Consider the following 134,154-nt stretch of genomic DNA (forward strand, 5'->3'; position numbering starts at 1 on the left):
GCGCGGCTCCGCTCCGTACACCTCGTACACGCGCGGCTCCGCTCCGTACACGCGCGGCTCCGCTCCGTACACCTCGTACACGCGCGGCTCCGCTCCGTACACCTCGTACACGCGCGGCTCCGCTCCGTACACCTCGTACACGCGCGGCTCTGCTCCGTACACCTCGTACACACGCGGCTCCGCTCCGTACACCTCGTACACAGGCGGCTCCGCTCCGTACACCTCGCACACACGCGGCTCTGCTCCGTACACACGCGGCTCCGCTCCGTACACCTCGTACACAGGCGGCTCCGCTCCGTACACCTCGCACACACGCGGCTCTGCTCCGTACACACGCGGCTCTGCTCCGTACACCTCGTACACGCACGGCTCTGCTCCGTACACCTCGTACACAGGCGGCTCCGCTCCGTACACCTCGTACACGCGCGGCTCTGCTCCGTACACCTCGTACACACCCGGCTCCGCTCCGTACACCTCGTACACACGCGGCTCTGCTCCGTACACCTCGTACACACGCGGCTCTGCTCCGTACACCTCGTACACACGCGGCTCCGCTCCGTACGCCTCGTACACGCGCGGCTCTGCTCCGTACACCTCGTACACACCCGGCTCCGCTCCGTACACCTCGTACACACGCGGCTCTGCTCCGTACACCTCGTACACGCGCGGCTCTGCTCCGTACACCTCGTACACGCGCGGCTCCGCTCCGTACACCTCGTACACACGCGGCTCCGCTCCGTACGCCTCGTACACACACGGCTCCGCTCCGTACACCTCGTACACACGCGGCTCTGCTCCGTACACCTCGTACACACGCGGCTCCGCTACATCCACACTGTAAACCCCTCCTGACCCCACACATAAACTTCAGCTCATCCAGCACCATGACAACCAGCACAGCAGAGTCCTGCATCCACTGAGGCCCCTGATCATGTGACCCCTGACTCCTCCCCTCCTGTGACCTCATCACAGCTCCTGTGCGCACAGAGCAGCCATATATGTGGTGGCGGCTCTGCAGGTGGAGGTATGTGGAGACCCCATTACGGGGCGCAGGGGGCATTAACCCCTTCAGCACGGAGACTCTTTTGGTGTCTTGTGTTGCCCCTTTATAAGAATCATAAGGTTTTTGTTCTGTTTCCTGTAATAGATACATACGACCCAACTATGGAGACAGGAAGGGAGGAAACGTATTGTTCTCATAGTACAGGACCCCTTTACTGGCCCCACAGTGTAATGCCCCCATTATGCCCCTTATGCAGTATGTATGATGCCCCCACAGTGTAATGCCCCCATTATGCCCCTTATGCAGGATGTATGATGCCCCCACACAGTGTAATGCCCCAATTATGCCCCTTATGGAGGATGTATGATGCCCCCCACACAGTGTAATACCCCCATTATGCCCCTTATGCAGTATGTATGATCCCCCATACAGTGTAATGCCCCCATTATACCCCATATGCAGGATGTATGATGCCCACACACAGTGTAATGCCCCCATTATGCCCCTTATGCAGGATGTATGATGCCCCCACACAGTGTAATGCCCCTTATGCAGGATGTATGATGCCCCCACACAGTGTAATGCCCCCATTATGCCCCTTATACAGTATGTATGATGCCCCCACACAGTGTAATGTCCCCATTATGCCCCTTATGCAGGATGTATGATGCCCCCATACAGTGTAATGCCCCCATTATGCCCCTTATGCAGGACAGGATGTATGATGCCCCCCACAGTGTAATGCCCCCATTATGCATGATGCCCCCACACAGTGTAATGCCCCCATTATGCCCCTTATGCAGTATGTATGATGCCCCCATTATGCCCCTTATGCAGGGTGTATGATGCCCCCATTATGCCCCATATGCAGGATGTATGATGCCCCCACACAGTGTAATGCCCCCATTATGCCCCTTATGCAGTATGTATGATGCCCCCACACAGTGTAATGCCCCATTATGCCCCTTATGAAGGATGTATGATGCCCCCACACAGTGTAATGCCCCCATTATGCCCCTTATGCAGGACAGGATGTATGATGCCCCCCACAGTGTAATGCCCCCATTATGCCCCTTATGCAGGACAGGATGTATGATGCCCCCCACAGTGTAATGCCCCCATTATGCCCCTTATGCAGGATGTATGATGCCCCCACACAGTGTAATGCCCCCATTATGCCCTATATGCTGGATGTATGATGCCCCCACACAGTGTAATGCCCCTTATGAAAGATGTATGATGCCCCCCACAGTGTAATGCCCCTTATGAAGGATGTATGATGCCCCCACACAGTGTAATGCCCCCATTATGCCCCGTATGCAGGATGTATGATGCCCCACACAGTGTAATGCCCCATTATGCCCCTTATGCAGAATGTATGATGCCCCCCACAGTGTAATGCCCCCATTATGCCCCTTATGCAGGATGTATGATGCCCCCACACAGTGTAATGCCCCAATTATGCCCCTTATGGAGGATGTATGATGCCCCCCACAGTGTAATGCCCCCATTATGCCCCTTATGAAGGATGTATGATGCCCCCCACACAGTGTAATACCCCCATTATGCCCCTTATGCAGTATGTATGATCCCCCATACAGTGTAATGCCCCCATTATACCCCATATGCAGGATGTATGATGCCCCCACACAGTGTAATGCCCCCATTATGCCCCTTATGCAGGATGTATGATGCCCCCACACAGTGTAATGCCCCTTATGCAGGATGTATGATGCCCCCACACAGTGTAATGCCCCCATTATGCCCCTTATACAGTATGTATGATGCCCCCACACAGTGTAATGCCCCCATTATGCCCCTTATGCAGGATGTATGATGCCCCCATACAGTGTAATGCCCCCATTATGCCCCTTATGCAGGACAGGATGTATGATGCCCCCCACAGTGTAATGCCCCCATTATGCCCCTTATACAGTATGTATGATGCCCCCACACAGTGTAATGCCCCCATTATGCCCCTTATGCAGTATGTATGATGCCCCCATTATGCCCCTTATGCAGGGTGTATGATGCCCCCATTATGCCCCATATGCAGGATGTATGATGCCCGCACACAGTGTAATGCCCCATTATGCCCCTTATGAAGAATGTATGATGCCCCCACACAGTGTAATGCCCCCATTATGCCCCTTATGCAGGACAGGATGTATGATGCCCCCCACAGTGTAATGCCCCCATTATGCCCCTTATGCAGGACAGGATGTATGATGCCCCCCACAGTGTAATGCCCCCATTATGCCCCTTATGCAGGATGTATGATGCCCCCACACAGTGTAATGCCCCCATTATGCCCCATATGCTGGATGTATGATGCCCCCACACAGTGTAATGCCCCTTATGAAAGATGTATGATGCCCCCCACAGTGTAATGCCCCTTATGAAGGATGTATGATGCCCCCACACAGTGTAATGCCCCCATTATGCCCCTTATGCAGGATGTATGATGCCCCACACAGTGTAATGCCCCCATTATGCCCCTTATGCAGGACAGGATGTATGATGCCCCCCACAGTGTAATATCCCCATTATGCCCCTTATGCAGTATGTATGTTGCCCCCCACAATGTAATGCCCCCATTATGCCCCTTATGCAGTATGTATGTTGCCCCCACAGTGTAATGCCCCCATTATGCCCCTTATGCAGTATGTATGTTGCCCCCACAGTGTAATGCACCCTATGCCCCTTATACAGGACAGGATGTTTGATGCCCCCCACAGTGTAATGCCCCCATTATGCCCCTTATGCAGGATGTATGATGCCCCCACACAGTGTAATGCCCCCATAATGCCCCTTATGCAGTATGTATGATGCCCCCGCACAGTGTAATGCCCCCATTATCCCCTTATACAGTATGTATGATCCCCCCACACAGTGTAATGCCCCTTATGCAGTATGTATGATGCCCCCACACAGTGTAATGCCCCCATTATGCCCCTTATGAAGGATCTATCATGCCCCCCACACAGTGTAATGCCCTCATTATGCCCCTTATGCAGGACAGGATGTATGATGCCCCCCACAGTGTAATGCCCCCATTATGCCCCTTATGCAGGATGTATGATGCCCCCACACAGTGTAATGCCCCCATTATGCCCCTTATGTAGTATGTATTATGCCCCCACACAGTGTAATGCCCCCATTATGCCCCTTATGCAGTATGTATGATGCCCCCGCACAGTGTAATGCCCCCATTATCCCCTTATACAGTATGTATGATCCCCCACACAGTGTAATGCCCCTTATGCAGTATGTATGATGCCCCCACACAGTGTAATGCCCCCATTATGCCCCTTATGCAGTATTTATGATGCCCCCACACAGTGTAATTCCCCCATTATGCTCCTTTTGCAATATGTATGATGCCCCCCACACAGAGTAATGTTCCTACACTACCACCATCCCCCCACACACAGTACAATGTTCCCAAAGTATCGCCTGAGGTCCTGCAGTTGGAATACTCCCTCCAGACAATGGTTTTCCCTTTGCCTGCTCCCCTACATGTAGACCCCCGAGCATGTATACATGCATGTAGGGGAGCAGGCCTTACTAGATAGCGAGGCTTTGTACAGTAATATACCGCATGATGATGGTATCAGAGGAGTAAGACGTTTCTTGAAATCGAGATCAATAGAGTGTAGCAGACATAATGACTTCATGGAGGATCTTCTAAAATTCACGCTTACTCATAACTTCTTTCTTTTTGACAGAAAGTACTTCCACCAGCTCAGGGGTACTGCGATGGGGAGCCTCTGTGCCCCCTCATCTGCTAACCTATTCTTGGGCTGGTGGGTGGAAACCACAATATTCTGGGATGATCATAAGTGGTGGCAACCATATATTGGAGCATGGGATAGATATATTGACAACATTTTTATCATCTGGTCAAGGACAAGTGAACAATTTATTGAATTTGGCAGGGAACTCAATATCCATAGATACAGTTTAATTGTTACCAGTTGCCTTTCCTGGATGTACCAATCAAGAATGTATGGGATGGGAGCCAGGGCTGTGGAGTCGGTAAGCCAAACCTTCGCCTCCTACTCCTCAATTTCCATGACACCGACACCCTCATACATGGCTTATTTTAAGTGCTAAATTTACAGTAGGACACATTTTTCTCAGCTAAAAGTTTAGACCAGGGGTCTCAAACACGTGGCCCGTGGGCCGCATGCGGCCCCTCCAGCTGCTTCATGCGGCCTGCAGGCACATAGACCCCTTGATGTTCGCGGCCCGGTCCAGGAGCCGCCGACATCAGCGGTGTAGTGCAATGTATTGCTGCGCAGAGACCGGCTCTCTGCACAGCAATATCAATGGCAGCCGCTGATATCTGCGTCCCAGCGCAGCAGTTTATGAGCTGGACCTGAGAGTGCTGTGGGATCTACTCCCACAATAACTTTTAGAAAGGGTTGGTCAATTAGGGACTGTTTAGTGCATAGTTTCTATAAAAACCTGCACCCAAGGGGACATGGCTGGATGGAAGAATCTGTGGTTTCTTTAGATGTGCAGAAAGTTGTATATGTAATTGGATGAGACCATGTAAATCTTTCTCGAGTTCCTCTACAGGTGAAACCTTTTTCCAGAGGGATTATTCCAACTGTAAAACCTCAGGACTTTTATATATGGCCACATGCACCTGCCGCCTAGATTATGTATGCACGACCAAGAGGCAGTCTAAGAGGAGTGTAGGGTGGCATTTGGGCGAAATTACGCCATGGTCGGGACACCCCATTAGTGAGACACATGAACAGTGCACATTCAGTTCTCTGTGAATGGGGTTCACATATGTGCTACGGTGTGGAACGCAGACATCTGGGCATGCGCATTTGTGGACAATGATCCTAGATGTGCTCTGTCGTGGAATGATAACTATGGGCACGCGCAGTCACAGGTACGAGTGACGCAGAGGCAATCAGTTTATCTGGCGTTTCAGCGAAAAGCACGTCACTTCCGAACGTGCGCTCTAGGTGATGGACATTATCGAACCTCTTGCTCATGAGAAGTAGCGGAGGCGCAGTACAGTATAACCTGTGACAATTCACCTCTAGGAATTGGAATGGGCCTCCTAGTCTGGGGTTTTGGATGAAGTGGGATATTTAAACATGGACACCTGGCTATTAGGCACACTATGCTGAACATCATGAATTATCATCCCTGTATCAAGCCTCCTAATGAACCTGTTGGGGAAACGCTTTGAGGCGGATTATTGAAACATTCTATGAGTACCATACCCTTTCCTTTATACATATTGTAGGGGTTTTACTCACTTGGGCACAACGGGAGGAAAACAGGAGGCATGTTCCTTTAAAAGTTCATGTGAGTCTATTGCTTCATAAACCCAGAAGCCAAACAGAAAAGCAAATAGCCTTTAGATCAGGCAGACAAAGTAAATGTCTTTAGCAGGTCTCTGCTCAGCCAGGCCTGTGTGGCACACAAGCTGGGGTAGCGTCCAGTGTCCTGGCTTGGTCTGAAGACAAACATACACAGGAGGCCTTCTCCCTCCAAACAACAGCCTTCATTTTATAGGCTGTTAACCACACCCAGAGGTGAGGTATGTGGGTAGCAGGGCCCGCCCATTCTCTCCCAGCCACCCGTAACCTGGCTCCCAGGTGCACCAAACAATCATCTTAGTGCTGTGTGCCTTAGAGAAACACTCCGGGTTACATCACAGAGACCTGCCATCTCTGTGACACATACCTCCCATCGACTACTCGACCATTAGCCACCTTACATATCTACCCCCTCTGCCTAATGCCGTGGGGCTTGGCACCTTCTACTGCCAGACAGGGGATTCTCGAGAGGGCATGGGCATTACCATGTAGCTTCCATGCTCTATGTTCTACATGGAAGTAGAAATCCTGTAGGGCTAAAAACCAGAGGTTGACCCTCATCCATCCGATTGGGGCATAGTCGGATACTAATCTAAATTTTCGACCTAACAGATAGTACCGTAAAGTGTCCACTGCCGACTTTATGGCCAAGCATTCCTTCTCTATAACCAAATTATTTTTCTCGCAGGAGGACAGCTTTTTACTCAGGTAGAGGACAGGGTACTCCACCCCGTGTATCTCCTGGGAAAGGACTGCTCTGAAGCATCTGTCTGGAGTATAAAATCTTTCTTAAAGTCTGGGGCAACCAGGACCGGTTGCCTACACAGAGCCAGTTTCATCTCTTGAAAGGCCGTCTCCTCCTCTGCAGTCCACTTGGCCATGGCTGATTTTGTCCCTTTAAGGAGGTCAGTCAGGGGTGCGGCCTTCATGGTGAAGTTTGGGATGAATTTCCTGTAGTATCCCACGATTCCCAGGAAGGCTCTGACTTGCTTTTTTCGACAGTGGTCTATGCCAATTTTGGATTGCTTCTACTTTAGTAATTTGGGGTTTTATCTTGCCTCTACCCACTACATATCCAAGGTGCTTGGCTTCTTCTTTCTCCATGCCACATTTCTTCTGGTTTATTGAAAACCCCACCTTCCTCAGAGCATCAAACACGGTCTGGAATTTTTCCAGATGACTCTCCCTGTCTGGACTGAAGATAATAATATCGTCCAGGTATGTTGCGCCATATTTCTTATGGGATGCAAGGATGCGATCCATGGCTCTCTGGAAGGTTGCAGGGGCCCCCTGCAGTCCCAACGGCGTCCGGACATACTGGAAGCATCCGTCAAGCTTAGAAAACCAGTCTTCTCTTTGGCTACCTGTGCCTTGGGGATCTGCCAATATTGGTCTGGTAGCGCACCCCTCCTTGGTGCCCCTGTGTTTCCCTTCTAATATTGTTCTTCTACCAGCTGGAGTTACATTATCGCCATCTGGATATTTTTTAAAAAAAATTCTAAATAAAAGACATTTGTTTTTACCATTGGAGACTATGGAGCTGGATCAAATTCTTTTCTATTACCTGTCTACTGAGTGCAAGCAGCAGCTCTGATCACGGAGACACCCAGCTGGTTCATGGAGGTGAGCTGTTTTTTTTATTTTCCCTTTCCATCTGCCAATATCCCTTTGTCAGATCCAAGGTGGTTATGTGCCTTGCTGGCCCAAGCCTCTCGATCAGCTGATCGACGCGTGGCATGGGATATGCGTCAAATTTGGAGACCTCCGATAGTCGTTTCAGAATCTCCACTCACCATCAGGATTTGGGACCAAGACGATCGGGCTCTTCAATGACACTGAGCTTCAGCATACAAGCTACCTCTTTGTAGATCAACTCTCGTCGGGCCTCAGGTATCTGATAGGGCTTAAACCCGCACATGAGGCTCCGTCAGAAACTCGTGTTCTATGACACTTGTGCATCCCGGCAATTCCGAGAACAGATCCCGGTTCTTCTGCATCAACCCCCCACACTGCTGTTTCTGGGCCTTCGTTAGAGTTTCCGCTATTGCGACTCTTCCAACGTCACCTTCTGGCAAGGAGCTTCCACAGCCTCTCTGTCTTGCCACGGCTTGATGAGGTTGACTTGATATATCTGGTACGCATTACGTCGTCCCGTTTGATGAAGCTTGTAGTTCACTTCACCCACTTTTTCCACCACCTCATACAGCCTTGCCACTTGGCCAAGAACTTACTTTCCACTGTAGGAATTAGCACAAGGACTCAGCCTCCTGGATTGAATTGCCTCACTCTGACTAACTGGTTGTAGACTCTGGCATGAGCTTCTTGTGCCTGCAGGAGATGTTCTTTTACAATGGGCATCACCTTCGCAATCCTCTCCTGCATCAGAGCAACGTGCTCAATGACGCTCATGTGGGGCGTGACCTCAGCTTCCCAGGTTTCCTTTGTGACATCCAGGAGACCCCGCGAATGTCGGCCATACAGGAGTTCGAATGGCGAGAACCCCATAGAGGCCTGTGAAACCTCTCGGTTAGTGAACAACAGATACGGTAGGAGACAGTCCCAGTCTCTACCATCCCTCTCTATGGCCTTCCTCAGCATACTCTTCAGATTCTTGTTAAACCTTTTGACTAGGCCAGCTGTCTGAGGATGGTATACTGAAGTCCTCAGTTGGGAGACTTGAAGGGCTTTGCATAACTCCCTCATCACCTTACTCATAGAGGGAGTTCCCTGGTCGGTGAGTATCTCCCTTTGGTAAGCCTGTTCGTGAAAAAACGTGGACCAACTCACGGGCTATACTCTTTGCTTAGGAGTTTCTCAGTGGAATCGCTTCATAGCGTGTGGCATAGTCCAGGATAATCAATATATATTGATGCCCACGAGCAGATTCAACCAGGGGACCGACCAAGTCCATAGCAATTCTTTCAAACGGCACTTCAATAATGGGCAATGGCACGAGGGGTCTTCGAAAGTAAGAGGTGGGGGCGGTTAACTGGCATGTAGGGCAAGACCTGCAATACTTTAAATATTTCCTGGTGACATCCAGGCCAATAGAACCTTTGCAAGATCCGTTCCTGCATTTTTTTCCACTCCCAGATGTCCCCCCAAGACATGTGAATGGGCCATGTCCAACACCTTCCGTCTAAACGGGCCCGACACTATTAACTGCTCCACACGCTGCTCCCTCACTTTCTTGACCCGGTACAACAACTCACCACTCATCATAAAATGGGGAAACCTTGTGTTAGCCTCGGCTCCTGTGCAACCCCATTTATAACAGTGACATTATTAAAGGCTTCCTTCAGAGTTAGGCAGACCCAAAATTCTCGCTGGTCACCCCTAACTCTGGAATGGCAGACACAGGGGGCACTACCTCCTCATCCCTCACAAGGACACAAAAGGGAAACCTGTCTGACTCTGGGTGTGGTGATACCTCATTAGGGTTAACTGTTTTCTTATCTGAGCCAGCGAACCCAGAACCCTTCCCCCACAGATCCCAAAACAAACAAAAGTCCCAGCCTATAATAATAGGGTGCAACAAGTCCAGAATGATGCCGACCTCGTGAGACTCAGTACCGTGGGCCGTTTCAATGTCCACTCTGGCCATGGGTTTCCCTTAGCATCACCATGAATGTACCGAACGCCGACTTTTTTCCCTCCCCGAGTCTAGTAGTGCCATTACCTCCCGTCCGTTCATCTTCACGGGACATGCTTGTGGCCCCTCACTGGGTGGACAGTTCACACTGCAGGCCGGATAAGCATAATATGAATAACGGTGTCCTATACTGCAGTCCATCGGCTCAAGGGTCAGGGGACAACAGGCGGCTATATGGCCTGTGCCGTGGCACCTCCAGCAAACAACATCACCTGTATGGACCTTGGGCACCACCTCCCTCGTCCCTTTGGACCTTGGAAGTCCCACCACCTTTTGGGCCTCCTCCCCCTGTTGGGACCCCCAGTATGGAGTGGGCAGCCTTCCCAAGGAACTTTCAACCCCCTGGTATCTCTCGACCAGTCCGACCATTTCATCCGCATTCCGGGGATCACCCTGGGCAACCCAAGGCTGTATGGGCCTCGGCAGGGAGTGCACAAAACGGTCCATCACCATCCACTCTACCATCTGCGCAGGCATTGAGGACTCCACTTGAAGCCACTTCTGGACCAGGTGCAACAGGTCAAATATTTGTATCTATCAAAAGAGGTCAATGGTTTACAACTTCCAATTCATACAATATCCACAAACAAACTCAAGCTACATGAGCCCGGTTTTAAAGGAAGATATGAGTACAATTATTTGTTAAAATTAATTAATTTTTATTTCAATAATTAAGAGAATTTTTTTGTAAAAAAACAGGTACCTTCAAAATTCACAAAATCAAATCTCCATTAGAGGCTTATATTATTACAGTAAGCTACCTCCTCTGATGTATCAAGAAATTATATTCCGTCTTTATTGCACCCTTTCCCTAATAATAAGGTGCTGAAAAAGTTGAACCCCTTTATTCAAAAAAATCCAGAGACATAAAGTGCAAAAAGGTATTTTCCTCTCTGTATTGAAAGATGTATAAATATAAATATACTTGTGAGTATATAAATAAGTGAATTTTTGTTATGTTTTACATTATATCTTTCAGACAAAGTAATGACTGAAAGATAGGGAAATAAAGCCAGCAACAATTGATTTAATACCCTAAATAGGGAACTGTGCATATAGGGACAGATTCATTCAGGATTCACAGTTAACAGACACAAGGTCCTAAGGAGAGTACTTACATATTTCAGTATCCAGCCTGTGGAGATGAGATTGCGGTCTACCCCGACGCCGCCGTTTTGCCTTAGGCTTCTTCAATGGGGGGCGTTAGTTTGTGTGCACAGTGTACCGTTTATGTATTCCTCCCACCAGCTGTATGTAATTAATATGATAGACCAGAGTGATTATGGCGCATGCGTTAGTTACGTAGGTGCCCCGTAAACAAAAAGGACTTCCGGAGTCACTGCGGCTGACACGCATGCGGTGGAACGCATGAAGTGTCTCTTGTGCAGGACCGGAAGTCCGACGGGCCCGTTCACGTGCGCATGCGCACTCTCTGTTGGGAATCTCCATATAGTAGTAGCGGAGCTTGGAAGGGGCGTGTCAATGTAACGGAGATCGTAAATACATTTAGGCATATAGATACTCGCCTTCATTACATTCTTTTGCGTTTTCTATATAATAATTAGTTGAACCCCAATCATCCATTAGGGAATGCTTCTGATACTTGATAAGTATAAACTTCTTGATTTAAGAGATATCTAATGGGTATATGTTTTATATAGTAAAATTGATGTAAGAGTGCAAGGAATGTGTTGGAAATATGTGAAAATTTAATGTGAAAAGATTCATGAAAAAAATCTAAAATATCATAGTAAGCAAATATGGTGTGAAAATGTGTATAATGGGGCACACACTAATTTTGATATATATTGTGTCTCATATTTTAAAGGAGTGAATAATATCTTAAGATAATAACTAATACACTACAATTGTGTATAGTACGTGAAACATAATAATTTCCAAGGTGCACAATATAAAATTAGAAAGAAAACTATTCTTTTCCCAAAAATGCACCACAATAATAAATTGTCCAAACCCACAAAAAAAAAACACATACAGTATGATTACATCAATAATTGTCACTATATATTATTAATTTGATATATTAATATAAGGCCACAGGAAGTCCATAATTATCATTCTTCTTATCTCATTTTGTTTCTTTCTTTTTAGGGTCCTCAATTAACGCGGTCCACATCTGGCAGTCACTACCTCTCAGGATCTCCCTCCAATAGATGCAGCCCTCCAAACTCCACCAACCATCCTGATGTCCAACAAATACCAGCGGGTAGGAACTAGGCATAATAAAACCATAATTAAAATCACTAATAAAACGGAATTAAAAACATGCGCCACAGGATATAGAGAGAAAAAAATTGGCTATCACCAAAGGTGTATACTTTTTATACCAGGACAGGTATTCCAGTGAATTAGAAAATATTGTTTGACAGGAGGAAGATAGTACAGCTCAACGAAAGATAAGAGGCTTCAAGGGTATGGATAACCCCCCCCCAAAAAAAGGACTAGCACCCAGATTTTATAAAAAGGCACCAAATCCAAAATGTTCATTCAATCCTTGAGGGGACAATGTACCAAGTCTAAATATCCACTTACTTTCTAGTTGCGCTAGTGCTTTACTCAAATCTCCACCCCTGATGCCCATATCGATTTGATCGATCCCTTTTATTTTCAACCCCCTAGGGTCACTATTGTGATGGAGTTTAAAGTGCCTAGGTAGAGTTCTCAGGCTAGCCACTTCATCTACTGTAACTGATTTTTCTATATCCAATACATGTTCTCTTGTTCTCACCCTAAGTTCCCGGGCTGTCAAGCCTATGTAAATTTTGTTACACGGGCATTGGGCGTAATATATTACGCTTTTTGAATTACAAGAGAGAGTTTTTCTAATTTCAAATACTTTGCTGTTATAATTACTGAAACTTTTTCCTTTGATCAGATTTTTGCAAGCCTTACATTTACCACATGTAAAGAAACCAAATTTGGATTTATCAATTACTTGTGGATATGGTCTTTTCTCATAATGACTGTGTACTAGGGAGTCCTTCAAATTTTTGGATCGTCTGGCAACCATTGAGGGATTTTGAGGTAGAATTTTTTTGTAGTGTTGGATCTGCTAACAACACACCCCAATGTTTTTTGATAATTTGAGTAAGTTCTGGCCATTGATCGTTGTAATTGGATATAAATCTTATGAAACATTGATTGTCTTCATTTTTTTCTTTTTTGCCATACAGCAGCTGTTCCCTGCTGGTATGCATTGCTCTCTTAAATCCGGTTTTTATGTTTCTATTACTGTAACCCCGGTCCTTGAAACGTCTCGTGAGATCTTGAGCCTGTTGATGGAATGATTCATTACTGGTACATATCTTTTTCAATCTCAGAAATTGCCCCGTAGGGATTCCTCTAATTGTAGAGGGGAGGTGGGAAGAGGTGCCATGTAGTAATGTATTTGTGGCAGTCGTTTTCCTATACATATCAGTCATGATGTAGCCACTAGAAGTGGCAGTAATGTGCAAATCCAAAAAGTTAACCTCTTTCCCATACTAGTAAGTAAGCTTAATGTTGAGGTCATTCTTATTCAATTGATCCATGAACCTCTCCAATCGCTTTATTGGTCCCTCCCAGATGAACCAGATATCATCGATGAACCTCATCCACCCCTGTACGAGGTGGATGTCATCGACTTCATCACTTTGAAAAATATGTTTTTCCCACGCTCTCAAAAACAGGTTTGCTTATGCAGGGGCACATGAGGCCTGGTATAAAAAGTATACACCTTTGGTGATAGCCAATTTTTTTCTCTCTATATCCTGTGGCGCATGGTTTTAATTCCTTTTTATTAGTGATTTTAATTATGGTTTTATTATGCCTAGTTCCTACCCGCTGGTATTTGTTGGACATCAGGATGGTTGGTGGAGTTTGGGGGGCTGCATCTATTGGAGGGAGATCCTGAGAGGTAGTGACTGCCAGATGTGGACCGCGTTAATTGAGGACCCTAAAAAGAAAGAAACAAAATGAGATAAGAAGAATGATAATTATGGACTTCCTGTGGCCTTATATTAATATATCAAATTAATAATATATAGTGACAATTATTGATGTAATCATACTGTATGTGGTTTTTTTTGGTGGGTTTGGACAATTTATTATTGTGGTGCATTTTTGGGAAAAGAATAGTTTTCTTTCTAATTTTATATTGTGCACCTTGGAAATTATTATGTTTCACGTACTATACACAATTGTAGTGTATTAGTTATTATCTTAAGCTATTTATTCACTCCTTTAAAATATGAGACACACAATATATATCAAAATTAGTGTGTGCCCCATTATACACATTTTCACACCATATTTGCTTACTATGATATTTTATATTTTTTTCATGAATCTTTTCACATTAAATTTTCACATATTTCCAACACATTCCTTGCACTCTTACATCAATTTTACTATATAAAACATATACCCATTAGATATCTCTTAAATCAAGAAGTTTATACTTATCAAGTATCAGAAGCATTCCCTAATGGATGATTGGGGTTCAACTAATTATTATATAGAAAACGCAAAAGAATGTAATGAAGGCGAGTATCTATATGCCTAAATGTATTTACGATCTCCGTTACATTGACATGCCCCTTCCAAGCTCCGCTACTACTATATGGAGATTCCCAACAGAGAGTGCGCATGCGCACGTGAACGGGCCTGTCGGACTTCCGGTCCTGCGCAAGAGACACTTCATGCGTTCCACCGCATGCGTGTCAGCCGCAGTGACTCCGGAAGTCCTTTTTGTTTACGGGGCACCTACGTAACTAACGCATGCGCCATAATCACTCTGGTCTATAAGATTAATTACATACAGCTGGTGGGAGGAATACATAAACGGTACACCGTGCACACAAACTAACGCCCCCCATTGAAGGAGCCTAAGGCGAAACGGCGGCGTCGGGGTAGACCGCAATCTCATCTCCATAGGCTGGATACTGAAATATGTAAGTACTCTCCTTAGGACCTTGTGTCTGTTAACTGTGAATCCTGAATGAATCTGTCCCTATATGCACAGTTCCCTGTTTAGGGTATTAAATCAATTGGTGCTGGCTTTATTTCCCTATCTTTCAGTCATTACTTTGTCTCAAAGATATAATGTAAAACATAACAAAAATTCACTTATTTATATACTCACAAGTATATTTATATTTATAAATCTTTCAATACAGAGAGGAAAATACCTTTTTGCACTTTATGTCTCTGGATTTTTTTGAATAAAGGGGTTCAACTTTTTCAACACCTTATTATTAGGGAAAGGGTGCAATAAAGACGGAATATAATTTCTTGATACGTCAGAGGAGGTAGCTTACTGTAATAATATAAGCCTCTAATGGACATTTGATTTTGTGAATTTTGAAGGTACCTGTTTTTTACAAAAAAAATCTTTTAATTATTGAAATAAAAATAATTTAATTTTAACAAATAATTGTACTCATATCTTCCTTAAAACTGGGCTCATGTAGCTTGAGTTTGTTTTTGGATAAGGTCAAATATTTGGTAGCGAGGTGGTTTGTTCCGGTGATACGAACCCGCTGTTCCCTGATAGTCATTGTCACCCCCAAGCGCGCGAGAATCTCAGTTTTTAGCTTGCCATACTCTTTGGCACCCTGCAAAGCTAAATCATAGTACACCTTTTGGGCGTACTATGCAAAGCTAAATAGGGTGTCCTGCAAAGCTAAATCATAGTACACCTTTTGGGCGTACTATGCAAAGCTAAATAGGACGTACTATGCAAAGCTAAATAGGGCGCTCTGCAAAGCAAAATCTTAGTACGCCTACTAGGCGTACTTCTGGGGCTCTCCCGTCAAGTATTGCGCCAGTACCTCTGCCCACTGCTCTTGCGAAAATTCCTCCCTCTCGATGACCCTTTCAAACACCGTCAGGAAGGCCTCAACGTCAACCCCCAGGGTCATTTTCTGCAAAGCCCGTCATACCGCCTTCCGGACATGGGAGTCATCAGTCGGACCTGGGGTTGGAGTGCTCATCCTTCTCTGGATGGCGGTTGCCAGAAGCTGCATCTGCTGCCATTGTTCCTGCTAGTGCTGCTGGATCTGCTGTAACAACAGCCTGTTGGTCTCCTGTTGATGCTGCTGCGACTGGACCAGGTGTTTCAGCAGGTCCTCCATTTCGTCTGGCGATGCTTGCTGGCTTGCGACAGACTTCACCCAGGGCATGCAGTCCATCCTGTAGCAGTCACACGTCTCTGCTGGGAACAATGCTCGCGCGTCTAACACCAATTGTAGAGGTTTTACTCACTTGGGTGCGACGGAAGGAAAACAGGAAGCATGTTCCTTTAAAAGTTCTTTTGGGTTTATTGCTTCATAAACCCAGAAGCCAAACAGAAAAGCAAATAGCTCAAGCAAACAAAGTAAATGTCTTTAGCAGGTCTCTGCTCAGCCAGGCTTGTGTGGCATGCAAGTTGGGGTAGCGTCCAGTGTCCTGGCTTGGTCTGAAGACAAACATACACAAGAGGTCTTCTCCCTCCAAACACACAGACCATGTGCCAAACAACAGCCTCCATTTTATAGGCTGTTAACCACACCCAGAGGTGAGGTATGTGGGTAGCTGGACCCGCCCATTCTCTCCTAGCTACCCGTAACCCGGCTCCCAGGTGCACCAAACGATCCTCTTAGTGCTTATGTGCCCTAGAGAAACACTCCAGGTTACATCACACAGACACCAGCCATCTCTGTGACACATACCTCCCATCGACTACGCGACCATTAGCCACCTTACAATACCTTGATACATATCTGGTTTCATGATTACCCCACGGCTGATTAAAGGGAATCTATCACCCCCTGGGACTTATCTGACCTCTAATATTGGCATACAGGTGATAGAAATGTGAATCTATACATACCTGAATGCCTCATATTAGAGGTCTGTTTGCTGAGAAATGGCTTTTTATTCAGTGAAGATTCTGATGCTTGCTGGCCGTGGGGTAGTCGGTGGAGTGGATTCCCTTTAATAAATACTCACTTAGCCCCATTCTTCATGCAGATACTAATAAATCCAGGACCTATGAGATTTTTACCATATGATAGTTGGATAGTTAGGGGTGTATCATCCATAGCAGCAGCCCACAGGGCCACTATGGTGCCCGTGAAAAAACACAGAATTTGAGCTTGGTTTAAGTTGGTATCCATGCCGCACATAAATGCATGTTTACTATGGCCATAAATCAGAAAAAAACTATAAGAAGAAAAATGATCATAAACCCTGCTGTAAATAAGTAAAAACCAAAAGTGCTTTTAACCCCTTTACTACCCAAGGTGGTTTGCACATTAATGAGCAGGCCAATTTTTATAATTCTGACCACCGTCACTTTATGAGGTAATTACTCTGGAACGCTTCAACGGATCCCCCTGATTCTGAGATTATTTTTTCGTGACATATTGTACTTCATGATTGTGGTAAAATTTCTTTGATATCACTTGCGTTTATTTGTAGAAAAATCGGAAATTTGGTGAAAATTTTGAAAATTTGTCAATGTAATTTTTATGCCCTTAAATCAAAGAGATGTCACGCAAAATAGTTAATAAATAACATTTCCCACATGTCTACTTTACATCAGCACAATTTTGGAACAAACATTTTTTTTTTAGTAGGGAGCTATAAGGGTTAAAAGTTGACCAGCGATTTCTCATTTTAACAACAAAATTTACAAAACCATTTTTTTTAGAGACCACATCACATTTGACGTGACTTTGAGGGGCCTTTATGACAGAAAATACCCAAAAGTGACACCATTCTAAAAACTGCACTCCTCAAGGTGCTCAAAACCACATTCAAGAAGTTTATTAACCCTTCAGGTGCTTCACAGGAATTTTTGGAATGTGGAAGAAAAAAATTAACATTTAACTTTTTTCACAAAAATGTTACTTTAGACCCAATTTTTTTTATTTTCGCAGGGGTAACTGGAAAAAATGGACCCCAAAATTTTTGTGCAATTTCCCCTGAGCACGCAGATACCCCATATCTGAGGAAAAAACACTGTTTGGGCGCACAGCAGGGTTTGGAAGGGAAGGAGCGCCATTTGACTCTTTGTAAAATTTGCTTGAATAATTAGCGGACACCATGTTGCGTTTGGGGAGCCCCTGATGTGCCTAAACAGTGGAAACCCCCCACAAATGACACCATTTTGGAAACTAGACCCCTTAGGGAACTTATCTAGATGCGTGGTGTGCACCTTGAACCCCCAGGTGCTTCACAGAAGTTTATAACATTGAGCCGTAAAAATAAAATTTTCACATTTTTCCAACAAAAATGTTTTTCAGCCTCCAATTTTGCATTTTCATAGGGGTAACAGGAGAAATTGCACCATGCATTTTGTTGTGCAATTTCTCCTGAGTAAGCCGATACCCCATATGTGGGGGAAAACCGCTGTTTGGACGCACGGCAGGGTTCAGAAGGGAAGGAGCACCATTTGACTTTTTGAATGTAAAATTTGCTTGAATAATTAGCGCTTGTGCCTCTGATGTGCCTAAACAGTGGAAACCCCCCACAAGTGACACCATTTTGGAAACTAGACCCCTTAGGGTACTTATCTAGATGTGTGGTGAGCATCCTGAACCCCCAGGTGCTTCACAGAAGTTTATAACATTGAACCGTAACAATGAAATTTTCACATTTTTTCAACAAAAATGTTTTTCAGCCCCCAATTTTGCATTTTCACAAGGGTAACAGGTTGCGTTTGGGGAGTCCCTGATGTGCCTAAATAGTGGAAACCACCCCACCCTCCCCCCAGTGACTCCATTTTGGAAGCTACACCCCTCCAGGATTTTATCAAGGGGTATAGTGAACATTTTGAACCCAGAGGTACGACACAGAATTTGATAACATTAGGTCATCATATTGAATAAGTTGTCATTAGTCTTGAGTGCAAGTGCTCGCTATTTGAGTTTGCATCAGGTACTAGGGTATGCACCAAGTATCGCGGGTGCTCAAGTGACTTGCTTGAGTCCCTGCCCCGCATGTTTTTTTATTAGACACCCAAAAAAAAAAACATGCTGGGATCGCTCGTGCATGGCAGGCAATCCCCATAAGGTTTTTTTGGCTGTATAACAGCTGCAAAACATTTGAGGAGGAGACTCGAGCATGTCACTCGAGCACCTGCCATACTCTGTGCATACCCAAGCACCCGATGCAAACTCAAGTAGCGAGTACTTGCACTCACTAGTCGCCATATCGTCGTCATTTTCTTTTTCTTTACTTCTGAAAAAATCCCAACCCCAACCCAAACTTTAGCCCAAACCTAACCCTAACCCTAACCTTAGCCTAACCCTAATCCCAATCCCTAGCACAACCCTAACCATAGCACAACCCTAACCCTAAAGTTTATTTTTTACGCCGTTCCTCGTGTGGTATAAGTGATTAGAAGACGTTATTCTTCGGGTCGGTGCAATTACAGCGATACCAGAATCTTATCGGGTTTTTATGATTGACAGCTGTCACACACTAAAAGACACATTTTTTTGCAAAGACTAGTTTTTGCATCGCCATATTTTGAGAGCTATAATTTTTCCAGATTTCGGCCGACAGTCATGTGATGGTTTGTTTTTTTACGGGACAAGTTGATGTTTTTATCGGTATCATTTTCGGGCAAATGACATTTTTTGATCGCTTTCTATTCCGATTTTTGGGAGTCAGGATAAACAAAAGCCAACAATTCAGGAATTGTTTTTTTTGTTTTTTTATATGCCTTTCTGCGTGTGGTAAAATTGATAAGGCAGCTTTATTCTTTGGGTCAGTACGTTTACAGTGGTACCGGATTTTTATTTATATATATATATATATATATATATATATATATAATATATATATATATATATATATATATATTGGCGCTTTTACACAATAAAAACTATTTTATAGAAAAAATAATTGTTTTTGCATCGCTTTATTCTGAGAACTATAACTTTTTTATTTCTCTGTTGTTGGAGCTGTATTGCGGCTTGTTTTTTGCGGGACAAGATGACGTTTTCAGCGGTACCATTTTTATTTACATTCGTCTTTTTGATCGCATTTTATTCCATTTTTTGTTTGGCGGTGTGATGATAAAACATCATTTTATGTTTCGTTTTTTTTTACCGTGTTCACTAAAGCGGTTAAGTAGTGGGACAGTTTTATAGGTCAAGTTGTTCCGGACGTGGTGATACCAAATATGTGTACTTTTATTGGTTTATTTTTTTTTTCATAAGATTATTTATTTATGGGTACAATATATAATATAATATTTTTACAATTTTTTTTTTTTTTTTTCACTTTCTGACATTTTTATTACTTGTTCACATTGTCCCACTATGGCACTTTCACTTTTTGCAGCCTGATCGTCTGCATGGCATAGAGAGCAGCAGCTCCCTATGCCATGCAGCCTGTCAGCGCTGCACAGGGAGAAAGTTACTTTGGTCGTGCACTGCACATGACTAAAACAACTTCATGCCTCCTGGTGACCCGGATGTTGTCATGATGACGTCGGGTCACCATGGCAACATCCGGGACTGGATTTGGACGCCGGCAGAGAAAGTAAGTATCGCGCTTACCTCCTCTTGCCACCGGAATGCTGCAATCGATTTCAATCGCAGCATTTCGGGGGTTAATGTGTCGGGAGCGGTGCGGGACCACTCCTTGCACATAACACCGGGTGTCAGCTGTGACAATCAGCTGACACACGGCGGCGATCTCGCCCGCACTGCTTGTGTGCGGGCGAAATCGCCAGGCCGTATTAATGCGTATCAGGCCCATAAGGCCCAGGGCACAGATACGTACTAATATGCCCTGGGTCAGAAAGGGGTTAAATAAAATAGGGTTCTTAGCAACACTGTTTTTGATCAAAAATAGCATGAAAGCTATCCCACCATGGCAAGATGAACCCATTCGGGATAGTCCTACTCTGTATAATATTAACTCCTTTAAAGCCCATGACGTACTAATACGCGTCTGTGCCCTGGGACTTAAGAGCCTCACCCGTATTAGTACGTCATCGCGATCGCGCGCGCACACAGGCTGTGCGGGCGCGATCTCCGCTGGGTGTCAGCTGATTGTCACAGCTGACACCCGGTACTATGTGCAGGGAGCGGTCCCACACCGCTCCCGGCACATTAAACCCCGCAATGCTGCGATCGAAGTCGATCGCAGCATTGCAGTGGCTAAGGGGAGGTGATCGCAATACTCACCTCATCTTCCGGCCTCCAGCGCTGTCTGCCACGGCTTCCCGGGTGTTGCCATGACGACCCGATGTCGTCATGACAACATCCGGGTCACCAGACAGCAGGAAGATTTTTTGGTCATGCGCAGTGCATGACCAAACAATCTTCTCACTGTGCAGCACTGACTGCCTGCATGGCACAGGGATGGTTCTCCATCCCTATGCTATGCAGGCGATCAGAATAAAAAAAGTGAAAGTCCCAGAGTGGGACAAAGTAAAAAAACTCTCAGAAAGTGAAAAAAAAAAAAAAATTGTAAAAATATAAAAATAATCCACCAAAAATAAAAATATAATGTACCAATCAATAAATATTATGAAAAAAAAACACCAAACAATAAAAGTACACATATTTGGTATCGCCGTGTCCGTAACGACCTGACCTATAAAACTGTCCCACTAGTTAACCCCTTCAGTGAACACGGTAAAAAAAAAAAACGAAGCAAAAAGCAATGCTTTATCATCATACCGCCAAACAAAAAATGGAATAACACGCGATCAAAAAGACGAATATAAATAAAAATGTTACAGCTGAAAACGTCATCTTGTCCCGCAAAAAACAAGCCGCCATATAGCTCCAAATCAAAAAGTTATAGCTCTCAGAATAAAGCGATGCAAAAAAATATTTTTTTCTATAAAATAGCTTTTGTTGTGTAAAAGCGCCAAAACATAGAAAAACGATATAAATGTGGTACCGCTGTAAACGTACTGACCCAAAGAATAAAGCTACCTTATCAATTTTACCACACGCGGAGTAGAATAAATTTTTTTTAAAAAAAAACAATAATTCCTAAATTGTTGGTTTTTGTTTATTCTGCCTCCCAAAAGCTGGAATAGAAAGCGATCAAAAAATGTCACGTGCCTGAAAATGGCACCAATAAAAACGTCAACTCATCCCGCAAAAAAGAAGCCGTCACATGACTCTGTCGGCCAAAATATGGAAAAATTATAGCTCTCAAAATATGGCGATGCAAAAACTAGATTTTACAAAATATGTGTCTTTTAGTGTGTGACAGCTGTCAATCATAAAAACCTGATATCATTCTGGTTTCTCTGTAGTCGCACCGACCCGAAGAATAAGGTCGTCTAATCATTTATACCGCACTAGGAACGGCGTAAAAAATAAACGCTGGGGTTGGGGTTAGGGTTGTGCTAATGTTAGGGTTGGGGTTAGGGTTGTTGTTATTTTCAAAAGTAAAAAAAAAAAACCGATGACGATCTGGCAACTAGTGTTGAACGCAAGTGCTCGCTACTTGAGTTTGCATCGGGTGCTCGGGTATGCATTGAGTATCGCGGGTGCTCGAGTCTCCGCCCCATATGCTTCGCTGCCAAAAAAACCTCGCGAGGATTGCCTGCCATTCACGAGCGATCCCCGCATGTTTTTTTGGGGGTGTCTAATAACCGTGAAACATGCGGGCGGGGTCTCGAGAATTTCGCTTGAGCACCCGTGATACATGGTGCATACCTGAATACCCAATGCAAACTCAAGTAGCGAGCACTTGCGCTCAAGACTAATGACAACTTATTCAATATGATGACCTAATGTCATCAAATTCTGTGTCGTACCTCTGTGTTCAAAATGTTCACTATACCCCTTGATAAAATCCTTGAGGGGTGTAGTTTCCGAAATGGGGTCACTTGTGCGGGTTTCAACTATTTAGGCACATCAGGGGCTCTCCAAACGCGACATGGCGTCCGCTCTCGATTCCAGCCGATTTTGCGTTCAAAAAGTCACACAGTGCTCCTTCCCTTCTGAACTCTGCCGTGCTCCCAAACACTGTATTTTCCCCACATATGGGGTATTTGCGTACTCAGGAGAAATTGCACAAAAGTTTTTGGGGTCCATTTTCTCCTCTAACCCTTGTGAAAATAAAAAAATTTGGGGCTAAAACATCATTTTTGTGGAAAAAGTTAGATTTTTTATTTTCACGGCTCCATGTTATAAACTTCTGTAAGGGACGTGGGGGTTCAAGATGCTCACCACACATCTAGATAAGTTCCCTAAGGGGTCTAGTTTCCAAAATGGTGTCACTTGTGGGGGGTTTCCACTGTTTAGGCACATCAGGGGCTCCCCAAATGCAACATGGCGTCCGCTAATTATTCAAGCAAATTTTACATTCAAAAAGTCAAATGGCGCTCCTTCCCTTCCGAACCCTGCCGTGCGCCAAAACAGTGGTTTTCCCCCACATATGGGGTATCTGCTTACTCAGGAGAAATTGCACAACAAAATGCATGGTGCAATTTCTCCTGTTACCCTTATGAAAATGCAAAAGTGGGGGCTGAAAAACATTTTTGTTGGAAAAATGTGAAAATTTTATTTTTACGGCTCAATATTATAAACTTCTGTGAAGCACCTGGGGGTTTAAGGTGCTCACCACACATCTAGATAAGTTCCCTGAGGGATCTAGTTTCCAAATTGGTGTCACTTGTGGGGGGTTTCTACTGTTTAGGCACATCAGGGGCTCCACAAATGCAACATGGCGTCCGCTAATTATTCAAGCAAATTTTATATTCAAAAAGTCAAATGGCGCTCCTTCCCTTCCGAACCCTGCCATGCGCCCAAATAGTGGTTTTCCCGCACATATGGGGTATCTACTTACTCAGGAGAAATTGCACAACAAATTTTGGGGTCCATTTTTTCCTGTTAACCCTGCGAAAAAAAAAATTGGGTCTAAAATAACATTTTTGTGAAAAAAGTTAAATGTTAATTTTTTTCTTCCACATTCCAAAAATTCCTGTGAAGCACCTGAAGGGTTAATAAAGTTCTTGAATGTGGTTTTGAGCACCTTGAGGGGTGCAGTTTTTTAGAATGGTGTCACTTTTGTGTATTTTCTGTCATAAAGACCCCTCAAAGTGACTTTAAATATGATGTGGTCCCTAAAAAAATTGTTTTGTAAATTTTGTTGGAAAAATGAGAAATCGCTGGTCAACTTTTAACCCTTATAGCTCCCCAATAAAAAAAAATGTTGGTTCCACAATTGTGCTGATGTAAAGTAGACATGTGGGAAATGTTATTTATTAACTATTTTGTGTGACATATCTCTCTGATTTAAGGGCATGGAAATTCAAATTTTGAAAATTGCAAAATTTTCTAAATTTTCTCCAAATTTCCATTTTTTTCACAAATAAACGCAAGTGATATCGAAGAAATTTTACCACAATCATGAAGTACAATATGTCACGAAAAAACATTCTCTGAATCTGGGGGATCCGTTGAAGTGTTCCAGAGTAATTACCTCATAAAGTGACAGTGGTCAGAATTGTAAAAATTGGCCTGGTTATTTACGTGCAAACCACCTTGGGTTGTAAAGGGGTTAAAAACCTTACCGTGTATCAAAGCCTCAAACTTCTGTGTATGAATCAGACATGAGATCTAATGTGATAGAAGATTACAGTCCGGGGAAGACGGGAAACATTCATATAGACGGCCGTTGGAGATGTAGTCAGTGAGAAATCTGGCTAAATATGTTTCTAGAGCCGTAGTAGAAGATGAAGATGTCGTCCTCCTCATGAAGTTGTTATTTCTTATGATACGTGTAATGAATATCTCCTGCAGTATTGCTAATGCCGATTGCAGTGTTTGTAAATGAGACGAGAATTAGCTTTATGGAAGATGAGTTTATGAGAAACGTGTTCAGCTACAGACTCCAAGGAAGAAACTGCTTGGTGTCTGTGGCCTAAAATATATAGATTTTATTACTAGATGTAAAGCAGAAAACTAAATACTGTAAAATAATAAATCTCCTCCTATGTTTCCCTTATTATTCCCAGTAATTGTATTATTACACAGGATCTTTATGATGTTATATAGGCTCATCATCTTCTCATTCAGGTCTCTACAATATCAGATCCTCTCAGTGAAGATCTTCTATTTAAGAGAATTTTCCTTATGGACCCATCAAAGATGGATATGGATAGAGACAAGATGGCGGAGAGGATATTCCACCTCACCCTAGAGATCCTCTTCCGGCTTACTGGAGAGGTGAGAGATTCTGATGAGATCACATTACATCATTCTTATCTATGGGAATAACAGATGGACAGAACTGGAGAGGTGAGGACTCTGTAAATGTCTGTAGTGAGATTTATTTATATGTATTTCCATAACCAGGATTACATATTAGTGAAGAAGACCTCTAGTGAGCGCTGTCAGGACCCTGTGTCTGAGGGATGGGGAAGAACCCTGAGCCCAATCACAGGGCCTCCATCTCACCTCTTCATACATGAGGACATCAATGACCAGAAGATCGTAGAACTCACCTACAAAATGATTGAGCTGCTGACTGGAGAGGTGACGCTGCTGGGAATGCTGGGACATTATACAGTATGAAGGGATCGGGGGGGTGACAGTATCATTGTATGTGTCAGGTTCCTATAAGATGTCAGGATGTCACTGTCTATTTCTCCATGGAGGAGTGGGAGTATTTAGAAGGACACAAAGATTTGTACCAAGACGTCATGATGGAGGTTCCCCAGTCCCTCACATCACCAGGTAATAGACAGGACTAAACACACACGGCCTATAATTATCTGTATGTAAAGAATGAATTCAGTCCCTGTATGTGTTTCCTCCAGATCTATCCAGTAAGAGAACAACACCAGAGAGATGTCCCTATCCTCTTCTTCCACTGGACTGTAAACAAGAAGATCCCAATGTTCCTCAGGATCATCAGGTAGATGGAGAGAAGGTGTCATGAGATCTCCCCTATAATGTATAAATGACTGTGAAGGTCTTGTGTGAGAACTGTGGAGATGGATTAGAGCTGATCATAGATGTGACTTCTCAATCTGTCTGTGACTTTTACAATATTTGTTTCAGGGTGAAGATCTGCCCCATATTAATACTACAGAGACATATGTGAGGGGTGATGAGCAGTGTAAAGAAGAGATTCCTACATATGACTACCGAGGTGAGTAGTAATAGCCACTAAGTGCTGAGAAGTGACAGATTCTTCTCTGTCACCGGCTGTGGCTGCTTTATCGGTGATGTAGTCCGGCTGTATCAGTCGTGTGATCACCATTTTACCGCTAGACCACAACATTCTCCTCCATCCGAAAATGTTCAAATTACTTTGTGAATTGGGAAAGCCATTTTCTAGAGAACTTACAACCTGAAGGATCCACCTACCCCCTGGGATTAGATGACCCTGACCGTTACCTTCCCAGATCTGTAAAATGCAAAGCCAAATGACCGCGTACGTAGAATGTGCTGCCAAGTGAGAAAATCACTTGAAGAAAAATTATAATGGGCCTCTGAGAGAAAGCGAAGGGTGATGATGCTGTTGGCTTCCTAGATCCGTGATATCTTATTGGATGAATCTACCTTCTCTCCCTTCTGTGTTGCTGAATGTGCTCATATGGTCCCTACAAGACCAGGTCCAGTCTTTCTGGCCAAATGTCACTTTTATGATCAACAACATTAAATGTGCAGTGAGGGCCAAGTGTGAATTTCTGTACAATAACAGCAGAGTTTCCCTTTATCCTGAATTTTAAATATTTTTTAAAACCAACTAACTTCAAACAGGATCATGATAAACTATACAAAAAAAAATTACACCTGTACCATGATATATCTTTAAGCTGTGCGTGGCTGATGGCTGTAATATACATTTATTCCCGCCTGCAGGAGATGTGTTGGCATGGCTCGACCCCTGGTTTCATGGATTCACTCCACGTCATAAATTCCATTATGTTTTCAATCCTAAGGAATTCAGATTACTGCACAATCTCTCCTGAAATGGGGGCACTAATACTTTCTCTACTCTTCTGGTCAGGACTCATAGTAGCTCCAATGGTCCACCATAAATGAGTGCAACTCCCATTTAGTCTTGATGCTCTCCTCTCATACATAAGTTCTTATTGCAGATGTAGCATATTTTTTTTTATTCTGTCTATTTGTTTTGTGGGATTATCCTGCCTCACTTATGTGAGTCTGCAACTCCCTGGTAGTCTTTAAAAGAAGGTCTCCATTGTCTCTTCCAAATGCCCGAGGTCTAACTTTACAGGCTTTTCTGTGGTGTTAGATGGGAAGAAGAATAGTCAGGTAGTTGGGTCAGAACCAGGAGGGCAGAGAAAATACAAAATCAGAAGACACAAAAGTAGTCAGTAAACGGGCCGAGATCACAACAGGAGACAAATACACAAGCCGGGAGCTGAGCACAGAGGACTGAACCAGAGGAGAACAAGGCTGTATCTGGCAGCTTCCGGCAATATGCTTCCAGCTTTAGTAGGGTGTGGTGCTTTCCCAATGGCTGAATCAGAGAGCAGACTACTTCAGATGGACAGCACACAACCCATACTGCCAGACTGGATCGTACTACAGGTCCCAGGCACCCTGACCAGAGTCTGTACCGCCCACAGCTTCTGGTTCCGACATCTCCTCCATTACCATCGCCGCCTGCTGAATGAATAAGGTGGCTCCTGGTGAGAGAAGCAGACGTTGCAGGAGCTGATCCCAGGGGAGATGGGACACACCATTTGCAGAAGCCTTAATATGACAAAATGTCAGAAAACCAGAGCAGTAGAAATCCCCATAAGGGGACTCCATTTTGGAAATTGTAACCCTCAGTGAATTAATCTATAGGAGCAGTGACTACTTTGACTCCACATTCTCTTACTGTAAATTAGCACACAGTGGATGTTGGAGAGTGAAAATAGCACATTTGCCATTTTATTGCCCAACACATAGTGCCCAGATTGTGCTCCAGGAGACACACAGCGTAAATTAAGTGGGATTTCCTCACTATACAACCCCTGGCAAAAATTATGGAATCACCGTGCTCGGAGGATGTTCATTCAGTTGTTTAATGTTTTTTGAAAAAAAGCCGATCACAGACATGGCACAAAACTAAAGAAACACTAAAAGAAATCAAGATTAAAAATGTGGTACTCAGTAAGGGTAATTTTTTTCAGACCAAGCAGAGGGAAAAAATTATGGGATCACTCAATTCTGAGGAAAAAATTCTGGAATCATGAAAAACAAACACACAAAAAAGCACTCCAATACATCACTAGTATTTTGTTGCACCACCTCTGGCTTTAATAACAGCTTGCAGTCTCTGAGGCATGGACTTAATGAGTGACAAACAGTACTCTTTATCAATCTGGCTCCAACTTTCTCTGATTGCTGTTGCCAGATCAGCTTTGCAGGTTGGAGCCTTGTCATGGACCATTTTCTTCAACTTCCACCAAAGATTTTCAATTGGATTGAGATCCGGACTATTTGCAGGCCATGACATTGACCTTATGTGTCTTCTTTCAAGGAATGTTTTCACAGTTTTTGCTCTATGGCAGAATGCATTATCATCTTGCAAAATGATGTCATCATCCCCAAACATGCTTTCAATTGATGAGATAAGAAAACTGTCCAAAATATCAATGTAAACTTGGGCATTTATTGAAGCTGTAATGACAGCCATCTCCCCAGTGCCTTTACCTGACATGCAGCCCCATATCATCAATGACAAACAACAACCTTGCACAGGCACCTCCATTTTGGAGGAGGTGCCTTATATAGGGGAAGTCCTCCGGCCATTGGCCGGGGACTCTTTAGGACTGCGCGCGAGGCCCCTTTAAGAGGGATGGAGCGTGCGCGCCCTAAGCACAGTGCTCAGGAAGCTGCGCGCACCAGCAGCAGCAGGGGAGCAGGAGGACGCCGGATCGGGACCGCGGCGGTAAGGGGGTGCTACAATCACCTTGCCCAATGCAGATTCGTGATTCATCACTGAATATGACTGTCATCCAGTCATCTACAGTCCACGATTGCTTTTCCTTACCCCATTGTAACCTTGGTTTTTTCTGTTTAGGTGTTAATGATGGCTTATGTTTAGCTTTTCTGTATGTAAATCCCATTTCCTTTAGGCAGTTTCTTACAGTTCGGTCACAGACATTGACTCCAGTTTCCTCCCATTCGTTCCTCATTTGTTTTGTTGTGCATTTCCTGTTTTGGAGACATATTGCTCTAAGTTTCCGGTCTTGACTCTTTGATGTCTTCCTTGGTCTACCAGTATGTTTGCCTTAACAACCTTCCCATGTTGTTTGTATTTGGTCCAGATTTTAGACACAGCTGACTGTGAGCAACCAACATCTTTTGCAACATTGCGTGATGATTTAACTTCTTTTAAGAGTTTGATAATCCTCTCCTTTATTTTAATTGACATCTCTCGTGTTGGAGCCATGATTCATGTCAGTCCACTTGGTGCAACAGCTCTCCAAGGTGTGATCACTCCTTTTTAGATGCAAACTAACGAGCAGATCTAATTTGATGCGGGTGTTAGTTTTGGAAATGAAAATTGACAGTGTGATTCCATAATTTTTTCCTCAGAATTGAGTGATTCCATAATTTTTTCCCTCTGCTTGGTCTGAAAAAAATTACCCTTACTGAGTACCACATTTTTTATCTTGATTTCTTTTAGTGTTTCTTAAAGCCCTAAAGTTGCCATTTGAAATGACTTTAGTTTTGTGCCATGTCTGTGATCTGCTTTTTTTCAACAACATTAAACAACTGAATGAACGTCCTCCGAGCCCGGTGATTCCATTATTTTTGCCAGGGGTTGTAGTAATGCCAAATACATGGATGCTAAATGTGGTTTGGGCACACTGCAAGGCTCAGAAGTGAGAGGGAGATTTGACTTTGGGAGGGTGGATTTTACTGTATTAGTTTATGGAAGCCATGTTGCTTTTCAAGAGCCTTTGAGCCACTAATAATGTGGAAACCTCTGTTTTTCCACTGACAGATGATGGACCTGAGTGGGGGCTTGTTTTTTTGTGAGATGAGTAGAAGTTTTTATTGATATTATTTTCCCCTACATAACATTGTTTGGTGACTTTTTATTCCATATTTTGGAGGCAGAATGAACAAACAGTTGAACACCACGCTCTACTGGTTCATCCTATGAGGTTTTATTATACTGTGACCTGTCATTGTCTTGGTGAATAGTTCAGTTTTTTACGGACAGTCTAAGTAGAAATGCTCAAAAATATAAAACTCAAGGATATTTTATTCAAAAGTAATAATTGGTTTTATTCTTAGCAGATGACTGTACCAGGAAATCAGAGGGACAGCTGACATCTTCAATTTTTAAATCAGATGATCTTGAGATCCCACAGGATACAATTGAAATGAATGCCATTACTGCAGATATACCATCATCCCTTCACAGCAAAGATCTGTCATCTGATCCTTTGAAACAGGTCCTGTCTTCTGATTCATTACCGACTACTAAGGAAAATCAAAGTCACAAAATAAGCATTAAAAAGCGAACTGCTCCTAAAGCAAAGAAGCCATTATCACATTCAGAATATGGAAATAGTTTTCCCATTGAAAAATCTTTTCTTAAAGATCAAAAAATCCACACACAAGAGAATAGATTTTCTTTTTCCAAGTGTAGGAAAAGTCTTAACCAGAAATCAGATCTTGTTAGTCACCAGAGAACTCATACAGTGGAGAAGCCATTTTCATGTTCAGAATGTGGGAAATGTTTTAACCGGAAAGCGCATCTTGATAGCCACCAGAGAACCCACACAGGGGAGAAGCCTTTTTCCTTTTCAGAATGTGGGAAATGTTTTAACCGGAAAGCGCATCTCGATAGCCACCAGAGAACCCACACAGGGGAGAAGCCTTTTTCTTGTTCAGAATGTGGGAAATGTTTTAACCGGAAATCAGTTTTTGTTAGTCACCAGAGAACCCACACAGGGGAGAAGCCTTTTTCCTGTTCAGAATGTGGGAAACGTTTTAAACAGAAATCAGATCTTGCTATTCACCAGAGAACGCACACAGGGGAGAAGCCTTTTTCTTGTTCAGAATGTGGGAAATGTTTTAACCGGAAATCAGTTTTTGTTAGTCACCAGAGAACCCACACAGGGGAGAAGCCTTTTTCCTGTTCAGAATGTGGGAAACGTTTTAAACAGAAATCAGATCTTGCTATTCACCAGAGAACGCACACAGGGGAGAAGCCTTTTTCTTGTTCAGAATGTGGGAAATGTTTTAACCGGAAATCAGTTTTTGTTAGTCACCAGAGAACCCACACAGGGGAGAAGCCTTTTTCTTGTTCAGAATGTGGTAAATATTTTAACCATAAATGGAATCTTATGATACACCAAAGAACTCACACAGGGGAGAAGCCTTTTTCCTGTTCAGAATGTGGGAAATATTTTAACCATAAATGGAATCTTATGATACACCAAAGAACTCACACAGGGGAGAAGCCGTATTCATGTTCAGAATGTGGGAAATGTTTTAACCAGAAATCAGATTTGGTTGCGCACCAGAGAAACCACACAGGGGAGAAGCCTTTTTCCTGTTCAGAATGTGGGAAGTATTTTAACCATAAATGGAATCTTATGATGCACCAAAGAACTCACACAGGGGAGAAGCCTTTTTCCTGTTCAGAATGTGGAAAATGTTTTGTGAAGAGATCCTCTCTTCTTAGTCACCAGAGCAGTCACGCAGGAGAGAAGCCTTTTTCATGTTCTTAATGTGGGAAATGTTTTACACTATAATCAACTCTTAATAAACATCAGCTTAATAAACATCAGAGTGTCACGATTCCTCCGCTCAGAGTGTCTTGGACGCTGTGACTGATACCTCAGTCGTTCATTCTGGTGCGGGGTGTGCTCAGCTGTCGGTGCTTTGATGGACAGCTCAGCTGTCCAATCTGAGTCTGAGAGGTGCTGAGCTTCTTTCAGGTGTTCACTGTTCCAGGTGATTACCCAATTACTTAGCTGAGCTCTCTTTCTCAGACCTCTGCCAGACTTACCATCTGCTCAGTGGTTTGTCTTGTATTTCAATGCTCTGATTGTTTATCCTTTGCTGTCTGACCTTGGACGTAGTTCTGACAATTTCTTTGTCTAGCCTATTTGCTCTGATCCGCTATCTTCCTGGTATTCTGACCTCAGATCATGACTTGACTTCACCTTTGTCTTTTCACTTTAGTTTTCTATGTGCTTTCTTGGTATTTGACCTCAGAATGTTTGACTACCCTGCCTCACTGCCTGTCCATGAGTGACATTACGTCTGGCCGATACTTTTTTTCCCACCAATGGATCCAGTTCGTACACTCTGTGATCACTTGGAAAATTTAACCCAGATGGTCCAGGATCTGGCCCAAACCAGTAGTATGTGGAAAGGAAAGAAAAGTTGAAAATCCGTGCTGCTAGTAGATAACAGTAAATCCAGTTCCACACTAGAATAATATGCTTTTTTTTATTGTCTAAGCGTTTTGAAGAAGCATACTAGCGACTCATGACAAATAAACATATGCCAAGTGACAGAACGCAGCCATATACAGTATATACACTGGTGAATTTGAAAAAATGTGTAGCCAAAAAAGAACACATGATATGTGAAAGTTCATCTTGGGCAGTTTAACATTGTAAATAATTTAAGAAGAAATTATAAAACATTTCAAAATATATAATTACATATTGTTTATAAGATGAATGAAATTGAGAAAATAATAATAAAATGCACGTTTGTGGTGATAAGTTTCATCCAAAAATAAATATAGCATGATGTAAAAATATCAGTAAGTAAGTCGGGCTAGAAGTCACAGAATCAAAGTATCAAAATTGGTGTGAGTGATGTGATGTTGGCGTGCCACGGAGAAGAGTGAATGAACCAGAGGATTAAAAAAGAAGGGGGGTTGGGATGTATAGAGCCTATTGATGGGTGAGCATTAAAATGCTCGGGTGCTCATTGCTCGGATCGAGCAAATCAATCGACCCAAGCAATGAGCCCAATATAAGTCAATGGGAAACTCGAGTATTTTTAGGCGGTCCCCCCCTCCCCCAGAGGTCTGGAGGGGGCCTAAAAATTGGCCAAATCGATGGGAACAGTGCTCAAATGATATGGGAACAGCATGGGCAAGACCCCTGGAAGCATCTCTGACTCCCAGGCCACTGCTGTGAACAATGTCAGAGTATTACGCCACTTTTACAGACTCGCAATAAAACATACAAAAATGAATCCAAAATTGATTTTACTGGAAAAAATGTTAAGGAACATTCTTTCTAGGGTAATGACTTGTATATAAGGCAAAATAAATAACCAAAACCAAAAATGCTCCTCGACACCTTGGGTTATGTTTATACGTACTGTTTTTGATGCGTTTTTCACTTTTGCATTGCCTTCAACGGTGAAAAAGATATTCACCGGTAAATGTCATTTTAACATTTTATTACCTTATTTGGTCATGTGGTGTGTGAGACATGATCAGACACATCCTGTTTCATTTATGAAGGAGGAACTGTGAAAGTCACAAAGCCTATTTTTACAAGGCCATCAGCCGGCCTTTACTATTGTTAGAGGGCCAGCAGTCGTCCCTCACTATTGTTAGAGGGCCATCAGCCGGCTATGCTTTGTTGTTCCCATTATTAAGGAGTGGGTCTGCTATAGTTGTAATGCCCATGCAGTGTCTGCAAGGGCTGCCAAAAAATTGGACGCACTCCCAATACCCCTTTAAAGAGACGTAGAGGAGGTCCTCATTAAAAAAATTGTTCCTATGGGCATCATAAACAACACTCTTAAGAAAAATTATGTGGGTGTTGCATCACGTTCACCCTGGTGATATGGTGGTGGAGAAGGAGGAGTACAACATAAAATGGACAAAATCAGGAAGCGAATACCCATGTCTGGGTGTGAAGAGGTGCATGGGAGTAGACCCCCCAAAAAAACACTGGATTTGACTTTATGTTCCACTGCTATCATCCGGTGGTGTTGAGAAGTCTGGCCCAATCCAGCTTTTGTTCATTTTTATAAGAGTTAGCCTGTCAGCATTTTCAGTTGACAAACTGATGCGCCTATCAGTTATAATGCCCCCGGCGGCACTAAAAACCCTCTCTGACAAAACGCTAGCGGCAGGGCAGGCCAGGAACTCCAAGGCGTAGAGAGCCAGTTCATGCCACGTGTCCAGCTTGGATACCCAATATTAATAAGGCACAGAGGAATCACGGAGGAGGCTGGTATGGTCGGCAAGGTACTCCTTCAGCATCTTCCAAAAATGTTCCCTCCTTTGTCAGAGTACTCCGCGCATCAGGACCTGAGCGCTGGGAGGGTCTGAGAAAACTGTCCCACACCTTTGACAGTGTTCCCCTGCCTCTGCTGGATTGGATTTGTGTCTCTCCTGTACTCCTTGGTTGTCCAACTAACTGTGACCTCTGCCCCCAGCGTTTTCAGATAGGAATTTTTTAAATAATTCTTCAACAAGGGCCTTCTGGTACTGCAACATTTTATTACACCTCTCCGCCACAGGAAGGAGAGTTAGCAAGTTCTTCTTCTAGCGTGGGTCTTGAAGTGTGGCCAACCTGTAATTACTGCCATCCAAAATGCATACAACACAAAGGGTCACGGGAAAGGCAGCGGAACATAAACTCAGCCATGTGTGCCAGACTGCCAACAGGCAAGACTTCCCTGTCCTGACCAAAAGGACAACTGTCCATGCTCTCCTCCTCCTCCTGGTCCTCCTCCTCGTTCTCCCTCTCCTCAGGCCATCCACGCTGAACAGACTATATGAATGTTGTGTGGGTATTACCATCTGTAGCGCAGGAAAGCAGCTTCTGTTCCTCCTCCTTTTCCTCCTCATTATCACCAAATCCGCATTGAGATGAGATGAGGCTGGGCTGTGTGGCATCAGCCTGCACAGTTCCTTGCTCCATCTCATCATGCTCCTCCTGCAATGCCTATCCATTCCCCTTCCCTGGCTATTAATATCGGCCCACAGCTGTCTGTTTAGCTTTTACTGGTTAGATTTTATAGGGGGAGCCTACGTCAATTTTTTTCTGGGGGTCCCTTGGAAACTATGTATCTATTATCCATTTATCTATCAATCTATTATCTATCTAGCAGTCTATCTTTCTAGTAGTCTATATGTCTATCTATCATCTATATATCTATTACTTATCTATCTCTCTATATAACTATCTATCCATCTACCGATAGACTGATAGATAATCGATAGATAGATATATGGATAGATAGATATATGGATAGATGATAGATATATGGATAGATAGATAGATATATGGATAGATAGATAAACACAGATACATAGATAATAAATAGATATATGGATAAATAGATAGAATGATAGATAATTAGATAGGTCAATAGATATATGGATAGATCATAGATAAATAATAGAATGATAGATAATAAATAGATACATAGATAATAGATTAGATAGGTCGATAGCTAATACATAAATAAATATATACATGGACAGATAGATATATGGATAGATAAATAGATTAATAGATATATAGATAGATAGATATATGGATAGATAATAAATCGATAGATACAGATATAGATAAATGGATAGATAGATATAAGAATAGGTAGATAGATAAATATATATATATAAGGATAGCTAGATAGATAGCCCCAACACAGTGTAATGCTCCCATTATATCACTTATGTAGTATGTATGATGTCCCCCACAGTGTAATGCCCCCATTATGCCCCTTATGCAGGATGTATGATGCCCCCACACAGTGTAATGCCTCCATTATGCCCCTTATGCAGGATGTATGATGCCCCCACACAGTGTAATGCCCATTATGCCCCTTATGCAGGATGTATGATGCCCCCCACAGTGTAATGCCTCCATTATGCCTCTTGTGCAGTATGTATGATGCCCCCCACAGTGTAATGCCCCCATTATGCCCCTTATGCAGGATGTATGATGCCCCCCACAGTGTAATGCCCCCATTATGCCCCTTATGCAGTATGTATGATGCCCCCCACACGGTGTAATGCCCCCATTATGCCCCTTATGCAGTATGTATGATGCCCCCACACAGTGTAATGTTCCCACAGTACTGCCTGAGGTTGGAATAATCCCTCTGGAAAATGGTTTTACCTTTGCCTGCTCCCCTACATGTATACCTTTGAGCATGTATATATTCATGTAGGGGAACAGGCCTTACTAGATATTGAGGCTTTGTACAGTAATATACCGCATGAGGATGGTATCAGAGGAGTAAGACATTTCTTGAAATCGAGATCAGTAGACTGTAGCAGACATAATGACTTCATGGAGGATCTTCTAAAATTCACTCTTACTCATAACTTCTTTCTTTTTGACAAGAAGTACTTCCACTAGCTCAGGGGTACTGCGATGGGGAGCCCCTGTACCCCCTCGTATGCTAACCTATTCCTGGGCTGGTGGGAGGAAACCACAATATTCAGGGATGATCATAAGTGGTGGCATCCATATATTGGGGTATGGTATAGATATATTGACAACATTGTTATCATCTGGTCAGAGACGAGTGAACAATTTCTTGAATTTGTCAGGGAACTCAACATCAATAGAGTGGGCCTTAGATTTACATCGGAGTTTAATTATTAACAGTTGCCTTTCCTGGATGTACCAATCAAGAAAGATACCCAGGGGCCAATTTTTAAGATTGAGAAGGAACTTTTCTAATGTCATAGATTTTAATATACAGGCAATAGACATGAACACCAGATTCAAGGAAGAAGGGTACGCACAGTACATTTTGGATTCCGCACGATCATTTGTAGAAAAACGGGAGAGACAGACACTCCTCCATACCTAACCAAGAGAGCAAGAAAAAGATGGGATAAAACAAGTAATAGGAACTTAAGGCAATCAGAGTGACTGTATCGTTAATATCCTCAAAAAGCACCTGAATATACTTGTGGCCGACCCGGACCAGAGAGGGCTGTGGAATCTACTCCCACAATAACTTTCAGAAAGAGTCGGTCAATTAGGGACCATTTAATGCATAATTTCTATAAAAAACTTGCACCCAAGGGGGCTTGGCTAGGTAGAAGAATGTTTCTCGAGTTAGTCCTCTGGTAAAACCTTTTTCCAGAGGGATTATCCCAACTGTAAAACATCAGGATTTGTATATATGGCCACCTGCACCTGTCCCCTAGATTATGTAGGCAAGACCAAGAGACAGTCTAGGAAGAGGGTGCGGGAAGCATTTGGACGATATAGGCCATGGTCAAGACCAGGGCTCGACAAACCCAGGCGCCTGGTCGCCAGTGGCGCCTAGAAAATGTTGTCTGGCGCCTAGCCCACACACCCGCCCGCCCACCCACTCACTGTCGGGGCCCGGGCCGCTTCCTCTGCACCTGTTCAGGGACGCAGGCGCTGCTTGATTGCCGGCACTCCCCCCAGACATGGCCGCGCGCTGTCCGGCTGTGTCTGCTAGTAATGACGCGGCAGGGTCGACGGCACTGCACCTTTAATTGTGCTTGTGTGTCGCTCCTGCCGCGTCATTACTAGCAGACACAGCCGCACAGCGCGCGGCCATGTCTGGGGGGAGTGCCGGCAATCAAACACCGTCGGAGTGGAGGTCCTGCACAGATGGGCGGGAGGGGCCCGGACCCGACCGCAAGTGGGCCCCTCTGATGTTCCAGGGCCATGAAGTCTGTGACACGCCGGGGGCCCTGCACTGCCCCATACCCGAGGAGCTGCTGGACAGGACACTGGACCGGGGACAGGTGAGTGAGGCTTCCCCAATCCCCATATTAAAAATATTAGTAATGGGTCTGTGTGAGTGCATGTATGTGAATGTCAGTGTATATGACTGTATATATATTTGTCTGTTTTATCTATGTGTATGTCTGCGTACCGTGTGTGCGTGCGCATATGTCTGCGTACCGTGTGTGCGCACGCATATGTCTGCGTACCATGTGTGCGTGCATATGTCTGCGTACCGTGTGCGCGCGCGCATATGTCTGCGTACCGTGTGCGCGCGCGCATATGTCTGCGTACCGTGTGTGCGCGCGCATATGTCTGCGTACCGTGTGTGCGCGCGCATATGTCTGCGTACCGTGTGTGCGTGCATATGTCTGCGTACCGTGTGTGCGCACGCATATGTCTGCGTATGTGAAGGATGAGGGGGCAGGCTGGACCATGTGTAATAAATAAATAAATATATATATATATATATATATATATATATATATATATATATTTATTTATTTCTCCGCCGTATCTGTGCATCATGAATCGTGTATGTGTTAAAAGGGCCCACTGAGACTCTTTCGCCCGGGGCCCAGAAAAACCTGGAGCCGGCCCTGGGGGGAAGGATCGCTGTGGCCGGGGGGCCGCTACCTGTGTAAGTACATACAAAGGCCGTGCTCCCCGGGGAGACGCCGTGTGTGAGGGGGTCTATATGTACAGTTTGTCAACAAAAAAAATTCTGGCTCCTAAATTTTTTGGCTGGCTCCTAGATTCTGAACAACTTTGTCGACCCCTGGTCAAGACACCCCATTAGCAAGACTCATGAACAGTGTACATCGAGGTGAAACCGGAGACATCTCCTTTTGTATTATTGAGGTAGTTAAATCCAATGTGAGAGGAGGTGATCATAATAGATGTATCCTCAAAAAGGAAAGTGAGTGAATACAGCCCCATTCTGGATTACATTTTTGGATTTTATACTCTACCCATTGCTACTCAGTTCCCTGTGAACGCACACATCCGGGCATGCGCAATCACTGACAATTACCCTAGGTGCACTCCGATGTGGAGCGCATAACTACTGATATGCGCAGTTATGGGTACGAGTGGCATGGCGGCAATCACTTTATCTGGCGTTTCAGCCTAAAGCGCGTCACTTCCGCACATGCACACTAGGGGATGGACATTATCAGACCTCTAGTTCATGAGAAGTAGCGCAGGCGCAGTACATTATTGTAGACAGACTCCATTCTATATGTCCTAGGACAATTCGCCTCTAGGAATGGGAATGGGTCTCCTAGTCTGTGGAGGGGTTTTGGATGAAGTGGGATATTTAAACATGGACACCTGGCTATTAGGCACACTATGCTGAACATTATGAATTATCATCCCTGTATCAAGACTCCTGATGAACCTGCTGGGGAAACACATTGAGGCGGACTATTGAAACATTCTCTGATGAGTACCAAACCCTTTCCTTTATAGATTAAGACATACCTGGTCCAATTTAATGTATCAGTGTGTGTGTGTGGGTACGGAAAGTATTCAGACCCCTTTAAATTTTTCACTCTTTGTTTCATTGCAGCCATTTGGTAAATTCTAAAAAGTTCATTTTTTTCTCATTAAAGTACACTCTGCACCCCATCTTGACTGAAAATAAACAGAAATGTAGACATTTTTGCACCTATGAGATATTTTCCACATGATAACTAGATAGGCAGGGGCGTATTATCCATACTGGATACTGGCAGCCCACACAAGTACTCATGATTTGAGAGGGCTCATGCAGCTCGGCACCGGTTACCCTCTTATTCCCTATCATCACAACTCACAAATCACAACCTCAGACTCCTGATACCCTTTCAAATTTATTTTTTATTTTTTTTACTCATTTATATAGCGCCATTAATTCCACAGCGCTTCACAGACCAACCTCAACAATGTTTTGAGGACCAGGTGTCCCTTCAAATTTTTTTAAACGAGAAGAATGGAAAGAATCTGATTTTCCAGCCAATAGCAAGTTGCAACTTAACTGTCACAGGATTTAAAATGTTAATAATTTTATTAGGACCTACATATTTAGGTGCTACCTTTCTAGATGTGACCTTTAAGCGCAGATTTTTTGAGGACAACCACACAAAATCCCCCCACCTCAAAGACTTCCTATGTCTGCGATTAGCATCTCTTTTGTCCCAGTCACTAGGTATCAAAGATCCCTTTCGACCTCCCATCAGACCTTAATTAATTGGGGAAAAAATCTCACCTCTGGCATGGAGGATTGTAATGCTGAAAAATTCCCAAACATTGGATGAAAACTACTGCAGCTAAAAAGGCAAGGTCCCGGTAGCCTTAGAAGAATGCTTATTTAGAGGAAACTCGGTAACGGGCAGAAATTCCGCCCAGGCTTTCTGTTTAGAGGTGACAAAACATCCCTAATACTGCTCTACTTCCTGGTTCATCTCTCAGTTTGACCATCAGTTTCAGGATGATAGACTGAGAGAAAAGACAGCTTGATGCCCAATGTGGAATAAAACCTATGCCAAAAACTAGCCAGAAATTGAACCCCTCAACCAGAAATTATGTTTTTGGGAGCACCATAAACTTTAATGATATGAGAAACGAATAAAGTTCCTAAGCTCCTAGCAGTTGCATGTTTTGAAGTGGGACGAAAGGAACTATTTTGCTAAAATGGTCCACCCCCCACATGACAGTATTACCACCGGAGTTAAGCAAATCATTGACACAGTCCATGGACAAGTGGGTCCAGGGCTGCAACGGAACATCATTAGGGAAGAGATAACCCACTGAGCTTGATGAGAGGCTTTAGCCCTGGCACAGACTTTGCATTTACAGACACACTTTTCCCAAATCAGGTTAATTTTTATTAAATATTTTCAATTTACATTAACAAAACAACATTGATAGATGTAGCAACATAGATGGACACCGAAAATAAAATTTAATAAAATTTGCCAATTACAAACACTAACATGTCTTGATAATAAAAAGTTGTACCTCAAAATCAATTTCCATTATTATTATTTATTTATATAACGCCATTGATTCCATGGTGCTGTACATAAGAAGGGGTTACATACCAAATACAGATATCACTTACAGTAAACTAACTAACAATGATAGACTGGTACAGGGGGAAGAGGACCCTGCCCTTGCGGGCTTACATTCTACAGGATGGTGGAGAAGGAGACAGTAGGTTGGGGGGGTTGCAGTAGCTCCGGTGTTGTTGAGGAAGCAGCGGGGTCATGGCAGGCTATAAGCTTGTTTGATGAGATGGGTTTTCAGGTTTTGTCTAAAGGGTCCAGATGTGGAGGCTAATTGGACGTGTTGAGGCACAGAATTACAGAGGATGGGGAATATTCGGGAGAAGTCTTGAAGGCGATTACGCTATATATTTTAAATTACCACCCCTACCTTTTGTCATATCACAAAAATTCTATCCAACTCACTGGGGGGGATATGAGAGGCAGGAGTGGGAAGTCATCTCGTTCCATGATACCAAAGTGCCATATAACTAATGTGAACTAGACTATGAGGAGTAAGAACTGGTCCAACCCACTATCCTGTAGTATACCTGGTGAGGGAAGACCCGTCACATTCACCAATTGTTTCCAAATTTTATAGAACCTATGTGATGCATTTCTTTTCAGATATACACCCCTCTCCAACCGTATTATATTATTTATTTTCTTTTTTTTTTAAATCAAATGTTTTTTGATTTTTATAAAGATTTACATAAAGGAAAAAAACAACAACAATCAGACAAACATTGGAGAAACACAGTTTTCCACCCCACAACCTTAAGAAGCATTAAACATGAGTTATTTATACATCTTGGCTCTGCAAAACCAGCAGAATTAGATGAACAAATAGTTGAACATAGTAACAGTAGTCAATCCAATTACATATAAATTGTGGAAGTACTAATAACATTTTAATTAATTTTCAAAGAAGTTTAATTTGAGGCATCATATAAACGTAACTCAAAACAAGACAAGGCGAAATCTGCTCAGTTCCCTAGATGTCAAAGCAGAGCCATCAATCCATAGACCCCATATCTTGTCAAATTTAGAGATAGCATTTCTTTTTAGGTATATGCCTTTTTCCAAATTTACTAGCCAGTTAACTTCATGAATAAATTCTGATATCACAGGTTCCTGATCGGCTATCCCATTTTTGGGCTATCAATTTTCTTGCCATATATAACATACGTGCCGCCACAATTTTGCTGTACTCATCAATAGTCAGATCTTCAACATATCCCAGTATACATACTAATGGTGAAAGCTCTACATCAATTGAATAAACCCTGTTAATCATTGCTACAACACTCTTCCAAAAGGACACCAAGTTAGGACAGTTCCACATCATATGAAGCATATCTGGTATGTTAGTTTTGCATCTAGATTGCAAAAAAGAACTTTGGCACTCCATATATGAATACATAAGAAATATTGTATCTAGACTGATGTCACTTTACAAAATGAAGGTTTTTTGAGCATAATTTGGCCAATTCATGTGTGCCCATCAACCACGACAAGGTAACCTTCGTATGATGGGTAACTACGCTACCACTGGATATGCCACTCTTGGGCTGTAAGCCTGTATGGACAATATGTCTCTGCTTGGGCTTTTAACCTACAATGTATGGGCTGGTAGAGCTAGTTAAAACCACCTGTGACTGAATGGGAGGGACACATGGTCAGAAAAAAGGCTGTCAAACTTCTAATAGTGTGAACACGTACCTGCTGCAATGCTCCAGGAGCGGGATCCCAAAAATGATTAATAGGAAAAAGAGAGGGGTCGCTCACTGGTCTATTCGGGTGCTCTGAAGAAAAAAGTAATCTCAATTGCAAAAAAGAACTTTGGCACTCCATACATGAATACATAAGAAATATTGTATCTAGACTGATGTCACTTTACAAAATGAAGTTTTTTTGAGCATAATTTGGCCAATTCATGTGTGCCCATGAACCACGACAAGGTAACCTTCGTATGATGGGTAACTACGCTATGCTACCACTGGATATGCCACTCTTGGGCTGTAAGCCTGTATGAACAATATGTCTCTGCTTGGGCTTTAAACCTACAATGTATGGGCTGGTAGAGCTAGTTAAAACCACCTGCGAATGAATAGAAGGAATTAGTGGGAGGGACACATGGTCAGATAAAAGGCTGTCAAACTTCTAATAGTGTGAACACGTACCTGCTGCAATGTCCCAGGAGTGGGATCCCAAAACTGATTAATAGAAAAAAGAGGGGTCGCTCACTGGTCTATTCAGGTGCTCTGAAGAAAAAAGTTTTGCATCTAGGACAGTGGGGACTTGAACGAAATCCTATGTTAAATAAGAATTGAGGTTTCCTGTATACCTGGTGCATCACATATACAGCTCTGGCAAAAATTTTCAGTTTCTCTGATTTTTCTCTTTATAGGTATATTTTTGAGTAAAATGTACATTGTTGTTTTAGTCTATAAACTACTGACAGGTCTCCGAAATTCAAAGCTAAACATTTTGTATTTATTTGCAGCAAATGATAAAGCGTCAAAATACTAAAAAAGAAACACAGTGCTTTCAGACCTCAAATTACTCATGTTTTAACTCAGGAACAGTTCAGAAATCAATATTTGGTGGACTAAGGTTATGTGCCCACAATGCTGAAATGCTCCGGATTTTTCCTGAGCGTTTCTGCATCTCCCTGGCAGAAAAAACACATGCGGATTGTACATGCGGATTGTGCATGCGGATTGTACATACGGATTTTACATGCGTTTTCCTGCCAGGGACATGTGGATGTGAAGCATTCTTCACATGTATTTCCGCATGCAGGTTGAAAAGCGCTTTCCAAACGATTTTAGCATCACTTGGAAAGTGCTTGACAACTTCACACTATATAAATCCATGCAAACAGCATGGATTTATATACTGTGACCGTAAAGAATGTTTAAAAATAAAAAAATAAATCTATACTTACCTTCTGATGGCCCCCGGAGTCTTGCTTCGGTCCGTTCTCCCTTGCCGGCAGCTCGCGGTACACTGCACTGAAGGACCTGCCGTCACATGACTATGACGTCAGCGCAGGTCCTTCAGTCTATCGCGATCTGCCGGCATGGGAGGACGAGCGCACCGCGGGCCATCAGAAGGTAAGTATAATATTTATTTTTTATTTTATTCTTTTTTTCACAGGTTCTATGGTACCTGGGTCCGGAGGAGAGTCTCCTCTTCTCCAAACCCGGGTACCATCCGCACATTGGAACACGTGGAATGCACATCTACATATACAGTGATGCTTATTCCATGCGTTTCAATGCAAGTCTATGGCGGTGAAAACGCAGCACTTCCGCAAAATAATTGGTAGTGCTGTGTTTTTTTCCGCAATGATAACCCGCAGTGGAAATTTCCACAGCATGTGCACAGCACATGCGGATTATCATTGGGGAACATGGCAGGCCTTCTACCATGCGTTTTTTAAGCATTTCTGCAGCGTTTTTGCCGCTGCGAAACGCTTAAAAAACGCATCGTGGGCGCACAGCCTAACCATGATTTTTCATCACAGCTTTCATGCGTCTTGCCATGCTTTCCAGCAGTCTTTCCATGCTTTCCAACAGAAAACTGTTCAGTGGTCTCTTAATTTTTGCCAGAGCTGTATATGGGATAGTCTATGGGATTTACTTAAAGACAGTTGTGGAACTCTTTCCAGTATATCTGACCAGTGATTTTCCTCTATGGGTCCCATTACACTCTCCCATTTCTCTTTTGATCGCATCAGCTGGTTTGTCAACATAATGTGTAAGAGAATGTTATAAAGTAATGAGATCAGCCCACGAGAACTGTGTAGATTAGTTATTCTCTGTATTATTGAGTTTCGGGGTACCCCTCCTTCCAAAACAATGCTTTCCGCCCAATATGCGTGCCTAAATTGTAAGTATTTATAGAATTCAGATGGAGGTAACCCATATTCATTTTGCAGCTGCGAGAAGTCCTTAATCACATCACCTGTCAGTACCTGATTAAGTCTGTTTAAACCTTTGTCGCTCCAGGAGCCAAATCCCACCAGTTGGTATAGATTTGGAAGCCATGGAGTGTTCCATAATGAAGTAAATTGTGAAACACCTTCTATTCCTTGTAATTTTTTCACTGTCCCCCAAAGTTTGTGACATAACAGCATAGTCGGTATTTTGCCTCCAAGTGTCCCAAACTCATGTGCCTCCAATACCTCATAGAGTTTATCGGATTGGAAATAATGCTGTAGCAACATACGCTGAGCTCCCCCTCCCCCAGGGTCGTCCTATCCCCGAATATGTTGAAGCTGAGATGCCACATAATATACCCATGGGTTAGGAACTGCAAGCCCTCCCATTGTTTTGTTTCTTTGCAATGTTTCCAGTTTAATTCTCGGAGTCTGTTTGCCCCATATTAATTTTCTAAACTCCTGACTGACTTTAAAGAAAAACCTCCGATTTATCCATATTGGGGAGTTGTGTAGAACATACAGCAATTGTGGCATCCAGATCATTTTGACCAGGTTAGCACGGCCCACCACCGACAACGGTAACTTAGACCAGGCGCCTAGTTTACCTCTAAATTTAATTAAGACTGGATCAAGTTTCAACTTCTCATAATCATTTATTTTTGCCGATATATTGATGCCTAAATATTTAAACTCCGATACCACTTGTAAACCCGAATTAATGTAGTGGGAAGCATTCTCATCTATAATATCCAATGGAAGTATAACTGATTTGCTCCAGTTTATCTTCAGACCAGAGTATTTTCCAAATGTTTCTATCGTTTCCATTGCTATAGAAACTGCGTATAATGCGACCTTCTCTTCACTATTCCCTCTATGAAACCCAACTATTCCTGTATGCTCCCTGATAACCGATGCCAGGGGTTCAATGGCCAATGCAAAGAGCAGGGGGGACAACGGGCACCCCTGGCACTTACCTCTACTCAGTCCAAAAGCTAGGAAGAGGTGTCCATTTACCCGTATTCTAGCCATCGGCCTACTATATAGCCTTTTAACCCATGAAATAAAACTAGGTCCTATACCAAACTTTTCCAACACGGCCCATAAATATTCCCACTCAACAGAATCGAATGCCTTAGCGGTGTCCAGAGAACATACTGCCCTGTCCCCATCACCATCCACCGGCAATTGAAGATTAAGAAACAATCTCTGGATATTAACCGCTGTGGATCTAGCAGGCATGAAGCCTGACTGGTCAGTATGAATAACTGTAGAAATTACTGTATTCAATCTAGACGCCAGAACCTTCGCAATAATTTTTAACATCAGTTGACAATAAAGATATGAGTCTATATGAGTCAGGAATTAAAGGGACCTCGCTTAGGTATGACTACTATCACCGCCTCTTGTATTGAATTGGGTAGAGTTCCCCACCTCACTGCCTCCTCGAAGGTAGCCAGTAAGTGGGGAAGTAGAATTTTTCCAAATTTTTTATATATTTCTGTGGGAAGCCCGTCTAGTCCAGCTATAGAGGCTACTGCCATTTGTAACTCCTCCAGCTGTAGTGGTCTATTTAGAAACTCTTGATCTTTACTGTTGAATGTCGGTAGTTTGATTTCCCTCAAGTAGGAAAAGATTTGTTCTCTATTAAATTGCAGTTTGGATGTATATAGATCTTTATAAAATTCTAGCAGAGTGTTTCAGATCTGGTCAGTCTGGTTTACTACCACTCCTTCCCTGTCCTTCAAAGCACCAATAAAAGAACTCCCCATCTGGGCTCTTGCCATCACGGCCAGTAAGTGTCCTGCCTTCTCCCCCGCCTCAAAGAAGTGTGTCTGGGCAAACATGCGTTTGTTTTTAACTTTTTCCTTGATATGTGTGGTGTACTCTTCTTGTGCCTCCTCCCACTCCATCAGGTCCTCTTTTACACCGGTTAGTACAAATTTCTCTTCTGTAGATCTAACTATCCCGTAAAAACTCCCTGAACTGTTTTGTCTTAGTTTAGGATCTGTTAATAGCCTGTATTAAGACTCCTCGTAAGCACGCTTTCATGGCATCCCATAATGTATTTTGCAACACTCGTTTGTTGTTTTCCTTAAAATAATGTTCTAAGGTAGATGTGATCTGTGTAATATCTATAATTTGAAGCCAGAAGAGATTCATGGCCCACATAGTCAGAGAATCCAGCGGCCTGGGTAAAAAAAAAAGAGTAACCAGCAAGGGTGAATGATCTTTGTTCTTACCAAGGGGGACATATGTTCTGTGCCCAATACCATATCAATACGCGACAATGTTTTATGTGTCTTAGAATAGCAAGAAAATTGTCTAGTGTTAGGCTATGTGCCCACGATGCAGAAATGTTCCGGATTTTTTCCTGAGCGTTTCTGCATCTCCCTGGCAGAAAAAATGTATGCGGATTGTACATGCGTTTTTCCTGCCAGGGACATGCGGATATGAAGCTTTCTTCACATGCATTTCTGCATGTGGGTTGTCAAGCGCTTTCCAAGCGATTTTAGCATCACTTGGAAAGTGCTTGACAACTTGGTCACGCTATATAAATCCATGCAAACGGCATAGATTTATATAGTGTGACCGAAAGAATGGTAAAAACTAAAAAATCTAATATATATAATCGTCTTATCCCGTCTGTCTGTCTTTCTGTCCAGGAAATCCCACGTCGCTGATTGGTCCGGCCGTGGCCAATCAGCGAAGCGGGATTTCAGAAAAAGGTGGCAGCTGTTAGCGGCTCATCGGCACTAGCCGGTCATCTCCCGGCTGCTCGCAGCAGAAGGACCCCGACCGGCGGTGCCGCTGACCTCCATGCGGCTACCGTCGGAAGATCAGCGGCTAGGGACGCTGATCTCCCGATGGCAAGTGTGAAGGGAGGACCGGGGAGCGGCGGCGCCGGTCGGGATACTTCTGCTGCGAGCAGCCGGTCATCTCCCGGCTGCTCCCAGCGGAAGTACCCGCACAGGCAGCGCCGCTCCCCGGTCCTCACTAATACGATTCGCTGATTGGTCGCGGCCGCCGCCTGCGACCAATCAGTGATATTGGTGCCAAATTTAAACATCGCTCTGCTGATTGGTCGCGCCCGCGACCAATCAGCGATATTGGCGCAAAATTTAAAACCCCGCTTCTCTGATCGATTGATCGCGGCCGGCTGGGCACGACCAGCGAGATTGGCGCCAAATTTAAACACGCTCTCCGGTCCTCACTAACACGGTTCGCTGATTGGTCGCGCCCAGCCGGCCGCGATCAATCAGCGACTACCGCAGCCCGGACGCAAATTGGAGCTGGTTTTTAAACATACAGGGCACCATCGGGAGATCAGCGGCCACTCAGCCGGGAGATGAGCGGTGCTAGCCGGTCATCTCCCGGCTGCTTGCAGCAGAAGTACCCCCACCGGCTGCCTCGCTCCCCGGTCCTCCCTCCACACTTGCCGTCGGGAAATCAGCGGCACTAGCCGCTGATCTCCAGACGGTAGCCGCATGGAGGTCAGCGGCGATGCAGCCGGGAGATGACCGGCGCTAGCTGGTCATCTCCCGGCTGCTCGCAGCGGAAGTACCCGCATAGGCAGCGCCACTCCCCGTCCTCACTAATACGGTTCGCTGATTTGACGCGGCCGCCGGCCGCGACCCAATCAGCGATACTGGCGCCAAATTTAAACAAGCTCTCCGGCCAATTGGCGGCGGATTTCGAATAAGTACGCCACCGTCGGGAGATGATAGGGCTGACTCTGCCCATGTGGTCATGTGACTCACCAATTGCCCATAACGTACTGAACATGTTTTGTCAGTCACAGTGTGTGATGTACTGCTGTCACGTTTACTGAACAAGTTCTGCAAGTCACAGCGCGCTGAACAGATACTTCTTTACGCTTCCTGTCTTCCAATGGGTCGTAAGCGAAAATACGCCACTGAGGATGACAGAAAAGCAGCCGAAGCAGCAAGAAAGCGACAACTTCGAGAGCAACAGACACCACAACACACTGCCACCAGACAAGCCCAGAATGCGGAATCTCACAGAAAACGGCGGGAACAGGAGACACCACAACACACTGCCGCCAGACAAGCCCAGGATGCGGAATCTCACAGAAAACGTCGGGAACAGGAGACACCACAACACACTGCTGGCAGACAAGCCCAGAATTCGGAAGCTCACACAAAACGTCAGGAACAGGAGACACCACAACACACTGCCGCCAAACAAGCAGAGGATGCGGAATCTCACAGAAAACTTCGGGAACAGGAGACAGCACAACACACTGCCGCCAGACAAGCCCAGGATGCGGAATCTCACAGAAAACGTCGGGAACAGGAGACAACACAACACACTGCCGCCAGACAAGCCCAGGATGCGGAATCACACAGAAAACGTCGGGAACAGGAGACAACACAACACACTGCCACCAGACAAGCCCAGGATGCGGAATCTCACAGACAACGTCGGGAACGGGAGACACCGCAACACACTGCCGCTAGGCAGGAACACGATGCGAATTCCCATAGACAATGTCGGGTGAATGAATCTCCAGAATCCAGGGCAAACAGAGAACAACACGATCGCCAAATTTATCAAAAACTAATGCTCTACCAACTAAGGCAAACCCAGCAGAATATTCAACAACTTGCACGTTACGTAACAGACAATGAAACTATAATTATTCAACACTACTGTGGGAATATGAATGTAGTTTGCTCTAAATGTGACTCTCTGAATTTCATTGAGGAAAAACCATCTGACAGTTTACTCAATGCTGCCAAAAAGGAAAAGTTATGCTACCGAGACGTCACTACTCAGATCTGTTTGAGCAGTTGATGAATGGAACGCATGAACACAGTAGAAATTTTCTGGAAAATATCAGAAGTATCAACAGTTCTCATGCGTTTGCTTCATTTGGTGCCAACATTGCACCGCCCCCTGGATTCGGACCGTATTGTTTTAAAATTCACGGCCAGATCTACCACCGCACTGGAACACTTCACACAAAAATAGGACAACCACCAAAATTTGCACCATTATACATCTTTGATCCAAATGAGGCTACAGAACAAAGGATGAACCTGAAAGAAAATGAAAAGTATAATGCTGAACTGATGAACCTAATTGCTGTACATTTACAAACAATCAGCCCATTTGCTGCCGCATATCGCATGCTAAAAGACGTCGAAGCTGAGGAGGAACAGAGAGCTATACAAAATGGGACGGAAATGCCTTCTATTATCATGGAGATTAAACAAGAACGTCAACAAGATTCCAATGTTACAACAAACCACGTATAAGTGAGGTCGCAGTTGTTTTTCAAAACGATGATGGAGAGCCTCCTTTTCAAAAGGATATATTAGTCCATCTTAAGCCAGACCAAAACAACCCTTTCGTTCCTAAAACAACAAATTAGCATTTTGCACAGCAACCTTGATGCTCTTCTGTATCCGCTATTCTTTCTTTCCAAGCGGTGATCAAGGGTGGCATGAAAACCTACACCAGCAAGGAACTTCAAGAAGAATTACACAACTCCAGTACTACAGTTTTCTTCTGTTTGTCCAAAATTACTTCAATCCTATTTTAAACGGTGGGAAACTGACACAACAGTACTTAGTCAACGCATACGTTAAAATTGAAGCTAATCGGCTCAATTTCATACGAATGAACCAAAAACAACTTAAAGTTGAAGACTACTGCGTTCTTCAAGAACATTTGCAAAAACAATCCATTCAAAAAGGAATTCCAATTGGAAAAACAGTAATTCTCCCGTCGTCGTTTGAAGGTAGCTCCCGCAACATGCAACAGCGTTATCAAGATGCAATGGCAATAGTAACAAAGTATGGAAGACCTGACATTTTTGTAACAATGACCTGTAATCCTAAATGGCCGGAAATTACCGAAAATCTACAACCCTGGCAGCAAGTTGAACACAGGCCGGACTTTGTTGCACGCGTATTTCGACTAAAACTCAGCAGCCTTTTTAAAGACATCAAAAATGGGCTTTTTGGAACAGTCGTAGCAATGGTACACGTCAGAGAGTTTCAGAAACGAGGTCTTCCACATGCGCATATACTAATTATCTTAGACGCGGATTCCAAATTTCGCACAGAGGAAGAAATTGACAACATAGTGTGGGCTCAAATTCCTAACCAAGAAAAGTATCCTGAATTGTATAATATTGTAATCTGTAATATGGTTCATGGCCCATGCGGTGTAGCAAATCCAAAAAGTCCATGCATGCAAAACTTAAAGTGTACAAAAGGGTTTCCAAAGCAGTTGAAACAGCACACTGTTAAAGATTTGGATGGCTACCCATCCTACCGGCGACAACTCATTGATAACATTGTACACAACAAAAAAATTATAAATAACTTATGGATAGTTCCATACAACCCGTACTTATTAAAACGCTGAAACTGTCACATCAACGTTGAAATCTGCGCTTCAATAAAAAGTGTAAAATATCTTTTCAAGTACTCAAGTACATCTACAAGGGGCATGACAAAGCTAACGTCGAAATACAACAGAAAACAGTCAATCATGATGAATCATCACGTTTTGTTGACTCAAGATATGTGAGTGCTCCAGAAGCTGGTTGGAGGATATTTGCGTTTCCAATGCATTCACAGTCCCATGCCATATACGTTTAGCTATTGTTTTTTGCTGAACCAACGTGACGAAAACGCAAGGCAGTACTTTGTATCGAGAGATTCCTGAGCATTACGTTTGGAACAAAACTTGGAATCCAAGACAACGATGACTTAGCAGAATTATTTGGACGCCTGTATACTGTGAGTGTCAAGGATCAAGAAAGATATTGCCTTCGGCTGTTACTACTGCATGTCAAAGGAGCTAGAAGCTACGACGATTTGAAAACAGTTAACGGAGTATTGCACGATACATTTAAAGCTGCAGCTTTGGCTTTAGGACTTCTATTGGATGATATTGTGTGGACACTTACTTTAGAAGATGCAGTTACCCTACATATGCCTAAGAAACTTTGCGAATTGTTTGCCTACATTTGTGTCTTTGGACCGCCTACAAATCCAGCTCAACTTTGGACAAATTTCAAAGAACATATAATTGAAGCTTACTGCTTAAGTCTTCACAACAGAAGTGGAAATTGTCAAAATTGCGAATCTTATGCCATGCAAGATGTCCAAAATATTCTACTACTGCATGGAAAAATGTTTTCAGACTTTAATTTGCCACAGCCTGCAAGTCAAGTTCCACAAATTCAAGAGTATGATGAAGCTTATGAATTATTGTTGGCAACAGAAAAGAACAACAACGGATTGCATATGACACTATTGTGAGCGCTGTAGAAAACCAAGCAGATCCAATGCCAAAATGTTTCTTTATTGACGGTCCTGGAGGCAGCAGTAAAACATACCTCTATGAAGTTTTAATGCATCATGTTAGAGGGTTGGGAAAAGTCGTATTGCCTTCGGCTACAACAGGTATTGCAGCAAACCTTTTACGAGGAGGTCGCACTATGCATTCACTCTTTGGGATACCAGTTCCAGTCAATGAAAATCTCCGTTTCCAGAATCAAACAAGACACATTTGCAGGAAGACAGTTAAACAGTGCAAATCTTTTGATACTTGATGAGTGCACCATGGCACCCAAATATGTTTTGAGCTTAATTGACAGACTTCTGCGTGAAGTTATGACTACAAATGTTGCTGAAAAAAATTAAATTCCTTTTGGAGGTAAAGTTTTTGTCATTGGCAGAGATTTTAGGCAATGCCTTCCAGTTATACCAAATGGAACAAGAACAAATATTATCGAGTCCACCTTAAAAATGTCTGACCTTTGAAAAGAGTTTAATAAACTCCAACTAATTAACAACATGCGATCTTCTGACCCAGAGTACAGCAACTGGCTTCTTAAACTTGGTAATGGTGAACTTAGCAATGAATATAACCTTGGAGAAGACATTATTGAAATACCAGAAGACATGTTGTGCACTGTCTGCATCGTAAGTGATGTTTTTGGACAATGTGATGAAATTGATGTGAACGACCAAAGCAGTGTTGAGAGGGCCTCTTCCTAAGCAATTCTCTGTCCCAAGAACGATGACGTAGCTCTGCTAAATTCCCGTGTGATGGATAGAATGCCTGGAGAGTATAAATTGTACAAAAGTGATGATTCGGTGGATGTAGACAATGAAGATGAACGAGAGCATTATCCAGTTGAATTTTTAAATAGTGTTACGCCATCAGGAATGCCATCCCACAGACTACAACTTAAAGTTGGAGCAATCGTAATGTTGCTGCGGAATCTAAATACAAGAAATGGTCTATGTAATGGAACTCTCCTTATTGTTACTGGACTCTATTCCCACATAATTCAATCAAGAGTGATCACTGGATCAGCGAAAGGAGACGAAGTGTCCATTCCACGCATTGATTTATGTCCTTCGGACATCGGTCTTCCATTTAGGCTTTGGCGTCAACAGTTTCCAATAAAACCAGCATTTGCCATGACAATAAACAAGTCACAAGGTCAAACTCTACACCGTGTTGGCATATATTTACCGGAGCCCGTTTTTGGTCATGGACAACTCTATGTTGCATTTTCAAGAGTTAAAATGAGATCCAATGTCAAGGTGCAAGTTTTGGATACCCATTTACAAGGAAAGTTGCTTCGAGATAGTCCAAAAGTATTCACAAAAAATGTAGTGTACAAAAATATTTTGGCTTGATATTGTTAATAAATATATTATAGGGTTGTACTTCTTTGTCCAATGATTTATTTGAAATATAGTTAGATATTCATGGAATAGTTTATATATTTGGATCATCTGTTTACTAATTTCGTTCAGTTGTATTACGTTCTATAAGCAATAATATTTAATGATAAAGTATTATTTTACCCAGAAAATCCTGTGTATTCATTGTATTGTTCTTAAATCTTCATAGCGGCATCTGCAGCATCTGCTACTAAACTGAATGCAGATTTGTGCCTCTCCACGCACTTAGTCCTGGCGTGGAGAGGAGCGAATCTACAGACAGCAGCTAATCACAGCAGTATCTGAGAGCGCATGCTGTGCCTCACATCCTGCGAGGAGCTGCTGAAAACAGGACAGATAGCGCTAGACCAGAGAAAAGGAAACAAGGTGAGTATTAGGGTTTATTTTTTTAACTGTGCTGTGAGGATGGGGGAATAAGGAGGTCATACAAAACCAGGATGAGTGGGCCATACAAGCCAGGATGAGGAAGCCATACAATCCAAGATAAGGGGGCCATACAAGCCAGGATGAGGAAGCCGTACAATCCAAGCCAGGATTAGGGGAATGATGGAGCCATACAAACCACAATTAGGGGATGAGGGAGCCATACATACCAGGATATGGAAATTTAACAGTAGCTGCTGCATTTCCCACCCTAGGTTTATACTCGAGTCAATAAATGTTCCCTTTTTTTTTTGTTGAAAAATGATGGGTCTGGGCTTATACTCGGTTCACTGCGCACAGGCAGCATGTGACCCCCGGCTGCAGCCGGCTCTTGCTTCCGCTTATATCACGACTATTTGCGGCTGCAGCCAAGGGGTCTCCTGTTTCGCGTTCCATGGTGAGTGATGGGCTGTGGGCGGGGTTATCCCCCATCCCGTCACACCCGGCATTCACCGCACGTGCATTCATTGACAGAGCGTACAGTGGATGCTGGGTGTGACACGATGGGGGATAATCCCGCCCACAGCCCGTCATTCACCGTGGTACACGGAACAGGAGACCCCTGGCTGCAGCCGAAAATCGTCGTGATGTAAACGTAAGCAAGAGTCTGTTGCAGCCGGGAGAATTACATGTTGGCTGTGCTTCGTCAGCGATGTTGTCACAGGCAGTATTGACAACATGACGTAATTACAAAATTCATTAGGGGCACCAGGGGGATACATTGGGGGGTTAATTTAAAGTAGTGCACAACCCATTTAAACACTGCTTCGCTGCTTAGTCGCGTCCGTTCGGCCGCATACATATTCTAGAATACCCGATGCGTTAGAATCGGGCCACCATCTAGTATAATATAGGAGTTTCACTTTTTGTATTGAAGAACTTAAATAAATTAACTTTTTGATGATATTCTAATTTAGTGAGATGCACCTGCATATGATGACTGTTGCCCCCAGTGGAATATATGCGGTGTCTATTTTGGGATATTTTAGTATACCCATGATGATACTATAGACAGCCATTATACCTGGAATGGCCCCTTCCTTGCGTGCCTGGCTTTTTTTCGCTTACACGTCTAACAATCACATATGTGTTGTGTCCCTTCCCCCATCATCCTATTCTTCTATTGCTGAATAAATATGATAGATTTTATACTCCCTGGACTCCTTTGATGGTCTTTTACCCTGCGGGGTTTTCTTTCATATATGGACTCACTGTGTGGTGGTGATGGTAGAGGACATTGTGTAGCAGGATCATTTTGGCCTTGTATAGTAGTAATTTTGGGAATATTGGTCTTTGTATAGTGTATTTTAGATTAGCAGCAGTGGTACACTGTAATTATATATGTATAAATCCTCTTTTAAGTGGCAGGGAGGTTATATGGGGAAACATGTACTTTGGGGCAGGGGTCCCTGATCTCTTAGGACCCCAGCAACGCTCCTGCACTGGGGAAAAGCAGGATCTGGAGGCCACTTTAATATGATCATTTTATGGATATGACACCAAAGAAACTAATGAAGTGCTTTGCAAAGTGCCAGAATTAAAAAAATAAAATGGCGCCATTTTACAAGACCCGTAGCGTCTCCATTTTTCAGGATCTGGGGCCGGGATTATTTTTTGCACGCCAAGCTGAAGTTTTTATTGATACCATTTTGGGGTAGATCCGATGTTTTGATCACCCGTTATTGCATTTTATTGCAATGTTGCGACAACCAAAAAACGTAATTCTGGCGTTTCGAATTTTTTTCTCGTTACGCCGTTTACCGATCAGATTAATTCTTTTCTTATATTGATAGATCGGGCGATTATGAACACGGCAATACCAAATATGTGTATGTGGGTGGTATTTTTAGAATTTTATTTTGAATGGGGCGAAAGGGGGGTGATTTAGACTTTTATATATTTTTACTTTTTTTTTATATTTTTAAAAACATTTTTTTTTTTTACACTTTTTGCTTGCTTCTATAGTCTCATTAGGAGACTAGAAGCAGCAACTGTCCAATCACCTCTGCTACATAGAGGTGATGAGCAGATCAGCTCTATGTAGCAGAAATGCTCCTGTGCTATGAGCGCCGACCACTAGGTGGCGCTCATAGAGTCAGTACATGACAATCACTGGGGTCTGCTGCAGACCCAGGGTTGTCATGCCCACCCATCAGTGACCCGCGATTACGTGACGGGGTCACAGATGGGCGGGGTAAGTGACGCGCTTCCGGCGCGGCGCTGTTAAATGCCGCTGTCAGAGATTGACAGCGGCATTTAACATGTTAACAGCCGCGGGTGGATCGCGGGATCACGTCTAATGACCACGTCTAATGACCACGGTTTTAGGCACTGGCCTTGTAGTGTGGTATTGGTCTGCGACCAAGTGTGAATAGGTTCAACAAAACACAGCTGGCAGACTTTAAATGGAGAGTAATGTTTGGCACACTCCACAAAATGTCACGATTATTAGGTAAGGTGTGTAAAGGAAAATGTTATTTAAGGAAATAAAATGTACATTTTATTGGGGATTCCACCGCAGTCAGTGATTTTAGTCCAGTGTTTTCCTGTAACTCACATAGCAGTAGAAGACAAAGACAGAAACACAATACACAAATCCCCTGCAGTAAATAAATCGCAATAGTGCATGAAAATAACAAAGGGGACTTAGATAACATAATTGTGATCAAAATAATGTGAAAGCCATACCGCCTCGTCATGGCGACCCTTATGGGACAGTCCTAACTCTAATATTTAACACCTTACCGTTTGTCAAGTGGACACAGAGACATGGGGCGCAAGATGCTTTCTTTGAGCTGGAAAGCTTATTCATCTTGCGCCCCATATCTCCGTGTCCACTGTTTTGGTTCAGTCTCTCTTCCCTTATCCACATGTACAGTACAGAACAAAAGTTTGGACACACCTTCTCATTTAAAGATTTTTCTGTATTTTCATGACTATGAAAATTGTACATTCACACTGAGGGCATCAAAACTAGGAATTAACATGTAGAATTATATACTTAACAAAAAAGTGTGAAACAACTGAAAATATGTCTTATATTCTAGGTTCTTCAAAGTAGCCACCTTTTGCTTTGATGACTGCTTTGCACACTCTTGGCATTCTCTTGATGAGCTTCAAGAGGTAGTCACCAGAAATGGTCTTCAAACAATCTTGAAGGAGTTCCCAGAGATGCTTAGCACTTGTTGGCCCTTTTGCCTTCACTCTGCGGTCCAGCTCACCCCAAATCATCTCGATTGGGTTCAGGTCTGGTGACTGTGGAGGCCAGGTCATCTGGCGTAGCACCCCATCACTCTCCTTCTTGGTCAAATAGCCCTTACACAGCCAGGAGGTGTGTTTGGGGTCATTGTCCTGTTGAAAAATAAATGATGGTCCAACTAAACACAAACTGGATGGAATAGCATGCCGCTGCAAGATGCTGTGGTAGTCATGCTGGTTCAGTATGCCTTTAATTTTGAATAAATCCCCAACAGTGTCACCAGTAAAGCACCCCCACACCATAACACCTCCTCATCCATGCTTCACGGTGGGAACCAGGCATGTAGAGTCCATCCGTTCACCTTTTCTGCGTCGCACAAAGACACGGTGGTTGGAACCAAAGATCTCAAATTTGAACTCACTCATCCACTGGTCTAATGTCCAATCCTTGTGTTCTTTAGCCCAAACAAGTCTCTTCTGCTTGTTGCCTGTCCTTAGCAGTGGTTTCCTAGCAGCTATTTTACCATGAAGACCTGCTGCACAAAGTCTCTGCTTAACAGTTGTTGAAGAGATGTGTCTGCTGCTAGAACTCTGTGTGGCATTGACCTGGTCTCTAATCTGAGCTGCTGTTAACCTGCGATTTCTGAGGCTGGTGACTCCGATAAACTTATCCTCAGAAGCAGAGGTGACCCTTGGTCTTCCTTTCCTGGGGCGGTCCTCATGTGAGCCAGTTTCTTTGTCGCGCTTGATGGTTTTTGCAACTGCACTTGGGGACACTTTCAAAGTTTGCCCAATTTTTTGCACTGACTGAACTTCATTTCTTAAAGTAATGATGGCCACTTGTTTTTCTTTACTTAGCTGCTTTTTTCTTGCCATAATACAAATTCTAACAGTCTATTCAGTAGGACTATCAGCTGTGTATCCACCTGACTTCTGCACAACACAACTGATGGTCCCAACCCCATTTATAAGGCAAGAAATCCCACTTATTAAACCTGACAGGGCACACCTGCAAAGTGAAAACCATTTCCGGTGACTACCTCTTGAAGCTCATCAAGAGAATGCCAAGAGTGTGCAAAGCAGTCATCAAAGCAAAAGGTGGCTACTTTGAAGAACCTAGAATATAAGACATATTTTCAGTTGTTTCACACTTTTTTGTTAAGTATATAATTCCACATGTGTTAATTCATAGTTTTGATGCCTTCAGTGTGAATGTACAATTTTCATAGTTATGAAAATACAGAAAAATCTTTAAATGAGAAGGTGTGTCCAAACTATTGGTCTGTACTGTATATCTTCTATAGCCACCTTACGAGCATTTCTACTGTAGAAGCTTGTGTTGTATACATTACTGTCTTTATGATGCACTAAGCACTTTACATGTATTGCTGCTTTCCTGATTGATGCATTGGCACTTTATTGTCTTATAGGATCGTGTTGTGTACCTATTGTGATCCTTTTGGGTGTACTGTTTGAGGAACCATGTTGCATTTGCATTAGGCTTTGCCTACTTAATATCGATTATTCTTTAGACCCTGGTTCTCCGTCTATGACACACAGCTCCCTGCCTTACTGACGTATACTTCCTGATTTATGTAGTACTTGGTGTCACCGTCTTCCTCCCTTTATTTTATTCCATTGGAAATTGCCTGTTTTTATACCTTTTCTGTAATAAAATTCTAATTTCATCTTGACACGCTCCTGATTCCTTTTCCTCTTTTGGGTTATATGGTTGTTGAAGAGCGCTTACTGAGACCAGTTCCCCCTATCTTTGGTCACTTGGGTGCATGTTGAGGTATCACAGGGTTAGGGTTTCTATTTAAATGTCCAGGCTGGTTTATTGGTGCTTCATAAACCATGCCACAAGGAAAGGAAATAAACAGCCGTTCAGTGCAGGCAAAACAAAGTAAACAGTTCCAGCAATGGTACTTTAGAAATAGTCCAGAACACACAGGCTGTATAGCATCCGGTATACCAGCTCAGTCTTGAGACATCACACAGGATGCTCTACCATATGTGCAGGGGTATAGGACTCCAGCTGCAACCATTTTTGGTTATCTACCAGAAGAGACAATTTGGACATTTGATCCACTGGTGTATTTTCATATTGAAGGAATACCTGCTGCACTGATGTCTTTTTTACTCAGGAAGAAATACCATTTAGCTTACTTTATACTCTCCTGATGGAGTACTATCTTCAGGGGTACCTGGTGTCTTTTTTTCTCTGCATTGATATATGTTAACTCTTTCCGTTGGTGATCGCATGGCTGAATTTGATCTCTACAAACTGAATATCTTTGGATCAACAAGTGGAACTTGTCTTTAGACCAGCCCGAACATTTCTTGGATGCAACAAGATAAGTCCATTGATTTTTTATTGTTATTACATGTATACATGTTTTTCTGACTAGCAGCGTTTTTTTCATTTGATTTTTTTCATTTGGGACATTGTCATTTTTGTATCCATCAGCACCTCTAATATTGTGTATATTTCTAGTAACTGTCTTTGGTGAACTACAATTACTATGAAATACTCTATGTGGTTCTAATTAGAGACTTTTGTTCTCTGGGACACTGCTATTTATTACTTATTTTCTATATTTTTTGATCACTGGACTACTATTTTGCTTTACATTGGTCATTTGATGTGGCTTTTTGGAAAAAACGTTTCTGGACTTTATATTTATTTCAAGATCTAATTGGACTACTTTTTGAGTCTTATATGACTCTGCATGCTGGTGGACTACATTTTCATACACCTCAATTTTTGCTGACTTATTGGGGCGTTACTACTACTGTGGACATTTAGTTTTCTATATGCCATTGACGTTATTATTGGATATTTGCTAAACACGCTACTTAGGACGCTGTTCGTCAAATTTATATGTGTACTCTTTGAATTGTATTATTAAGGTTCTTTGGGGACTAGGTGAAGGATAGCCTTGGCGCAGCGGGGGCATTATTTGAATTTTGGGGGTTGATACACTCCACTGCTAGGAAGGGATTAGTTCATTATCCCTTGTAGCGTATCAATTACGGCCTAGTTGACACTATCTCTAGTCCTTTTCACCTTTATATCCCTCTGTCTTTTTTCTTATATGTTAGTTTGTCCCAACTGTACTATTGAGTACACTATTTTAGTGTGTTTAGATTAAAAGTTAATTTTTAATGGGTAATTGTCTCTTCTGGTAGATAATCTTTATTTACCCTCTCTCCAACGTATGTTGGTTATTTTCTGGTATTTGCAACCATTTTTGGACCAGATGCAGCAGATCAAACATTTGGGAGCAAGGGGGTTTGTCTCGGTGGTACGCCCAGTGGTGAACCCGTTGTGGCCTGACAGTCATTGTCGCTCACAGGCTCACCAAAATTTCAGTTTTCAGTTTCACATATTCTTTGGCATCTTGTAAGGCTAAGTCATAGAACGCCTTCTGGGGCTCCCCTGGTAAGTAAGGTGCCAGCATTTCCACCCATTGCTCTCACTGGAGTTTCTTCCTCTCGGCGACCCTTTCAAAAACTTTCAAAAAGGTATCAATGTCGTCACCCGGGGTCATTTTCTCCAAAACTCTCCTCGCAGCCTTACGGATGGAATAATTATCAGCCGACCTTGGAGTCGGAGCTGCCGCTTTACCACAAACCGCCTATGCGAGCAATTCATACTGATGCTGCTGTTTTAGGTGCTGCTGCTGTTGCTGGATCTGTTGCATAAGCAGCTTATTTGTCTCCTATTGTGCCAGCTACTGTTGTTGGTGTTGCTGGGCTTGCACCAGGTGTTTAATCAGGTCCTCCATGCTGTCTGACATTGCTCTCTGGCTTATGGCTGCCTTCACCCAGGAAATGCAGCACCTCTGTAGCAGTCACACATGTTCCCTGAGAACGCTGCCCGCAATTCTAGCACCAAATGTGGTAACACTACTCACTTGGGTTCGTGGTGAGGTATCACTGGAACCGTTTCTATTTAAACATCCAGGCTAGCTTATTGGTGCTTCATAAACCATCCCACGAGGAAAGAAAATAAACACCCTTTCAATGCAGGCAAAACAAAGTGAACAGTTCCAACATTGGCACTTTAGAAACAGTCCAGGTCACACAGGCTGGATAGCATCCAGTATACCTGCTCACTCTTGAGACATCACGCAGGAGGCCTTTTTACGTCCACACACAGACCATGTGTGAGAGAAACAGACTACATTTTACAATGTGAACTACACCCAGGGGTAGGATGTGCGGGCAGCCAGACCCGCCCATCTGTTCGGCTGCCCGTAAACCTGACCTGGATGCCCAAACAAGCCTCTTACTACTATGTGCCCTAGAGCAATGCTTATGGTTTATATCACAGAGAACAACCACCTCAGTGATACATACCTCCCATCAACTATGGGATCTGTGATTTCTATCTACGCCACTGTGTATAGAATGTGTATAGGATAATTGAGTATAATATAGTTATTATGGACGTGAGTTAATTAACATAGGGATAACAGACTCATTGCACAATGTTACGGATATTTCTTGTTGCTAAAACTGATTTTTTTTTTTTTTCACTTTAAACATTTTTTAAACAACTCTCATCAGTGCGATCATACTGCATACAAGCCTCTGATTGTTCAGGTGATGCACTGTACTACTGTAGTGCCGTGCATTGTCACTGCCTGTCAGTGTAATACTAATTGCCCCATACACATGAGATAAGTGTTGGCTGAACAGTCATTTGGCAGACGGCTATCTCTCCCACCTCCCCCATACACACAAATATTCCAGCTTTCCTGTGGTCTGTATGAGAGAGTCGCCTCCAGACTCCTCTAGTGGAGGATTATCTACAGAAATAACAAACGGATTAGCCTCTGAAATTCAGGATGCCAGATCCTTCTCTGCCCTGGCATCATCTGTCAGGAGGCCCCCAAATACTTTATATAGTCGATCAAACCACCCAAAATCAGTGCTTTCATTCCACTTTACTCTTTATGTGTATGGGGGTGTTAAAACGTAACTTTTTGGACGCTGCCTCTGGCCCGACCTAATAGACTTTCATACATTGCAGGCCCAGACACCATTATTAGGTGCAGCTGCACTTGTGCCATCCCTGCGGTGTACATCGATATTCTGGTGCTCAAGAGTTACCGTATTTTTCAGACTATAAGACGCACCTTTTTCCTCCAAAATTTTGGAGGAAAGTGGGGGGGCACGTCTTATAGTCTGAACTGTGCGCCGTACTCTATACCTATGGCTGTGGGTTGTGGGGGGAGCGGCAGCGGGGGATGAGCGGAGCACAGGAGGCAGCAGCCGCCTGCTGCAGCCTACGCTGTGCCCGCTGCTAAAGAATATGAATATGCACTGCTCCCCACGCCCATGGGTGTGGAGAGCAATGAATATTAATTTTCCTTAATAGCGTGCACACTGTAGCCGCAGCGCGGCTCCTGCTGCCCCTCTACGGTCTGTCTGCCTGCTATTAAAGATCATGACTATTCACTAGAATCCACTCCCACGGGTTGTAGTGCATATTCATGGTCTCTAATATCGAGCACACAGACCGCAGAGCGGCAGCAGGAGCCGCACTGAGGGTACAGTGTGCGTGCTATTAAGGAGAGTGAATGGTCACTGCTCCCCAAGCACACAGTTCTGGCGCGGGGAGCAGTGACTATTCCGGCACAGCATCTCACACTGTGTGACGACGCATAGCAGTAATGCCATGCACGGCTCACACAGTGAGAGTGTCGGCAGCAGAGCAGGACGCAGCGCTGGAGGAAAGAGGAGGTGAGTATAATTGTTTATTTTTGTGTGTGCAGCGTGATGGGAATCAGAGGGTGCCAAGCATACCAGGATGGGGATCAGGGGGTGCCATGCATACCAGGATGGTGATCAGAGGGTGCCATGCATACCAGGATGGGGATCAGGGGGTGCCATGCATACCAGGATGGAGATCAGAGGGTGGCAAGCATACCAGGATGGGGATCAGGGGGTGCCATGCATACCAGGATGGGGATCAGGGGGTGCCATGCATACCAGGATGGGGATCAGGGGTGCCATGCATATCAGGAAGAGGGATGAAGGGTACCATACATACCAGGATGAGGGGTGCCATGCATATCATGAAGAGAGATGAGGGGTGCAATGCATATCAGGAAGAGGGATAAGGGGTACCATGCATACCAGGATGAGGGGTGCCAAGCATACCAGGATGGGGATCAAGGGGTACCATGCATACCAGGATGAGGGGTGCCATGAATACCAGGATGGGGATCAAGGGGTGCCATGCATGCCAGGATGGGGGATTGGGGTGCCATGCATATGAGGATGAGGGGTGCCACGTATATCAGGATGGGGATTAGGGGTTCCATTCATATCTGGATAGGAATGAGGGGTGCCATGCAGATGGGGATGGGGGCCACATATAACAGGAAGGAGGGGGCCATATATACCAGGATGGGGGATATTAACAGAATTGGGGGACATTGCCCCTATAATAGTGTCAGCAGACCCCCTTTCCTTAACAGTGCATCATGACCACGTGTTGTGCTTACATTTTTTTTCTATATTCCTCCTCTAAAACCTAGGTACGTCTTATTGTCCGAAAAATACAGTATTTTTTAAAAATCAAATGTTTAATGTGTTAAAAGATAAAATGTGTCTTTTGCTTTTTGCATGTTTTTTTCTTTTTACACAGAATTATTGGTGCCAATTTTCTTTTGAAACATTTTAATATCTGCTTTTTTCTGGTGTTTTTCTTGTAATATAGGAAAGCCTAAGGCCAGAAATAAACCCCATAAACACTGTACATGGAGACTTTGATATCAAATAATTTCTCTCTGTGGTGTTTGTACAAACAAAAAAGATTTATAAATGCCTCAAACTTCTGTGTGTGAATCAGACATGAGATCTAATATGATACAAAATTACAGTCCGGGGAAGACGGGAAACATTCATATAGACGACCGGTGGAGATGTAGTCAGTGATGGACTCTGGCCAAATATGTTTCTAGAACCAAAGTAGAAGATGAAGATGTCGTCCTCATTACGAAGTAGTTATTTCTCATGTCACGTGTAATGAATATCTCCTGCAGTATTGCTAATGCCGATTCCATTGTCTGTAAATGAGACGAGAATTAGCGCTATGGAAGATGAGTCTATGAGAAACGTATTCAGCTGCAGACTCCAAGGAAGAAACTGCTTGTTGTCTGTGGCCTAAAATATATAGGTTTTATTAGTAGATGTAAAGAAGAAAACTACTGTAAAATAATAAATCCCGTCATATGTTTCTCCTTATTATCTGCAGTAATTGTATTATTACACAGGATTTTATGATGTTACATTGACTCCCCTTCTCATTCAGGTCCCTACAATATCAGATCCTCTCAGTGAAGATTTTCTATAGAAGAGTATCTTCCTGATTGTCCATGTCCATCTTTGATGGGTAAGAGACATGATGGCAGAGAAAATATTACACCTCACCCTAGAGATCCTTTTCCGTCTTACTGGAGAGGTGAGAGATTCTGATGAAGTCACGTTACATCATTCTTATCTATGGGAATAACAGATGGACAGAACTGGAGAGGTGAGGACTCTGGAAATGTCTGGAGTGAGATTTATTAATGTGTCTCTCCATAACCAGGATTACACAGTAGTGAAGAAGACCTCTAGTGATCACTGTCAGGACCCTGTATCTGAGGGATGGGGGAGACCCCTGAACCCAATCACATGGCCTCCACCTCATCCCCTGATACATGAGGACATCAAAAACCAAAAGATCCTAGAACTCGCCTACAAGATGATTGAGCTGCTGACTGGAGAGGTGACACTGCTGGGAATGCTGGGACATTATACATTAATGCTATGATGGGATAGGCGGGATGATGGTATCATTGTATGTGTCAGGTTCCTATAAGGTGTCAGGATGTTGCTGTCTATTTGTCCATGAAGGAGTGGGAGTATTTAGAAGGTCACAAAGATCTGTACAAGGACATCATGATGGAGGTTCCCCAGCCCCTCACATCACCAGGTAATAGACAGGACTAAATACACACGGCCTATAATTATCTGTATGTAAAGAATGAATTCAGTCCCTGTATGTGTTTCCTCCAGATCTATCCAGTAAGAGGACAACACCAGAGAGATGTCCCCGTCCTCTTCTTCCACAGGACTGTAAACAAGAAGATCCCAATGTTCCTCAGGATCATCAGGTAGATGGAGAGAAGGTGTCATGAGATCTCCCCTATGATGTGTAGACGACTGTGAATGTCTTGTGTTCAGTCTTGTTTTATCCACCAGTATTATATGTTTTATACTTGTGTAATGAGAATGGTGGAGATGGCAGGATTAAAGCTGATCATAGATGTGACTTCTCCATCTTGTGACTTTTACAATATTTGTTTTCAGAGTGAAGATCTGACCCATATTAATACTACAGAGACATATGTGAGGGGTGATGAGCTGTGTAAAGAGGAGACTCCTACATATGACTACCCAGGTGAGTAGTAACCACTAGATACAGAGAAGTCACAGATTCTTCTCAGTCACCGGCTGTGGCTGCTTTATCGGTGGTGTAGTCCAGCCGTATCACAATTATGTGATCACCATTTTGCCACAAGACCACAAAATTCTCCTACACCCAAAACTGTGAAATGACTTTGAGCATTGAAAGCCCTTTTCTATAGAATTTACAACCTGGGAGATCCACCTACCCCCTGGGATTAGAAGACACTGACCGGTACGTTCCCAGGTCAGTAAATTACAAAGCTAAATGCGTAAGTAGAATGTGCTGACAAGTTAGAAAATCAGTTGAAGAAAAATATTATGATGGGCCTGTGAGAGAAAGCGGAGGGTAATGATGCTGTTGGCTTCCTAGAACCCTGATATCTTATTGGCTGAATCTACCTTCTCTCCCTTCTGTGCTGCTGAATGTGCTCATATGGTCCCATATGAGTCACTCTCTTCTTGCCTTGGCTGTATGTTTTGGGTCATTGTCTTGCTGGAAGACTCAGCGACGACCCATCTTCATTGCTCTTACTGAGGAAAGGAGGTTTTTGGTCAAAATCTCGCAATACATGACCATATCCATTTTCCCTATAGCACGGTACAGTCGTCATGTCCCCATTGCAGAAAAGCACCCCCGAAGTATAATGTTTCGCCCCCATGCTTCACGGTTGGGACGATGTTCTTAGAGTTGTACTTATCCTTCTTCCTCCAAACACGGCGAGTTGAGTTAATGACAAAGACCTCAATTTTTGTCTCATCTGACCACAGCACCTTCTCCCAATAACCCACAGAATCATCCAGGTGTTGATTGGCAAACTTCAGATGGGCCTGCACATGTGCCTTCTTGAGCAGGGGGACCTTGCGGGCACTGCAGGATTTTAAACCTTTAAGGCATAATGTGTTACCAATGGTTTTCTTGATGACTGTGGTCCCAGCTGACTTGAGATCATTAACAAGTTCCCCCCATGTAGTTTTAGGCCGATTTCTCACCTTCCTCATGATCAAAGGTACCCAACGAGGTGAGATTTTGCATGGTGCCCCAGATCGGTGTTGATTGACAGTCATTTTGTGTTTCTTCCATTTTCTTACTATTGCACCAACAGTTGTCTCCTTCTCACCCAGAGTCTTACTTATGATTTTGTAGCCCATTCCAGCTTTGTGCAGGTCTTTGATCTTGTCCCTGACATCCTTAGAAAGCTCTTTGGTCTTGCCCATGTTGTAGAGGTTAGAGTCTGACTGATTAATTGAGTCTGTAGACTGGAGTCTTTTATACAGGTGACTATGTAAGACAGCTGTCTTTAATGCAGATAACGAGTTGATTAGGAGCGTCTAACTGGTCTGTAGGAGCCAGAACTCATAATGATTTGTAGGGGATCAAATATTTATTTCTCACTGCAAAATGCAAAAAATATTATCTAATTTATACAATGTGATTTTATTGATTTTTTTTGGGGGGGGATATTCTATCTCTCAATGTTAAAATTAACCTACCCTTAAAATTATAGACTGTTCATGTCTTTGTCAGTGGGAAAACTTACAAAAACAGCAAGGGATCAAATACTTATTTCCCCCACTGTATGTCTAAGCTGTGTGTGGTTGATGGCTGTAATATACATTTATTCACGTCTGCAGGAGATGTGTTGGCTCCAGCCCTGGTTTCATGGATTCACTCCACGTCATAAATTCCATTATGTTTTCATCCTGAGGAATTCAGATTACTGCACAATCTCTCCTGAAATGGGGGCGCTAATACTTTCTCTACTCTTCTGCTCAGGAGTCATCATAGCTCCAATGATCCACCATAAACGAGTGCAACTCTGATTTAGTATTGGAGCTCTTCCCTCATACATATGTTGCTATTTGGGGATGTAACGTGTTTTCTTTATTCTATTTGTATGATTTGTGGTGGGATTGGCCTGCCTCACTTATGTGAGTCTGCAATTCCCTGGTAGTCTTTAAAAATAAGGTCTCCATTGCCTTTCCAAAATGTCAGAATCTAAATTTACTAGCTGTTCTGTGGAGTGAGATGGGAAGAAGAATAGTCAGATAGCCGGGTCAGAACCAGGAGGGCAGAGAAAATACTAAATCAGAAGACACAAAAGTAGTCAGTAAATGGGCCGAGGTCACAACAGGAAACAGATACACAAGCCGGGAGCTGAGCACAGAGGACTGAACCAGAGGAGGACAAGGCTGTATCTGGCAGCTTCCGGCAATATGCTTCCAGCTTTAGTAGGGTGCGGTGCTTTCCAAATGGCTGAAGCAGGGCGCAGATTACTTCAGCTGGACAGCACACACCCCCATACTGGCAGACTGGATGATACCACAGGTACCAGGCACCCTAATCTTCCTGGTTGGTCAGAGCCTGCGCCACCTACAACTTCTGGTTCCGACATCTCCTCCATCACCAGCGCTGCCTGCAGAATGAATAAGGCGGCTCCTGGTGACAGAAGCAGATGTCCCAAGAGCAAATCCAGATGAAATGGGACAAACCATTTGCAGAAGCTCTAATATGACAAAATGGCAGAAAATTAGAGCAGTAGAAATCCCCATAAAGTGCCTCCAATTTGGAAATTATAGCCCTCAGTGAAATAATCTATAGGAGTAGTGACTATTTTGACTCCACAGGCACTTTCCAGAAATTAGCACGCTGTGGATGTTGGAGAGTGAAAATTACAAATATATAATTTCATTATCCAACATATAGTGCCCAGATTGTGCTCCAGGAGACACATCGTAAATTAAGTGGGTTCCTCTCACTATAGTAATGCCAAATACTTGGATGCTAAATGTGGTTTGGGCGCACTGCAAGGCTCAGAAGCGAGGGGGAGATCTGACTTTGGGAGAGTGGTTATTGCTGGATTGATTTATGGAAGCCATGTTGCTTTTCAAGAGCCTTTGAGCCACTAATAATGTGGAAACCTCTGGTTTTCCATTGACAGATGATGGACCTGAGTGGGGACTTGTTTTTTGTGAGATGAGTAGAAGTTTTTATTGGTATCATTTTTGACTACATAACATTGTTTGGTGGCTTTATATTGCATATTTGGGAGACAGAATGAACAAACAGTTTTACACACCATGCTCCACTGGTTCATCCTATGAGGTTTTCTATTAGGCTGTGAACTGTCATTGTCTTGGTGAATAATTCAATATTTTACATAACTTGCCATTTCACAGACATTAAGTAGAAATTTTCAAAAATATAATATTCAAGGATATTTTTATTCATAAATAATAATTGGTTTTATTCTTGGCAGATGACTGTACCAGGAGATCAGAGGGACAGCTGACACCTTCAAATTTTACATCAAATGATCTTGAGATACCACATGATACAATTGAAGTGAATGCCATTACTCCAGATATACCATCATCCCTTCACAGCAAAGATCTGTCATCTGATCCTTTGAAACAGGTCCTGTCTTTTGATTCATTACCAACTACTAAGGAAAATCAAAGTCACAAAATAAGCATTAAAAAACAAATTGCTCCTAAAGCAAAGAAGTCATTTTCACTTTCAGAATATGGAAATAGTTTTCCCTTCGAAAAGTCTTTTCTTAAATATCAAAACCTTCACCCAGCAGAGAATAGATTTTCTTGTTCCAAATGTGGGGAATGCTTTAACCAGAAAACAGATCTTGTTAGCCACCAGAGAATTCACACAGGGAAGAAGCCATTTTCATGTTCAGAATGTGGGAAATGTTTTGTGAAGAAATCATCTCTTCTTAGTCACCAAAGAACTCACACAGGGGAGAAGCCTTTTTCATGTTCAGAATGTGTGAAATGTTTTAACCGGAAAGCACATCTTGTTATCCACCAAAGAAATCACACAGGGGATAAGTCATTTTCATGTTCAGAATGTGGGAAATGTTTTAGCCATAAATCAGCTCTTGTGAGTCACCAAAGAACTCACACAGGGGAGAAGCCTTTTTTATGTTCAGAATGCGGGAAATGTTTTAACCGGAAAGCACATCTTGTTAGCCACCAGAGAACTCACACAGGGGAGAGGCCTTTTTCATGTTCAGAATGTGGGAAATGTTTTGTAGATAAATCAAATTTAGTTGGGCACCAGAGAATTCACAAAGGGGAGAAGCCTTTTTCCTGTTCAGAATGTGGAAAATGTTTTACCCTGAAATTAACTCTCAATAAACATCAAAGAACTCACACAGGGGAAAAGCCTTTTTCATGTTCAGAATGCGGGAAATGTTTTGTGAAGAAATCATCTCTTTTTAGTCACCAAAGAACTCACACAGGGGAGAAGCCTTTTTCATGTTCAGAATGTGGGAAATGTTTTAACCGGAAGGCACAGCTTGTTATCCACCAAAGAAATCACACAGGGTATAAGTCATTTTCATGTGCAGAATGTGGGAAATTTTTTAGCCAGAAATCAGATTTTGTTATGCATCAGAGAACTCACACAGGGGAGAAGCCATTTTCATGTTCAGAATGTGGAAAATGTTTTACCCGGAAAACAAATCTTGTTAGCCACCAGAGAACTCACACAGGGGAGAAGCCTTTTTTCTGCTCAGAATGCGGAAAATATTTTAACCACAACTCAAGCTTTAATAAGCACCAAAGAACCCACACAGGGGAGAAGCCTTTTTCCTGTTCAGTATGTGGAAAATGTTTTACCCTGAAATTAACTCTCAATAAACATCAAAGAACTCACACAGGGGAGAAGCCTTTTTCATGTTCAGAATGTGGGAAATGTTTTGTAGATAAATCAAATTTAGTTAGGCACCAGAGAATTCACACAGGGGAGAAGCCTTTTTCCTGTTCATAATGAGGAATGTTGTGTGAAGGAATAATCTCTTTGTCACCAGAGCAGTCACACAGGGGCGAAGCCTTTTTTATGTTCTTAATGTGGGAAATGTTTTACTTGGAAATCAACTCTTAATAAACATCAGAGAACTCACACGCGGGAGAAGCCTTTTTCATATTCAGAATTTTGGAAATGTTTTAACTGAAAATTGTACCATGTTTGGCCTCCTTGAAATGAAAACACTCCTACTCAGATCCCGTGCCAGCGCCGTTCCAGCGGTGTCGGGACTCGCGTTCCCAGAGCTCACATGAGGTTGTTACATCACTTGAGCCCTGCGCAAAATCAGTGCCGGTTTCACTGTCCCCGCCTTCGGACGTATTGAACATCAACAGGAAGCCTTTGGTTGTGGCTGCTCTCTGGCTCCTTTGTGATGTTCGATTTGTCTGGAGGTGGGGACTGTGACAACAGCGTTGATTGGGCGCAGGGCACCCATGACGTAACAACCTCACATGAGCCCCGGGAACACACATGCCGACCCCGCTGGAACGGCGCATGCATGGGTTTGTATAAGTTTTTGCAGTTTAATAGGACCAAACATGGGGTCCACTACTTGGACAACCCTTTTAAACATCAAAAATCCCACACAGAGAGAAGCTATTATCATACCTGGATTTTAAAAAGTGAGTTATTGGAAAATTGTATTTTGTTGGCCATCAAAATAACTCAGACAGGGAGAAACTATGTATGTTATTGACAAATTGTACAAAAACATATACCAGACAGTCATATAATTAAATGAGAAAGGGAATTACTTCAGAACTTACCATAATTTGTGGACTATAAGACACACTATTAGCAAGATAAACATCTTGCTAACAAATGAGTGCGTCTTATAGACTGGAGGCAGCTTCCAGTGACCGAGGAAAAATTCATACAGTGTCCTTCCTGATCACTGAGAGAACTGCTCTCTCTCTCCTCCAGCACCACACTTATCTAACCGATTGATGTAGAGCAGGAGAGGAAGGTACCGGGACCTGCACATCCTGAGTGAGTAGCTGAAGGACCTTCCACCTGACTAGCTCAAGGATCTTTCAGATGTAACACTATTTTTTACAAATTTTCAAAAGTTGTCAGGTTAATTTATGAAATGAGCCATTTCTTAATGATTTTGACCTCGTGAATTCAAATCTGACAATGAATGTTTTTAGCTGTCTCTTGTTTCTATGATATCCAAGAGTTTTCCTTGTACTGCTACATATAATTAATGCATAAAAGTTTCAGGACTTTGAAACATAATTACTTTTGCAAATATAAAGATGCAGAATATTTTGTTATGCCATTTTTCTGATATTTATTTAGAGGAAACTTGGCAACAATTCAAGTAACTAAAATCTGTGCAAACACTATTGTGAATTATAAACAGTTACAGAAATTGCATTACAAAATTTGCTCCTCATTCAGTGACAACTTTTTTGTTTGTCTCTTGTACTTCTGCATCCGATCACCTCTTACAATTGTCCAACTCTAATCTGCAAGCATTGATGGATTCCATTTTCCTTGATATCTTTTCTCCATAGCCGCAGTATCTGGGTGAAATCTCTAACCATTCTCGTCCCTCACTGCTCCACAGTTTGATGGAAAAAAGTCTAGAAGCGAATGTAAGAAATTAATCTTTATGTTACAACCCAGATCCTTATAGGTTTTGAGGAGACTTTCCACCAACGCTTCATAGTTATCTGCTTTTGAGTTTCCCAAAAAATTAGTTATCACTAATGCAAATGCTACCCATGCAGCCTTTTCCTTTCTCCGCAACAGAGAAACTCATTATCTTGGAGAAGCATATGAATCAATTAAGACTCTTTCCTTTATCCTTTCTTCACTCAACTTTGGGAATTTATCAATGAGATACTTGAAAACTTTTTAGGGAGGAGTAGGCACTGAAATACTCGGATGCTTGTTACTCAAACTGAGCAATTCCTAATGCTCGGATGCTCGTCTATGGGAAATTTTAGCTGAAAGAGTTACAATACAAACAATTGTTACCGTCCACCTTTCGTGTCTCCCCTATCTCCTCATAGATTGTAAGCTTGCGAGCAGGTCCATCACTCCTCTTGGCATCTGTAGATTTATGTGATTGTTATTCTGTAATGTCTTTTATTGTCTGTACAATTCTCCTCTACAATTAAAAGTGCTGTGAAATACAGTACAGAACAAAAGTTTGGACACACCTTCTCATTTAAAGATTTTTCTGTATTTTCATGACTATGAAAATTGTACATTCACATTGAAGGCATCAAAACTATGAATTAACACATGTGGAATTATATACTTAACAAAAAAGTGTGAAACAACTGAAAATATGTCTTATATTCTAGGTTCTTCAAAGTAGCCACCTTTTGCTTTGATGACTGCTTTGCACACTCTTGGCATTCTCTTGATGAACTTCAAGAGGTAGTCACCGGAAATGGTTTTCACTTCACAGGTGTGCCCTGTCAGGTTTAATAAGTGGTATTTCTTGCCTTATAAATGGGGTTGGGACCATCAGTTGTGTTGTGCAAAAGTCTGGTGGATACACAGCTGATAGTCCTACTGAATAGACTGTTAGCTGCTTTTTTCTTGCCATAATACAAATTCTAAGTAAAGAAAAACGAGTGGCCATCATTACTTTAACAAATGAATGTCAGTCAGTGCAAAAAATTGGGAAAACTTTGAAAGTGTCCCCAAGTGCAGTTGCAAAAACCATCAAGCATTACAAAGAAACTGGCTCACATGAGGACCGCCCCAGGAAAGGAAGACCAAGAGTCCCCTCTGCTTCTGAGGATAAGTTTATCCGAATCACCAGCCTCAGAAATCGCAGGTTAACAGCAGCTCAGATTAGAGACCAAGTCAATGCCACACAGAGTTCTAGCAGCAGACACATCTCTTCAACAACTGTTAAGAGGAGACTTTGTGCAGCAGGCCTTCATGGTAAAATAGCTGCTAGGAAACCACTGCTAAGGACAGGCAACAAGCAGAAGAGACTTGTTTGGGCTAAAGAACACAAGGAATGGACATTAGACCAGTAGAAATCTGTGCTTTGGTCTGATAAGTCCAAATATGAGATCTTTGGTTCCAACCACCGTGTTTTTGTGCGATGCAGAAAAGGTGAACGGATGGACTCTACATGCCTGTCTCCCACCGTGAAGCATGGAGGAGGTGTGATGATGTGGGGGTGCTTTGCTGGTGACACTGTTGGGGATTTATTCAAAATTGAAGGCATACTGAACCAGCATGGCTACCACAGCATCTTGCAGCGGCATGCTATTCCATCCGGTTTGCGTTTAGTTGGACCATCATTTATTTTTCAACAGGACAATGACCCCAAACACACCTCCAGGCTGTGTAAGGGCTATTTGACCAAGAGGGAGAGTGATGGGGTGCTATGCCAGATGACCTGGCCTCCAGTCACCAGACCTGAACCCAATCAAAATGGTTTGGGGTGAGCTGGACCGCAGAGTGAAGACAAAAGGGCCAACAAGTGCTAAGCATCTCTGGGAACTCCTTCAAGATTGTTGGAAGACCATTTCCAGTAACTACATCTTGAAGCTCATCAAGAGAATGCCAAGAGTGTGCAAAGCAGTCCTCAAAGCAAAAGGTGGCTACTTTGAAGAACCTAGAATATAAGACATATTTTCAGTTGTTTCACACTTTTTTGTTAAGTATATAATTCCACATGTGTTAATTCATAGTTTTGATGCTTTCAATGTGAATGTACAATTTTCATAGTCATGAAAATACAGAAAAATCTTTAAATGAGAAGGTTTGTTCAAACTTTTGGTCTGTACTGTATGTTGGCGCCATAGAAATAAAATTATTATATTGTAAAGGAGGGCCTCATACACATTCTGTTCAAATTGTGATGTCGTGGTACTCCTAGACTCATAAAGGCTATGCCCCAAGTGCAAATCCTGCCTAAAATTACAAGCAGGGTCATTCATACACCCTTGAAGGCACCAATTGTAGTGCCTCATTCAAATATTGTGAACAAAGTGTAGTGGCACTTCTACACTCATAAAGTGCAAAGAAAGGAAAAAACTATAAGCAGGGTCATTCATTGACTCTAGAAGGCATCAACTGGCAGGCCTCATTCAAATATTGAAGATTAAAAATGCTTTATGTGCTGCTGTCATCTGGCGGTGTGGAAAAGTCAGTGCTAATCCAGGCTTTGTTCATTATTATCAGAGTGATTATTATCCCTCCTTGTCATAAATACCCGGTCATCAGGGCATGGATGCTGGTAGGGTGTCATGAAATTGGCCCAGGCCTTTGACAGTGTACCCGTTCCTCATCTGTACCTGGTGTGTGTGTGTTGTCTCCCTTGCCTTTCCTCCTTGGTTGGGCAAGGAAGCTTGCCCCCTGCTACTAGCATTGTCTGATGGGAATTTTTTCAACATATTTTCCACAATGGCCTTCTGATAAAGCACCATTTTAATAGGCCTCTCCACCTCAGGAAGGAGAAATGCAAGGTTCTCCTTGTACCGTTTGTCTAGCAGCGTGAACACCCAGTTCTCTTTTTTGGCCAAGTTGAATGTAACACGAGGGTCACGGGAAAGGCCGAGGTACATAAAGTCTGCCATATGTGCCAAGCTCCCTACAATCAACATTCCCCTGTCTCCACCATGATGACTACTCTCCATTAAAGATGAGCGAATACTTCAATATTTGGTTCCGATTACGATCACCGATTTTGCAATATTCACCGATTTATTCATCTAATATTCGCCGAACATAGCCAACGCCATTGGATTCAATGGGAGGCAAAACCAAATGCATACACAACACTTTCAAACGGGCCCAAAAGCTGCCAAAACAGATCAAATTAGGTGCAGGCACCAGGAAAGTGGCCTCAATTGACCCACAGTACAAATTTTATAATGGCACAGCAGCAATCAGCCATAGGCCATGCATGAAGTATCAGGGTCTGGGCCAGCATTTACAGCTTTGAATTGAACTTCAAATTCAGACAAGGTGGGTGAGGGATCGGTGTAGGTCTGCTGTGCTGAGAGCCCTGATAACACATGCAACAGCTCAACCTGCTTTTATGCTCAGCCACACTTATGGCAGAAATATGAATTTTATAGATTAGTATTGGTACAAAAATTTAAGGAAGGCAGTTGACTGAAAGTAAGTGGAAGCCTGCCGGTCTGGGATGCCTACTGTGACCGGAAACACACATGAAGGAGACCCAAGCAGAAGTTTCCCCATTTCCAAAAAATTAAAGGCTGACACCACCAAAGTGGCATCAATTTCACCAGAGTAAAAATGTTATAATTAGGACCGACACCTCTTCCACTTCAGCCAACCCAGCAGATGGAGACCCAATCAGGAGTCTTCAAATTAAAAAAATTAGGGCCTGACACCACCAAAGTGGCATCAATTTCAGTAGAGTAGAACTAGTATAATGGGGACCTACCGCCAACCCAGCAGATGGAGACCCAATAAGGAGTGTTCATTTCCCTAAATTAGGGGCTGACACCACCAAAGTGGCATCAATTGCGGAAGAGTAGAAATAGTATAACGGGGACCGACACCTCTTCCACTACAGCCAACACAGCATCATTGTGAAACAGACGAGAACAAGTACAAAACACTGGTGAGATTACTGTGGAGCATTGTAATGGCGAATCAGATTACTGTGGAGCATTGTAATGGCGAATCAGATTAGATGGAAGTACAAATCCATGATACAAGAGCTGAATGTATAACAGATCAATGGCAATGGGAGACGTCTGCATAGAGTCTGATGGAAAACCTGATCGTGAGGCTATAGATGTAGCAAGCATTTCTATCTGTATCAAAACAGGTAATTACATTATAATAAAATTCTTCCGAAAAAATTAGAATTTTATATCTTTATGTTTGAAGCCAGAAATGTGGCAAAAGGTAGAAAAGTTCAAGGGGGCCAAATACTTTCATAAGGCACTGTATGTGATCTGGTGTTCTATAGGAACTGTTAGGGTATGTGCACACGATGCAGAAATGCTCAGGATTTTTTCCTGAGCGTTTCTGCATCTCTCTGGCAGGAAAAAACGCATGCGGATTGTACATGCGGTTTCCTGCCAGGGACATGCGGAAATGAAGCGGTCTTCACTTTCATTTCCGCATGCGAGTTGACAAGCGCTTCCCAAGCGATTTTAGCATCACTTGGAAAGTGTTTGTCAACTTTACACTATATAAATCCATGCAACCGGCATGGATTTATATAGTGTGTGAATGTCAAAAAATAAAAAATATATACTTTACCCTCTGATGGCCCCCGGTGTCCTGCTTCGCTCGGTCCCGGCTGCCGGCAGTGAAGACTTTAGGACCTTCCGACGTCAGCGTCACGTGACCCGTCACATGACTCTGACGTCAGCGAAGGTCCTTCTTCATTCAACCCCGAAGTGCCGGGAACCAAGCAGGAGCGCTGTGCGGGCCGTCAGAAGGTGAGAATATATATATTTTTTATTTTATTCTTAATGGTACCTGGGTCTGGATGCGAGTCCTCTCATCCACACCCGGGTACCATCCGCACATTAGACCGCATGAAAAGCGCATCAACATATACAGTGATACGGATTCCATGCGGTCTAATGCAAGTCAATGGCGGCAAAAGAGCAGCGTTTCCGCAAAATTAATTGACATGCTGCGGATTTTTGACCGCAGCGTTTACGCTGCGGAAAAATCCGCATCATGGGCACAGCACATGCGGATTTCAATTGGGGAACATTGCTTCCCTTCTACCATGCTTTTTTAATGTGTTTCCGTGGCGTTTACGCAACTGCAAAAACGCCGCGGAAACGCATTAAATACGCATCGTGTGAACTCAGCCTTAGGGTATGTGCACATGGTCAGGAGCCGCTGTGGGTTTCACACTGCAGCTTATGCAGCAACAAACTTGCAGCGGCCAGGTGTTACAGCATAGTGGATAGGATTTCTAGAAATCCCATGTCCACTATGCGACTCTGTGCACCAATGGATCACCCACGAAAACTGGCATGCGTCGTGGACTTTCTCCACAGTCTAACTTCTATGAGTAAGCTCCACATGTACAAAAAAAAAATTGCACCACTCAATTGCATAAAATGAGGGCAGAAGCCGCACGGCTATCCAGCAGCTTCGGGGTCGCAGGCGGCTCCTGACCGTGGGCACATACCCTTAATGTGTGATTGATAAGGATGTGGTGCAGAAGTGGAGTTTTTCCAAGAGTGGGCGGTGTGACTGTGGAAGGTTCAAGGAGTGGAGGTGGAGCCTGGGCGGAGTCTCCAGGGTGCCTAAAAAGTTTTTGCCAGTATGGGGCCTGAAATTCCTGGTGCCAGCCCTGCACACATATACATACACTCATATACTAATCTTTTATGACATTAGGGTCTTCTGGAGAGGGCTGCAGAACCCACTGTGGAGGAGGGGACACAGCAGACAGGACTGATTTCAGCTTCCTGCCCCTGCGTGCAGTCCGGTGTCAAAAATCATTACGGGTGGGAGTGGACGGGGTTAAGCAGCATCAGCCCTCAGTTAAGGGGCTCCATAGCAGCTGTGTGGTCTACTGCCTGAGCACTACGCCCCTTCCTGCATGGGCCCCCCTTCACCTCTGGGCCCGGGTGCATCGGTGGTGTGTCCGCCCCTGGCTGAACCCCTCGCTGCGGCTCTGAGCAAATGTAATATTATTTACACACAAACGAGTGGTAAAGAAATCAGTGAGACACCTGTGGGATAAGAACGTAAGAACGCCCATTACACCCTCAGATGACTTCCCTCGTGATTAGTGTCCGAAATGGGGTCATTGTAGGGAGTCGTATGTTCATCACACCTCGAGGGCTTTGCTATTGGCCGCTCCGTACACCTCGTACACACATGGCTCCGCTCCGTACACACAGCTCCGATCTGTACACCTCGTAAACACGCGGCTCTGCTTCCTACAGCTCATACACGTGCGGCTCTGCTCCACATGTCTCTGCTCCGTACACTGGCGGCTCCGCTCCCTACACCTCGTACACGCGCGGCTCCGCACGCCTCGCACACGCGGCTCCGCTCCGTACACACACGGATCCGCATGCCTCGTACACGCGCGGCTCCGCTCCCTACGCCTCGTACGCGCGCGGCTCCGCTCCGTACGCATTGTACACGCGCGGCTCCGCATGCCTCGTACATGCGCGGCTCCGCTCCGTACACGCGCAGCTCCGCTCCGTACGCCTCGTACACGCGCGGCTCCGCTCCGTACGCCTCGTACATGCGCGGCTCCGCTCCGTATGGCTCGCACACGCGCGGCTCCGCTCCGTACGCCTCGTACACGCGCGGCTCCGCTCCGTACGCCTCGTACACGCGCGGCTCTGCTCCGTACGCCTCGTACACGCGCGGCTCCGCTCCGTACGCCTCGTACACGCGCGGCTCTGCTCCGTACGCCTCGTACACGCGCGGCTCTGCTCCGTACACCTCGTACACGCGCGGCTCTGCTCCGTACACCCCGTACACACACGGCTCTGCTCCGTACACCTCGTACACGCGCGGCTCTGCTCCGTACACCTCGTACACGCACGGCTCTGCTCCGTACACCTCGTACACGCGCGGCTCCGCTCCGTACACCTCGTACACACGCGGCTCCGCTCCGTACACCTCGTACACACGCGGCTCTGCTACATCCACACTGTAAACCCCTCCTGACCCCACACATAAACTTCAGCTCATCCAGCACCATGACAACCAGCACAGCAGAGTCCTGCATCCACTGAGGCCCCTGATCATGTGACCCCTGACTCCTCCCCTCCTGTGACCTCATCACAGGTCCTGTGCGCACAGAGCAGCCATATATGTGGTGGCGGCTCTGCAGGTGGAGGTATGTGGAGACCCCATTACTGGGCGCAGGGGGCATTAACCCCTTCAGCACGGAGACTCTTTTGGGGTCTTGTGTTGCCCCTTTATAAGAATCATAAGGTTTTTGTTCTGTTTCTTGTAATAGATACATACGACCCAACTATGGAGACAGGAAGAGAGGAAACGTATTGTTCTCATAGTACAGGACCCCTTTACTGGCCCCACAGTGCAATGCCCCCATTATGCCCCTTATGCAGGATGTATGATGCCCCCACAGTGTAATGCCCCCATTATGCCCCTTATGCAGGATGTATGATGCCCCCCACAGTGTAATGCCCCCATTATGCCCCTTATGCAGGATGTATGATGCCCCCATTATACCCCTTATACAGTATGTATGATGCCCCCATTATGCCCCTTATGCAGGATGTATGATGCCCCCACACAGTGTAATGCCCCCATTATGCCCCTTATGCAGGATGTATGATGCCCCCACACAGTGTAATGCCCCCATTATGCCTCTTATGCAGTATGTATGATGCCCCCACACAGTGTAATGCCCCCATTATGCCCCTTATGCAGTATGTATGATGCCCCCACACAGTGTAATGCCCCCATTATGCCCCTTATGCAGGATGTATGATGTCCCCACACAGTGTAATGCCCCCATTATGCCCCTTATGCAGGATGTATGATGCCCCCACACAGTGTAATGCCCCCATTATGCCTCTTATGCAGTATGTATGATGCCCCCACACAGTGTAATGCCCCCATTATGCCCCTTATGCAGTATGTATGATGCCCCCACACAGTGTAATGCCCCCATTATGCCCCTTATGCAGGATGTATGATGTCCCCACACAGTGTAATGACCCCATTATGCCCCTTATGCAGGATGTATGATGCCGGCACACAGTGTAATGCCCCATTATGCCCCTTATGCAGTATGTATGATGCCCCCACACAGTGTAATGCCCCCATTATGCCCCTTATGCAGGATGTATGATGTCCCCACACAGTGTAATGACCCCATTATGCAGGATGTATGATGTCCCCACACAGTGTAATGCCCCATTATGCCCCTTATGCAGTATGTATGATGCCCCCACACAGTGTAATGCCCCCATTATGCCTCTTATGCAGTATGTATGATGCCCCCCACACAGTGTAATGCCCCATTATGCCCCTTATGCAGTATGTATGATGCCCCCACACAGTGTAATGCCCCCATTATGCCCCTTATGCAGTATGTATGATGCCCCCACACAGTGTAATGCCCCCATTATGCCCCTTATGCAGGATGTATGATGCCCCACACAGTGTAATGCCCCCATTATGCCCCTTATGCAGGATGTATGATGCCCCCACACAGTGTAATGCCCCCATTATGCCTCTTATGCAGTATGTATGATGCCCCCACACAGTGTAATGCCCCCATTATGCCCCTTATGCAGTATGTATGATGCCCCCACACAGTGTAATGCCCCCATTATGCCCCTTATGCAGGATGTATGATGTCCCCACACAGTGTAATGACCCCATTATGCCCCTTATGCAGGATGTATGATGCCCCCACACAGTGTAATGCCCCCATTATGCCCCTTATACAGTATGTATGATGCCCCCCACACAGTGTAATGCCCCTTATGCAGTATGTATGATGCCCCCCACACAGTGTAATGCCCCCATTATGCCCCTTATGCAGTATGTATGATGCCCCCACACAGTGTAATGCCCCCATTATGCCCCTTATGCAGGATGTATGATGTCCCCACACAGTGTAATGACCCCATTATGCCCCTTATGCAGGATGTATGATGCCCCCACACAGTGTAATGCCCCCATTATGCCCCTTATACAGGATGTATGATGCCCCCCACAGTGTAATGCCCCCATTATGCCCCTTATGCAGTATGTATGATGCCCCCACACAGTGTAATGCCCCCATTATGCCCCTTATGTAGTATGTATGATGCCCCCACACAGTGTAATGCCCCCATTATGCCCCTTATGCAGGATGTGTGATGCCCCCACACAGTGTAATGCCCCCATTATGCCCCTTATACAGGATGTATGATGCCCCCCACAGTGTAATGCCCCCATTATGCCCCTTATGCAGTATGTATGATGCCCCCACACAGTGTAATGCCCCCATTATGCCCCTTATGCAGTATGTATGATGCCCCCACACAGTGTAATGCCCCCATTATGCCCCTTATGCAGGATGTATGATGCCCCCACACAGTGTAATGCCCCCATTATGCCTCTTATGCAGGATGTATGATGCCTCCCACAGTGTAATGCCCCCATTATTCCCCTTATACAGTATGTATGATGCCCCCACACAGTGTAATGTCCCTTATGCAGGATGTATGATGCCCCCACACAGTGTAATGCCCCCATTATGCACCTTATGCAGGATGTATGATGCCTCCCACAGTGTAATGTCACCATTATGCCTCTTATGCAGGATGTATGATGCCCCCACACAGTGTAATGCCCCCATTATGCCCCTTATGCAGGATGTATGATGCCTCCCACAGTGTAATGCCCCCATTATGCCCCTTATACAGTATGTATGATGCCCCCACACAGTGTAATGCCCCTTATGCAGGATGTATGATGCCCCCACACAGTGTAATGCCCCCATTATGCACCTTATGCAGGATGTATGATGCCTCCCACAGTGTAATGCCAGCATTATGCCTCTTATGCAGGATGTATGATGCCCCCACACAGTGTAATGCCCCCATTATGCCCCTTATGCAGGATGTATGATGCCTCCCACAGTGTAATGCCCCCATTATGCCCCTTATACAGTATGTATGATGCCCCCACACAGTGTAATGCCCCTTATGCAGGATGTATGATGCCCCCACACAGTGTAATGCCTCCATTATGCACCTTATGCAGGATGTATGATGCCTCCCACAGTGTAATGCCACCATTATGCCTCTTATGCAGGATATATGATGCCCCCACACAGTGTAATGCCCCCATTATGCCCCTTATGCAGTATGTATGATGCCCCCACACAGTGTAATGCCCCCATTATGCCCCTTATACAGTATGTATGATGCCCCCACACAGTGTAATGCCCCCATTATGCACCTTATGCAGGATGTATGATGCCTCCCACAGTGTAATGTCACCATTATGCCTCTTATGCAGGATGTATGATGCCCCCACACAGCGTAATGCCCCCATTATGCCCCTTATGCAGGATGTATGATGCCCCCACACAGTGTAATGTCACCATTATGCCCCTTATACAGTATGTATGATGCCCCCACACAGTGTAATGCCCCCATTATGCCCCTTATGCAGTATGTATGATGCCCCCCACAGTGTAATGCCCCCATTATGCCCCTTATGCAGGATGTATGATGCCACCACACAGTGTAATGCCCCCATTATGCCTCTTATGCAGTATGTATGATGCCCCCCACACAGTATAATGTTCCCACAGTGCCGCCTGAGGTTGGAATAAACTTTCTGGAAAATGGTCTTCCCTTTCCCTGCTCCCCTACATGTAGACCCTCGAGCATGTATACATGCATGTAGGGGAGCAGGCCTTACTAGATATCGAGGCTTTGTACAGTAATATACCGCATGAGGATGGTATCAGAGGAGTAAGACATTTCTTGAAATCGAGATCAATAAAGTGTAGCAGACATAATGACTTCATAGAGGATCTTCTAAAATTCACTTTTACTCATAACTTCTTCTTTTTTGACATAAAGTACTTTCCCCGAGTTCAGAGATACTGTGATGGGGAGCCCCTGTGCCCTCTCATATGCTAACCTATTCCTGCTCTAGTGGGAGGAAACCACAATATTCATAATGATCATAAGTGGTGGCATCCATATACTGGGACATAGTATAGATATATTGACGACATTCTTGCTCGGGGACTAGTGAAAAGTTTCTTGAATTTGTCAGGGAACTCAACATCAATAGAGTGGGCCTTAGATTTACATCAGAGGTTAATTTTTACCAGTTGCCTTTCCTGGATGTTCTAAATAAGATATAGCGGGATGGGACACTTATCTACAAAAAACTTACAAGCACTAGTAAACTATTGAAGTGGGATAGCCACCACCCCATCCCCCTAAAAAAACAATATCCATGGGCCAATTTTTATGGTTGAGAAGAAACTACTCTAATGTCATAGATTTTAATATACGGGCAATAGACATGAACACCAGATTCATGGAACAAGGGTACAGACACTCCTTCATACCTAACCAAGAGACCAAGAAAAAGATGGGATAACACGAGTAATAGGAACTTAGGACAATCAGAGTGACCATATAGAATCATAGAATGGTAGAGTTGGAAGGGACCTCCTGGGTCATCTGGTCCAACCCCCTGCTCAAAGCAGGATTCACTAAATCATCTCAGACAGATGTCTGTTCAGCCTCTGTTTGAAGACGTCCATTGAAGGGGAACTCACCACCTCTCGTGGCAGCCTGTTCCACTCATTAATCACCCTAACTGTCAAAAAGTTTTTTCTAATATCTAATCTGTGTCTCCTCCCATTTAGTTTCATCCCATTGCTTCTAGTCTTTCCTTGTGCAAATGAGAATAAAGATGATCCTTCTACAATGTGACAGCCCTTGACATATTTGTAGACAGCTATTAAGTCTCCTCTCAGTCTTCTTTTTTGCAAGCTAAACATTCCCAAATCCTGCAACCGTTCCTCATAGGACATGGTTTGCAGACCAGTCACCATTCTGGTCACTCTTCTCTTCTATCTTTAATCTCCTCAGAAAACACTAGGGTGTACTTGTAGTCAACCCGGACCTGGGAGTGCCGTGTGATCTACTCCCACAATAACTTTCAGAAAGTGTCGGTCAATTAGGGACTGTTTAGTTTACAATTCTGAACAGCCAATCACAGCATTTCTCACTGTTTCTGGCAATCAGATTGCCGGAAACAGTGATGTGCAGCCTGGGATCGGTGCTCATAAGAGCATCGATCCTAGGCTGTTGCTAAGAGACCCCAGCCCTCTCCCCAATCCGCTATGATCGGTGTGATCGCCAATCACATCGATCGTACCGATCATAGCGCCACCACGCGGTGACTGGGCGGTGACCGGCTTGTGAACTACCTGTCACCGCCCCATGACCCCTTGTGATGTCAACAGAGGCCTCAGACAGCTCTGATTGGAGCGATCGATGATGACATCGATCGCTCCAATCAGAGTACCTGAACACAGGTGACTAGGCGGTCACAGGGCGGTGACCGACTTGTCACCTGCCTCGCACCTCCCTGTGACCCCATGTGATGCTGCCCAGGCCCCAGCCATCTCTGATTGGTGCGATCGATGTCATCATCGATTGCACCAATCAGAGTTCCTGACCGGGAGGTGACTGGCCTGTGACCTGGCTGCCACCACCCTATCATTCCCCCTGTGACCGCCCTGCAGTTCCTCACACTTGGTGAGAATTTCTAAGGAGCGGTCACGTTTAATCACCTCTGTGCTGGGCCTTGTGTTGCCACAGAAGCACCCTTGACACCACAAGACCTTCTCACCTGCTCCAGTCGCTGCTGCTCTGGCGTCCTGCTGCGGTCTCCTGGGTCTCCCGCTCCTTGTCCTGCTGCTGCAGATCTTACTCCTGGACCTGCTGCTGAAAGAAGAACAGAGAAGACTTTGGTAAGTCAATTTCTGTTCTCCCCTCATCCACCCCAAACCCCTCCTTTTTACCCACCCTGCCCCCAGTTTGTTTGTTTTTTTTGTGCGTCCTTCAGCGGCCGAGCGCTGACCAGTGACTACGTCACTGATCAACGTCCAAGCTCGCTGCATTTCACGACTTTATTTCATCCCTGTCAATTCTTTCTCCTCCCCCCTCTCTTTGCACCACCTCCGTGCGTACATCCAGCAGCCACCGAGAGTTTATCGGTGACGCAAATCACCGATCAGCACTCATGCTTGCTACTTTACCCTTTTTTTCAACTAACCTTTTTTTTTTTTCTAGAGGGCGGTCACGCTCTCCGATTGTGCGCCGTGCTGGGCCACAGAAGCCTGTGACACTACAATCGATTCTCCTGCTCCTGAAGACATCTTACAGAAGACATCTAATAGATGACATCTGAAAGACAACAACTGTAAGTAGGATTTTTTGATCCCTCTTCATCCACCCCTCTCCCCCTTCCCATATGCCTTTCTGCCTCCAAGTGCTGATCATCACTTCATCGCTTGACTGTTGTCCTTTTTTCTTTTTTTTTGCGCTTTGTGCAGCGGCCGAGCGCTGATCAGTGACCACAGATCTTATTCCAATCGCATACCTTTTTGCAGTCCAGTGAGTGTCAGTCACAAATAGCCAAGGATCGCTAATCAGCAGGTGCTCTGCCCAAAGAAAGATTTTTCCTTTGATATCCTGTTAGCAGATAGAAGGTGGCACTCCAGCAAGCGATTGAATATGAAGATCCTTTATGCTTTACAATTTTAAAACATGGAGCCGGGAAAGCGGGAGTCCTTCAGGTGCTGCTGAACCGCCACTCAGACGCCCCAGGAGAAAAGATGAACCAGCGCCCTCCCCCCACTACTGACCCCGTGTGGACCTCGTCCCCCCAAAATTATGAGCCACTGATTCCTGATTTTATCACAGAATCAGGAATCAAGTTTGACACCACCGGCCTCACAGAACTAGACTTTTTCAAAGTCTTTTTCTCTGTGGATCTTGTAAACCTCATGGTGGGCCAAACTAATTTATACACTCATCAATTTTTGGAACAAAACCCCTCTTCATCATTTTCTAACTGGTCTCCTGTACACGCAGTTGAAATAATGAAGTTTTGGGGCCTGGTCCTTCATATGGGATCCTGAAGAAGCCAGAACTTTGGCAATATTGGAGTGTTGACGTTTTGTATAACACTCCAGTGTTCCAAATGGTCATGACCCGGAAATGTTTTCAGGCCATCCACAAGTTCTTGCATTACAACGATAATGCAAGGTGACCTGAACACGATGACCCGAACTTTGATCATCCTTTCAAAGTTCGGCCGGTCATCGACCACTTCAACAACAAGTTTGCTGAAGTGTACGTGCTCCAAAGGGACATCTGCGTGGATGAGTCCTTAATGGCTTTTATGGTGCGGCTTGGATTCCGGCAGTGCCTGCCCAATAAGAAGGCCAGGTATGGAATCAAGCTGTATAAACTTTGTGAGAGTACCTCAGGGTACACTCACAAGTTTAGAGTTTGTGAAGGGAAGGACTCCCGGATTAAATCCCCTGAATGCCCCCCTGTTCTGGAAGTGAGTGGGAAAATTGTGTGGGACTTGTTGCACACACTGCTGAATAAAGGTTATCACTTGTACTTGGATAACTTTTTTATACCAGTGTCCCTCTCTTCAAGTCCCTCTCTGCGCGACGTACCGCAGCCTGCAATACTGTCCGCAAAAATAAAGAGGCCTCCCAAAGACGCTAATTGGGCAGCTGCTCAGAAGGGGTGAGAGCAGAGCCCAATGTAGCGACCACCTTCTGGTAGTCAAGTACAAGGACAAGAGGGATGTCCTTTTCTTGACCACTATACATGGTGATGGCAGCACCCTCAGCACTGTACAAGGTTCCACTACACAGGTCGTCAAACCAGACTTTGTAGTGGGGTACACCAAGTACATGAGGGGAGTTGATCTCTCTGATCAAGTCCTCCTGCCGTACAGTGCTTTGAGAAAGGCCAAGGTGTGGTACAAGAAGTTGGCCGTGCACATTGTACAGATGGCAATGCACAATGCTTTCCTTCTATCACAATGTGCAGGCCAGACTTCTACGTTGTACCTTCAGTTCCAGGAGGTAGTTATCAAGGCCCTGATATTTTGCAGTGGTGACGGAGCGGGCCCCAGTACTTCCGGAACTGAAGGTCCTCGAATTGTACCAGACCAGCATTTCCCAGGGCAGATGCCTCACAGCGGAAAAAAAGGTCACAAAAGAAGTGCCGAGTGTGTTTATAAAAGGTGAATACGCAAGGACACCATTTATCAATGTGACACCTGCCCCGACAAACCTGGCCTGTGCATGAAAGAATGCTTCAAAAAGTACCATACTTCCATGACTACTAAATTAATTTCTGACGTATGACAACCTGACGAACACTACACAACTGACGTATGACACTACATTATAAGATTCACAAATCGGGTATCCGTTCCAAAAAGGGGGCACTTGTTGGCCATTTCCACTGTTTAGACACATCAGGGGCTCTGAGAATGTGACATGATGCCCACAGACCATTCCATCAAAGTCTGCATTCCAAAGCGTCACTCCTTCCCTTCCTAGCCCTGTCGTGCACCCAAACAGTAGTTTTCTCCAACACATGGGGTATCAGTGTACTCAGGAGGAATTGGACAACAGATTTTGAGGTCCACTTTCTCCTGGTTCCCTTGGAAAAATAAAAAAATTTAGGCTAAAAGATCGTTTTTGTGGGAAAAAAATTATTTTTTTTTCATGACTCTACGTCATAAACTTTTGCGAAACACTTGGGGGTCCAAAGTGCTCACCACACTTCTAAATAAGTTCCTTAAGGGGTCTAGTTTCCAAAATGGGGTCACTTGTGGGGGGTTTCCACTGTTTAGGCACATAGGGTCCGCTGTTAATTCCAGCGAATTTTGCATTGAAAACGTCAAATGGCGCTCCTTCCCTTCCAAGCCCTGCCGTGCGCCCAAACAATGACTTTCCCCCCACATATGGGGTATCAGCATACTCAGGAGAAATTGCATAACAACTTTTGGCTTCCAATTTCTCCTGGTACGCTTGTAAAAATAAAAAAAATTGGTTAAAGTAAAATTTTAGTGAAAAAAAAGTTAAATGTTCATTTTTTCCTTTCACGTTCAATTAATTGCTGTGAAGCACATGAAGGGTTAATAAACTTCTTGAATGTGGTTTTGAGCACCTTGAGGGGTGCAGTTTTTAGAATGGTGTCACTTTTGGATATTTTCTGTCATAAAGACCCCTCACAGTGACTTCAGATGTGACAGGGACCCCCAAAAAATGGTTTGTAAACTTTGTTGTAAAAATGAGAAATCGCTGGTCAACTTTTAACCCTTATAGCTCCCTAAAAAAAAAAAAAAATTGTTTCCAAAATTGTGCTGATGTAAAGTAGACATATGGGAAATGTTATTTATTAACTATTTTATGTGACATATCTCTCTGATGTAAGGGCATGAAAATTCAAAGTTTGAAAATTGTGAAATTTTCAAAACTTTCCCCAAATTTCCATTTTTTTTCACAAATAAACGCAAGTGATATCGAAGAAATTTTACCACTGTCATGAAGTACAATATGTCACAAAAAAAAACATTCTCGGAATCAGGGGGATCCTTTGAAGCGTTCCAGAGTTCTTGCCTCATAAAGTGACAGTGGTCAGAATTGTAAAAATTGTCCTGGTCATTAACGTGCAAACCACCCTGGGGGGTAAAGGGGTGAAACTGAATGATTTGGGTCAAGCATTTGGGATATCCTTCCACAAGCTTCTCACAATATATCGGTCAGAATTTGGGCCCATTCCTCCTGACAAAACTGGTGTAACTGATCCAGGTTTGTAAGTCGCCTTGCTCGCAGCCTTTTCAGCTTTGCCCATAAATTTTCAATAGGACTGAGATCAGGGCTTTGTGATGGCCACTCCAAAACATTGACTTTGTTATCCTTAATCCACTTTGTTACCATTTTGGCAGTATGCTTCGGGTCATTGTCCATTTGGAAGACCCTTTTTCGCCCAAGCTTTAACTTCCTGGCTAATGTCTTGAGATGTTGCTTCAGTATTGCCAAATAATATTCTTTTCTCATTATGCCATCTATTTTGTGAAGTGCATCAGTCCCTCCTGCAGCAAGACAACTCCACAACATGATGCTGTCACCCCCCCATGTTTCACAGTTGGGATGGTGTTCTTAGGCTTCCAAGCTTCTCCCTTTTCCTCCAAATGTAACAATGGTAATTATGCCCAAAATTTTAGTTTAATCAAACATGCCTCCAAAAATTAAGGTCTTTGTTCCTGTGTGCATTTGCCAACATTAAGCTGTATTTTTTTATGTTTCTTTTGGAGTAATGGCTTCTTCTTGGCAGAGTGGCCTTTCAGCCCAGGTCTCTTGCTTTTGTTCTTGGGTTGATATGCACATGTTTGACCAAAAGCACGTTCATCTCTGGGACACAGATCCCGTCTCCTTTCTGAGCGGTATGATGGCTGGACATTCCCATCTTGTTTGTACTTGCGTATAATTGTTTGTACAGATGAATGAGGCACCTTCAGGTATCTTGAAATTGGATCCAAGGATGAGCTGGACCTGTGCAAGTCCACAATTCTCTTCCTGGTATCTTGGCTGATTTCTTTAGACTTTCCCATGATGCTACACAAAGAAGCAGTGTGTGTCAGGTGTGCATTAAAATACATCCATACGTGTGTCTCTAAATAACTAAGATGTTGCCAAAAAACCTATCGGAAGCTTCCAAACACGTGATATGTGTAGTGTAAGCGTCTCTGCCTCCTGCGCGGCACAGACGTCGATCTACTCATCACCGCGGCTATGGTTCGGCGTCCCCCGCTATTTCCTCTGGTCTCACCGCAGCGTCTTCCCAGGGTGCGTGCACCGCTCGCAGATCCCCGGGCACTGTACTCTTAAAGGGGCCGCGCGCGCCGTCCTAAAAAGTCCCCGGCCAATGGCCGGAGGACTGCCCCTATTTAAAGCACCTCCTCAAAAATGGAGGTGCCTGTGCAAAGTAGTGGTTTGTGTTCTAAACACTCTTTCCAGCCCTCAGGTCCCAGTGCTGCCTGCCTGTCTATCAGCCGTGTCCGCCTGTCAGTCTGCCAGCCAAGCCTGCCCGTTTACCTGCATTGTCTATCAGCCATGCTCATCTGTCGTGCCTCTTGGCTTTGGCCATCAGTCCCGTGGCAGTCGCCTGCTCTCACTTGAGGTCAGTCCCAGTGTGGCACCTGGTCCACCTTCGCGGCCCCTCCTTGGTTCACGGAGTCGATTAAGCCGCCGTGTAGCCAGGGTCCGTCCGGGTAGACACTTAGTTACGCCCCCCTGGTCCCTCCTCATATCTCAGCACAGAGGTTCCACCACCCGGACCCGTAACAATATGATCATATGGGCAGTCCAAAATTGTTTAAAGGCATAGTAATCTTAGTATATGTAAACTTTTGACTTTGCAGTAAGTAATAAAAATGCCTTAAAACATTCTCTCTCTCTCATTATTCTGGAATTTGACAAATATTAAAAATTATGGTAATCTTAATTGACCTAAAATGGGAAAGGTTTATTCTGATTTAATTTCAGATATTGAGAAAAACATGCATACAGTGAAGGAAATAATTATTTGATCCCTTGCTGTTTTTGTAAGTTTGCCCACTGACAAAGACATGAACAGTCTGTAATTTTAAGGGTAGGTTAATTTTAACATTGAGAGATAGAATATCCCAAAAAAAATCACATTGTATAAATTAGATAAATTTATTTTCATTTTGTAGTGACAAATAAGTATTTGATTCCTCTGGCAAACAACACTTAGTACTTGGTGGCAAAACCCTTGTTGGCAAGCACAGCAGTCAGTCTTTTTTTGTAGTTGATGATGAGGTTTGCTCATATGTAAGGAGGAATTTTGGTCCACTCCTCTTTGCAGATCATCTCTAAATCATTCAGATTTTGAGGCTGTCACTTGGCAACTCGGAGCGTCAACTCCATGGCCTTAATGTGCTTCTTTTTAAGCCACTCCTTTGTTGCCTTGGCTGTATGTTTTGGGTCATTGTCTTGATGGAAGACCCAGCCACGAGCCATTTTTAATGTCCTGGCAGAGGGAAAGAGGTTGTCACTCAGGATTTTAAAGCACATGGCTCCATCCATTCTCCCATTGATGCGGTGAAGTCGTCCTGTGCCCTTAGCAGAGAAACACCCCCAGAACATAATGTTTCCACCTCCATGCTTGACAGTGGGGATGGTGTTCTTTGGGTCATAGGCAGCATTTCTCTTCCTCCAAACACGGCGAGTTGAGTTAATGCCAAAGAGCTCAATTTTTGTCTCATCTGACCACAGCACCTTCTCCCAATAACTCACAGAATCATCCAGGTGTTCATTGTGCAGGTTCGTCTGAAGTTTGCCATGTGCCTCCTTGAGCAGGGGGACTTTGCGGGCACTGCTAGATTTTAAACCTTTAAGGCGTAATGTGTTACCAATGGTTTTCTTGGAGATTAACAAGTTCACCTGTGTAGTTTTAGGCTGATTTCTCACCTTCCTCATGATCAAGAATACCCCACAAGGTGAGATTTTGAATGGTACCCCAGATAGATGTCGATTGACAGTCATTTTGTATTTCTTCCATTTTCTTACTATTGCACAGTTGTCTCCTTCTCACCCGGCGTCTTACTTACGGTTTTGTAGCCCATTCCAGCTTTCTGCAGGTCTATGATCTTGTCCCTGGCATCCTTAGACAGCTCTTTGGTCTTGCCCATGTTGTAGAGGTTAGAGTCTGACTGATTGAGTCTGTGGACAGGAGTCTTTTATACAGGTGACTATGTAAGACAGCTGTTTTTAATGCCGGTAACGAGTTGATTAGGAGCGCCTAACTGGCCTGTAGGAGCCAGAACTCATAATGGTTTGTAGGGGATCAAATACTTATTTCTCACTGCAAAATGCAAATAAATTTATCTAATTTATACAATGTGATTTTCTTGACTTTTTTTTGGATATTCTATCTCTCAATGTTAAAATTAACCTACCCTTAAAATTATAGACTGTTCATGTCTTTGTCAGTGGGCAAACTTACAAAAACAGCAAGGGGTCACAAGGGCTTCTGAGGTACAGCCACCAGTGAGCGGGGTCACCATTGTTGAGGGTGCCAACCTTGTCGGCTAGGCAGTATCCGCTTTGTTTAGGTACAGGATAGGGTCAGGTAGTGACTGTATCAATTATTCAGCAGCATCATTATTTACATCTGTTTATATACATCCACAACAAGCCATTCAGCTTGTTATTTTGCTAGTTTTAAGAACATATGTGCTGTTAGTCCAGTTTTTAATGCATATATTTAATAAATGTTTAAGATTTTACTTTAGGGAGGTTTTCCCACAGTACTGCCCCCTACACCCACAATATGGTTTCATCCACTCCACCGACTACCCCAGGGCTGATTAATAAATACTCATTTTGCCCCATTCTTGGTGCGGATACTAATAAATCCAGAACCTATGAGATTTTTACTACATCATAGTTGGATAGTTGGAGGCGTATTATCCATAGCGGCAGCCCACCCGGCCACTATTGTGCCCATGAGAAAAACAAGAATTTGAGCTTGGTTTAAGTTGGTATACATGCAGCACATAAATGTATGTTTACAATAGCCATTAATCAGAAAAAAACTACAAGAAGAAAAATGATCATAAACCCTTCTGTAAATAAATAAAAAGCAAAAGTGCATTTAAATAAAATAGGGTTCTTAGTAACACTGTTTTTGATCAAAAATAGCATGAAAGCTACCATGGCAAGGTGAACCTATTCGGGATAGTCCTACTCTGTCTAATATTAAAAACCTTACCATGTGTCAAAGCCTCAAACTTCTGTGTGTGAATCAGACGTGAGATCTAATGTGATAGAAGATTAAAGTGCGGGGAAGACGGGAAACATTCATATAGACGGCCAGTGGTGATGTAGTCAGTGACGGACTCTGGCCAAATATGTTTCTAGAGCTGTAGTAGAAGAGGAAGATGTCGTCCTCATGATGAAGTAGTTATTCCTCATGTCACGTGTAATGAATATCTCCTGCAGTATTGATAATGTCCATTCCAGTGTCGGTAAATGAGACGAGAATTAGCTTTATGGAAGATGAGTCTTTGAGAAACATGTTCAGCTGCAGACTCCAAGGAAGAAACTGCTTGTTGCCTGTGGCCTAAAATATATACCGTATATTCCGGCGTATAAGACGACTTTTGAAGACTGAAAAATCTTCTGTCTAGTCTGGGGTCGTCTTATACGCCGGTAATGCTTTTGAACTTTCAGAAATTGACATGCGGGGATACTCTGGGGGTGTTAATAAGCTGCCGTGGCCGTATCCCTGCCATGTCGGAGTTAATATAAGGTGGAGGGAGTTAAAATACGGCGGCGGTAGGTCCAGACAGTCAGCGCTTCTGTGCTGAAACTGACACATCGCTGCGTTTTCCCAGCTCCGGACACAGCGCAGGGCTTCTGTGCCGACAGCTTTCACTTGTCACAGAAGCGCTGCGCTGTGTCCGGAGCAGGGAAGTTCGCATCGCTTCTGTGACAATATATGAAAAGCCGGCAATTCAGCAGCGGCATAAGCCGGCACCCGACAATTTAGAATAGAAAGAATAGAGAATCACACATAGATTAGATAGATAGAAACATGTCAGTCACATATATATGAAGTACAGTGACAGTATTGCTTACTGTACTTGTCATTTAGTGTAAAGGATTTATTAAAACAAATATTAGTGTTTTCATGCACCGTCTCTTTAAAAAAGCCGGCCGGCAATTCAGCATCTGTACCCGACAATTTAGAATAGAAAGAATAGAGCATCACACACAGATTAGATAGATAGAAACATGTCAGTCACATATATATGAAGTACAGTGACAGTGCTGGTTACTGTACTTGTCATTTAGTGTAAAGGATTTATTAAAACAAATATTAGTGTTTTCATGCACCGTCTCTTTAAAAAAGCCGGCCGGCAATTCAGCAGCGGTACCCGACAATTTATAACAGACAGAATAGAGCATCACACATAGATTAGATAGATAGAAACATGTCAGTCACATATATATGAAGTACAGTGACAGTGCTGGTTACTGTACTTGTCATCTAGTGTTAAAATAACGGATTTATTTAAAAAAAAATTGGCGTGGGGTTCCCCTTAATTTTAGTCTCTAGCGGAGGTTAAGCAGACGGCTGGGGCAGATGTTTGAAGCCTGGGAAGGGGGTAATACCCACGGAGCTTCCCAGGCTACTAATATCAGCCCCCAGCTGAATACCTAGCCTTTACTAGCTATTAAAATCGGGGACCCCCAAAAAAATGACGTGGGGTCCCCCCTATTTTAATAGCTAGCAAAGGCTAGGCAGACAGCTGGAGGCTGATATTAATAGCCCAGGAAGGGTGCCATGAATATTGGCCCCCTCCCAGGCTAGAAACACCAGCTGTCAGCCGCCCCAGAAATGGCGCATCCATAGGATGCGCCAATTCTGGCACTTAGCCTCGCTCTTCCCACTGCCCTGTAGCGGTGGCAGTGGGGTAATAGGGTTGGGGTTGATGTCAGCTTATAATGCCAGCTGACATCAAGCCCAGGTTAGTAATGGAGAGGCGTCTATAAGACACCCCCATTACTAACCCCATAGTCAAAGTTAAAAGAAAACACAAACACCCAGAATAAAGTCCTTTAATTGAAATAAAAACACAATTCTTTATTGTTCTAAATTAAACCATACTCACCATCACGCCCATTCCAGCTGAAGCCAACGATCTCCTGTAATAAAAGTAAAATAATAAAGCAACCTCATCCTTACCTCTCCATGGTTCCCAGGACGGGTCCAGCTCTGCTACATCGAGATGACAAGCGGGACCGCAGCAGAACGCTGCCATCCAGCCTGTCATCCCGCAGACACTGAGAAGCGCAGGCATGCTTGCGCTCCTCAGTGTCTCGCTGTGACGGCATCCAGATGAGCCGACAATGAACTCAGCTCACCTCCTGGACGTCCGTCACTGACAGCGTGGGAAACTTCTACTGCGCATGCGGGGAGCAGGAGAATTTTCCCACGCTGTCAGTGACGTGCATGAGGTGAGCTGAGTTCATTGGACTTGATCTCGGCTCATCTGGATGCCGTCACAGTCATACACTGAGGAGCGCAAGCATGCCTGCGCTTCTCAGTGTCTGCGGGATGACAGGCTGGATGGCAGCGTTCTGCTGCGGTCCCGCTTGTCATCTCGATGTAGCAGAGCTGGACCCGTCCTGGGAACCATGGAGAGGTAAGGATGAGGTTGCTTTATTATTTTACTTTTATTGCAGGAGATCGTTGGCTTCAGCTGGAATGGGCGTGACGGTAAGTATGGTTTAATTTAGAACATTAAAAAATTGTGTGTTTATTTCAATTAAAGGACTTTTTTCTGGGTGTTGTGTTTTTTTTAATTACTTTACTAGAAATTCATGGCGGTCATGTCTAATATTGGCGTGACCCCATGAATTTCAGGCTTAGGGCCAGCTGATAATGCCAAGCTGGCCCTAACCCCTTTATTACCCAGTGAGCCACCGCACCAGGGCCCTGGATGAGTTGGGTACAGCGCCAGAAGATGGCGCTTCTATGAACGCGCCATTTTCTGGGGTGGCTGTGGACTGCAATTTGCAGCGGGAGTGGGGGGGACCCAGAAAGCTTGGGCCTCCCTGCGCTGCAGATTCCAGCCCCCAGCTGCCTAGTTGTACCTGGCTGGACACAAAAATAGGGCGAAGCCCCACGTCTTTTTTTTTTTAATTATTTCATGAAATAATTAAAAAAAAAAGGGCTTCCCTATATTGTTGTGTCCGGCCAGGTACAAATAGGCAGCTGGTGGTTGGGGGCAGCCCGTTCCTGCCTGCTGTACCTGGCTGGACACAAAAATATGGCGAAGCCCACGTCAACATTTTTGGGAAAAATTAATTACAAAATTAATAATAATTTAGGGACTGCATCTTTATTAACCCCTCAATTGTCATTTAGTGTTAAAATAAAGGATTTTTTAAAAAGAAAATTGACGTGGGATCCCCCATCATTATAGTCTCTAGCGGAGGTTAAGCAGACGGCTGGGGCAGATGTTTGAAGTCTGGGAAGGGGGTAATACCCACGGAGCTTCCCAGGCTACTAATATCAGCCCCCAGCTGAATACCTAGCCTTTACTAGCTATTAAAATGGGGGATCCCAAAAAAATGACGTGGGGTCCCCCCTATTTTAATATGTTTATGAGTGACAGTTTTCCTGCTATATACCTGCATGTCATAAGAATTTAAATTAAAAAAGGACCATGTTAAATTCAAATCTGTTTTTTTTTAATTTTTACCGGTGTTTGGTATGCGTTGGAAAAGGGGTAGTCTTATACGGTGAATATATCCTAAACTCTATATTTTAACAGGAAAGTAGGGGGGTCGTCTTATACACCAGGTCGTCTTATACGCCGGAATATACGGTAGGTTTTATTACTAGATGTAAAGAAGAAAACTAAATACCGTATTTTTCAGACTATAAGACGCACTTTTTTCCTCCAAAGTTTTGGAGGAAAATGGGAGGTGCGTCTTATAGTCCGAATGTTGGGGGATGAGGGGGTATATATATGATGTGTGGGGGGAGTGGTAGCGGCGGAGGAGTGGGGCACAGGATTCAGCAGCCGCCTGCTGCAGCCTACACTATCCCCGCTGCTAAAGAAAATGAATATTCAGTGCTCCCCACACCCATGGGAGCATGAATGAATATTTAACCTCTCTCTATGCTCATGGTCGTGGGGAGGGGGTGAATATTCATGCCCTTTAATAGCGGGCACACGCGATCTCCCAGCAGGAGCCGCGCTGCAGGTGTGCGCCGGCTATTAAGGAGCATGAAGTCACTGCTCCTCGCTCACACAGTCCTGGCGTGGGGAGCAGTGACTTCCGGCAGCTGATCTCTCCTTGTGAGCTGCGCATGGTAGTGACGCCAGGCGTGGCTCACATGGCAAGATCAGTGGGGGAGACAGGACGCAGCGCTGGAGGAGAGAAGAAAGGTGAGTAGGAGTGTTATTTTTATTTTTTTTTATGTGCAGCATGATGGGGATTAGGGGGACCATGCATACCAGGATAAAGATGAGGGGGCCGTACATAACAGGTTAAAGATGAGGGGGCCGTACATAACAGGTTAAAGATGAGGGGGCCGTACATAACAGGATAAAGATGAGGGGGCCGTACATAACAGGATAAAGATGAAGGGTGCCATGCATGGCAGGAAAGGAATGGGGGGGTGCCATGCATGGCAGGACAGGGATGAGGGGTGCCATGCATGGCAGGACAGGGATGAGGGGTGCCATGCATGGCAGGACAGGGATGAGGGGTGCCATGCATGGCAGGACAGGGATGAGGGGTGCCATGCATGGCAGGACAGGGATGAGGGGTGCCATGCATGGCAGGACAGGGATGAGGGGTGCCATGCATGGCAAGACAGGGATGAGGGGTGCCATGCATGGCAAGACAGGGATGAGGGGTGCCATGCATACCAGGACAGGGATGAGGGGTGCCATGCATACCAGGACAGGGATGAGGGGGGTGCCATGCATACCAGGACAGGGATGAGGGGGGTGCCATGCATGCCAGGACAGGGATGAGGGGGGTGCCATGCATGCCAGGACAGGGATGAGGGGGGTGCCATGCATGCCAGGACAGGGATGAGGGGGGTGCCATGCATGCCAGGACAGGGATGAGGGGAGTGCCATGCATGCCAGGACAGGGATGAGGGGGGTGCCATGCATGCCAGGACAGGGATGAGGGGGGTGCCATGCATGCCAGGACAGGGATGAGGGGGGTGCCATGCATCCCAGGATAGGGATGGGTGGGTGCTATGCATACCGGGATAGGGATGGGGGGTGCTATGCATGCCAGGATAGGGATGGGGGGTGCCATGCATGCCAGGACAGGGATGAGGGGGGTGCCATGCATGCCAGGACAGGGATGAGGGGGGTGCCATGCATGCCAGGACAGGGATGAGGGGGGTGCCATGCATACCAAGACAGGGATGAGGGGTGTGCCATGCATGCCAGGACAGGGATGAGGGGTGTGCCATGCATGCCAGGACAGGGATGAGGGGGGTGCCATGCATGCCAGGACAGGGATGAGGGGGGTGCCATGCATGCCAGGACAGGGATGAGGGGGGTGCCATGCATGCCAGGACAGGGATGAGGGGGGTGCCATGCATGCCAGGACAGGGATGAGGGGGGTGCCATGCATGCCAGGACAGGGATGAGGGGGGTGCCATGCATGCCAGGACAGGGATGAGGGGGGTGCCATGCATGCCAGGACAGGGATGAGGGGGGTGCCATGCATGCCAGGACAGGGATGGGGGGTGCCATGCATGCCAGGACAGGGATGGGGGGTGCCATGCATGCCAGGACAGGGATGGGGGGTGCCATGCATGCCAGGACAGGGATGGGGGGTGCCATGCATACCAGGATATGGATGGGGGGTGCCATGCATACCAGGATAGGGATGGGGGGTGCCATGCATGCCAGGATAGGGATGGGGGGTGCTATGCATGCCAGGATAGGGATGAGGGGTGCCATGCATACCAGGATGGAGGGATGCCAGGCATACCAGGATGGGGGCGGGGGCCACGTATAAAAGGAAGGGGGGCATATATACCAAGATGGGGGATATTGTTAGATTTGGGGGACATTACCCCTATACCAGTATCAGCAATGTCAACGCATTTTTTGCTTAAATTTTTTTCCTATTTTCTTCCTCTAAAACCTAGGTGCATCTTATAGTCCGAAAAATACGGTACTCTAAAATAATATATCTCCTCATATGTTTCTGTGGCATCCCGGTACCCGTTCTACTGCTGCTAAATGAGACAGTTGTAGTGTGATAGTAGACTTCTTCCAGTGTAGGCACTGTGAGTTAGGAGATATAATACATTGCATTGTAAATTGGACTTTCCTGCCATCTACTGGCCAATGTGTGTATATGAAAGGTAAGTGATTCTCCTCACAATAAGCTGCCATAGAAATGGCTGTGAGGAGTCTCCCAGCTCAGGGCTCGCACACTGACTGAGCACTGGTACAAATCAGTAGTGGGGGGGTTCACGTTGCCTAATGAAGATATAGGAGACAGACACTATTTCTCGCAGAAGAGTTTCCATGCCAGTCCACGCTGGGGGGACATTTTTCTCCACATAATCTCCTACCCAAAAAGACAAGCGTCTTCCAGTCAGGAGAGATAACGCTGTTCGTGTGCTCTCCTGCACGCGGGTTATCCTGTTTGCTTCTAGCCGGACCAGATCCACGTGGCTGCCACACCACCGAATACCCCCTGCGAAAGGGAACGGTGGGCTAAAAACTGTGAGCACACCCAGACTTTAGTGTGTTTCCACGGAGAGCCAATCTGTGAAGGTTCCTCCATCAGTGTAATATTTCTTAGACTGCGCATAGCATTTCCTCTACTAGCAAGTGAAGAGGACTCTGCTCCAGCCGCCCTGAGAGGCCATAACCTCGCTTGTCTCATGGGGAGAGAACCATTCCTTTCATATGCACAAAATACTGTAAACTTTGCCTTCAAGAGAGACTGTACCCCGTTACCTCCTTCAGTAAAATTGTTATGTTTACAAGTTCACCTGCGTGTCTGGCTGCGTGTTATTGCACAAACATCACGGGCACTCCAAACTTGCACCCAGACACCACAACTACAGGAGTGCCCCCTGGGGGTCCTATCCCATCCACAAGTGCCACCTCCCGCTTTTGACAATTGTTGTGGACACTAGGGAAGTGTTTAGGGGTCCAGAGACCCACTTCAACTACTGTGACATCATCTGTTGCCTTTGAGACTACATACCCCAGTTGGCCCTTCTGCCACATCTGGCGCCTCCCCAGTGGCCCACGACATTTCCCCTTATTATCTCCAGTAATTGTATTATTACACAGGATTTTTATGATGTTATGTCGGCTCATCTTCTCATTCAGATCTCTACAATATCAGATCCTCTCAGTGAAGATCTTCTATATAAGAGAATTTTCCTGATTTACCCATCAAAGATGGATATGGACAGAGACAAGATGGCGGAGAGGATATTATACCTCACCCTAGAGATCCTCTTCCGGCTTACTGGAGAGGTGAGAGATTCTGATGACTTCCCATTACTTCATTCTTATCTATGGGAATAACAGATGGACAGAACTGGAGAGGTGAGGACTCTGGAAATGTCTGGAGTGAGATTTATTAATGTGTCTCTCCATAACCAGGATTACACAGTAGTGAAGAAGACCTCTGGTGAGCGCTGTCAGGACCCTGTGTCTGAGGGATGGGGCAGACCTTTGAGCCCAATCCCAGGACCTCCACCTCACCCCCTGATACATGAGGACATCAATGACCAGAAGATCCTAGAACTCGCCTACAAGATGATGGAGCTGCTGACTGGAGAGGTGACACTGCTGGGACATTATACAGTAATGCTATGAAAGGATCAGAGGAATGACGGTATCATTGTATGTGTCAGGTTCCTATAAGATGTCAGGATGTCGCTGTCTATTTCTCCATGGAGGAGTGGGAGTATTTAGAAGGACACAAAGATCTGTACAAGGACATCATGATGGAGGTTCCCCAGCCCCTCACATCACCAGGTAATAGACTGGACTAAATACACACGGCCTATAATTATCTGTATGTAGAGAATGAATTCAGCCCCTGTATGTGTTTCCTCCAGATCTATCCAGTAAGAGGACAACACCAGAGAGATGTCCCCATCCTCTTCTTCCACAGGACTGTAAACAAGAAGATCCCAATGTTCCTCAGGATCATCAGGTAGATGGAGATAAGGTGTCATGAGATCTCCCCTATGATGTGTAGACGGCTGTGAAGGTCTTGTGCTCAGTCTTGTTTTATCCACCAGGATTATATGTTTTACTAGATGGTGGCCCGATTCTAACGCATCGGGTATTCTAGAATAGGTATGCGGCCGACCGGGCGCAATCAGCAGAGCGGTATTTAAATTTGCCGCCAAAATCGCTGATTGGTCGAGGCCGGCAACCGCGACCAATTAGCAAAGCGGTGTTAAAATTTGGCACCTATATCGCAGATTGGTCACGGCCGGCGGTCGCGACTAATCAGCAGAGAGGGGTTTAAATTTGGCGCCAATAATGCTGATTGGTCGCTGCCAGGGAACGCGACCAATCAGCAAAGCGGGGTTTAAATTTGGCGCCAATACTGCTGATTGGTTGCGGCCGGCGGTCACGACCAATCAGCAGAGCGGTGTTTAAATTTGTCGCCAATAATGCTGGTTATTCGTGAGCGGTAACCGCGACCAATGAGCAGAGCGGTGTTTAAATATGGCGCCAATATCGCTGATTGGTCGCGGCCGGCCACCACGACCAATCAGCGAAGCGGTGTTTAAATTTGGCGCCAATATCGCTGATTGGTCACGGCCGGTGTTTGCGACTAATCAGCAGAGCGAGGTTTAAATTTGGCGTCAATACTGCTGATTGGTCGCGACCGCGACCAATCAGCAGAGCGGTGTTTCAAATTGGCACCAAAATCGCTGATTGGTCGCGGCCGGCCACCGCAACCAATCAGCAGAGCATTGTTTAAATTTGGCGCCAATCTCGCTGATTGGTCGCGGACGGCAGACGCGACCAATCAGCAGAGCGTTGTTTAAATTTGGCGCCAATCTCGCTGAATGGTCGCATCTGCCATCCGCGACCAATCAGCACAGCGGCGATTAAATTTGCCGCCCATCTCGCTCATTGGTCGCGGTCGGCCGGCCGCGATTAATCAGCACAGCGGCGTTTAAATTTGCCGCCCATCTCGCTGATTGGTCACGGCCGGCCACCGCGACCAATCAGCGTCGTATTAGTGTGGGGCCGGGAGCAGCGCTGCTTGTGCGGCTCCGTATTAGCGAGGATCGGGGAGCGGCGCTGCCTGTGCGGCTCCTTCTGCTGTGAGAAGCCGGGAGATGAGCGACTGCTCGCAGCAGAAGCATCCCGACCGGCGGCGCCGCTCCCCGGTCCTCCGTTCACACTTGCTGTCGGGAGATCAGCGGGCCAAGCCGCTGATCTTCCGACGTTAGCCGCATGGAGGTCAGCGGCGCCGGTCGGGGTAGTTGTAGTTGTGCTGCATCGCCGCTGACCTCCGTCCGCCAGATGAGCCGCTAACTGCCGCCATCTTTTTTCAGAAATCCAGCGGCGCTGATTGGCCGCTGCCGGACCAATGAGCGACGCGGGATTTCCAGGACAGACAGACAGAAAGACAGACAGACAGACAGACGGACGGGATAAGACAATTATATAGTAGATACTTGTGTAATGAGAATGGTGGAGATGGCAGGATTAGAGCTGATCATAGATGTGATTTCTCCATCTGTCTGTGACTTTTACAATATTTGTTTCAGGGTGAAGATCTGACCCATATTAATACTACAGAGACATATGTGAGGGGTGATGAGTGGTGTAAAGAGGAGATTCCTACATATGACCACCCAGGTGAGTAGTAACCACTAAATGCAGAGAAGTCACATATTCTCCTCAGTCACCGGCTGTGGCTGCTTTATCAGTGGTGTAGTCCGGCCTTATCACAATCATGTGATCACCATTTTGCCTCTAGATCACAACATTCTCCTCCACCAAAAACTATTCAAATAATTTTGGACATTGAAAGCCCTTTTCTATAGAACTTACAACCTCGACAATCCACCTCGCTGACCGTTACCTGCCCAGATCTGTAAACTACAAAAAATAAAAAATAAAAATAAATAAAAAGATTATTATTATTAACTACAAAGCCAAATGACACTATACGTAGAATGTGATGACAAGTTAGAAAATCACTTGAAGAAAAATATTATGATGGGCCTGTAAGAGAAAGTGGAGGGTAATGATGCTGTTGGCTTCCTAGAACCCTGATATCTTATTGGATGAATCTACCTTCTCTCCCTTCTGTGCTGCTGAATGTCCTCATATGGTCCCTACAAGACCAGGTCCAGTCTTTCTGGCCAAACTTCACTTTTATGATCGATAACATTAAATGCGCAGTGAGGGCCAAGTGTGAATTTCTGTACAATAACAACAGAGTTTCCCTTTATCGTGACTTTTCAATTTCTTTTAAAACTAATATTTCTTCTTGAAACTCATCTGACAGAAAATATTGTCCCTTACGATAGTTTAGGTTGCCAAGAGCCACCGAGCCCCATACTCTAATTACCACAGAGAGGTTTCTCCACTAGTTACTCACTACTTACTGATGGAGACTGTTGAGTTTGATCATTTCAGTAGATGTGATATTGTCTATACTCACAGTTTTTGACTACAGTAGTTAGTGCCCAAAATACTCTGATTTAACCCCTTCCTGCAGCCAGTTTTGTGTTCCTAATCAGGGCCCATTTTTTCAAATCTGACGTTTGTCACTTTATGTGGTGATAACTTTGGAATTCTTCACAAAGGATAATAGGAAACAAATGGACCTTACAAATTATTTTCCAACTTCTCTTGAATCTGACAATCCCCTATATACAGTTGTACACTACTGTCTGGGCACATGGCAGGTTAAGAAGGGAAGGAGCGACATTTAGTTATTTGAATGCTGATCTTGGTGGATTAGTTTGCAGACACAATGTATCGTGGTCACTTGGTAGCTGAAAAGATGGCCACCACTAACAGGTTTGGCACTATCTACTCTGTTGCTTTGCTCATCATTCTTTAACCCCTCTACATGGATCTGGAGTTACACATAGACCCCCAGGCTTGGGCCACGGTGTTACCTGTTCTATGGTGTGAGATAGCAAGAAGAATAGTCAGGTAGTTGGGACAGAACCAGAAAGGCAGAGAAAATACAAAATCAGAAGACACAAGAGTAGTAAATGGGCCGAGGTCACAACAGGAAACAAATACACAAGCCGGGAGCTGAGCGCAGAGGACTGAACCAGAGGAGAACAAGGCTGGATCTGGCAGCTTCCGGCAATTTGCTTCCAGCTTTAGTAGGGTGTGGTGCTTTCCAATTGGCTAAAGCAGAGAGCAGATTACTCCAGCTGGACAGCACACACACCCATACTGCCAGACTGGATGGTACTACTGGTCCCAGCAACCCTAATCTTAGTGGCTAGACAGAGACTGCGTCGCCCAGAGCTTCTGGTTCTGACGTCTCCTCCATTACCATCGCCACCTGCAGGATGAATAAGGCGGCTCCTGGTGACAGAAGCAGACTTCGCAGGAGCAGATCCCAGAGGAGATGGGACACACCATTTGCAGAAGCCCTAATACGACATAATAACAGAAAACCAGAGCAGTAATAATCTTTATTTTTTTTATATGTATAGCGCCAACATATTCATAATCGCTGTCCCCATTGGAGCTCACAATCTAAATTCCCTATCAGTAGTATGTCCTTGAAGTGTGGGAGGAAACCAGAGAAACACGAGGAGAACATACAAACTCCGTGCAGATGTTGTCCTTGGTGGGATTTGAGCCCAGGACCCCAGCACTGCAAGGCTGCAGTACGAACCACTGAGCTATCATGCTGCCCTAAGCACGGCAGCACGGTGAAATCCACATAAAGTGACTCCATTGCTCCATTGTGTAATTTTTAACCCTCAGGAAATTAAGCTAAAGGGGTAGTGACTATTTTGAGTCTACTATCACTTTCCGGATATTAGAAGACAGTGGATGTTGGAGAGTGAAAATTGCAATTATGCCATTTTATTGCCCAACACATAGTACCCAGATTGTGCTCCAGGAGACCCACACCGTAAATTAAGTGGGTTCTTTTCACTAAAGTAATGCCAAATAGAAGGATGCTAAATGCGCTTTGGCCACACTGCAAGGCTCAGAAGCAAGGGGGAGATTTGACTTTGGGAGATCGGATATTGCTGGATTGGGTTATGGAAGCCATGTTGCTTTTCAAGAGCCTTTATGGAAACCTCTGTTTTTTTCCCTTCTTCCATGAGAGCACCACCTGAGAGAGGGTATCCGCCCACCAAGGTACACACGGGAGTGCAGTGGTATTATGCACCCCGTGGCTAAGCGCGCCGGCAAGTGGGACTTCCGGGGCTGTGCACATGCAGGGCACGTGTCAAGAGGTTCCGGTGCTCCCTGCTGACGTAGCGTGCCGGAATGCCGGGACCAGGACTACACACGCGCAGGGCGCATGTTAGTTTCCGGCGCACCCTGCTGACGTTACTTGACGGAATGCTGGTCCATGGGGCTGCGCACACGCAGGGCGCGTGTCAGGAAGTGACGCGCCCTGCGGCAAGAGCCGCAGTCACCAGAGCAGCAGCAGCAGAAGCCACCAAAGCAGCCTCAGCAGCAACAGCAGCAACAGCAGCTCCATCAAGGCCACAGCAGTGGCAGTCGGACAAGCGGCAGCAAGCCCAGCCAGAGGAGCAGGGCAGGTCGCGAGTCCACCACCTCCAGCCGGGAGCGACCATATGAATTGATCCAGCCTCAATCTCCGGTACCCTGAACGGCAGAGTAGTGCGTGATCTACGTGAAAGTTCACCATAGTAGATGGGTCCCTTTTTTTCTATGTATTTTTTCTACTGGGAAAACCCCCAAAAGTGTAGTGCCAAGAGGAATAACAAGGAGTGTGCGCTGTGCGGGGTTAATTTTCCCAGCACTTATACTAAAAAGCTTAGCCCGAGTTGTATCCGAGAAACCATATCACAGGAAACGCCCAATTTTGCTATGGATTTAAAATCTTTAATCCAGACGGAGGTTAGGGACTCCTTAAAGACGTTGGCTACACGTAAAAAGAGTAGGAAGCTGAGACGTCATACATCAGACTCGGAAGAATCTGTAGTATTCCAGGGCAAGGGGAAGTCTATTTCCTCTCCTAACTACTCGTCATCCTCATAATCATCATCTTCCTCCGTTAGTGATACAGGAGGTAGGCCATGTTTTCCAGTGCAAAACACAGATAAGCTGATTAAAGCCATCAGAACAACTATGGGCATAGCCGATACCAAGACCTCTAGGACTGTTCAGGACATCATGTTTGGGGGTCTTGATCAGAAGAAGAGGCGCACATTCCCCGTCAATGAGAGGATCATTCATCATCAGGGAATGGAAAAGACCTGATAGGAGAGGGCAGTTACCATCACCTTCAAAGAGCAGATACCCTTTTGAGGAAGAAGAATCAACCAGGTGAGATAAAACACCAAAAATTGACGTGACAGTATAAAAATTCTCTAAAAAAAATCCACCCTGCCGTTTGAGGATTTAGGAGCCTTCAAGGATCCTCTTGATAAAAAAGCGGAAACCTTATTAAAACAAACCTGGGAGTGACCAGTGGGAGCATTGAAACCGGCAGTCGCAGCCACTTGCACAGCTAGGCACAGCTAGGTAAAATGATGGTCTGGTTGCAGCAGCTAGAAGACCAGATTAAAGGGGACATTCCAAGGGAAAAAATCCTGGCCAGTCTTCCGCTAATGCTGGGGACGGCTGCCTTCCTTGCGGACGCGTCGGCAGATTCAGTAAGGCTGGCCGTCAGATGAGTGAATTTATCCAACGCAGCTCGCAGAGCTCTGTGGCTCAAGAGCTGGTCAGGTGATGTACAGTCTAAGATGAAACTGTGTTCAATCCCGTGTGAAAGGGAGTTTCTATTTGGCAAAGCTCTAGATGACCTACTGGATAAAGCCGCAGATAAGAAACACGGGTTTTCCAGTGTGTTGATGCCTCAGTACAAGACTTCCTTTCTTAAAAGGAGGTATAGCATAGGTAAATTTTCCAGAGACCAGGGCAGATGGAAGGACAAGGAGTGAAGGCTTCATGTTCGGAGGTCCTTCCTCTGAGAACAGAAAAACCCCTAAGTGATGGGCCCCCCCAGGTAGTAGGAAGACTGTCCCACTTTCTGCCTACCTGGGAAAAAATTACATCCAGTGCCTGGATATTAGGGATTATAAAGACAGGACTGAGACTGGAATTCAGATCCATTCCCCTGCGTACCTTCATGATCTCGTCACCCAGGATGCCCAGAGAGCAAACAGCCCTGGAGCAAGAGGTATTAAACCTAGTGGAAAAGAAGGTTCTGAGAGAGACTAATAAGCGAGCAGGGGAAAGGATTCTATTCGCCCCTTTTTCTGATAAAGAAGCCGGATGGCTCCTTTAGAACCATAATCAACTTTAACGGCCTAAACAACTTTCTACTCTACAGACCCTTCAAGATGGAATCTACAGTACAGACCAAAAGTTTGGACACACCTTATGCATTAACACATGTGGAATTATATACTTAACAAAAAAGTGTGAAACAACTGAAAATATGTCTTGTATTCTAGGTTCTTCAAAGTAGCCACCTTTTGCTTTGATGATTGCTTTGCACACTCTTGGCATTCTCTTGATGAGCTTCAAGAGGTAGTCACCGGAAATGGTCTTCCAACAATCTTGAAGGAGTTCCCAGAGATGCTTAGTACTTGTTGGCCCTTTTGCCTTCACTCTGCGGTCCAGCTCACCCCAAACCATCTCGATTGGGTTCAGGTCTGGTGACTGTGGAGGCCAGGTCATCTGGTGTTGCACCCCATCATTCTCCTTCTTGGTCAGATAGCCCTTACACAGCCTGGAGGTGTGTTTGGGGTCATTGTCCTGTTGAAAAATAAATGATGGTCCAACTAAACACAAACCGGATGGAATAGCATGCCACTGCAAGATGCTGTGGTAGCCATGCTGGTTCAGTATGCCTTCAATTTTGAACAAATCCCCAACACGGTCACCAGCAAAGCACCTCCACACCATCACACCTCCTCCATGCTTCACGGTGGGAACCAGGCATGTAGAGTCCATCCGTTCACCTTTTCTGCGTCGCACAAAGACACGGTAGTTGGAACCAAAGGTTTCAAATTTGGACTCGTCAGACCAAAGCACAGATTTCCACTGGTCTAATGTCCATTCCTTGTGTTCTTTAGCCCAAACAAGTCTCTTCTGCTTGTTGCCTGTCCTTAGCTGTGGTTTCCTAGGAGCTATTTTACCATGAAGGCCTGCTGCACAAAGTCTCCTCTTAACAGTTGTTGTAGAGATGTGTCTGCTGCTAGAACTCTGTGTGGCATTGACCTGGTCTCTAATCTGAGCTGCTGTTAACCTGCGATTTCTGAGGCTGGTGACTCGGATAAACTTATCCTCAGAAGCAGAGGTGACTCTTGGTCTTCCTTTCCTGGGGTGGTCCTCATGGGAGCCAGTTTCTTTGTAGCGCTTGATGGTTTTTGCAACTGCACTTGAAGACACTTTCAAAGTTTTCCCAATTTTTCAGACTGACTGACCTTCATTTCTTAAAGTAATGATGGCCACTCGTTTTTCTTTACTTAGCTGCTTTTTTCTTGCCATAATACAAATTCTAACAGTCTATTCAGTAGGACTATCAGCTGTGTATCCACCTGACTTCTGCACAGCACAACTGATGGTCCCAACCCCATTTATAAGGCAAGAAATCCCAATTATTAAACCTGACAGGGCACACCTGTGAAGTGAAAACCATTTCCGGTGACTACCACTTGAAGCTCATCAAGAGAATGCCAACAGTGTGCAAAGCAGTCATCAAAGCTAAAGGTGGCTACTTTGAAGAACCTAGAATATAAGACATATTTTCAGTTGTTTCACACTTTTTTGTTAAGTATATAATTCCACATGTGTTAATTCATAGTTTTGATGCCTTCAGTGTGAATGTACAATTTTCATAGTAATGAAAATACAGAAAAATCTTTAAATGAGAAGGTGTGTCCAAACTTTTGGTCTGTACTGTATAATATCAGCCATAAAGATGTTGTTCCCGGGTTGTTATATGAGTGTCCTCGACCTGAAGGACGCATATTACCACGTCCCAATCCATACAGGATACCAGCAGTATCTGAGAGTAGCTGTGTATATCATCAATCGTGTGAGGCAATTTCAGTTCACAGCTCTGTCCTTTGGCGTCTCCATGGCTCCAAGAATCTTTACGAAGATCATTCTTGAGGTCATGGCGCATTTGAGAGAACAAGATACTCTAGTTGTCCCTTACCTGGATGACTTCCTGGTAGTATGCAAATCAAGAGAGCATTGAAAACTCGCATTGACAAGAGTCAGAGCCAGCCTGATCAATCTTGAATGGATACTGAATCTAGAGAAGTCAAGCCTGGAGCCTTGGAAGGTTCCGTCTTTTTTAGGGCTTATCTTGGACTCAGAGGGATAGACTTGTCTGCTACCGGAAGACAAGAAAAACAGAATTATGTCCCTAGCCTCAGGAGTAGTCAGGAATCCATCCATGACCCTAAGGAAAGCAATGTCTCTTTTAGGTACAATGATATCATGTATCCCCGCTGTCCAGTGGGCTCAGATACACTCCCGATATCTGCAGCAAGATATCCTAGCAGCGGAGAAACAACTCAGGGGACACTTGGACAGGAAGATGACACTTTCCAATCCAGCCATCATCTCAATCGCATGGTGGCTGGATCGGGAGAACCTGTCACAGAGAGTTCTTTGGTCATATCAGGTCAGGGACATAATTACAGAGGACTCAAGCTCAGATGGCTGGGAGCACATCTGGGAGATCGTGTAATACAAGGAGTCTGGTCGGACAGCGAGAAAGCCTTCTCCTCAAAACATGAAGGAGCTGTCGGCGGTAAAGAATGCAATGATGAAGTTCAGTTCCCAACTACAGGGACAACACATCCGAATTATGTCAGACAACAGTCACCTATTTCAATCATCAGGGGGGCACGAGATCCCGACCTCTCCTGTTAGTGAAAGAGCAGATTCTACAGTTTTCAGAACAACATGAATTTATGCTCTCAGCTCTGCATATAAGAGGCAAAGAAAACTAAAGATCAGATTTTCTGAGACAGAATATAATGAAGCAGGGCGAATGGGAGCTGAATCCAACAGTATTCCAGCAAATTGTGGATCACTGGGGTCAACCAGAAATAGATCTTTTCGCTAGTGTTGAGCCATCCCCCTAGTGTTCGGGTTCAGTTCTGTTCGTCGAACGGTTCATCGAACACAGTCGAACAGCGTCGAACACCGTTAAAACCAATGTCAGGCAAACAAAAACACATAGAAACACATAGAAAACACATTCAAAGGTGTCCAAAAGCTGACAAACTGCTCAGAATAGAATAGCGCATTAGTGTTTTCATGCACCCGTCTCTTTAAAAAAGCTGGCCGGCAATTCATCAGCGGCATACATCGGTACCCGACAATTTAGAACAGAAAGAATAGAGCATCACACATAGATTAGATGGATAGAAACATGTCAGTCACATATAAAACAATTACAGTGACAGTGTTGGTTACTGTTCTTGTTATTTACTGTTAAAATAAAGGATTTATTAAAAAAAAAATTGGCGTGGGGTCCCCCTTAATTTTAGTCTCTCACGGAGGTTAAGCAGACGGCTGAGGCAGATGTTTGAAGCCTGGGAAGGGGGTAATACTTCCCAGGCTACTAATATCAGCCCCCAGCTGAATACCTAGCCTTTACTAGCTATTAAAATGGGGGACACCAAAAAAAATGACGTGGGGTCCCCCCTATTTTAATAGCTAGCAAAGGCTAGGCAGACAGCTGTGGGCTGATATTAATAGCCCAGGAAGGGTGCCATGAATATTGGCCCCCTCCAAAGCTAGAAACACCAGCCGTCAGCCGCCCCAGATATGGCGCATCCATAGTGCAGGGAGGCCCAAGCTTTCTGGGCTCCCCCCGCAGCGAATTGCAGTCCGCAGCCACCCCAGAAAATGGCACGTTCATAGAAGCGCCATCTTCTGGCGCTGTACCCAACTCATCCAGGGCCCTGGTGCGGTGGCTCACTGGGTAATAAAGGGGTTAGGGCCAGCTTGGTATTATCAGCAGAAAGCTGCCATCCAGCTTGCCATGCCACAGACACTACGAAGCTCTCCTTAGTGTCTCGCTGTGACGGCATCCAGATGACGTCACCGCTTAAGCAGGAGAATTTTCCCACGCTGGGACGGCATTGAGATGGCAGGCTGGATGGTAGCAGAACGCTGCAATCCAGCTTGTCATCCTTCAGAGATATTGCCTGCGCTCAGCAGTGTCTCTGAAGGATGGCATGCTGGATGGCAGCGTTCTGCTACCTTCCAGCCTGCCATCTCAATGCCGTCCAAGCGTGGGAAAATTCTCCTGCTCAAGCGGTGACGTCATTTGCCGGCACCGCATGCGCAGGAGAATTCTCTCACGCTGTCAATGACGTGCATGAAGTGAGCGGAGTTCATTGGACATGAACTCGGCTCATCTGGATGCCGTCTCAGCGAGACACTGAGGAGCGCAAGCATGCCTGCGCTTCTCGGTGTCTGCGGCATGGCAAGCTGGATGGCAGCTTTCGGCTGCGATCCAGCCTGTCGTGTCAATGTAGCAGAGCTGAAGCCGTCCTGGGAACCATGGAAAGGTAAGGATGAGGTTTGTTTATTATTTTACTTTTATTGCAGAAGACATTGGCTTCAGCTGGAATGGGCGTGATGGTAAGTATGGTTTAATTTAGAACAATAAAGAATTGTGTGTTTATTTCAATTAAAGGACTTTATTCTGGGTGTTTGTGTTTTTTTTAACTTTGACTATGGGGTTAGTAATGGAGGGGTGTCTTATAGATGCCTCTCCATTACTAACCTGGGCTTGATGTCAGCTGGCTTTATAAGTTGACATCAACCCCAGCCCTATTACCCCACTGCCACTGTTACAGGGCAGTGGGAAGAGTGAGGCTAAGTGCCAGAATTGGCGCATCCTATGGATGCGCTATTTCTGGGGTGGCTGACTGCTGGTGTTTCTAGCTTGGGAGGGGGCCAATATTCATGGCACCCTTCCTGGGCTATTAATATCAGCCCCCAGCTGTCTACCTAGCCTTTGCTAGCTATTAAAATAGGGGGGCCCCCACGTCATTTTTTTTTGGGTCCCCCATTTTAATAGCTAGTAAAGGCTAGGTATTCAGCTGGGGGCTGATATTAGTAGCCTGGGAAGCTCCGTGGGTATTACCCACTTTCCAGGCTTCAAACATCTGCCCCAGCCGTCTGCTTAACCTCCGCTAGACTAAAATTACGGGGAACCCCACGCCAATTTTTTTTTTTTAATAAATCCTTTATTTTAACAGTAAATGACAAGTACAGTAACCAACACTGTCACTGTACTTATTATATATGTGACTGACATGTTTCTATCTATCTAATCTATGTGTGATGCTCTATTCTTTCTGTTCTAAATTGTCGGGTACCGGTGTATGCCGCTGATGAATTGTCGGCTTTTCATGTTTCACTGTGAGCACTGTTCCCATCGATTTGGGCAATCACTGTAATGCCACAACCACCATGGCTGTGACATTACAGTGAGTGGCAGACAATCCCTGCATGATTGGTGCTCTAAATAGCGCCAAACATGCAGGATGGGGACCCCAGCTCCCGCCCTAGCATCTCGAGTACCGAGATGCTCGGGCAAAGTACCAAGCAGTGGCGAGCATGCTCGCTCATCACTAATAACAGTATTACTGTGAAAAATCCAGTTACGCTTTTGGTGGACGAACAGTTATCGAACACAATCTCGAACAGCCAATTTTTTTGCAAATCCTTAGTGTTCGTCAAACGACTCGAACACCGCCCAAAACAGCTTGAATTTGAGATTGGCGAACAGTTAGAGTCTAACACCGCTCATCTCTACTTTTCGCAAACAAACGAAACAGAAAAACAAGGATCTTCTGCTCCTTAAATCCAAAAGAAAGACCGTATGCAGTAGATGCATTACAAATACCCTGGAGCTTTGGCCTAGCCTATGCTTTCCCCCCTGCTAATGTTAATGCCAACGATTTTGAGGAAGATCCGAGAGGAACAGGCAAGGGTCATACTAATCGCCCCATTCTGGCCCAAAAGACCCTGGTTCACCTGGATAAAGAGGATGTTCCAGTCAGATCCATGGGTCGTTCCAGATGCTCCAGATCTCCTTAAGCAAGGCCCAGTCTTCCATCCTCAGAGGTCGGGCATTTGATGGCCTGGAGTTTGAAAGGTCGTTACTAATCCAGGAAGGGTCTTCTCCAGGTCTAGTCACTATTCTGCTCAAAAGCTGGAAGCCTGTGAGGACTAAGATCTATGGTAGGATATTGGCAAAATTCCTATCTATTTTGGCACAGTCAGCTAAGGTTAAAATTCCTATTAAAGCTAAAAAGTGTCTTAGATATGGGGTTGGCTACCAGTACCCTTTAGGTGCAAGTATCAGCACTTGGAGCTTTATATAACTATAATTTGGCAGCAGATAAAATATAATATAAATTGGCAGCAGTTTTAAAAAGGCGTGCGATAGATCCAGACCTATTGCTACCCCGAGAATGCCTCCCTGGGATCTAAACCTGGTCCTGGAAGCCCTGACTAAGTCTCCTTTTTGAGCCCTAAGGAAGCGTGAAAGAAAGAACTCTCACTCTGAAGACAGCGATACTGATAGCGCTAACATCAGCCCATAGAGTTAGTGACTTACAAGCTCTGTCAGTAAATCATCCTTTTACACAGATCACTGTAGATGGAGTTGCGTTAAGACCAGACCTGGCCTATTTTCCGAAGGTGGCCTCCAAATTCCACAGAACACAGGAGATCATTCTCCCCTCATTGTATCCTAACCCAAAAGATTTAGAGGAACAGAGGCTTCAAACTCTAAATGTTAGACTGGTTTTGGTTCAGGATTTGGAGGTAACAAGGCCTTGGAGGAAAAGTGATGCCTTATTTGTCTCCTTTCAGGGAGCTAGTAAGGGACTTAAAGTTACAAGGGGAACTATAGCTAGCTAGATAGATCAGGGACGCCGTTAGCTTAGCATATTCCCCTAGTAATGTGCCGGTTTCAGAGAACCTGAAGGGCCATTCCACAGAGCTGGTGCAGCCTCCTGGACTGAGAAGGCGGAAGTGTCCATTGATAACATATGTAAGACAGTAACATGGTAATCTCCTTCTAACTTCTATAACCATTACCGGCTTGATCTTTCTTCATCTGCTGATCTATCCTTTGGGAGAAAGGTGTTGCAAGCGGTGATCCATCCCTAAGGTGTCTGTTCTATATAAATCTCTCAGGTGGTGCTGTCATAGGAGAATGGGAAAAAAATCATAGTTACCTACCAGTAATGGGATTTTACAGAGCCCATGACAGCACCTTTGTATACCCCCCCCTTTTTGATCACTTATGGTGTTCTCTATATATGGGTGTATAGTGAGAAATGTTTTATTGGTGGTAGTTGTGTACTAACATACTGTCTGGAGGTCCTCTCGTGCTCTAAAACAAAACTGATGCGGAGGAGAGGTACCGCCTTTTGTATTCAGCAGGTTTCCTGTCCTTGGTGGGCGGATACCGTCTCTCAGGTGGTGCTATCATGGGCTCTGTAAAATCCTGTTACCGGTAACTATGATTTTTTTTCATTTACAGACGATGGACCTGAGTGGCTCTTGTTGTTTGTGAGATGAGTAGAAGTTTTTATTGGTATTATTGAACCCTACATAACTTGCTGGCTTTTTATTCCATATTTGGGAGGCAGAATGAACAAACAGTTGAAAACCACGCTCTACTGGTTCATCCTATGAGGTTTTCTATTAGATTGTGAAATGTCAGTGTCTTGGTGAATAATTAATTCAATATATTTACACAACTTGCCATTATTATAGACAGTTTAAGTAGAAATTTAAAAAAATATAAAATCCAAGGATATTTTATTGAAAAATAATAGATTTTTATCTTAGCAGATGACTGTACCTGGAGATCAGAGGGACTGCTGACATCTTCAATCTTTAAATCAGAAGATCTTGAGATCCCACAGGATACAATTGAAGTGAATGCCATTACTCCAGATATACCATCATCCCTTCACAGCAAAGATCTGTCACTTGATCCTTTGAAACAGGTCCTGTCTTCTGATTCATTACAAACTACTAAAGAAAATCATAGTCACAAATTAAGCATTAAAAAACAAACTAATCCTAAAGCAAAGAAGACATTTTTAGAATATGGAAACAGTTTTCCTCTCGAAAAATCTCTTCCTAAACATCAAAAAATTCACACAGCCGAGAATAGATTTTCTTGTTCCAAGTGTGGGAAATATTTTAACAAGAAATCAGATCTTGTTAGACACCAGGGAACTCACACAGGGGAGAAGCCTTTTTCATGTTCAGAATGTGGGAAATATTTTTACCAGAAATCATATTTAGTTAGTCACCAGAGAATTCACACAGGGGAGAAGCCTTTTTCCTGTTCAGAATGTGAGAAATGTTTTTACCAGAAATCAGATTTAGTTAGTCACCAGAGAATTCACACTGGGAAGAAGCCTTTTTCATGTTCAGAATGTGGTAAACATTTTAAACAGAAATACAGTCTTGTTGTACACCAGAGAACTCACACTGGGAAGAAGCCTTTTTCATGTTCAGAATGTGGTAAACATTTTAAACAGAAATGCAATCTTGTTGAACATTACAGAACTCACACAGGGGAGAAGCCTTTTTCATGTTCGGAATGTGGGAAACATTTTAAACAGAAGTACAGTCTTGTTATACACCAGAGAACTCATACAGAGGAGAAGCCATTTTCATGTTCAGAATGTGGGAAATATTTTACACGGAAAGCAGCTCTTAATAAACATCAGAGAAGTCACACAGGGGAGAAGCCTTTTTCATGTTCAGAATGTGGTAAACATTTTAAACAGAAATACAGTCTTGTTGTACACCAGAGAACTCACACTGGGAAGAAGCCTTTTTCATGTTCAGAATGTGGTAAACATTTTAAACAGAAATACAGTCTTGTTATACACCAGAGAACTCATACAGAGGAGAAGCCATTTTCATGTTCAGAATGTGGGAAATATTTTAAACAGAAATGCCATCTTGTTAAACACCACAGAACTCACACAGGGGAGAAGCCTTTTTCATGTTCAGAATGTGGTAAACATTTTAAACAGAAATACAGTCTTGTTATACACCAGAGAACTCATACAGAGGAGAAGCCTTTTTTATGTTCAGAATGTGGTAAACATTTTAAACTGAAATACAGTCTTGTTATACACCAGAGAACTCACACAGGGGAGAAGCCTTTTTCATGTTCAGAATGTGGTAAACATTTTAAACAGAAATGCAATCTTGTTGAACATTACAGAACTCACACAGGGGAGAAGCCTTTTTCATGTTCGGAATGTGGGAAACATTTTAAACAGAAGTACAGTCTTGTTATACACCAGAGGACTCATACAGAGGAGAAGCCATTTTCATGTTCAGAATGTGGGAAATATTTTACACGGAAAGCAACTCTTAATAAACATCAGAGAAGTCACTCAGGGGAGAAGCCTTTTTCAAAATTAAATTTTTATTGAAAGGTTAAATAATTTTCAATTACAAAAATACAAAAAAAAAAAGAGAATAACCAGGACAATATCTGCATCAGTATATCATAGAATATAAGTATAACGTCCAATAAAACATCAAGTTATAGGAAGAAAAGGGAAGGCTGGGAACATTTTAGGCCATCAGTATTACAATTATTACTAAAATCCAATGGAAACCATACGTAGTGCAGCCAGGCGCGAACCAATGCGGAGCACACTCCGGACAGAGAAGAAACGCACCAGAGAAAAGGGTGGGTCACATCAGTGTGATATAAGACGGTAGGCATCGGATTCCTGGAATTCAATCCAGTCTCTCCAAGTCTCACAGTATCTATCACAATCAGTGGGGGATCGGGCAATCAAATGTTCCATCCTATTTAGAAGAGCTATGTCACAGAACCACTCCTCCAGAGTAGGTGGAGAAGTACTTTTCCAGTGACGAGGAATGATATTCTTAGCAGCCTGTATAAGGTAGCTTACTAAAGACCTTTTGTATTTGGTGAGACTAGTTGGGATCATAAAGAGCAAAAGAGATTCAGGAGAGTCGGGCAGAGAAGCCTTTTTCATGTTCAAAATTTGGGAAATCTTTTAACCAGAAAGCACATCTTGATAGCCACCAGAGAACCCACACAGGGAAGAATGCAGCAACTATACCCAATTGGTCTCTGTACAGACAGGCCCTAGCTAACTAAAAATAACACCTCAGACCTAACTCCCTAATAGGCAGTTGAGGAGTTTCTCTTACCTCCTGAGGAATCAGAGAGGGGGGGCAGCAATACACTGTCAACAAGGGGAAAGAAAAGTGTGAAGATATGAAAACCCTGAGTGAGAAACTAAGACACATTCATATAGGGCAAAGAAGGCAAGCTAATGAGAACCAAAAATAAAAGGAATAAGTATAACCTCCCAGAAACCTAACCGTGGTAGAAAGAAAAGGTACTGGGAGGGAAAGAAAACAGACAAGGAGGATTTTTCACCTTTGTGGTGAAACTTACAAAATTCATCCTCACCCACAATTATTTGAATTTGATAACATTTATCTACAGGAGACTGGTACAGCAATGGGAAGTAAAATGGCTCCACAGTGCGCAAATCTTTTTGTGGCCAAGCTTTATAGTGACTTCTTGTCCTCATGTCCCGTCAGGCCTCTTGCCTACTACCGTTACATTGACAATATTTTAATCATCTGGACAGAATCTCAGCAACAGCGTAAGACGTTCCATGAACACTTTAATCAATTTCATCCCACCATCAACTTAACACTCAACTACTCCTGTACTGAAATTAACACCTGTGGAGGCATCACAATCATGGACCAGACCTCTATCACAGGACAATAAAACTTTCACACTCCTTATCAATGAACTGTTCCAATATTCACAGCCACAACTGCTTCTCCCTCTCCCATACTAATAGTTCTGCATCACGCCACTTGTCTTATCTATTGCATTATTCATGTGCCCTGTTGTGTATAAATATGTGACACTTCAGATGTTGTGTTATACTATGTCTGAAGAAGAGACCTGAGTAGTCTTGAAATTTTGCAATTTGTTACCATCTTTTCAGTTAGCCAAAGGTATCAACCACTGAAGACTCTCAAATGTTAATATTTTTCTCCAAACAGCAATTTTAAGATTTCTCCACAGGTGTTCCATGGGATTTAGATCTGAGGTCATTGCTGGTTACTTCACAACTCTCCAGCACTTTGTTTCCATCCATTTCTGGGTGCTTCTTGATGTATGTTTGGGGTCATTGCCATGCTGGCAACCCATGACCTAAAACGCAAACCCAGCTTTCTGACACTAGGCACTACATTGCCACACAAAATCCTTTGGTAATTTTCAGATTTCATGATGACTTGCACACAGTGAAGGCACCCAATGCCAAAGGCAGCAAAACAACTCCAAAACATCTTTGCACCTCCACCATATTCCACTGTAGTTACTGTGATCTTTTCTTTGTATGCTTCATTCTGTTTAAACAGTAGAACGATGCGCTTTTACCGAAAAGCTCTATATTGGTCTCCTCTGTCCACAAGACGCTTCGCCAGAAGGGTTTCAGCTTACTCATGTACATTTTGGCAAACTGCAGTGTAGCTTTTGCATGCCTCTGTGTCAGCAGTGGGGTCCTCCTTATGCTCCTGCCATAGCGTTTCATTTAATTCAAATGTTGACGGATGGTTCACGCTGGCACTGATGCACCCTGAGCATTCAAGAGAGCTTGAATTTCTTTGGAACTTTGGTGGGGCTGCTTATTCACCATCTGGACTACCCATTCGTCAGTTTTTCTCTTCTGTCCACATCCAGGGAGATTAGCTACAGTGACATGGGTTGTAAATGTATTGATTATGTTGTGCACCATGGACAAAGGAACATCCGGATCTTTGGAGATGGACTTGAAAGAAATCAATAATTTCAAGATTAGAACAATTTTGGTTCTCAAGTCCTCAAACAGTTCTCTTCTTCTCTTTCTGTCCTCCATGCTTAGTGTGGCACACGCTTGCACACAATGCAAATATTGAATCAACTTCTCCCTTTTTATCTGGTTTCAGGTGTGATTTTCATGTTGCCCACACCTGTTACTTGCCACAATTGAGTATGAACGAGTTTCACATGCTTGAAACGAAGTTGTTTACCCACACCCCACAATTTTGAGAAAAGGTGCCAACAATTTTGACCGGTCCATTTTTGGTGGTTTTGTGTGAAATTATGTTCACTTTGCCTTTTTTTTTAATCTGTTTTTTTTGTGTTGTTCCCATACACATAAAGGAAATAAACATGTATAACAAAATATGTGTAATTGCAATAATTTTCTGGGAGAATTACTTCATTTCAGCCCCTGGATCCCCTTCCCTGCCGCACTTCAAGCTCACTTGCCATCTTTGAGCCTGTTACAGAAGAAGAAGTTACCCAGCTCCTCGCTTCTTCTCGGCCTACAACCTGCAACAGTGACCCCATTCCCTCACATCTCCTGCAGTCCCTCTCACCGGTGGTCACCACTCACCTGACTAAAATATTTAACCTCTCTCTTTCTTCAGGTATCTTTCCCTCCTCATTTAAACACGCCATCATAACCCCTTTACTTAAAAAGCCATCCCTGGACCAGAACTGCCCTGCTAACTACAGACCTATCTCTAATCTTCCTTTCATCTCTAAACTCCTGGAACACTTGGTCCACTCCCGTCTAATCCGCTATCTCTCGACCCTCTAGAATCTGGTTTCCGCTCTTTACACTCCACTGAAACTGCCCTCACTAAAGTCTCTAATGATCTACTAATCCGATCTTTTCTCACTTTTGAAACTGCTAAAACTCTTACTGTCGCTCTTATTCACTCTCGTCTGGACTACTGCAACTCTCTCCTGATTGGTCTCCCTCTTACCAAAATTTCCCCTCTCCAATCTGTCCTGAATGCGGCAGCCAGGGTCGTATTTCTGACCAGCCGCTTCACCGATGCCTCCACCTTGTGCCAGTCATTACACTGGTTACCCATTCGCTACAGGGTCCAATATAAACTCATTGCTCTCACCCACAAAGCTCTCCACAGTTCTGCACCACCTTATATCTCCTCTCTCATCTCAGTCTATTGTCCTACACGTGCCCTCCGTTCCACAAATGACCTAAGACTAACATCCCCCATAATCCGAACGTCGCACCTCCGTCTCCAAGACTTCTCTCGTGCTGCACCAGTTCTCTGGAAGCTCTACCCCAGACGATCCGGTTGATAGCTAGCCCCGATGTCTTCAAGCGCGCTTTAAAAACCCATCTCTTTAAACAAGCCTACCACCTCAAATACCCAGTAAACTAACTTTCCCCTGTTCCCTCCTAAATACTATTCAGAATCTGCTCCCTACTGTTCATCTGTCTCTACACCCTCCATGCACATGATAACTGCACTCGGTAATTGAGTATTGCACTTGAACATACAGGCTGATGACCGGATCATACAGCTTTATATGACAATCCCGACTTATTATAATTGCCTGACCTGAAATAACAAGCACTTTCCACCTATTGTGTCCCCCCATTTCCTTGTAGAATGTAAGCTTGCGAGCAGGGACCTCACTCCTAATGTAACTGTTTAAACTGTCTCACCTTGTATTGAATTTATTGTCTGTACATGTCCCCGCTTAATTGTAAAGTGCTGCAGAATATGTTGGCGCTATATAAATAAAAATTATTATTATTATTATTCATTTTCTGGAACAATTTCTAGGGAGCCAACACTTTGACCATGACTTGTTTTTGTTGCAGCATTTCATCCTCTACATGTTCAGCTATATTAGAAGGCTTGTAGCAAACTCCAATTAGCAGCGTTACATTATTGGCATTTCCATGTACATTTACCCATACTGACTCTACATCATCTAAGCTCCCCTCCAATGTCGTCATTTAGCACCGGTCTTAAGTTGGATTTAATGAAAATACCCACCCCTCTACCTTTTTTTCTTTCCTAACCTTTTGAATGTAGTGTAATCCTCTATGTTTGTCACTCAGTCATGGCTTTCCAGCCAGGTTTCCATAATGCCCACCACATCGTAATCTGACTGACATTAGAGTCTCTAATTCATTAATTTTGTTTGCAAGACCTCTTGCATTTGCCTGCAGACGTTTAATACTATTAATACTATTAACTATTTATTACTCCTACATGCCTCCTTACTTTCCTTGAATGTCCCAGCCCCCTAAATCCTCATTGACCCATACTGTCTCTCTCTCTCTCTCTGTCTATTCTATCCCCTTATTTGCACAAAAAACTCCCTCCCCCCAGATCCTAGTTTAAAAGCTCCTCCATCCATCTGACCATTTTTCACTGCAGCACATCTGCACCCTCCCAGTTGAGGTAGAGCCTGTAGCCAACAGAAGTAGGCCTAGTTCTCCATGAACCCAAACCCTTTATCCTGCCACTTATTTATCTCCTTAAGTTCCCGCTAACTTTCTAGTGACGCTAGTGGAATTGGCAGTATTTCTGCAAACACTACCTTAGAGGTCCTGTACTTCAGCTTCTCTCCTAATTCCCTGTGACCTTCCACCTTCCTCTAACTTTGTCATTGGTACCAATGTGTACCATGACTGCTGGGTTTTCCCCAGCCCCACCCAATAATCTGTTTATCTGATCGCAGGAAGATCCCCCATATTAACTTGGGAGCTACCTTAAGGACCATAATATTTCCACTTAACGAGATAGTGCAGACAGCGCCTGACCCACCTGGAACTAAGAACTCGCTCTACCTCATACTCCCGACACCCTTCCAAATCCACCTCATTTATGTCTTGAGGTCCCAAACACTGGATTAAAACTACAGCAGCTAAAAAAAGGCAAGGTCCCGGTAGCCTTTGAGGAACGGTTATTTAGAGCACACTCGATAAGGGGCAGAAATTCCACCCAGTCTTCCTGATTAGAGGAGACAAAACATCACTAATATTTCCTGGTTCATCCTTCTGGTTGACCATTAGTCTCGGTATGATAGACTGAGAGAAAAAAAACAGCTTGTTACCCAATCTGGAACTAAAACTAGACAGAAATTGAACCCCTCAATCAAAAATTATGTTTTTGGGAACACCATGAAATTTAGCGATATCAGAAATGAACAAAGGTGCTAAGATCCTAGCAGTTGGCAACTTTTGAAGCGGGACCAAAAGAACCTTTTTACTCAAACGGACCACCACCCACATGACAGTAATACCACCAATTAAGCAAATCATTGACAAAGTCCATGGACAAGTGGGTCCAGGGCTGCAACGAAACATCGTTAGGGAAGAGATAACCCGCTGAGCTTGATGAGAGACTTTAGCCTTGGAACAGACTTTGCATTTCCAAACATACTCTCCAATATCCTTAAGAGCATTCTGCCACCAAAAGGACCTAGAAAGAGATCTCCAAGTGGCAGACGAACCCGCGTGCCGAGCTAAAACGGAATCATGTTCTTCATTAAGAAGATCTACACGTAAAGAGGGCAGTACATAAAGCTTGTTCATAGGTAAACCTTCCTGCGCACTGTCCTGAGCATCCTGAATGCGCTGCCTGAGATCTGACCTCATCACAGCTCCTGTGCGCACAGACAGCCATATATGTGGTGGCGGCTCTGCAGGTGGAGATATGTGGATATTCCACATTACTGGGCACTGGGGGCATTAACCCCTTCAGCATGGAGACTCTTTTGGGGTCTCGTGTGGTGTGAACAGTGACGTAACAGCTATGGACAGACATTAGATCCATTCAGGCGACTGCAGGATGAAGGACAGAAGCCCAGAGAAGTCCTCACACAGCGCCATTATTCCTCTCCTAGTTCTATCACAGAATACTGTATGTGGCAGGTACTTGATGGATCTTCTGCTTTCTGGACCGGTTCCTCCTGTAAGTCCTATTAACCCTTTCTCCCCAGAGCCTGTTTTTTCACCTTCCTGAGCAGCATCACTTTATGAGGTAATAACTCTGGAGCTTCAGCCGATCCCATTGATTCTGAGACTGAGTTTTCTTGACAAATTGTTCTTCATGTTAGTGGTAAATTTAGGACGATATTTTTTGCTTTTATTTGTGAAAATATCGGAAATTTGGCGAAAGTTTCACAATTTTCAAACTATTAATTTTTATGCCATTGAACCTAAGAGTTCTGCGACACAAAATAGTTAATAAATAACATCCCACATGCCTACTTTACATCAGCACCATTATTGAAACATCATTTTTTTATGTTAGGAAGTTAGAAGGGTTAAAAGTTTATCATCAATATCTTATTTTTTCCAATGTGTGGTGAGCACGTTGAACCCCAAGGTGCTTCATGAGCCGTGAAAATAAAAAAACTAATTTTCCCACAAAAATGTTGTTTTAGCCCCAATTTTTGTATTTTCACAAAAGTTACAGGAGAAAATAGACTCCAATATTGGCTGTGCAATTTCTTCTAAGTAAGCTATTAACCCATATGTAACATAGTAACATAGTAACATAGTTTTTAAGGTTGAAGGAAGACCAAGTCCATCTAGTTCAACCCATAGCCTAACTTGTTGATCCAGAGGAAGGCAAAAAAAAAACGTGGCAAACACTAAGCTCCACATTGGGGAAAAAATTCCTTCCCGACTCCATACGACAATCAGACTAGTTCCCTGGATCAACGCCCTATCAAGGAATCTAGTATTTATAACCTGTAATATTATACTTTTCAAGAAAGGAATCCATGCCCTTCTTAAATTTTATTAGTGAATCACTCATTACAACATCATGCGGCAGAGAGCTCCATAGTCTCACTGCTCTTACAGTAAAGAATCCGCGTCTGTGATTATGATTAAACCTTCTTTCCTCCAGACGTAGAAGATGCCCCCTTGTCCCCATCTCAGGCCTCAGAGTAAAAAGATCAGTAGAAAGGTCTTTGTACTGTCCCCTCATATACTTGTACATAGTAATAAGATCACCCCTAAGCCTTCTTTTTTCCACAGTAAATAACCCCAAGTGTAATAACTTGTCTTGGTATTGCAGATCCCCCAGTCCTCTAATAACCTTGGTCGCTCTTCTCTGCACCCGCTCTAGTTCAGCTATGTCTTTCTCATACACCGGAGACCAGAACTGTACACAGTATTCTAAGTGTGGTCGCACTAGTGACTTGTATAGAGGTAAAATTATATTCTCCTCATGAGCATCTATGCTTCTTTTAATGCATCCCATTATTTTATTTGCCTTTGCAGCAGCAGCCTGACACTGGCCACAAAACGTGAGCTTGTCGTCCACCAATACACCCAGGTCTTTTTCAGTTACAGTTTTGCCCAGTGTTTTACAATTAAGCATATAATTATACATTTTATTTCCTCTGCCCAAGTGCATTACCTTACATTTATCCCCATTAAAGCTCATTTGCCATTTATCAGCCCAAGCTTCTAGTTTACATAGATCCTCCTGTAATATAAAATTGTCCTCCTCTGTATTGATTACTCTGCAGCATTTAGTGTCATCTGCATATATTGACATATTACTCTGTATGCCCCCTACAAGGTCATTAATAAATATGTTAAAAAGAAGGGGGCCCAATACTGACCCCTGTGGTACCCCACTGTTAACTGAGACCCAGTCTGAGTGTTTTCCATTAATAACCACCATTTGTTTCCTATCACTGAGCCAATTCTTAACCCACATACATATATTTTCCCCTATCCCCAATGTTCTCATGTGTGGTAGAAAACTAATGCATTGCACGGCTCGGAAAGGACGCCATTTTGGCTGGAATAGGTAGTGGACACCATGTCTCATTTGAAGAGCCCCTGACATGCCAAAACAGCAGAAACCCCCTCAGGTGACCCCATTTTGGAAACTACACCTCTAGAGGAATTCATCTAAGGGAGTAGTGAGCATTTTTAACCCTCAGGCGATTCACAGAATTGTATAACATTGGGCTGAGTAAATGAAATATTACCATTTTTTTCCACTAAAATGTTACTTTGGCCCTAAGTTTGTAATGGGAGAAAACAAACAATACAATTTATTATGCAATTTCTCCTGAATACGTCAATACCCCATACGTGGTCGAAAACTACTTTTGAGGCACAGTGCATAGCTCAGAAGTGAAGGAACGCCATTTCATAGTGCAGATTTTTCTGTTATGCTTTGTGGGTGCCATCTCACATTGGCAGAGCCCCTGAGGTTCCAGAACAGCAGAATCCCCCTTAAGTGAAGAGAAGAATGGTAGCACTCACCATAAGTATGCGGGATCTGCAATATTTATTTGGATAAAGACATCAAAGAACATCGATGCAAGAGGAGTGCGGGGGAGAACGTTACTGGACTACGGACATTTTACGCTTGATTTCACTTCTACGGGTCTACATCCGTATAATGTACAGTGGACCTGTAGAAGCGCAATCAAACGTGAAATGGCCGTAGTCCAGTAACGTTCTTCCCCGCACTCCTCCTGCACCACTTCTCCTTTATGTCTATCCAAATAAAGATTGCAGATCCCACATACCTATGGTGAGTGCTACCATTCTTCTATTCACTTACTGCATATACATGGACTCTGGGTATTAGCACCGCTGACCCTAGGCTGATGCTGCAGCAAATCTCTCCTGAAGACGTCTTCTCTGGATGAACGAGTCCTGGTGCTAGCTTAAAGCCCCCGTCTCACATAGCGAGATCGCTAGCGAGATCGCTGCTGTGTCACAGTTTTGGTAACGCAACAGCGACCTCACCAGCGAAGTCGCTATGTGTGACACTTTGCAACGATCAGGCCCCTGCTGTGAGGTCGCTGATCGCTGCAAAGTGTCCTGGACCATTTTTTGGTTGTTGCTCTCCCGCTGGTCAGCACACATCTCTGTGTGTGACCAGCGGGAGCAGCGATCAGGCTGGTAACTATGGTAAACATCGGGTTACTAGGGGCACACGCGCACCTAGTAACCCGCTGTTTATCATGGTTACGAGCCTGCTAAAGTGAGCGGTGACCTCCCGCTCACTGTAGCAGAGTGGTAACCATGATAAACAACAGGTTACTAGGTGCGCGTGTGCCCCTAGTAACCCGATGTTTACTATAGTTACCAGCCTGCTCCTGCTTTAGCAGGCTCGTAACCAGGAGCAGGACATCGTGGAAAGATTCTTTCCACGATGTTACTGCTCCCCTGATCGTTGGTGAGCCTGCCTGTTTGACAGCTCACCAGCGACCACATAGCGACGCAGCAACGATCCCTGACAGGTTGTATCGTTGTCAGGATTGTTGCAGCATCGCTAAGTGTGACGGGGCCTTAACTCTTTCATAGACCCCCCCCCCTTAAGTGATCCCATTTCTAAACAACAACTCTCAATGAAGACATCTATGGGTGCAGTGATCATATTGACACCAGAGGTGTGTCACATAATTGTATGCACCATCACTGCAATGCATCACACCAGGGTTACACTGACATAAGCCTCTTACACCATGCTACTGGCATCTTAGAAAAAAATGAAGGTTCTTAGCACATAAATTGGCAAATTTATGTATGCCCATCAACCACTGCAAGGTGACCTCCGCGTGATGGGTAACTATCCTCCTAAACATGCTTCTTTTGGGCTATAACTAGCTAAATTAACAGGGGGTGAAATAGATCATTTCTCGGTCTCCAAAAATGACGTGAGGGACCAGTTTAGTAAGCTGGCCATTGGCAAAGCAGCAGGGCCTGACGGTCTCAGTCCACGTGTCCTCAGAGTGTGTGCAAATGAGTTATGTACTGTCTTCCAGCATCTCTTTAACCAGAGCTTACAATCAAAGAGAGTACCAGTGCTATGGAAGACTTCCTGCCTGGTGCCGATTCCCAAGACTACCTTCCCGGCTTCCCCGGGGGACTATAGACCGGTGGCCTTAACATCGCATGCGATGAAGTCCTTGGAGAGAATAGTACTTGCTCACTTGTGTCCGAGGGTGATGGCGCATACTGATGCTCTTCAGTTTGCGTACCGGCAGGGACTGGGTGTGGACGATGCTGTAGCGTCTCTGCTACAAACAGTACATTCCTTTTTGGACAATGATGGAACCACAGTGCGTGCTTTGTTCTTTGATTTCTCTAGTGCGTTCAACACATTACAGCCACTCTTACTGCGAGGAAAGTTGATTAAAATGGCGGTGGATGAGGGACTTGTGAATTGGATAATTGACTACCTGTCGGATAGGCCACAGTTTGTTAGGTGGGGGACGGCTACATCAGATAGTGTACTGAGCAGTGTCGGAGCCCCGCAGGGAACAGTGCTGTCGCCATTCCTCTTTACATTGTACACAGCTGACTTTCAGTATAAATCAGACCGTTGTCACCTCCAGAAGTACTCGGATGACTCTGTGATAGTTGGCGGTATTGGGAAGGACCAGGACGAAGAGGAATATAGAAGGGTGGTTGCGGACTTTGTAGTATGGTGCCAGGCTAACCATCTAGAACTAAATGTTAAGAAAACCAGGGAGTTGGTGATGAGCTATGGAAGGTGCAAGAAGGTATGCCTACCTGTTACCATTGACGGTCAGGATGTGGAGATGGTGGACAGTTTCAAATATTTGGGGGTTTACCTGGATAGCAAGCTAGACTGGAAGTGCCACATGGAGAAGGTCTACAAGAAGGGGATGAGTAGATTGTACTTCCTAAGGAAGTTAAGGTCTTTTAATGTGTGTGGCAAAATGCTTGAGGTGTTCTACCAATCCATTGTGGCTAGTGCCACCTTTGCGGCAATAATTTGCTGGGGTAACAGTGTGCGTGTTGCTGACGCCAACAAGCTCAACAAACTTATAAAGAAGGCTAGCGCGACGGTGGGTCTACAGCTTGGGACTTTTGAAGAGGTGGTAGAGGATAGGATTAAGAAGAAGTGCAGAGCTATAATGGGCAACAACACACACCCGCTTTATGAACTGTTTGCGAAACAGAAGAGCACATTCAGCAATCGCCTAATACAACTAAGGTGTAAAAAGGAAAAATACAGGAGATCGTTTGTTCCAACAGCTATGGGGGTGTTTAACAAATGTCTGAAAAGCAATGTCTAAAGCATTCCAAATGTTTTGTTATCATATGTGTCATGTTCGAGATCTGTGTTCTGCTGCTGTGATACCGCAATTTCCTCCGGGATAAATAAAGTATATCTTATCTTATCTTATCTTATAAGCCTAAGAACCTTAATTTTTTGTAAGTACATTTTATTTAGCAATAATGCAGTTTAGATCTTCTGTTCTCAGTGTTTGCATACAGTACAGACCAAAAGTTTGGACACACCTTCTCATTTAAAGATTTTTCTGTATTTTCATGACTATGAAAATTGTACATTCACACTGAAGGCATCAAAACTATGAATTAACACATGTGGAATTATATACTTAACAAAAAAGTGTGAAACAACTGAAAATATGTCTTATATTCTAGGTTCTTCAAAGTAGCCACCTTTTGCTTTGATGACTGCTTTGCACACTCTTGGCATTCTCTTGATGAGCTTCAAGAGGTAGTCACCGGAAATGGTTTTCACTTTGCAGGTGTGCCCTGTCAGGTTTAATAAGTGGGATTTCTTGCCTTTAAATGGGGTTGGGACCATCAGTTGCATGTGCAGAAGTCTGGTGGATACACAGCTGATAGTCCTACTGAATAGACTGTTAGAATTTGTATTATGGCAAGAAAAAAGCTGCTAAGTAAAGAAAAACGAGTGGCCATCATTACTTTAAGAAATGAAGGTCAGTCAGTCTGAAAAATTGGGAAAACTTTGAAAGTGTCCCCAAGTGCAGTTGCAAAAACCATCAAGCACTAGAAAGAAACTGGCTCACATGAGGACAGCCCCAGGAAAGGAAGACCAAGAGTCACCTCTGCTTCTGAGGATAAGTTTATCTGAGTCACCAGCCTCAGAAATCGCAGCTTAACAGCAGCTCAGATTAGAGACCAGGTCAATGCCACACAGAGTTCTAGCAGCAGACACATCTCTACAACAACTGTTAAGAGGAGACTTTGTGCAGCAGGCCTTCATGGTAAAATAGCTGCTAGGAAACCACTGCTAAGGACAGGCAACAAGCAGAAGAGACTTGTTTGGGCTTAAGAACACAAGGAATGGACATTAGACCAGTGTAAATCTGTGCTTTGGTCTGATGAGTCCAAATTTGAGATCTTTGGTTCCAACCACCGTGTCTTTGTGTGACGCAGAAAAGGTGACCGGATGGACTCTACATGCCTGATTCCCACCGTGAAGCATGGAGGAGGAGGTGTGATGGTGTGGGGGTGCTTTGCTGGTGACACTGTTGGGGATTTATTCAAAATTGAAGGCATACTGAACCAGCATGGCTACCACAGCATCTGGCAGCGGCATGCTATTCCATCCGGTTTGCGTTTACTTGGACCATCATTTATTTTTCTACAGGACAATGACCCCAAACACACCTCCAGGCTGTGTAAGGGCTATTTGACCAAGAAGGAGAGTGATGGGGTGCTATGCCAGATGACCTGGCCTCCACAGTCATCAGACCTGAACCCAATCGAGATGGTTTGGGGTGAGCTGGACCGCAGAGTGAAGGCAAAAGGGCCAACAAGTGCTAAACATCTCTGGGAACTCCTTCAAGATTGTTGGAAGACCATTTCCGGTGACTACCTCTTGAAGCTCATCAAGAGAATGCCAAGAGTGTGCAAAGCAGTCGTCAAAGCAAAAGGTGGCTACTTTGAAGAACCTAGAATATAAGACATATTTTCAGTTGTTTCACACTTTTTTGTTAAGTATATAATTCCACATGTGTTAATTCATAGTTTTGATGCCTTCAGTGTGAATGTACAATTTTCATAGTCATGAAAATACAGAAAAATCTTTAAATGAGAAGGTGTGTCCAAACTTTTGGTCTGTACTGTATGTCCTGGCCCTTACAGTGTGCTGCTGTGCTTTCTTATTATATGTTATGCAGTCATTGCAGCGTGCACCTGTTCACACTATATGGAGGTGCTGGTCAGGCTTTTTGTTTTCTTGCAGTTTACCATGGAGGTTTTGACTGCCTCCTTTTCTGACTCTGCACTCAACCCATCAGCCCAAGGGTGCTTTTAATTAGTGTTGGTTTCTACCAGCCCACTTAAAATTGTAGGCTTATAGTCCAAGAGAGGCACGTTTAGGAGGATAGTTACCCATGCTACTGGCCTGATCCAAGCAGACCACTGTTGCTGGCAGACGGGATGTCATCATGACGACCTCGGGTTGATTTGATAACCATAGGGCCCTCTCGATGACATTCTGGGGGCAATGATTGGACAGGAGAGGGAATCCCCTCTCCTAGCCTACTAAATATTGCGATTGATATCGATCGCAGCACTTAGTGGGTTAAACAGCTAGGGGCAGTGCAGGCACTGAACCTGGCTGTGAGAATTGTGGCTTGGCTATCATGTAGCCAAGATCCCGGCAGCGATCACGCTGTTACAGCTTCTGTGCCACGCATGATAGCCATGTCGTACCTATACAACATCAGTCGGGAACCCCATCCGACCACGATGTATAGGTACGTCAAATGTCATGACGGGGTTAAGGATTAGGTGATATCTAATAGCAGCCTTCAAACTAGTTCTTTGTTCTCTTTTTAATGCATGGGGTGATACAGCATTCAAATATGCCAAAACAATAAACCTGTTCTCCAGGGGTTCTCCAGCAATGTGATAAAGATGGCCTTTGTCACATATTTCAGAGTGCAGTCTGTCCGAGTCACGTGTCAGGATGGGCTGCAGAATGAAGAAACACAGCTTGAAAAATGTCTCAACTTTCAGAGAATCAGCGTCATGAACAAACAAACCTAATGCAGCCAAAGAGCAGGGCTGTGACATGAGAAAAAATAAATCCCCCCGCTGACTGAGCACAACAGGGGTTTTTCTTCTGCTTCATCCTCCTCTATGCTTAACTGTATACCCGTTCTGGTCTGTCTGCCTGATGGCGTTACAACAGGGAATGGCGACGGACTGAGCATGTAGAACTGAGTCTGGAGAGAAAAAAACCCTGTTGTGCTCAGTCAGCAGGGAGGTTATATTTGTTCTCATGTCACAGCCCTGCCCAGTGGCTGAGTGACGTATGGTTGTTCAACAATTACCCCACACTGCTCCTCTGACAATTGTTGCATTTCTTGAGCTGTTTCTTAAGTCTGCAACCCTCCCTGACACATGAAAAGGATGGGTTGCAGTTTGAAATATTTAATGAGGACCATTTGTAAGCTTTGTTTATACGATACAGTTTCCCTCAATAGTGAGATCTTAGTATTATGTATACCTATCCATGTACTATAGATTTGGGTTACTGCAAATCATGTTGGCTAAACATACTCATCAAAATTGCTAAGAGGAGTATTTTTACCCCTCTGTAAAATATGTAGCATGACCTCTTCCAGAGCCTGTCCTATGGAGCAGTGGGGGTACCACCAGTCAGACCCTCAGCCAAAAGAAACTTATGTCACTTTACAATAAAACTGTACAAAATGTTTCGTCCCATATGATCTCTGCAATTAATCAGGCTGCACGGGGCACATGGAAGGCCGGAATACACGGAGAATCACTGGCAGGACCTAACACCTTGGTTGTATAAGCGAATATCATGGATGTTTTTGTCGTTGTTTTTAACAGGTACTGCTGAAGACAGAACAATTGTCAGCAAGATCTGAACGACTTAGTGCAGGTCTACTGGTGGGGACTTTGCTGCAGATAGTTTCTGCAACAAATCACACTGTGTGAACGCACCCTGATAATGATCCAACTGGCAGTTACTGTTCTTTAACCCCTTTCCAACGACGTCAGTAATAGTACGTAGCTGCGCCCTGGGACTTATGGACCAGCTACGTACTAATACGCATAATGCGATCGCGCCCGCGCTCAAGCGCTGCGGGGCGATCGCCGCCGTATGTCAGCTGATTGTCACAGCTGACACCCGGTGCTATGTGCCAGGAGCGGTCAAATATTACTGCTGTCACGTTAACCCCCGAAATGCTGCAATCAAAGTCAATCGCAGCATTCCGGGAGCAAGCACCATTACTTACCTCCTCTCCCACGTCCTGCGCCGTCTCTGCTGGGTCCCGGATGTTGTCATAGTGATCCGGTGTTGTCATGACAACATCCAGGTCACCAGAAGACAAGAAGTTACCTTGGTCATGCGCAGTGCGTGACCAAAGTAACTTCTGCATGCAGCACTAACAGGCTTTACTGTATATAGCAGAGATGCTGCTGCATCTATATGCTATATAAGCAATCAGGCTGCCAAAAGTGAAAGTCCCATAGTGGGACATAGTGAACAAGTAAAAAAAAAAGTGTCAAAAAGTGAAGAAAAAAAATGAAGAAAAATAATGCCCAAAAAATAAAAATATACTGTACTCATAAATAAATATTATGAAAATAAAAACAATAAAAGTACACATATGATGGCGATACCATTGAATAGAATAAATCGGATAGGTCTCATCTAACCCGAATATAATAATTGAGTTCGGGGTTCCCATAGGCACAAAGCAAGCATATAACCAAAAAGAAAAAAGGGAATGTGCCAGGAACAAAGGTGCAACAATGTCTGTAATCAAAACATGGATTTTATTAGATAAAGTTAAAAGAAAATCATAATACAATACAATTCAAAGAAATCCAGGCACAGAAAGGGACAAACAACAAAAAGCAATAATGGGTGGGTGAGCGAGCCAAAGTAAATATAAGTACAAGTGCGCATGGAGCCAACAAGTGTAGGTAACCATAAAGTACAGGTCAATGTGCAAGTCTATTAATGCTCAAAAATAACTTTTCTTCAGTAGTAAAAGATAAAAACGTATTTAGGCAGAGCAAACCAATTAGTGGTCCATAGTGATTAACGATGTCTTAAAGGGGTTTTCCCACAAACAAAAGTTCATTTTAAAAATTGTCTGACCGTGAACGGAGCATACCACATCTCCCGGGCGGGGGAGTAAGGAAAAGACTATACAGACATTACAGCAGGGGATCGCAGAGGATTCATTTTGTGAGGTAAAACATTTCACTGACTGCTTTTAAACATTTTACCTCACAAAATGAATCCTCTGCGATCCCCTGCTGTAATGTCTGTATAGTCTTTTCCTTTCACGGTCAGACATAGACAATTTTTAAAATTCCTGTATCCACCTAGTGCAACGGCTGCATGTACCTGAAAGCCCGAGTCTCTGAGAGTCTTTGCAGCCCTCTATCTCCGGCGTTAATACGCCGTTTGAACCCATTTTCTGGAACACTCACGGCTTGTTCTACAGACTCCGTCCCTTGTCCATCACCTCTAGTTGCAGTTGTGACTTCTTCAAAGGACCCCTGGAAGCTGCACGGGTATATCTTCATTTGGACTACCATTTTCTCTACGACAGGTAGGAATCACTCTTTTAGTATTTTATGAGTGGTTTGCAGCGCATCTCTTTTCTTTTTAGCATGCACAAAGTTATCTTCACATGGGTATGATCAGGTCACTTACCAAGGGACCCGACATGTGTTTCACCACAGACGAAGCTGTGGTGAAACACGTGTCGGGTCCTTTGGTGGGTGAGCTGATCATACTCATGTGAAGATAACTGTTTGTGCATGCTATATGAAATCCCTTATATTACTTAACCATTGAAAGACACTTAGTAGGAACATTCAATATCCCATCTTCCTTTTATTCATACAACATCTTGAACCTCAACAAACAAAATCTGTATATCACTGAAGGTAGATGCAGCATTAGAGGTATGGGGTGTACTGACTAACAAAATAAGTTCTATGCTAACTGCGCTCTATAAAAGCGCCTATAGAAACTTTAGAGCAATGCAATCCAGATCTTGAACTTAAAAATTGGTAACTTTTGGGTATTAAATCAATTGGAGATTTGTATGAAAAGGAGAAATCAACCTCCTTCTCTTCATGTACAATTAAATATAATCTACCATATAAAAACTTCTATACAGTGGCATGCAAACGTTTGTGCACCCCTGGTCAAAATGACTGTTATTCTAATCTCTTAAAGGGCTAAAGTTAAAGATGACACATTTCCTTTGTGTTTTAGGCAAAAATATATATACTGTATATAGTCCATTTTTTTTTCAATTTAGCAATTACAAAAATGAAAATGGGTTGATGCAAAAGTTTGGGCACCCTTGAAAATTTATGTGCTCAGATAACTTTGACCAAGGTTTCAGACCTTAATTAGACTGTCAGGGTTATAGCTTGTTCACTATCGTCATTAGGAAAGGCCAGGAGACGCAAATTTTGCAGCTTTACAAAAACCCAGCCTTTTCTAACCTTGTGCTAAAAAACAGCAGCCATGGGTACTTCTAAGCACCTGCCTAGTACACCAAAAATGAAAATGGTGGAGGCGCACAAAGCAGGAGGCTTTAAGAAGATAGCATAGTGTTTTCAAGTTGCCCTTTCCTCAGTTAAGAAATGACAGTTAACAGGAACAGTGGAGGTCAAGATAAAGTCTGGAAGACCAAGCAACATTACAGTAAGAACTACTAGTAGTATTGCTAGAGAGGCAAATCAGAACCCCTGCTTGACTGCAAAAGACCTTCAGAAAGATTTAGCAGGCTCAGGAGTTGTGGTTCATTGTTCTACTGTTCAGAGACCCATGCACAAATATCACCTTCATGGAAGATTCATCAGAAGAAAACCTGTCCTGCATCCTCACCATAAAATTCAGCATCAGAAGT

At 44.2% G+C, this 134,154-nt stretch overlaps 2 protein-coding genes and 1 pseudogene across 2 annotated transcripts; all 3 read left to right on the plus strand.

Moving 5' to 3' along the window:
• Positions 1-957: 957 nt before the first annotated feature.
• Positions 958-100,596, plus strand: LOC141192373 (gastrula zinc finger protein XlCGF66.1-like). Its single transcript, XM_073661889.1, has 7 exons — positions 958-1,024; positions 84,581-84,732; positions 85,055-85,184; positions 99,735-99,884; positions 100,014-100,193; positions 100,268-100,391; positions 100,475-100,596. Exons 4-7 carry the CDS (start codon positions 99,807-99,809, stop codon positions 100,594-100,596), a joined length of 504 nt encoding a protein of 167 aa, XP_073517990.1. The 5' UTR covers positions 958-1,024; positions 84,581-84,732; positions 85,055-85,184; positions 99,735-99,806.
• LOC141192372 (uncharacterized) lies at positions 25,055-71,318 on the plus strand (annotated as a pseudogene).
• A 1,277-nt stretch (positions 100,597-101,873) lies between the features above and the next one.
• LOC141192319 (uncharacterized) lies at positions 101,874-120,093 on the plus strand. The gene is made up of 2 exons (XM_073661808.1): positions 101,874-102,245; positions 114,413-120,093. Exons 1-2 carry the CDS (start codon positions 102,204-102,206, stop codon positions 116,039-116,041), a joined length of 1,671 nt encoding a protein of 556 aa, XP_073517909.1. The 5' UTR covers positions 101,874-102,203; the 3' UTR covers positions 116,042-120,093.
• Positions 120,094-134,154: the final 14,061 nt, after the last annotated feature.

Source organism: Phyllobates terribilis, unplaced genomic scaffold (genome assembly GCF_046119375.1).
Source record: "Phyllobates terribilis strain yellow unplaced genomic scaffold, ASM4611937v1 Scaffold_60__1_contigs__length_8166268, whole genome shotgun sequence".
Lineage (NCBI taxonomy): Eukaryota > Metazoa > Chordata > Amphibia > Anura > Dendrobatidae > Phyllobates > Phyllobates terribilis.

Excerpts from the sequence above, each read along its gene's own strand:
- LOC141192373 (XM_073661889.1), top strand. The coding sequence starts at position 99,807 with ATGGATATGGACAGAGACAAGATGGCGGAGAGGATATTATACCTCACC. Across the intron at positions 99,885-100,013 it reads TCTTCCGGCTTACTGGAGAG|GATTACACAGTAGTGAAGAA; the intron begins GTGAGAGATTCT and ends CTCCATAACCAG. Across the intron at positions 100,194-100,267 it reads TGGAGCTGCTGACTGGAGAG|GTTCCTATAAGATGTCAGGA; the intron begins GTGACACTGCTG and ends TGTATGTGTCAG.
- LOC141192319 (XM_073661808.1), top strand. The coding sequence starts at position 102,204 with ATGAGTGGTGTAAAGAGGAGATTCCTACATATGACCACCCAG. Across the intron at positions 102,246-114,412 it reads TCCTACATATGACCACCCAG|ATTTTTATCTTAGCAGATGA; the intron begins GTGAGTAGTAAC and ends GAAAAATAATAG.